Source organism: Cydia amplana, chromosome 9, assembly GCF_948474715.1.
Source record: "Cydia amplana chromosome 9, ilCydAmpl1.1, whole genome shotgun sequence".
NCBI lineage: Eukaryota > Metazoa > Arthropoda > Insecta > Lepidoptera > Tortricidae > Cydia > Cydia amplana.
Window position 1 is genome coordinate 4,396,762 of NC_086077.1, and position 144,179 is coordinate 4,540,940.

At 39.0% G+C, this 144,179-nt stretch overlaps 4 protein-coding genes across 4 annotated transcripts; 2 read left to right on the forward strand and 2 right to left on the reverse strand.

The window, feature by feature from the left end:
* Nucleotides 1-2,070: 2,070 nt before the first annotated feature.
* LOC134650662 (uncharacterized) lies at nucleotides 2,071-8,841 on the reverse strand. Its single transcript, XM_063505594.1, has 8 exons — nucleotides 8,553-8,841; nucleotides 7,712-7,786; nucleotides 6,916-7,082; nucleotides 5,589-5,685; nucleotides 5,154-5,277; nucleotides 4,454-4,590; nucleotides 4,201-4,349; nucleotides 2,071-2,255 (listed from the first exon to the last, which is right to left on the reverse strand). Exons 1-8 carry the CDS (start codon nucleotides 8,755-8,757, stop codon nucleotides 2,073-2,075), a joined length of 1,137 nt encoding a protein of 378 aa, XP_063361664.1. The 5' UTR covers nucleotides 8,758-8,841; the 3' UTR covers nucleotides 2,071-2,072.
* A 1,674-nt stretch (nucleotides 8,842-10,515) lies between these two features.
* LOC134650983 (myosin heavy chain, non-muscle) lies at nucleotides 10,516-105,535 on the forward strand. The gene is made up of 28 exons (XM_063505950.1): nucleotides 10,516-11,286; nucleotides 60,789-60,945; nucleotides 65,623-65,744; nucleotides 68,128-68,151; nucleotides 69,391-69,483; nucleotides 71,276-71,498; nucleotides 71,962-72,168; nucleotides 72,410-73,749; nucleotides 74,713-74,883; nucleotides 75,798-75,965; nucleotides 77,204-77,350; nucleotides 78,285-78,534; nucleotides 79,539-79,772; nucleotides 80,706-80,876; nucleotides 83,188-83,350; nucleotides 84,112-84,250; nucleotides 84,845-84,976; nucleotides 85,657-85,822; nucleotides 86,906-87,009; nucleotides 87,321-87,449; nucleotides 87,763-88,011; nucleotides 95,003-95,173; nucleotides 96,232-96,486; nucleotides 97,203-97,322; nucleotides 98,093-98,242; nucleotides 99,407-99,589; nucleotides 100,072-100,235; nucleotides 105,340-105,535. Exons 1-28 carry the CDS (start codon nucleotides 10,942-10,944, stop codon nucleotides 105,476-105,478), a joined length of 5,916 nt encoding a protein of 1,971 aa, XP_063362020.1. The 5' UTR covers nucleotides 10,516-10,941; the 3' UTR covers nucleotides 105,479-105,535.
* Nucleotides 105,536-108,727: 3,192 nt separating this feature from the next.
* Nucleotides 108,728-109,708, forward strand: LOC134650947 (inositol monophosphatase 1). Its single transcript, XM_063505903.1, has one exon. The coding sequence runs from the start codon at nucleotides 108,877-108,879 to the stop codon at nucleotides 109,705-109,707; it is 831 nt and encodes a 276-aa protein (XP_063361973.1). The 5' UTR covers nucleotides 108,728-108,876; the 3' UTR covers nucleotide 109,708.
* A 7,988-nt stretch (nucleotides 109,709-117,696) lies between these two features.
* LOC134650968 (peroxidasin-like) lies at nucleotides 117,697-126,673 on the reverse strand. The gene is made up of 11 exons (XM_063505928.1): nucleotides 126,573-126,673; nucleotides 123,923-124,048; nucleotides 122,531-122,870; nucleotides 122,180-122,399; nucleotides 121,756-121,933; nucleotides 121,396-121,523; nucleotides 120,778-120,960; nucleotides 120,336-120,663; nucleotides 120,083-120,214; nucleotides 118,128-119,891; nucleotides 117,697-117,908 (listed from the first exon to the last, which is right to left on the reverse strand). Exons 3-11 carry the CDS (start codon nucleotides 122,810-122,812, stop codon nucleotides 117,752-117,754), a joined length of 3,372 nt encoding a protein of 1,123 aa, XP_063361998.1. The 5' UTR covers nucleotides 122,813-122,870; nucleotides 123,923-124,048; nucleotides 126,573-126,673; the 3' UTR covers nucleotides 117,697-117,751.
* Nucleotides 126,674-144,179: the final 17,506 nt, after the last annotated feature.

The following is a 144,179-nucleotide window of genomic DNA, read 5'->3' on the forward strand; positions in this document are numbered from 1 at the left end:
ATTACCTTCATTTATTGTCTAATTTTGCCACAACGTTATTACTTAGTAAAATTTTTGGGCGTAATTAATAATAATAATTAACTACATGGGAATATTATCTAACCAATTCTTATTGTTTTACATAAAAGGAAATATGGAGCATTATCTATGAAAAGGGACCTTATTGTCGATGGGCGCTTACGCCCCACAGCGTCGCGCGGCATTGTATTTATATCGGAACATCGTTAATAATGGCGTAAGCGCCATCGACAATAAGGTCCCTTTTCATAGATAACGTCACATATATCGCCTAACATAATCCGAAATAAATGCTTTAGCATTTTTGCAAAGCACATTGTAAACGCAGTCTTGGTCGAGTTTTAACCCTTTACCAGGCTGACATTTCAAAAATGTCAATCGAATGTCAGTCTTACTGATCGAAAATAGAACACATGTTTGAAGTGCCGTATGTGGGAAATATATATCCCTTAGCCTGGGTAAAGGGTTAAGGTTTACAAATACTAGTCAATGTGTTGGTTTGTATAATAAACCAATATTGCAAGAGATTCCCATTATGCTAGGGGCGGCATTAACAGCAAAAACCTAGAGTCTAGGTTTTTGCTGTACACGTAGTAACGTCTAGGTCCTAGACGTTACTGTTCTACAAAGGTCGGTTGCATCAAATTCTTTACCATTTTCTTGTACATAATCAAACTTTTTAATCTTTTTATGTTCTCGATGAGATGACAGCTAACGGCGCCATATTGGATATTGATTCGTCGGTTATGTGTAGTGCAACCCTCCCTTATGCGACGGTTATGACAAGAATGCTTCCATCTAAAACTAGACACATGGCGATCAACGTTTACGGCCCGGCCACGACGTTGCACGACCGACGACGGCGGCGGTGGCAACCATAGGTTGGAGCGAGACAGCGATCGCGCAATGTCGTGGCCGGTTAGATTGGATGCGCGGAGCGATTTTATTTTGATTGTGACCCTAGGTAGTCATGGACTGTGTCAATGGGGTTACCTGTCAAAGCTTTGTATAGATGGCGCCAGCATAGGTTTTACCTGTCTCTAGTTTTGTTCTATGAGATTTGGAAAGAGAAAAAAACTAAGACTATCCGTAGGATTGACAGGTAAAACCCATGCTGGCGCCATCTGTAAAATACTTCGACCGCCCAACCCCATAGCAAAGAGAATTTGAAATAGAGACGGACTGTCAAAGTAAATTATGTAGCCACAGTAAATTTACTGCCATCTTTCGACAGAAGATTGAAACTGTTAGAACGCCATTTGACTTTGACCCTTATTCTTTCACTGATATGTGTTAATTTGTTAAATATTGAAATTAACGCCATCTATCCAACAGTAGGCCAAAGGTATGGTGCAGTCTTTTCGCTACTACTTTGGCGAGTATATGGCGTTAATTTCAATATTTAACTAATGGGGTTTGCAACTGTAAAAGGTTTGCATAGATGGCGCCATCATAGCTTGCCCCTTTTTTTATGAGATTTGGCGTAAAGGGCTGGCATCCAGGGCATTAAAAAAAATTACACAATTCTAGGGACTCACAGGGCAAGCTATGATGGCGCCATCTGCTAAACATTTCGACCGGCCAACCCCATTTTAACACATATCACCCATATCAGTAAAAGAATAAGGGTCAATGTCAAATGGAGTTCTAACAGTTTTAATCTTCTGTCGAAAGATGGCAGTAAATTTACTGTGGCACATAATTTACCATGACAGTAACTCTCTATACACTCTATTCTCTTTGCCCATATCATAGAGAAATATAGTAAGACAAGAGTGCTTACTCCATACATCATTTAGACTATTAATTTCAGTGTCTACATCTAGCATCGAGTAGCGGAACTATCAGTACTGCTACTTGACAATAGATGTAGCACCGACCGGAAAGTCTTATCTCAACAGCATAAGACTTTCCGGTCGGTGCTACATCTATTGTCAAGTAGCAGTACTGATAGTTTCGCTACTCGATGCTAGATGCTAATAGTCTTTTTGGTACTAAAACTGATGTATGGAGTGAGCAATCTATGTATTTTTTTCTCTATGCCCATAAGCGTTCTAAATTTGCGTAGCCTTCCCCGCCTCCGCCTCAATTTCCTTGAACACGTAGGTGATCTTCATGATGGCCAGCCACAGGTCCTCGTCCGTAATGCCGTTGTGGAGTGTAAAGCGTATGGTTTGGTCGTCGAATATTATGCTTTTCAATATCACGCCTTCGTCGTTTGCCGTTTTGCAGTCGCCCTGTAACAAATGTTATAATTAGATTAAATAAGATAAGGTACAATATTTTCATTTAAACTTATGGTACAGTTTTACAGTGACCATAATAATAATTAATTAACATTGACATCACCATCCCCCATGATGAGAATCTCATGAAAGCCGAGGACAAGTCCAGTAAGTACCAAGACTTGGCTCACGAGATAACCGCCATGTGGGATGTTGATTCGACGATCATTGTCCCGATAGTTATTTCAGCGAACGGTCTAATAGCGAAGAGTCTCGACCAACATATTGAGAGACTCGCTAGGTGGTTGGATCAAGGGTCAGATGCAGAAAGCGGTGATCTTGGACACGGCGCGTTCCTTCGCCAGTTCCTCTCTCTGCGGCCCTGACCACCGGTAGCTTGGGCCCTGTCCTGCTGCTGGCGGCACCCTAGGTTAGGTTTTTTATAATGTGTTTAAGTGTATTTTTTATTGTTTTGTAAGTTTTTCATATTTTACTTTTATATTCATATTATAAATTATCTAACCTAAGAAGAGAAATAAATAAAGATAAAAATTAATTAATGCAAATGCAGTCTATATTAAAACATAAATCTGGCTCTGAAATCGGGATTCGATGAATCTTCTGCGATTGCATTTTATGTCGGGCAGAGTTTTCCACAATGATTTTTAACTTTGTTTCCATGTGATATGGTTCAATTTAACGTAATTCTACCCGACACTCCTATGCCCGCCAAAGTGTTTTGATTGGTTTCTATTTAAAAGGTATAAGGTGTAGGTATGGTGGAGAAATGGGATGATTAAAGGGATCTGAAGTCAGTAAAAACCTGAGTCTCCTGCAGCGACACTTGCGCTAACCTCTGTACGACCCTTCCCGCTCCGACGGGACATTTCGGTGTGAGTCTCACGAGAACTATGTTCGTGTGCTGGTTTTGGACGTCCAGTCTTATAGGTACAATCATCATCTTTGCTGTTGACTTCATACACCTTATTAAATTGACATAAGGTCCACAGTTAAGTGTCAGTACAAACCTGAGTCTCCTGCAGTGACATGGTGTGTCTCACTAGAACTGTGTTGGTGTGCTGGTTCTAGACGTCCAGTCTTATAGGTACAATCATCATTTTTGCTGTTGACTTCATAAACCTTGTTACAATGACATAAGGTCCACAGTTAAGTGTCAGTACAAACCTGAGTCTCCTGCAGCGACACCTGCGCTAACCTCTGTACGACCCTTCCCGCTCCGACGGGACATTTCGGTGTGAGTCTCACGAGAACTATGTTCGTGTGCTGGTTTTGGACGTCCAGTCTTATAGGTACAATCATCATCTTTGCTGTTGACTTCATACACCTTATTAAATTGACATAAGGTCCACAGTTAAGTGTCAGTACAAACCTGAGTCTCCTGCAGTGACATGGTGTGTCTCACTAGAACTGTGTTGGTGTGCTGGTTCTAGACGTCCAGTCTTATAGGTACAATCATCATTTTTGCTGTTGACTTCATAAACCTTGTTACAATGACATAAGGTCCACAGTTAAGTGTCAGTACAAACCTGAGTCTCCTGCAGCGACACCTGCGCTAACCTCTGTACAACCCTTCCCGCTCCGACGGGACATTTCGGAGTGAGTCTCACCAGAACTATGTTGGTGTGCTGGTTCTAGACGTCCAGTCTTATAGGTACAATCATCATCTTTGCTGTTGACTTCATAAACCTTGTTACAATGGCATAAGGTCCACAGTTAAGTGTCAGTACAAACCTGAGTCTCCTGCAGCGACACCTGCGCTAACCTCTGTACGACCCTTCCCGCTCCGACGGGACATTTCGGTGTGAGTCTCACTAGAACTATGTTGGTGTGCTGGTTCTAGACGACCAGTCTTATAGGTACAATCATCATCTTTGCTGTTGACTTCATACACCTTATTAAATTGACATAAGGTCCACAGTTAAGTGTCAGTACAAACCTGAGTCTCCTGCAGTGACACTTGCGCTAACCTCTGTACCACCCTTCCCGCTCCGACGGGACATTTCGGAGTGAGTCTCACCAGAACTATGTTGGTGTGCTGGTTCTGGATGTCCACGGTGAAGCATTTGAGGAACATGCCTTCGATTACTGGAATTGAGAAAAAAATTGTCAGTATCAGTAAAAAATACATGTCAAGATCGATCGCTTACCTTCTTTCTAAAAACAACGAACGTTAATGTGTAACGCTCTACCTTTAGCCATCCTATTTGCGCGTTTGTGGTCCACCTCCAGCTGCGGAACAATTTCATCGAGCGCCACAAGCGCACACGCCGCCAACACTCCGGCTTGCCGCATGCCGCCCCCTAACATTTTACGGACACGTCGCGCTCTGAAAAAAAAACCAAATGAGATGATGTTAAATGTGATAACATTTTGATGGCTGGAATATTGAAAGAGAATTTTCTAGTCCTTGTATCCTGCTGTGACGTCAAAAACTTGGGTGAAAGTGAGACCTATAAACAGGTTTCCCATTCTATTCTATTTTGAATACATATTTATTTTGACAAACGAAACTTGCATTTATCTTGGCAAGTTTTGATGTATGGACGGTTAGAGGTTACCATAGGTAAAAACCTCTAAATCTCGGGGCTTTTCAATTTTCATACATCACTAATAGTATAAAACAAAGTCGCTTCCCTATCTGTCTCCCTGTATGTATGCTTAGATCTTTAAAACTACGCAACGGATTTTGATGCGGTTTTTTTTTAATGGATAGAGTGATTCAAGAGGAAGGTTGATGTATAATTTGTGTGTTTGGCGGGTCGCTAGTTTTGTATAAAATAGCGTGTCCAATATCGCGTCCATGGGTCCGAGGTAACATTTCTGCCAACTCGAGACAGCATAAGCGGGACTCATGGGTTTAATTACCACATTACCATATGGCATACTGACTGTTCAATGAAATGTACGGAGCCCACTAGCGCCGAGCCGACCGGACAACTCAGGCCTTTGCTGAAACACACGGATACGCTGTCGCAGTGCTTGACTACTTCTTTTACGGGAACGTTCAGGTATGCTAGAAGGGAAAATCGTGGTTAAACAAGTTAGAAACGAACCAAACTGTTAAAAATGATTTTTAACCGATTTCAAAAGGTATTTATACATAGGTACCTACAGGCATTCGAGCAACACCGGTTGAAGGGAGGAGTCCAAGCGATATCTTACTGTACAAATCGTTCATTTTTGGGGGGAAACATTGACTTTTATTGACAAATCACGACTTTTTCTAGGATTACATTAATGTACACTTGGTAACTACAAGATTAGGAAAGAGATGGCGCTATTATCAATTTAAATAAATCAAATTATTAAACTTGCGTATATTACCTGCCGCGTTGAATATGCGCGCTCCATCCACATGTATAGGTAATGAATGTTTCTTGCAGATGGCAGACAGCTCATCAAGCCATTTCATGGGCAATACCTGGAAACCACATTTACCTCAGTTAGTTTAGTGTAGGTGTCTACACAGTTATCTCTTTATTTCAGGGATTTTCGACCGATAGCACACCGATAGGGCGTTGCCAACGAGTTATTAATCATGAGCGTTTATGCTAGTGAACCTATTTTGATGATTGGTATGTATATGTATAGTCAGCTGCAGAGAGATGTGACGCCCCCCCCCCCCCTGCAAACAAATTTTTATGCACCTCTATCTGCCGCTGACTGTACGTGTCGTGGCACTCGTGGCCACAGATATTTACAATTGATAATTTCATGATTTGGCAAAAGTCAAACCATAGACTACATAATATTATCGGTCTTTTCTATTTACTAGCCTGTATTCTGGTACCTAAATATCTCTAATGAACATGATCACCAGATCACCAGTTCAGAACACCGCCAATTAATTTGATAGATAAGTTCGAAATAGTGCTCAAATATAATTAATTAACATAGGCAATTATTGTCCGGCCAAAGCAGTCTTTATCTATTTTATTGGTAACCTCTGCACCTATGTATGTGCCTATGCGATCATAATTAGAGAGCAAAGTACAGTCAATGAATTTGATTTCTGTGCCACTTCGTAGGTAACGGTAATGGTAAGCCATATGATTGTAATTAGGGGGCGTGAAACCACAAAACAAGCCTGGCGAGGCAATTGCCTTGCGAAGCAGCTTAGTACATTGCGTCGTCCGAGCCAATCACGGCGCTTGTCTGCATTGAAAGTAAACACGCATCATGTGTGGTAGTGGTAGGTAAGCCATAAATTTGTTATAAACCCTTTGAACCCATGGCCGCGATATCGGGTCGGCAGAAACGTATCCTCAAGGTCCGATGGACCGTATTTCATTCAAAATGTATTTAAACTTTAAATTTTTTTAAACCCCTGTGAATGGGCAGTCGAGAGGTACGCTACGCGGGTCCACACAGAACAACTCGGCCGAGGCATGTCTACACAGACCGAGCTGCTTCGCGCGGCAATTTTCTCGCTCTTTCTGTACACCCAAGAGCGAAAAAACGGGTAAATTTGTTTGCAACATATCTAACGTTGCATCTTTTATGGTAGCATGTAACATTCCTTCGATAAGCAGAAAGTCACGATAAGTATTAATTATTTATGGTCGTTTGCGCTGTTAGTTTCGTTTTAAACATTATTTTTTCCGTGACAAATAAATACTATAATAGCAGTAGGTAAAACACAGTTTTTTACCTTCCCGCCACAAACGTTATGCGTGTTCTCAATGCAGACGAGCGACGTGATTGGCTCGTGTAAGTCGGTGCCTCGGATGCGTGTCTCCATCTTCCCCAGGTCGAAGGTGCCGTCGGAATTGTTCTCCATCGTGGACAACAGGCAGCCGCCGACGTGTGCTGCACCGCCTGGAAATAACATATTGGGAATATATTTCCCACATGATTATGAACTTTGTTTCAAAGTGATAGGGTTCAATTTTGCATAATTTCTGACAACCAGATAGTGTCTCATAGAGGGTTAGCAGTGTAGGACTCACCTACACCTACAGTACCACCAAGATGACATAGATGTAGCCTTTGTAAGGTGGAGGGAATATATTCCCCACATGATTTTGAACTTTGTTTCGAAGTGATAGGGTTCAATTTTGCATAACTGACAACCTGATGGTGTTTTATAGAGGTTAACAGTATTGTGTGTAGGTGTAGAAAAAAACTCAACTAAAAATCTTATTTTTGATAGATTTTAATACTAATTTAAACAGTTATTGAATAAGAACTCTTCAAGGCAATTTAACCAAGGTGTCAAAGGTCATAAAGTGTATGAAATATTGTGCCCAAAGTATTATGGCTAAAGTAGATGGCACTCTGTATCATGTTATAAGTTTTGAGGTATAACTGGATCGTCAACAGTCAACTTTTGACAGCCAGAATGACCGCATAATATACAGCACAGATCTATACAACGCCATCTACATCTGCTAATTCTGCAATTAGAAATCTTTGATGTAAATGTAAGAAAGATGAGCAGAACTTGCCTTGTTCATATTTGTATATGTGTGCCTTGTCTCCAACAATGACTTCCGAGCCTCGCTTATTGCAGTGCACCATGACTGAAATAAGGAAACATATGTATATGTATGTATGTATATACTTTATTGCACATAGAAATAAAAACATGAGAAACACAGTTACAGAGTAAATTAAATACAACAAAGGCGAATTTATCCATCTATGGGGTAAAATATTGTTTATATAATTAGAAATCTGCCCAGTGCCCCCAGGCTTCCTAAAGGCCACCCCACACTGGCTTCTTTTAAACGTCGGTGCTATGAATATTGGCGTTGCTGCACGGTTGCGCCAAAGTTGCGTCAAGCAGCACCCATAGCATTGACTAGACGCCGATGCTCAGGAGATGCTAGTGTCTGGGGTGGCTCTTACTGAAATGTGGCAAGTGCAGTGATGTGGAAAGCCACAATTATCAAACATTTATTATAACACCATAGGACTCCACTTAATCCTTAGTACTTTAGAAATTGCATGAATATAAATTTTTTGGAAAACTTTAAATTGTATAAGTTAACCCGGCACGGCGGCTTGGCTGGTCGGAGATGAAGGAGGCTGCGCTGGACTGTGATAAATGGAAATCCCTTCTGAGAGCCCTATGTCCCTGATGAGCGATAACAGGATACCATCATCATCATCATCATCAACCCGGCACGCAGTTGACAAGTTAATTTCTCCAAGCAAAGCACATACTAATATATTTACTTGAGAGATGTTACTGAAAGTAACAATTGGCAACATTCAAGTGGGCTTAACAACTTGGAAACTGCTTGCACAACTTATAAACACAGGTAATTTATAAATGAAACTTACTCGCAATCAAATTGGACATGGTACCAGAAGGCACAAACAACGCTGCAGGCTTCCCCATCAAAGCCGCAATCTTACTTTCCAAGGCATTCACCGTTGGGTCCTCTCCAAACACATCATCACCCAACGCAGAATTCACCATAGCATGTTTCATCGCCTTAGTAGGCTTTGTTACGGTATCCGAACGCATATCTACTATGTACGCCATTGTAAAACAAAATAAAAATGAAATGTGCAAATTATGGAACGTGAAATAACCTAACTAGATGCCGGTCGACTGAACTCTGTATCGACCGACTGACTTCAGTTGAGATCAAAAACTAAAATGTTGATTAGATAAAGGAAACATTCGGGTGTATCAATACTATAACAAATTGGATAATAATTCAAGGTTATTCGCTTATTATTCAATCAACCGGTTAGTGAACTACTACTCAAATTAACAAAGTCGGAAAATGCTATGAAATTACACTCGTTTTTCGGTATTCTCAATTAAGTAGTATTACACTTTAAAGTGACAGCTGTCATCGTCAGCTGATCTATGGCTGATCTGGCGTTTGACAAGCAGTATAAAGGACCCTGCATACGTGGTTAGAACGGTTTGAAACAGAATGTTGCAAGGATAAAGCAACGCTTTCTGCGTTTTATCACAGAATAAGTAATAGTATAGCCTGACCAGTAATATATGATAATTGTCAAGAGGGCGCTGTTATTCTCATGTATAGGGTGACAATTCAGTGTAGTATGAAAAAATTAGTTCCAGTGAAATTCCGCAACATGGCGCACCCTCAATAGATCCTGGTTCACCTATACTAAGTAGTAGTAGTAGTAGTAAGTAGTAGTAGTTTTATGAATAGTAGAGGGCCCTCCACACTCGAAGCCGCGAACGCGAGTGTAGCGTCGATTTCGCAGATTGTTCACGCCTTCGCGCCTTGTTCCCCGTTTTTTGACGGTTTTTCGTGCTGCGTCAAAGGATGCGCGAAGCGCGAACTAGCAAGACTCCACATTACACACTATTTTGGCTCATCAGTTGCAAAATAAATATTTATTATATTATATAAAGCGGCTATATTTTACGGTTTTACAAGTTTTACAACAGAACAAAATGGAAAAATAGCTACAGCAAGTATGATGCCGTAGATAAATGACAGTTAAACTCGATCAGCTGAAGCTTTTCAGCCATCTTGGCGCGAACCAAACTGCGAAATCACCGTGAACTCCGTGAAGTTTGCGAGTGTGGACTCCACACTGTGGAGTCATGCGTCAACGTCGTGATATGTTCGCCCCGCGAAGTCGTGCCGCGATTTACGAGCATAGTCTGGAGGGGGCATTAGCAAAGTATGTCAGTAGCAATTTACAGCAAAGTGAAGTAGGGCCACACTCAAAGAGCAGTATTGCTCTAAGAAAAGCAGTATTGCGCTAAGAAAAGCAGCAATGTACATCGAATCAAAACATGTAATTATGATTACCTCAAAATTTTCAAATATTTACTATCAACGAGCTTAATTGTACATTGTATGCACCAAGACAGTCCTTTGAAAATCTATATAATCCTCACCGGGGAGAACTTTGGAGGTTAACAATAAATAAATAAAGAAGAAATATTTTATTTTCCCCAATTTTTACTTTACTGGTAACCCTATTGTAGTGTGATTTGTCGCATTGTGTACAGGGTCCTTTATGCTAATTAATTGAAACATAAATTAGAATTTATTTATTTATTTGGATAACTAATTTAAATTATTTAAGCGTTGAATTACTGATTCAAAATTTGTTCAAAATCCAACTAAAAATTATCTTCCTACTTGCCATAAGCATGTTTGCAATGTCTTTTTAACGTACCATAGACTACTTAAACCATTTTCATTGGTAACTATCAGTTTAGAAAAACAATTCTACAACAATAGCCAATACCAAAATAGGCAGTAACGACTGCCGCATTGATTTGATTTGCGTAACATAAAACAAAATTCAACGACAAAAAACCGAATCGGCAAGATTTTGTGCTGCGTTTCTTCCTGCTATTTATCTATCAGTGGAAAAACTATTTTTCTCCGTTTCCCTTCACAAACTATGTCTATAACAAAAACTATGTTAAGATAAGTGAACGAAACAGCGTTATATTTAAGTCTGACAACAACAATCTTATACGAATTAAGAACAAACTCAACGTGAAGTCGGGCGTCGACCGGTCCATCCCTCCTACCGTAACCGTCGGCGACTCCGCCGCCTGTCAGTCGCAATCTTCATTTTGTATCGGCGCCTCGCGCGGTCTCGGAACGCGGGTGCATTTTTAAAAGTGTTGTGAGGTGCAGTGTCGGTCGGCGCGACCGTTTAATGTGTTCAGTGCCGGCGTTAGTAAAGCAAGTCGAGGCGCGCGGCGTGGTTCGCGATGGTTGACATGGATAGGAACGACCCGGAGCTCCGGTATCTGTCGGTGGATCGGAACAGCTTCAACGATCCGGCCACTCAGGCAGAATGGACGCAGAAGCGCTTAGTATGGGTGCCCCACGAGACGCAAGGGTTCGTGGCGGCTGGGATAAAGGGGGAGAGAGGAGACGAGGTGGAAGTGGAGATCGCCGAGTCGGGGAAGCGGATGCTGGTCCAGATAGATGACATCCAGAAGATGAATCCTCCCAAGTTTGACAAGGTGGAGGACATGGCGGAGCTGACATGCCTGAATGAAGCCTCGGTGCTGCATAACATCAAGGACAGATACTACTCCGGCCTCATTTATGTAAGTACATAAACTTTTTAAGAACAATTTCATTTGCCTGCAATGTGATTGCAAGACTAAGGATCTGATCATACCATATTAATTTTAAAACAAACAAATTATTTAAGTTAGGCATTTGTAGTACAAAGCTAAGATTCAGAAAGAGATGTTGGGGTATCAGATACACCCAGTTAGTTACATATCGCCCTTTTTATAAAGCTCATACTCAAAAGACACCAGAATCTAAATTTTGTTATCTGCCTCTCTATAAGCCTTTCATATTCATGCGGTAGAGAAGTAGATATTGGGATTTAGATTTTCCCTTTTCACAGTACACCCTCAGAGATCCCGCTTGAAAGATATTTAACAGAATCATTGATCATACTTCAGTTGTTCCATGGCCTTATATGGTTAACACGTCCACTGCGGTCGCGGTGCTGTTGAAAGACCCCATGCAAAGTATGGTTAAATACAAGTTACACTAATGGCCGCAGCGTATGTGTTAACATTAATGTTATTAAAAACTGTCTGTGACTTTATCCCTGCGCAGAGGTCAAATATTAGTAATAGAGGGAAAATGCAAAAATATCAACTTATCCTTATAGTCCTTGAATAATACCATGATCCTCTTTTATTTCAATATCTCCATAAAACCTTCCTCCACCATTTTATAATTTTACATTATTAATTAATAATTATATTCATTATCTAGGACTTGTATGACATCACATATTCTACAAGAAATACTGTGAGCATGGACAAGAATTTTGTTAACTTTAAGTTAAGATGATTCATACTTTAAACAATGAGGTCATACTTTAAGTTTTTTGTAACCTATTGATGATTTAAGATTTTGCTGATAGGTTTTTACTAAATATTGTGAACTAAAATAAGTAACATGGCACTGCAGTCTGAATCAACATTTGATATCACATCATACCTAGTCTTTTTTAAATTTCCAAATCTTAAGTACTGATGTAGATGTTAAAATTATGTATACACAAATAATTCATAGTCATCAAATGGATTTGATGTATAGGCACAACTACATGAAGTGTGTAGAGCAGCATAACTTCAGTTTACAGTGTAGATTCCCTGCATGCACACTCCAGACATATTGAATGAATTTATTTGTCAGATATTTGTTGGAGTTCTTGACTGAACATACCCAGAGTCAAACCCATACAGCCAGTGGCGGATTTACAGTCTTTGCCGCCCTAGGCCCCAGGCACTGTAGTAAGCACTATAGCCACCCTTTCTCAGCACCCATCATATAGACTGCCGCCCCAAATATCTGGCTGCCCTAGGCCCAGGCCTACTCCGCCTTAGGGCAAATCCGCCCTTACATACAGTAACAGAGTCTTTACAGCATCTGGTGTGCATTGGCCTTATATTCCATATCTTAAGGCTTCGGCACACAGGCGCGTTTCCCGGGCGGGGCGTGAGCGGGACGTGAGCGTTTTGTATGTAAAAGCGGCGCGCCCTGCTCACGCCGCGCCCGGATACGCGCCTGTGTGACGAAGCCTCTGCGCAGGTTTTCTAATAAATATATGTAATATTTTATTGCTTGCTCTTGCTATTATGTATCGTCTGTGCTTACGAATAAATTATATTCTATTCTACATATTCTATTCTATAGGCACTGTTAACCTACAATGTTTACTACCTGTTTCAGTTTATGCCCGTATAAACATTAATTTACTTGCAATCTAAGTAATACAATGTAGATTTTACTCCTATAAGTGCTACTTGTAATAAATGTACTTGTTGGAATTCTGAATATAAGTTATCTTGCTGTGTGTTTCGCACTTCCAAACAAACTAGATAAATTATTAATACACCTAATCTTCAGGTTAGGGGTACCTTAAACTTATTGCTTGTTGTCAAATATCTATGAAGGAGTTTATTGTCCTGACTTCCAAATTCAAAAGCCATGGTTAACTATTCATAAAACCTTTCCAGGACTGGGTATTTCCAGTGTATTCCAAACAAATTCAGTACCACAAGTGTAGGAACCAAAAGACCGGCAATTTTCCTTAAATATTTACAAAATATTATGAAATATCCTTTACCTACATCACATCATGCTATGCTTGTGGATTCTTATCACATAATTAAATATCAGTATGAACTGCAATTATGTATAAGGTCAAATTTAAAAAGTAAAACATCTTAAATTCTCTTGACCAATTTGATTTATGGACTTGTTCATTCATAATTGGAGTGGGATTTAATTGCATCAATTTATTTTCTCTTTTAAAGAAAATTTCATCTCATTTTTGCTTAATGAAAAGCAAGAAATTAAGATAATATTTAATTTATTGCAGGCTGGATTTCATACTGGTCATTACTTTGTACGTTTTATAAATAATTCCTTACTCATATTATTATCCAAACTTATTCATTACATTTAAATGTTTTAAGTATCTTTCAAAAATTCTCTTTCATTAACTAACATTTTTTTTGTAAAGAACAAAAACAATGTGAGGCAGATTTTGTAATTTATATCTTAGATTTAGGTATCTGCTTATCACTTAGCACTCCTCTTATCAGCTTCAAGAGTTGAACAATCTCTTCATTTATAAAGTGGCCTCCAAAACCGCTCCTGTATAGGTCTATCATGTTTATATTTAAAGTTTAGTGACTCATTATCCTACAGATACCTACTTTAATATTAACTACCATATCGGCAAAACGTGCAAAAATTTAACTTTAAATATGTTTTGTTGCACGTAATTTTTATACGGTATATTAGCTCTAACACTAATGCGTACATACCGAAATGAGTTCACAGAGTCCAAAGTCTGACAGTAAGCAGAAAGAGATATCGTTGCATTTTTGTGCTTTGTCAAATACGACGTAAGGGGTCATGCATTAATTACGTCACTCGTTTAGGGGGAGGGAGGGGGTCAAGAAAATGTGACATGTTGTGACATGGGGGAGGGGGGAGTCACAAACATTGTGATGTCACTTTAACTTCATCAGTAACCGAAAATTAATTTATATTTTTTTATTCGCTGTACAGTTAAATAATAAGATTTTGGATGTAACTTTCGTTGTGTTATACTAATATTTATATATCAAAAAAATTTTTTTTTAAATAATGCCGAGTTAATATTGTCGATTTCGTTGAAAACAAAATTGCCTAAAATGTGACGTCACACCAGGGGGGGAGGGGTTTGCAAAATGTGACCAAGTGTGACAAGGAGGGGGAGGGGTAAAAAAAACCTAGAAATTCGTGTGACGTAATTAATGGATGATCCCTAACTTGCAGGTCCAATTTCGCTTGCTATGCCTACACATATTAAAATTTAGAAATCATTTAACTTAGATATTATTCTTCTTCTTCTTTGGTATTCCACTGACCGAAAAAGCAGAGCTTCATTTACTTGTCAAGATTTTCCATCATCTTTTACAGCAATTTTATTTATTATTTACTAATTAGTCGCTATAAAACGTAACTATATAAATACATAAACCTCACTACCTAAATTAGCCTTAACTATTAAACCATAAGCCAGACAGTTTAATTTTAGCACCAGGATTGCATAACTCCGAGCGGTTAATAAACGAGTTTATCAGAACAATCGGACCAACGTCACCGTACGTACCTTAATGGTTCTCTACTGGACCGAAAAAGCGTATCTCACTTCAAAATCAGCATGGACTTGCTGTTGTGGAGTACTGAGGCAGTATGGTACGCGTACCTTTGTTATTTAAATATAAGGATTTCACGCACCATTACGTTTGCGAACATTGATTGATGGTCAACCAGGGAAACCTAAATGTTTGGTGTGCTGAAACATTTCCACCCTTACAGGCTTGCGAGATTTTAAACTTCTTAAAGAACTCTTTTTATAATTGTGCTCTATTCTAACCAACAAAAGTTTGTTCTTCAAGAAACCAATTGGTTGGAAAGGAAATTCTGACGCTGGTTCGTGTAAACATAGACAGCAACTGCAACACAGATAAACTCCACAGCCAAACAAAGGTATACGAAAACGAAAAGCAAGACTACAATGCAAATAAATCCCACAAGGTCTTATCTTTATGAATTCTTTTCGGACATATCAATCACTACCACAGCCAACTCTGTCTATCATCTCATCAAGTCTGCAAAGTGTCCACTTAGTAATTTTGTCTTCGGTCATGCGTCATGCCCCTCCAACTGTCAACGCTAATAGGCACCTATAACTATTCTAAGAAGTGATTACAGTTGGTCATTTGTGTATCATGTAGGTTAAGTAAACGCACATTAGTAAATGTCGTAATGTAACCTAAGGACAATGGGTTAGTAAATTATCTTGAAGCACTTGAATACTCGCGTGGTTATGTAAGCTCCATGCGTCCGAAATGTCAACCATGCCATGAGATCATCTGGGTCGCTTGATGACTAAAAAGACGCTTTCATGATAATTATTCATATGGCAACAGCTAGAGGGAATGGAAATTAATACATAAATGAAGACGTATCTAATTATTATTAAGTTTTCAGTTTATGTAAATAATTTGAACAAATATTAGATTCACTCAAGTAATATTTCCTCGGGAATTTAATCATGATACCTATTGTTTTCATAAAAAAAAAATGTAGGTATGTACTGATTGATTAAGTTTTTTTTATTTTTATTTAGCTAACTGTGATTTCCTAATGTATCGAAACAAACGAATTTAATTGAACTCTAATGAGGCATGTTTTGCAAGAATAGTTAACCTAACCAAGTATCCAATTATTATTAAATAATACAGTCGAATCCACTAAAGCCGAATTCATTGATCTGTTTAAACTCAAAGCCTGAGCAAAAACAACCGGTTTTAATTTCAATTTCTTCATCAAAACGAACTTCTTGTACCAGGCAAGCATAAACAGCAAGCAGACGTGTTTCGTCTACACGGACCTTCGATGTGTGAACTTTGGTCAACCGGCCGAATCGCGTAGGCGACCGATTAGAGCTTAGGGTGGTGGTAGAACGTTCATTTGACATTAGTCGAGTTTTCAAACGTTTGGGCAAAGCGTCGTGCTCGAGATGAATGTCAAGGTGAGGCGCGCCGCGCCCGGCCGAAACGGCCCCGGCAGTCATTGACCTGGCGGGGAGAGAGCGGGGATGCGGCCCACGCGAATATACGCTACGTGCGTTTAACCTCCACAGATGTTATAGCGCCTTGGTACTTGTGGCACTCTTCGCCTGATAGTCCTTTCCACGTGAGGGATCTAATCTCAACTCGAGACCGTATCCAGATCCTAATTCGCCACAATACATTGATGTACCTACTGAAAAACAATGTTGTTCATCAGACACAAAAAACTTAATAAAACAGCCTTTGCTTACAATTCGCTGCCAAGATTTAAACGTTCAAATTCACACGTTCTGTTGTATCCATCGCAAGTCACGTTTAGTGCCGATAACTGGGTATGAGTCACGTATTAGGCCGAACATTTCATAAACACGGTGCTTACGGGCATCTGGTTGGCTTTCATGCTTAGGCATGTTCCTCTTTAGGCATGTTATTGAATTACTTACTTACCTTGGTTCGACGCGAACCGACGAGAGCGACGAGTACCAAAACCTGATCCCATAGTTTTTAAAACCAAAAACTACGAATTACTTATTATTCAGAAAGATGTCCGGAAGTAGCATTTTACACGTACCAAAGAGAATGTACTCGTAAGTACTGTCGTAATTTCGCAATAGACCAATTGTACCGCAATTACCGCAAAATAGCATTTTCATAGAAATATTGACTTTGCAACGGTTTTCACACATTTCAGGAGTTAAGAATTAGATCAGTCAAATCTTACAATAATAAAACATTGCGTGATGTAGTTCTATATTTTTGTGTATGTTGTTCGGAGTCCTTGGAGGAATGTGAAACTATGTTTTGCAAGCAAAAAAAAGTTGTGCTCCCTTCGTAATTTGCAAAAAACTGCAATAAATTCGGACTCTTTTCAGTTTTTTCACTTTTATTATAAAACTATGGGTTTTTGGTCAAAGCTTGCTATGTAATATTGAAAGAACATTGAATTTGGAACGATTTAAGCCCATTTACAGCGCCGTATGTCAAATAGTTCATGAGATATGGAACTTTAAAAAAAGGGTATTTATTTCCTTAGAATGAAATTTTTTAGTTTTTCCTATATTTCAGGACAAATATTGGCACAACCGCTCATGCTATGAGATATATTGCGTAAATAAAGTTGTAGCAAATTTAATTACCTTTCATTTAGGTGCAAGAAAAGGTCAGTAAGTTCTACAGATCTCTAGTTATCGTAAAAAAACGAAATTGCTATAATGAGGAAGGCAACTAATGTATTGTTTAAGGCATTGTCAGAATCCCTACAAAAGGCAGTACCATCGACGAGAGTGCCATCTACGCTTTTACCGGCCTTCCCCGATAGCAGCAGAGCTATGTTAGAGATCAACCATCTTTAAAATGCACTCCCCTCTTACGAGTAAGCACTTCATTCATTCAGTAATGAAATCAAGATATAAACTGTAGTTTGGCTTGTTTTTCGGCTCCACTTTTTGGTCGTAGCCATTGATTGTAGTCCACGATACCGATTCTTATTTAAGAATTAGTTTTGGTTTTGATCTTGTTTTGATACGACCACTTTTATTATAAAACCCATAGATTTATAATAAAAGTGCAAAAACTGAAAAAAGTCCGAAATTTTTTTGTAAATTACGAGGGGAGCACAACTTTTTTTTGCTTGCAAAACATAGTTTCACATTCCTCCAAGGACTCCAAACAACATACACAAAAATATAGAACTACATCACGCAATGTTTTTTTAGGAGATTTGACTGATCGAAATAAGTATGCTCAGAACTCAATAAACATGTTAACGTTAACTGTAAAGCTGTTCCGGAACTTATACATAAAATTAAAACAATAAACTTACTGCCTGCTGTTCTTTCCTAAGCTCACATCGTTGTGACGTAATTTTGAATCGTGTACTATGTCTTACAATCCAAGGTTGCTTCTACAACAACACGATTGATAGAAAAGAGTTTGTGAAAGTAAGTTGTATATTCTGCGCGTGGGGCATCTAAAATAGACACGTAGATCGACAGCTCATTCTCTTGCAAGTTGGTCAATTATGTCTTTGCATGGTCTTTATAGTCCATTTTTAGTTGTTTGATGTGATCTGATCTGTACAAACACGAGATTTTCAAAACCACCGGATCCATAGAAGGACTAAATCGCAAAAAAATCACTTTTTACATTCTATGGCAGTGGTGGGCAAAGTACGGCACGCGGGCCAGCTCCGGCCCGCGAATGGTTTTATCCGGCCCGCCGCCGATCCTATGAAATAATTAATATATGGCATTGGCCCACGATTCAAAAATAAATCGCAAAACAAAATAAATTTTGGCTACAATTCTGGCCCTCCACTTAAATTTCCTAAACTTTCTGGCGCCCTATTAAGAAAGTTTGCCCACCACTGTTCTATGGGATTAACCATTATGGGAATGACGTGATATGATTGATAGAATGGTCTGGTTGGAAAATCAGGTGCTCCGAACGACCTTTCAGAAAATCTACATCCTGCAAATATGTCACTACTCACTAAAGGCCTGGCCAGACACAGAGCGCGACTTGGCGCGACGCAGCGCCGCGTGATGCCGACGCGATGACTGTTCAAACAGGGCGCGCGCGGACCGCGCTCTCAACACGCCCTCATCGCGCACGCGAACGCGGCGCGGCCGCGCGGGAACGCGGCGCGCCACCGCTCGCTGCCTAACGTCCGATCCGACTGATGTGACCCAGCGCAACGCGGCGGCCCGCCGCGTCCCGCCGCGTCCGCGCGGCGCAGCGCTGCGCGGACGCAAGGGGCCGCGCGGCGCGGGGCGCGACAGAAGCGGGGCGTGATACCGGCGGGACGCAGTCTGTTTGACGTCGGTAACCTGTTAGCATGTGCCGCGGTCGCGCGGCGCGGACGCGTCGCTGCGTCGCGCTCTGTGTCTGGCCAAGCCTTTAAGCTCCTTTAGACGTTAGGTTCAACAGAAAACCGCCGCCGAGATTATTTCACATCAATACTCTCGTCTGTTTTCAAAAGCTTTTCAATAAATAACCTTTTTAACTAGGGGCTTCGTCATTTTGAAAAAAAAAATGGATTTATAGAAAATTATATTTCACTATTAAAACTGCTCACAACATTTCACGAGAACCGGCAGAGTAATGCGCGCTGCAGAGGAGAACATTTGGACATGCGAAAGCATTTTTGCAAAACGGAGACCATCGCTTCTCTCGGTCAATTAATTTTACAGCACAATGACTCATTATGAAGTTTAGTTTTACTGACTTACCTTAGGTACCTAACCTTTACGAGTAAACCTAGATTTGTCATTAATTAAACACTGGAATGACATCAAAGTTTATTATTGAAATTTTAGAGATAACAATGTTCCTAGTCCACGCTGATACCATTAACATTATAAACAGATACATTAGGGTGTTTAATTTTTCCGAATTTTCGATTTTCATCTGACTTTGCTCGAATTCTGGTTCTTCCTGATTAAAAAATATTATATACCAAAAAAAATCGGTGAATATTTAGAGGTTGCACAACATCAATAAAGTTTTCTCAAATAACCAACGCCTCTACATCGGAGGGTAGAAAATGGTTTAAGCGGCTACCATCAAAGCGGTGAGTAGTGTGATACTGAAACTGAACCTTCTACATATAAATCAATTTTAAAATTAGTAGTTAACATGGATTTTGGTTACTTGATAAATGTTCTAATTAAGATTTTTTAGTTTTTCCACCTGTTTCCAAAGGAAAAGTGGTTTAATCGTGTTTTAGACGCAAAATTCGGTTTATTCATTAGATTTTAGTATCAGATCATTATATTTTGTTTTTTAAATAATAGTTAATTTTCACGCAATGTATGGGGTTCTACATTTTCAATTTGTGCAACCTTTAAACGTTAATCGATTATTATGAAAATTTAAATAGATAGTTTTTAGAGCGGGGAGACTCGATTGGTGAGCAAAGTCAGGAAAAATATCACTACTTTTTTTCTCCATACAAAAGTGAAACACCCTAAGATACATTCACCACGATATCCGGTATTATTTTGATATTTAAATTTTTATTTGTACGAGTATGGCTATCTAAATACAATAATCTACATTATTTTATAGGATCTGATACTGATACAATTGATAAGAGTTCATTTCTTGCATACGCGTTAGTCATTCATGACTGTTAGGAAAAATGTACAAAAAATATCCATGGCTTTATTTATCGGATAACAATGGCTAATCAATCTATTCTTTTTCTAATAATTAAATTTGTGTGAAAAGAGATACTGATTTCTACCATTGTTACTATTAGCATTTTGCATATTAGCAGACTACTAAATCAAAAAATGTTCTCTGGCAAAACAGGAGGTTTGCCGCGAAGTCTGATTTTGGAAACAATTACCGTAACATAGGTCAATCAACCGCAGTCAACTAGTAATGCCCTCTCAATATGCATTGCTATAAAATGAACTCCCCAATCTAGACTAGCCCGGGGGACGAACGGGAGAGCAAACAGGGTGAAAAAATGCCAGTATAATAACTGCTTAGTGGTGTAAAAATTGTGTCAAATTATTTCATGCAGACAGGTTATCTACTCGTATACGTCCACCAAATCCTATTTCCCTCAACTTGGACTGCCTTCTCAAATATGCATTGCTATACAATACAACCCGACGAGGGTGACGAATTTTGCTAACACGAGCATCTCCCCAGTGTAGTGTCCCAGGACACGTACAGGAGAGAAACACGGTGAAACATGGCAATATAATAACTACCTGAGAAAAAAACATGATGAGTGGGAGAAATTACGCTATGGAGCTTTTCTTTTCACCCAATACTCATCTGGTCAATGTTAATCGTGGCTGAACTTCTCCTCAATACTAAAAAAATTCGATGGTTATTTATTCTAAGAGAGCGCTGCTACACAATAGATGTAGATAAAACTTTAATTTACTCACCTAACTGTAATCTGTATTGAAGTCAAAGTACTGGTATATTTGTACCGTACCGAGGGCGCAGACAGGGTTTAAACTTTCAGACGTTGCAAACAAATTATTTGTGGTTCAAACGTAGACTCTGAGGGCTCGGAAATTGTAGTTTATGCTTCATCTGTTGTACAGTCAGCAGCAATAGTTGCTAAGCGGACCAGGTGTTCAATAGGATCTTGACGCGACTTTAATGTTGAGAGAATAAGAGCGTGTCAAGGTAATTTTGAACACCTGGCCCGCTTAGCAACTTTTGCTGCTTACTGTACAGTTACCAGCAAAAATATATGACTATGGGCAGCCGTGCAAAAATATCTGATGCTCCATTGGAGGCATAAGTATATGACGACACTACTTCGGTAAAAATATGTGATGCTTTGTGGCCGGCAAAAATATCGTTAGTCTGTATCCGCATAAATATCGGATCGGGTCGCTTAAAAATATTTGATTACTCATAAAAATCAAAATTATCTGATTACTCTCATCTGGCATAAATATCTCTCCATGTGAAAGCAAATAGGTACATCGGATGGACGATGGACCGCCTATTATATATCTGACACGTTGGAAAGTCACAAATATGTTATCGACCTTCAAAAACGAACCATACATGTTTGGTATAGAGCCGTAAATTGTATGAAGTGATTTGACAATTCACGAAAAGAGTGCAGACTTGTCATTGTATATGTCTGTCTCACATTATATTCTGTCATCGATTTGACGGAATAAAAAGGAAATAATTATTTTGTAAATTTGAACGTATTGCAATCATATCATGAATCTAGTATATAACTGGATCTGGCATGAGGGGTGGGGTAAATGACCGAACGGGATAGTCTTATGTATCTTTCAGTAGGAGTAGCAGCGAAAGCGCTATTATTGTTTGTCCTTGTCACAGTCTCACAAGTTGACTTCTTCATCATTCTTTTTTATGTAAGAAGGAGGTTTATTACACATCTTCTATTAAAAGTCTACCTGATTTTTTATTATGTCACAATTTAAAATTGCAAATGAAATACGTGAGACAGACATATGCAATGACAAGTCTGCACTCTTTTCGTGAATTGTCAAATCACTTCTTACAATTTAAGGCTCTATGCTATCCAGGTATGGTTCGTTTTTGCCGATTGATGACATATTTATTTTCATAATTTCGTGTCAGATATATAGGCGGTCCGTCGTCCATCCCATGTATTTGCATTTACAGTGGAGAGATATTTATGCCAGATGAGAGTAATCACATAATTTTAATTTTAATGAGTCGTAAAATATTTTTAAGCGACCCGATCCGATATTTATGCGGATACAGACTAACGATGTTTTTGCCGGCCACAAAGCATCACATATTTTTACCGAGGTAGTGTCGTCATATACTTATGCCTCCAATGGAGCATCAGATATTTTTGCACGGCTGCCCATAGTCATATATTTTTGCTGGTGACTGTACCAATATGGCTAGAGAAATATGGTACGATTTAAGAAAGACAAATGATAACCCAGCGTAATGACAAACAATGCGTAATGATACGGAACCCTTCGTGCGCGAGTCCGACTCGCACTTGGCCGGTTTATCTACAGCCAGCTAAATACAGTATTGGTGACAAATATGTATAAGGAATTTATTGGTTTCACTTACAGATGTTAAAAGTCTCGCAGCTATGTAAACATTGACGCATGCCATGAGAATTTTACGAGGTCCATTATTTTAGACACGGAACTTTCATCAAAACAAAATGAGATATGAAAACGACACAAATCCTTATGTGGTAGGTATGTAGTGGCTTTTACATGCTGAAAAAATAAACCTAGTCTGGCTTCGATCACGTAGATGTGTGATGGACGTAATATTTGTTTTGGCACGGATAACGCTGTATAATGCGTCAGCAATGTGCTGAAATACGCGTGTACTGTTAGGCACCTGCATGTCCCTAATGCTGAAGACGACCTTATGTCCAAAAATGTGTGACAAAACTTCACTTTGCTTATAGAAACATCGCCGAAAAGGAAATCAATAAAAAAATGCCTAAGATTTGTATATCTTAACCAAAGACTGAAAGTTGTGTGATTTCTGCTGTTCTCATGTGGAGCACTGGCGCATTTAGTCAAACTCCAGTGGTAGGTACCTACTTTACTGTAACAGAAAGTTTTCTTTTACATAATAATAAAAAATAAAAATTCAAATCTTGCTATATATCTTTTCTTTGCCGAATTTCAATGTATTGTGCTAAAATAGAATTAAACATAATGTTTGAACAATTCCATAACAATCTCTTGTAGTAAGATCACTTACATCACTGCAAATAAATCTCGTGAACGGTCTGTTGACAGTCGTGAGATCGTAAATTTTTATCCTTTATTGATTTCTGCAATTACACTACAGTTTGTCCAGTGCCTCGCTATTCTATCTGCAATGCAGAGGAAACTCCGGCCACCCACCCCTATAATATAGCATAGCCAGCTGCTATATATGTTTCGCCAGACTCGTTTATTAATTGAAACACATTTTTCGCACATTAATTCATTGTTCTTTGATTTTATCTGACGAGGAAAACGAATGAGATGAATTATTATGTGAATTACAGTCAGAAATCATAAAAAAGCTACTCCAGTCTCGAAGTTACAGTGAATTAACTTATTATTCCGATTTAACTACATAATTACTACGGTAGGCAAAAATAGATGAAAATAATCATCAGGTATAATAAGTCATAATTTCCTCAACAATTTTCGCGGTTACCTTTACACCCAATGTTATGGAAAAAATTCCCTATATACTTTACCTTATTTTGTGCTCAAGCGTAACCATCGTTAATTTCCGTCGCTTACGCCATTTCCGTCAATTCATATGTCTAAGATATAAGTTCACAATTTACATATTATTACAGCGTTTGTATTTTGTTTTAAACATAACGAATGAACTGATAGGTTGTAAAGATAGAACAACAGTGTTTTTCTAAACGGGCGGTGATATAATGGACGTTTCCCATGAATACGTCAATGGAACTTATATCTATGACTTCATTCACGTTTGTTTTCATTAAAGTGCCAAGTTGTCTAGAAAGTCCTGGATATTTCTATTCATTGCATAATTTGTAAACTAATGAATCCAAGCGATGACTCGCCTGATAACAAAGGATTATGTAACCTATAGATTTTTGCAACGAAAAGGGATTTAGGTACTAGAATACTAGCGCTATGCTGACATACATTTACACATTGAAGATTGAAATAAAGTTTTGTGGTTTACCTCGAGTGTTGGCGCCCGACTTTAACTTGTAGTATGCAGAATAAATATTCAACCAGAATGCTATACGTAACCTCCTTCACAGCTCCATTCCGCAGCGCAGTTTTCAAGCAATTTTTGAGCCTAGCTCAATAATTATACCTTACTTTACTCCACCTCCTTGAAAAACGTGATCCACGATCTCGCCATCGCACACTTAGGTATAAATCTAAATATGAATGAAACCGTTGTACGGAGAATATTTCGAGATACGATATCTGCGAGTACACCAGGCAACATACTAACGCTTTTACAGTGTTTATGTCCATTCAATAGGGGGCATTTCAGCTGGTAATTGTTTCACACGTTGCTCGTTGTATTGTACGGTTGTATCGTCAAAGATATGTGTACTTTTTCCGCCTTATTACGAATGCAGTAAGGTCCAATATTATAAAAATATCTTTAACGTCGACGGTACTGTAAGAACCTACGTATGCAAAGGCTATTTCTAGAGCAGTCACGCCGTTGATATGTTCCATGCATTAAATAAATGTTAAACGTACTCTTTACTATCTGATGAATTTATGTGGTAAAGATGCTGGGTCAATTTAGTGGTTTCATTTCAATACTTCGAACGATATAAAGGTTTTTATGAAATATTCAGTATTCGTTTTTATATGTCATACACAATTTTATACCAAACATTGTAAACTTTCATTCAATCATAAACTGAGTCATTGCTAGTACAAATATTAGATAACTGATTGTGCTATCTATGATATGACATAGGACCTCAAGAATTCCTTGAATTTACGTCAACCTTTCCTCAATTTTATAGAACTATGTACTTTGATTGTACTATACATATGCTGAATTCTACAAATTTTCTCGTTTACTTATAACAATATGGCGAAGACACGTCCCTTTTCTTCTTGTAATTTAGGTATAAGTTAAATGCATATGCTATTTTAACTGTCGAGGCTTCAGTATAAATTCGGTAGATTCAAAACAATTCTGAAATAGACAACATTATCTATATCTATATATTATAAACGTAATCGTATACTTCGTTTAAAATATCTGGGAGACTGAGCTTTGCTCGGAAAACATATAAAATCAGCGTTTTCCCAGAGATAAGACCTAGCTAGATCGATTTTTCGCCCCCGAAAACCCCCATAAGTATACCAAATTTCATCGAAATCGTTAGAGCCGTTTCCGAGATCCCTGAAATATATATATATACTTATATATATATATACTTATATATATATATATATATATATATATATATATATATATATATATATATATATATATATATATATATATATATATATATATATATATATATATATATACAATATAAATATATAAATATGCAAGAATTGCTCGTTTAAAGGTATTAGATAGATATGCTTCATGACAGCTGCCGGATTGCCTCAGACTAATCAATCGTTTCTTTAAACAGTTCCTTGACACAATGTATCCGATGTATGTATGTGTGTGTGTGTATGTGTCATATAGGTACATAATCATAATGGTTGTCTAAATAAACAGGACAAAACTATTTAATAACCAATAATTCCCAACAGATGTTGCGAAGTGTCGCTTTACACGTACTTGCTTTGACTATATTCGCCGTCCCATTTATAATCCTCTAAAGAATTTAATACGCAGCGTCTTATACCGTTGCTCAATCAGGGCGGCATTAACAAATTGCAAACGACATGCGATTTAGACGTCGCCATATACGTGGACGTGATTGTGCCGTAAGTTATATGACGTCGGATCAAACCAATATGCCATTACTTATAATTGGCGGGCACATAAGGCGTTAGGTTTTGTACATTGGCTTATGTGACAACCTTGTGCGGTTATGGAAGCGGATCAATATATCTTCTGCGTGGAAAAGCGCAAAGCGATTGACATTAGTTATTGTACATTTTCTGCTTCTGGTTCCTGTATGGGGGTACATATTTATCCTCGAAAAATCCGGGAAAAACAGGACGCATGGCAATACCCAAGGAAAACGACAGCATATACGTAAATTCTTAAAATTTGGGTGAATTATATGAATTAAGATTGTAGGATGCTATCGATAAAGTTTTAATTGAAGAGATTCCTCATAAAACTTACAATTTTCACAAGAATAATTTCAAGGATTTCAAAAATATTTTCACAAATTATTAAATTATTATTATGTTAATTATTATTATTTTATTTATCGTATGGCATATGTATTACATACATACATACATACATACTCTGACAAAACTAATCTTAGACTAAAATGTCATTCAATAGAACTTGCTAACTATGTAAACAAACCGCCATACTAAAATTGACACTAAATGTCAATTTACTAGTAACTTTTGTTTACATAGTTAGCAAGTTCTATTGAATGACACTTTACCTCGGCTGAACAGTCTTAGTAGAAAGGAATGGCAATAACCTAACAATTTTATTACGGTCATAACATTCAACCCGCTTATTACCATTAGCATTTCGTTATTGCAAATGTTTAGTCCGCAATGCGAATGATGCACTACGCGGGAGGCTCGACAAAGCATCATGCTCACCACTATCCTTGCAATCCATTATCATAACCGCACGTCCCATTCTCAAACCTAAAACCTCAAAAATACGTTCCATAATAGCTTAGCATGTTGCTGAATATTGAACAGAACTTTAGCATAATCAGTTCTTGTCTTTGTCCCGTGGTGTTCTTGAGAGACTTTAATTAATCGTTTTATTGGCTAGCGCGAAACGGAATGCTCTTCATTAGCAGCAGCTTTTGACATCTCAAATGGAATCTGGCAAACTTTGTTAAGGCGAGTTACGGGAGATTCTTTGTCTAGGTTCATCTCTTTCGTTTAGCAACTGATTATTACGTTTCGTATAATAGAGAAGGGTACATCGGCTGGGGAAGGCTTAGCGCCTAGACGAATTTCTTTACTTAGTTTTACATGTTGCTACTTAAGAAAGCTTGCCCTGCCCGCCGTGCTAAAGAAAAGCATATAATACGCCACTCGAAAAACATTACCGTTCCTTCTTCCTGAGTCGAGTAAATAACTTAAGCCTTCGCTGGAGTCCTATAACACCGCTGCACCGTTTATCCCTTTAAACCTGTAACTACATATTCAATGCAATCTTCATAATAGCTTGTGCCATCATTGAAAGTAAAAGATTACTTGACTGATGATAGTGATGATCCATCATTCTGTAGCAACGGACAATGAATGGGGAATAATAAAGAAACCGTACTTGTCAAAGCCATGTGAGTAATTCTTCAAAATTTGGTCACGGACGTTCTCTTTAGACTCTTGTCACACCAACCCTGTAATGACATGACTGGGTCAGATATTTAGCGGATTTTGTTTTAAAGACCATCATATAACTATTGAAATATGTAGTTCTCTGTACTTTGTAAATGCCTCTTTTCTTCTTTTTGTTAAAAGAATATTTAACAATACGAATTGGACTTTCCAAACTAATTGGATCAGAGGCAAAATACTGTTTCTAGTGAGTCTACAAAATCGCATAAACCTAGGGACATCCTTTAAATTTAACATTAATATTTTTTAGCGCATTAAAGCTCATGGCGCTAAAACATTAATAAGTTTCTAGTTTTCACACGTGCAGATCTGATGAATAGATGATTCATTGACGATAGTATAAAAACGGTGAACATATGCACTTCATCCTCGATATTAATAGCCTATATACTGAGTCATATCCACTCTTCAGTACAAGCCTCACAGCAGCTCGGCAAATAAACAACCTCATTGGCCTTTAGCAGGCGTCTAATAGCAGGCGTCTAAACTTTCCAACTAACAAAAGGACATGTCAGCACGACTCACGTTCCGTCCATATGTCCAGGCCTTTTAAGGCCGTGTTTTAGCCATTTAGCCAACCATATGCCACAACACGTTGAGTAACCTCCACAAGATGGTGTAGAATTGATTGACTGTAAACGGCTTTGGTACGCAATCAACGCTCATTGAGGTCTTTAGGCTCGTTTTTTTCGGAGTTTCTTGGCTTGACATGGACTTTTGTGGCGCCAGTGCTTTGAATAGTGCATTCCGCTTAGTAATTGCCGGTCTGGTGTCGGTTACAAGGTGTAAATGGAAGTGTTGGTCGCATTGATTAACGCTAGGAAAACCATAATACACGATATTAGAACGCGCTCTGAGTTTTAGAAACATTATCGTCTTTTGCCTTATCTGCGTCATAAGGTGCACAAAGCGTGCAAAACTTGTGCATTGTTTTCCATGTTTTCCCACGAACGCTTCAGGTGTAAATAATTATAATGATGAAGCTTGACGAAGTATTTTCCTGGAGCTTACAGTATGCATTTCCTCCAGAAAGGACTACAGGATTTTCAATGATCCAGCCCTGGAGTTGTGACTGTTTACAATTCTGTTTATAATTAAAAACTTGAGAATAAAATTGTTTTAGTAAAAGGAGGTTTTTACGTAAGACCCGGAATTTCTGATTACTCAATTGAAACCATTTTTTAGTCCTTTAACTCCATATACAGCAAGTCTCTATCTGAACACCATATCAAACATGTCCAAAACGATTTGCGAGATTATCGTGTTTACGATGAAAAGGTATCACAATTACGCACGGCGGTTCGCACAGAGTCACCCGGCTTGCGTAACCCTGCCGTACCTTAAATGGCATAAGTCGAGGGACCTTCGAGAAGTGGGTCGACGGTATTGCCATCTGGTTGGACTGGACAGGACACGAGGCTGTGACGTGTAATCGCCGTAACGGTACCACTCGACCGACCATCGGTTAATGATCGAAAATTCTTCAGGAATGTCGTCAGAAGGGTCAGTATGGCGATTCGACGCCATTTGTGTAGACTTATTAAGATTTCTACATTTCTTAAGAAGCATGGTTCGAATATGGTTATATGATTTGATCGGACGCTGGATCTCATGTGTAGTAGGTACTACATAGTTGTACTAATGTACGCTATTATTTAACTCCAAATAAACGTTGCGGATGATGTATTAAAATGCAGGCATGCCACCGAGAATATCGAGTGTGCACAGGCCCTTAAAGCATGACATCGTACTTCTAACAAACACAAGAAATGCACTCTTTGTGTAGACCGTAGTAGCTAGCCGTAGTTCTAGCAGTTTAAAAGGTGGTACATCAGCTACATGCGAGCTACCAACTTACCAACCCTTATACTTTATATGGGGTATGCTGAAAAAGGTCAAGTGTACGCTTACTTGCTTACAACTATGTAACAAGAGAAACAGCTGAACAAGATTTTGACATTAGGAGAAATATTTGCAACTGTTGGATTTTCCAATTAAAATACTTTATCATAGACACAAAATACTATATCAACATTAGATCAAGTCATAAATCTCCTCCACCGAACCCTAATTAGACTGAACCGTGGCTTAACGAAGCGCAGTACAGCCTTACGTAAACAAAATTATCTGATGGCTGTTCAGTTAGTTAAACAAATAGCGTAGCTCAGGGCGGATTGCTAACACACAACTGACCGACTTCAGACCTTACCCCTTTGAAATAAGACTCACGAAAGGTCAATTAACCGTGTCAAAAAAGGCACATTCGAAACGTAACGGACGCTAATTTGCAAAGAATTGATCGTTTGAATCGATTTCAATGATTCATGACATGGCCAGAAGCGGTAGGTGTGTTTTCGGCGTAATGGTTAACCATTTATTTGGTCCTACAGCGTCGTTGCTTAATATGCTGAAAGTGTCTGCAACAAAAGAACATTATGTCACGTCATAAAAATATTGAAGTCATGTCTGAATTATGCTTCTGATAAAGATTTCCAGTCTGTGATTTTTGATGTTGGAAAGTTTTATGTCCAAGATATGTTAATGTCTTGTACTCTTGTCCGTAATATAATCTGGAGCTACGTTGTCAGATTGGACAGACTATGAAGTCAAGCTTCTGGATATAGCCATATAGAAGTTTATTAAAATACTTGTTCTATTCTCAAGAATTATTTTTGCGGAATGCCCCGTTGGTGCTTGTGGACTGAAACGCATCACACTTAAATGTGCCTTGTCTGCGTCTCGACTAAAATGAATCGCACTAAGATGCATTTTATCCGGCATTACTGAGAAATTCGTAGAACTTCCGAGCGAGTTCTCACATCAAAATGGTGCTGTATTTTTTTAAATTTAAAAGTGTAAATACTATTAAAAGGCAAATAAGTAACATTCAGGTCTTCCTCCATTACCTCCATAATGCGGTTCCATCTCACGCGATGACATCACGCCGATATTGCGTTTATTCATCCATTGTCACGCGACGTGGTACACCTATTGTTTATACGCTATCACTCTTCCTATACGGCTTGTTATCAAACACGACCTTTGTTTTATATGTGCGGGTATTACGCGCTTTCTCAGAATATGGCATATTATAATATGACACACACTTGTCATAATAACTGTAATATCGGAATGAGAGTCACATGAACCTAGCCGCCGCCATACAATCGAAAGTCACGCTCTCTTAAAACAAAGAAATTAGAGCAAGTATACATTTTCCATACAAAACTGCTACTTGCTCTATCTTCTTCGTATAACAATTTTTTGCAACGAAAACTAGCATAACTTGGATTGTATGGAAGCGGCTTCTTGGCGGCAGGTTCGAATGACTTAACTAAGTATACGCTACACTAGCAGTACGCTAGCCTCCCACAAGGTCTTTTGGCCGAAGAATGTCTGATATGCTTAATAGCATTAATCCGCCTCTTGTAGGTTCGTTAAAATATCAAAGCCTGAGTAATGACTGTGACCTCCTCACACTCTGAGATTTTCTTTATGCACCACAAATGAAAACAGATTCAAAAATAGTACAATGTAGGTAAATAAAGCTTGCAACAGGCGGTCATATCGCTGTTGCATTGCGGTATTCGATTTGTTATCTTTTTGATTAGAATCTAAAGGATACTTATTTGTAGTGAGTGCTTATACACCGTGTTTTTTAAGAACTCCGCGCGTTAATTTCAAGGGTGCATTCCTGAGCTTAAATTATTCCATTTTGACGATACTTAATCAATAATTTAATTTCATCTAATAAAGCCCTTATGAGCGTGTACACTTGCCTTAGAGCCTTACGTATTGATTAGTGTTTAGTACGAGTACATACATTTGTTACTAAACGCAAGGTAGCTTGCGTTTAGTAACAAATCGGACTATCGATGTTCGAAATGATATAACATGATAGATATGTCATTGTTTTCATAGTTACAACAACCTAATATGCAGCATTTAATTATTAATATGAAAAGATAAACAAATTTTACGAACACTTAGCCACTTTAGCCATACGCCGAATTTAAAGGAATTCATCAAAAACAACGTGTATGTAAATTAAAATTACGATAACGATATCATTGACTATCCATTTATCCTTGCACATTTGTATTTCTAATCTTATTTTTTATTTTTCAGGTAAGTTCCTGATAACTTCTGCTTAAATAAGAAACGATGAGTACAATCGGTGAGATCTTACTACGTATTTTAGAAGGACTATAATAATACCTACGTAAGAAGTGTTGTAATCACATCACGTGTAAGCAAATAATGAGAAACTTTGAACATGAGCGTGTTTAGCGGCGGTTTCATACAACCTTTTTAGCTACGTTCGATTTAGAATTATAGATTAAAATATAAGAAGCGAAAGTTTTTTGAAGTGAAAACTTCTTTAGCGGCGCTGGGCACTTTTTGAGGTGGGGAAAAAATGATAAACTCGAGACAGCGTAAGGCGATCACGTGACCGTAAGGCGAACACGTGACCGTAAGGTTTAGATGGCCACTGATTTAGATGGCATTTAATAAAGAAAAACTCAATGACATTACATGAAGAAGGTTCTAATCTTGTACGATTTGAAATACGAGGATCTCACAGTTACATTCTAACTTTATATCACTCAAATATAATTCAATAAAGCTACATCTTGATGAAATTGCTAATAAAAGTTAACTAGTACTGGTGAATAAAACTCAAAATATCATGACTAATAGTAGTTTATGCAACAGTGATATAATAAGGGTTCTTAAAATTCAAGGGTCGAAGTTACAAAACGAGACGTAGTCGAGTTTTGTAAAAAAAGACCCGAGAATTTTAAGAACCAATTATGAGCTGTTGCATACATTACAATTATGAGCTGTTGCATACTACTATGACAGCTGCAGCAAAAAAAAAAAAAAAGTTATTATTTAAAAAAAATTGAGTTATTATTTAAAAAAAAAAGAGTTATTATTGTAAATGAAAACATACCTCTTTCAATCAAGATGATCGGAACTTGTATCTTTAAAAAAAATAAAGCAGTTGTATTATACTCATAAGATGACTGCTAGCAGTCATCTTATGAGCCTATAGACAAATCATTCAAATGACATTGCTTTAGATATCACTGTCAGTCATTTAATTGACACATTTAAGTGCTGGAGTAGAAAAATATATTTTTCTCAAACATGCAATGAAATGTCGTCGCTCCGGGCGTTATATCAGGCTTCGAAGTATCACGTTTAGGGCGGAGCAACTCCAGAGAACTGTAAAGGAATTTCATACAAAATTGAAGGCCTAGGCCGGGAAGTAATTTTTTTTAAAATTCTAATGTAAACATGGGGTCTGTGTCCATGAACAGGCTAAACAGCCGAATTTTTTATTTTATTTTTATTTTTAGTGAATGAATGGTTATCGGACCAAAATATCCGTGTTAACGCCTGTTATACACAAACGTACTGATATTAAGAATACGAATCTGTATGATTCAATGTGTTGATGAATAAATTTAAAATTTTGTCTATACGTAAGTCACCAGAGACCATAGACAATATTTAAAATCCTCTGCATTTATTTTATTTATAGAAATTGAGATTCTTATTATCAGATTGTGTATAATGGCCCTAATAAGGTCTATTCGAACACTACACACGCGAAATACGGACGACTTCCGTAAAAAAAACAATTATGGCGGGATTGGAAGGAAAATTAAAAAACTTTTGTTGTGAAGTTGGATTTTTATTATAAAGATTATAAATTTGTTTTTTTTAGTGGTGTATTTTTTTATTTCATTGCATGTTTGAGAAAAGCACTATACATGCCTAGCCGTGAAAAGGTCTTGCCGGCTTCGTATCACTATCCGGCCTCCCTACGGTCGGCCGGCTATACCTACTCACCCGGCAAGCCCTTCTTTCCCGGCGTCTGCAGTAATGTACTATAGATGCGAGGTCTGCAAGGTAACTTTACAATTTCTATTCTAATTTTAAACAATTAACGCTACAAATTTAAGCTCACTGGCCAGCAATTTCGTAACTAAAGTTTTTCAATACAAAGGAGGATGGGTCAATTAATTATACATACATAGTGCTGCAGACATTTTGGACTAGTCATTGAGTTTTCACTTTTGTTGGCACTCCCGGAGTGCAACCCGTTGTTTTTTTATCTGCTCCGGCGTCCTTCTGTTCCTAAATGAGAAGGATATCAAAATGAACGGCCACATAAACTCGTAAATTATAACTTATAACTTCAGTCAATTCTAATTCTAAGCACTAAAGCTACAGCTACACTTCAAATTTCCGCCTCCTCTACATGATTTTAATTATTTTATTGGCTCCTAATATCGAGGTTTCACGTTATCTGAGATAAGTAACACGAGAGAGGCCGAACCGGTTATGGTACCGTTCGGTTTCGGGTAATGGGTCACAGGAACTGTTGGGTTTTAATGGAACTACCTTTCTTGTAGATACCACTTGATTTAAGGAGTTGAATGAGGATATCGGAAGATGAAGGCCGCTGTTGGAATGAATACAAAGGGGACAATCTTGTAGGGCCAAAAGTAAGCAGAGCTTGTAGGCGAAGATATACATACTGAAATAGATAAATACCACAGAACAAGTTAGAATAGCGATGCGAGCAGGGTACGTGTCGCCGCCGGTTATGAGCAAACGCTCGCATGCTAATACTCGCCCGCGCTGACCGAAAAACGTAAACATGCCTTTTGCGCCACAATAACGTTGAGATTAAGAAGCCAGAGCACCTACCGCGAACCACGTTCGACGTGTTGCCTCTCTGTCGCACTTGTAAATTCGTACGTAATTGTGACAGGGAGGTAACACATAGAACGTGGTTCGCGGTAGGCCCTCTGACATCAAATCTGTCTAAAGGAGGCGTATCCATTCACCAGGCACACAAGTTTTTACTACCGTTGCGCGAGTGTTAGTAAATATGGAGAGGAACGAGCGGCGACACCGGTTCCGATACTAACTGCGCGCGATAGCCGTTCTAAACTCTTTAATATGTTCTGTGATAAATACATACTCGAATTAACATCGATAACTCGGGATATGTTCCCGATTCCCGATATTATTACTTTACCTCACGCTTCCCAGGCAGCATCATTACCGACTAGGCTAGGAGGCCATGTTTAGAATACTATACTCAGTTTTTTTTGTCAAGAGAGATGGATTTATTTCACTAATACCTTTGGTGCTGTGCTAATTTTCGAGTAACTGAACGAAAACCTTATGCTCATATTTGATTTTTCATTAGTTCCAAGTTCCAATACAATACTCAACTAGTTTTGATTGTCAGAGTACTTAGCTACCTATCTATTAGTGGCTTTCACTATCACGACGTTTAATCAAGTTATTATGACACATGCACACATGGTAATGTTATGATCACCTGTAGTTAAGATCGGAACGACTATAATTATCTCTCTGAAATCAACTAACTCGCATCTGATTATCGATTGAAATTCCACTTATCTTTAGTAATTCCACTTATCTTTAGTAAGCACTTAGTTCTAGGGCCATAGTTTACTAGTTCCATAAATTATTACTAGGTCATTCTTGGAAAGCATTTACTTAGAATATAGGAATACAGATAATGAAATGTTTGCAATTTGTTGGAAGTAGACGTAAGTTGCTTTGCTGGAAAAGTAGAATTTTCTTGAAGGTTGTATTCCCTGACATGACCTTCGCCTTTTAAAGAGGAAAATGGATTAGCTAAGCTATAGATAGTCAAGCAGATCTTGTCAGAAGCAAAAGGCGGCAATTTGAAAAATGAATGCGCGAAGGTATATCGTCCCCTATAAAATTTGAATTTCGCGCCTTTTTCTACTGACAAGATTTGCTTGACCATCTATATGAGCTGATGTTATACCTTTTGGTTCGGTCAGACCAGACCTTATCAGTTGGAAAAATTATTGAAACAGGTCAATAGCTGCACGTTTGTAAAAATACAAGGTAAATCTGCGACAAATTCATGAATCCTCCGTTACATTAGTTGGTTCCTTCTCGCAATTCATTGTCTCGGTTACTGTGGTGCCGGCTCTTTTGTAATTGCTCTTTATATAACGGTCCGTTATTCACGTTATTGCAATGGCGCGCATTGGTCATTGTCGTCTGGTTCTGTAACAGGGTCGGAGGTTGACCGGCTTTGTTCTTAATGCAACCTCATTACGTTTTTTCTTAACAAACTTACCAGCGATTTACTCTAGTCTTACCTAATGGTATGTGCCGATTAACGCCTTAAAGATGGAATTATTCCCCACTCCTTGGTGATAATGGTTGTTGATGGATGGCGAATACGGAATCACGAGTAACTCCTTTTCGATTTATTTGTGGTTACACCTATCGAATTGTGATTTGTGATGGACAAGTTCATTTCGTCATGTTCTCATGGATTTGCCCATTCTTGATGTTTTATTTCTTAGCTTTGCTATTTTCTTAGGTCATCCCCAATTCCGCTTGTATTGCTGCTAAAGTTTTGCTTTACATTTTTCTGACTGATATGATTTTAAAGCTTCCTTGCTCTATTTTGTTTAATGTTTACACGATGCGTACTTAATAAATTAATTTTAAGGGCCGTAGCTATCAAATTTGACATGTTCTGAAACTTTTGAATACTGCTACTAATCATACGACGGATAATCCCACCTGTTTGGAATTTAAATCAACGCGCCCAACCAATTTAAATTACAAACCACTAATAAACTCCTTAACATTCCTTGTTCTATTTTAGTCCTAATCACTTGGCAATAAGAACTCCTGACTCAGAGAATGTTAAATATCCAACCGCAAACGTAGCAAGGTGCGCCAAGGACATTACTTAACGTTTAGCTGGTTGTTTCAACGTTTTTTCGACCAGTTCGTGCGGTGATCCTGGTCCCCCCTACCCGGCACCCCCCAATGTCCTCACGAGACCAAGGTCGGTGCTCGGACGCGGTCCAAATTTAAATTTTTGTATTTCGAATGACAATGTGGCTGTTTGATACCGGATATTTGGAAGTGCCAGTAAATTTGCGAGCTTACATTCCTTTGGATTACTGTTGTTTTTCTCTCTTAATAAGCCGTTTTTTATTGAGGTTCAGTTCGTTCTTGGAATGCGATGTGATCATATGTTTCATTCAGCACTTATTTTTTTAGCAAAACTAAAATACCAACCAAATAAAACCAACCAACCCTCATAAAAGTAAAACTAACGTTGAGGGCTGACCAGCAAATTGACAAATTATAAAATGCTGTATTTGGAATTTTGCCAATGTGCAAGATAACAAATAAAATGCCATTTATGTTTGAATATGACTTGTAAAATGGCCAATAGTGGAAAATCACGTAATCGGAATATGGCGTCTACAGGGTTTTCCTATTATACATTATTATACATCAGCGTGCACAAGGTAGCTCGTTAATAATACAGTCGACTCTCGTTAATTCTAAACTCGAAGGACTTTTAAAATAGGTACCTATTACGAATTATCGAGAGTTTGAAATATCAAATGGTTCGAAATTTTTGAGAGAAAAAATATGAAAGTTCGAATTATTGAGTAGGTTGGTAATAATCAAATATTGAATTAACTACTATTTTTTTACAATATGAAAGGTTAGTCTCGGAAGAAGTCTGAAACATGAGTTTGCAGTGCACATTGCTGAGACTGATGAAAATTCTTTTGCAACATCACTTGTCTTCCCACCTCTACCTCAATTTTTTCGATTAACTCCTTCTTTTCAACACTAACTTTTAATCTGTAGGTACCCAGAACCAACGAAAGAGTGCAACGAAAAACTTGAACTTTTCTCAAAATGTGCGGTCTATTATTGCCTCTGTGAGGGCTGCAATCTGATAACTTTGAACTGTAGAGTGTTTGACGCCTATGAGTTCGAATTAACGCGTCGTTTTGTTACTTAGCGATGATTATTTTTGTTCGAATTACCAAGTGCTTAAAAATGTATTGATTTATTTCGAAATATAAAGAGATATTCTAGGGAACTCGTGATGACTTCGAATTATAGAGAGATTCGAATTATCGGAGGTTTGATTTAACAAGAGTCGACCGTAACAATTATTAACCAAGGAAAATCTACTTTGGCTCCATTGCCGGTAACTACGGATTGTATTCGTCTGTTCGAGCGTTCATTCTCTCAAAACACGGCGGCTATTAAATTCCTGTGGTTACAGATTAATCATACATTTTTCCGCATTAGCATGTATGTGATCTGGCCATAACTACGCTCATTTAAATTTTAAATTACTTAAATGTTTATTGCGTTGAAATTGGAAATGTGATTATTTTTGTAGTTTTTACTACTTAATTTGATATCATCGTAACTATCAAAATTCAATGAAATATTTATTAACCACAATTAATTGCTTGTCATTGGAGACGAAATCCATGATCTTCAACTCTGAATTGAAGAAAATTAATTTTACTACTGGGTTATAAAGCGCAAATCTTTTTCCATCAGCCTAACGTATAAAAAATATTATCTAAAGTTCGTTAGTAGCTTTAAGACATATCCAAAAAATATGTCTTAAAGCTACTAACGATTTTCACTACGCGCATAATAGAATTAGTAACGTTATAATATAATTTAATAATCTTGTGGGGTGAACGACCGTACCAAAATGTGCGAGTGTCATTGTGTGGGACAACAGGATAATTGAACGATTATACAAGCCGGTGCCGTTGATTTAGTTAACGATTTATTGAAAGTTACTTCCATAGATCCGTGGACCGGTTGATTCTAACCAGTGGCAATGGCATAGCAATTAATACAGTCTGCCGAGCAGCGAGAATTTAGTCTTGTGATTATAGTTAGCTTTGCATTTGGCTACAGTTGATATGCAGAACATTTTTTACTTTGGTCATTATTCCGAATTAGTTTTGTGGATATAATTTTGTAAAGACTCATTTTGAAGGCTCTTTCTTTATCTGGTGAAATACAGTTAAATATAGTTCGTCCGCCAAAAACGGTAATGTCTTTAGAATTCTAATGGAAATTAGTATTAAAATTATAAAGAAGCATAATTCTCTAAAATATGGTGGTAATTGAAATCATTCATCTGTAGCTCTATATTTTATAGGAACCGTTATTTGGAAATGGAAATGTTATTTGGACAGATCTCTTGAACAATTTGTAAGTATATTTTTATACAGATAAGGACAAACAATTATCAAGGGCTTGTTAGAATTGGGCTTGCGTTTATGCATAACGCCATTAGTCTCTAATTTAAATACACTAGCAACAACAAAAGCGACGACATACGAGTAAGACACGGGCCTGCTTGGTTACAACACGTATTTTTTATTCATGTCAATAGACTCGCCTTAACCACGTGTAAGATTAGAATCTTCTCGCATTGTGCTGACAGATACACAATTAAATGTCCAATGGACCGATGGTAAACTTTTTACAAGCTTTTATTTAAATTGCAATGTTCCTAAGTATAGGCCTACCACTTATCTATCTCAGGCGATTGGTCAAGAAGGTGCGCTGTGTTTTTCTAGTAGGTAGGTAGCAGAGTTTTTGGACTTGAACTAGTTAAAACGGCCTCAGTAAAACGGTATCTATGAGATGTGTTCAAAATTACCAAACCAATTTCGACCGCTTGTTGGTGAAATAGTTCCAATAGAGGTGAAATGTAATGTATGTACTCGTACTTATGAAAGACCGATGACAATGTATTATTAAAATGACACCGATCTGATCTGGTGATAAAGACCGAATGTGGATGGCCACCTTCTAATGGTAGAACTCTGATAAAACAACGCAACCTCATTTTATGTACGGTCGGTGGCCCAACTTAAGTACCCACATCGCCATACTATGTAGTTGTATAGAAAAGTGGATACTTATGATAGGGACCCGACTGTACACATAAAGGATGGGATGGCAGTAGCTTTAACGTGGAGTCTCACAAAATAATTACACACCCAAGTATGCTTTGAATCCCTCAAGCACTATAACCCTCTGTCATCAGCGTAACATCAATATCGCTTACAAAGAGATGCTTCAAACTTACAACTACTTAGTCTAGACGCATCACCTTTATAGGACTAGGATGCAGTATTTTAACAACGTCAATATTTTTCCATCTCAAAACCAAAGTCAATCTTGTCCTTTTCGTATAAGGTTTATAATTGACTGAATCGTTTTCCTGGAAAATATTGCCTGTGTTTGTTTAATTATGGACTTTATTCCTTGGGAATTGGGTGTTTTGTTAATGATAATATGTTCCTGTAGGAATTCTTCCTGCATTTGATAGCTGCGGTTGGCATCTAGCCAGTGTTAGGCGCTATTCCAACAGCTAGCCGACGACGGCCGAGACAATGTTTAAGGAGAACCAGTATAAGCACGCTTTACTTTTAATTTGTAGTGTTGGTAAAGTCGGATCTCTATCTGAATCCCTAAAGTCTTTTCTCCTATCTTTGCATTCCCTAATATTGATTGTCATAATGATCAGTTTTCCTAACACTAAAAATCCTAATTTTGGTTTCCCTAATTATTGATTACTTATCCTAATGTTATTAAGCATATTTTATTTTTACGAGGGTCGCAGTTCTAACCCTAACCTAACCCACTTTTGTGGCAGCAAGTTCTAAAACCTAACCATTTTTCAGAACCTTACATTATGGAAAATAATCGCTATGACAATTGATCGTTAGGGCATGTACCCATTAGGACAAACAAGTTAGGGCAAAACTTTCCGAAACGGAAAGGGACTCTACTCACGCCAGTCCTGAGTCAAACAACTCAGAACTAGCATATAAAACCAACTGGTAAACCAAATTCAACTGGTAAACCACACTCAACTGGTTCTCTGAGACTTGAGAGTTTCCTAAAACGTGATTAGGATTCTCTGAGACTATAAAACTCCTGTTCAACCAGCTCCTGTGCTCTTAGTATTGTGTGGTGTTGTTACGGGTCTCATGTTCACGTTGCACTAGTCCGACAACACTCGCCCGTGCTCGCGAATCCTACGGGAACACACGGCCTTGCCTTTAAGGTGTATATTGACTGTTTAGCGCTCGTAAAACGTGTGATGTTAGCTTCAGTAGGGATGAGCACTAATTCGTGTTCGGGAGCTTTTAGACCGTATTCATAGTTTAAGATTAAGACACATAAATGCTGTTAGTTGTCAACATAAGTTTCTGGGAAGAAACACTTTTAGTATAACTTTTTCGACAAGTAGTAGGTATTGGATTGTTATCGAACTGACATAAGATTACGAGTATTGCGAATTGCACCGCAACTGGAAATCCAACTTAACTGGAGTGGTTAAAATGGTTGCAAATTTTAAAGGTAACAATACCTAGATAAGAATATTTCGTACGTACAACTTATTGTAGGCTCTGCTAAGCTTATGCGGTAGGCCAGTCCACAGTGCAACTTCCATTTACCTGATTAATAATGTCGAAAAGCCTGTTTTAAAACCAGAAATCATTAGAAAACTCATTCATAGCAACTAATACAAAAATTCCCAAAATGTTCTAACGAATGATTCTATTTACATCCACAATCATCAACCTCTAACAGATGACTCATTTTAACGGTCGACTTAACCTTGTACAACTAAATGTCATATGTCTAAACACATATGAATGTAGATAAGTTCATTTTGTTTCAAGCAGCTTCTATTTTTTTTACATGTTTCTAATAAAGTCGACATGCGCACGATCTTAGTGTGAATTATTGTCATCGTAATGACTCTGTATTTTAATCGGTTAACTAACCATTACGAATACGATAAAACATTAGTGTCGCTGCTTATATCTAAATTGTTCCAGGTCCTAAACTTTTTAATGCTTATTCCACCTTATATAGGTCCGATTAGAAAAAACTCGAAAGTTAATTAACATTTAATTACTTACCTAAAATGAATTTAGCGAGTTTTGAGTGGTTTTGACTGTTACGTTGATATGCGTCTAATTTTAACAATATATTTTATATGACGCTTAGAGTGTATTTAGGGTTTTAGAAAGCAGAAATACTAGTTCAGGGATCGTGTAGTAGATTAGGATTTCACAAATAATTCAGAATAATCTAAACACGAATGGTGAGACAGACGGAGTAACACACGATTGACGATACACACGATTGACATAGGTAAGTGTCATAAGTAAATCGTTTTCTTTGGCAATTTGCACGCGAATTTTACATTTTATTTCTAATTAGAATTTTGATTAATTATTTAGAGTGTCACTTATGAAATATTACAAATTCAGGAGAAAATGACGAACCGTAAATTTCGTGTGCGTGTGTGTGCAATATAATTATTGCAGTCTGGGAAAAGAAAGAGGGAATGCTGACTATGATATAAATGTCCTTTCGCCATAGCGCTATAGGCAACCGAAACGCTATGTTTCATAATCTATTAAATATCATGAACACGAGCAATTGAGCATGTACTAATACTAAAATAAACATTACTTTTATTTAATTACACTTTACAATTATACCTTAACTGTGCACATCAGATAACGACAAGTCGACAACCCACTCCATGTAGGATACGTAAGAGACCGCGGTCTTGATACGGTGACGTCGTCAAATTAGTGCCGAGATGAGGCCCTTAGGGTATCATGATTTGATTGGACATGCTGACGGGCCTGTAGTGTGCCTGGTCAATTTGTGAGCATGACAGATAAGGCAGAGACGAGTTAGGTAAGGTATGCGCGTAGGTTGAAGGAAGAAGAGCGGTTAGTTAAAAAATCGACTTTATATCTGTTACACAGTGTGAAAAATTGATTTGTTTAATAAATAATTGTGAATAACAGTGGGAAACGTGTCATATTTCATACTTTACTAAAAACTCGCCGGTTAGAGTCATATTTGTAAACATAAGTGCTGCTGTGGTGCAACGACCCGAAGTGGATCTTGGCCTCCGACACCAAAGACCGCCATGCTACTCTGTCCAAAGCCGTTTCTGTCCAGTCGACGGCGCGTTCGCTAAGGTCTTTCTGCACTTCGTCTCTCCAGCGGTACCTAGGGCGTCCAGACGGCTTTCGGCCACTTGGTACTCCAGAGTACGCCTTCCAGACTGCGCGATCTTCCCCCATCCGGACTACGTGCCCAAGCTATCGGAGTCTGGCGGCTTTAGTTCTCGAATTATGTTCGGCTCGGACACCAAATCTTCAATCTTTGTAAACATAGATTTCATATTAAAAAAAAACACATCTTAGATAGATCAATGACCTTCGGTGCGGTAAAAAAAACTGCATTCAAACTTGGAATGCAGTGATTACTGTAAATTTCCCAATAAAGCATCGGTGGGTCGCATCTAATTAGAAGGCTGGCTTTATGCTGATGTGAATTGAATTATTGTTTTCCTCCGAACACGAGTCAATGCACTGCATTCAACAATAGGGTTGTTGCTTTTCTTTGTTTAAAATGTAATACGAAGAAATAATCTCTTGGTAATTATCTAATATTTCATTAAATTAATATTTGTACTTATTACGTGCTATTACCTACTTGTATTTTAAAAATTTGGTGATCTATTTTTATTGCTTGCAACTTGGCGTGTAAAAGTGCCCTTGTGGCCAATTTGCTAAATAAATATGTTTGAGTTTCAGTATATGGCGACGTTAAGTAAGTCTTATTACTTCATCAGAGACTTAGACTATAGGTATTTCATTTTATTTCGAGAGTACATATATTGCCAATGTAGCGAAAATATAAATTAAAGAGTACCTAGGTATATTAGCACAGAAAAGCAGATAGTTATATAAAATAAATCTTATTTTAATAACCCGGGAACTATGAAATGATCACAACAAAAGATGAAAGGTATGAATTTAAAAAATATTCGTTACTTTTGAGTTGGAGAGAGAGAACTCGAAACTTTATATTTTTCAAACGCGTCTTTCCTTGCTAAGAATACTGAAAAACAGTCAATATTGCGTGTGTATTCAACAAGTCCGTGTATATTTATACTGCATCAATTTACCGCACGAATGTAAACAACTGGGTCATTCGTTTCTTACACTTTAAAGTTAACAAAGGCGTTCGTCGTCCGATAACTTTTATGTATGTATGTATGTATGTATATATGCGTATCTCTTAAGAACTCTGCCAAGTACTATTATGATGTGAATAAACACAGTCCCGTATAATTTTATAACTTTAATCAATGAGATTGACCCAAATAATTTTGTAACGCTCTGTGAAATAGACATGATTCTTTTGCCTAAAAAAATATAGATAAATTTTCTACGATAAGTAAACAAAAACTCATTTTGTAAGCGCAGTTTACGGAACCCCGAAACACTTAGCGCAATATCGTTCTTTAAAGAGTTTTTATTGTCTCTTAAACAACCTGACTTATAGTTTTTGGCAACCCTAAATGAGCGGTCGTTAGCCAAAATAAAAACATGTTAAACCTGGTCAATGTACTGAGGGTATCTGCTTCGACATTCGGGACTTTTCTGCTGTCTTTCTCACTTGGTCTTTGACCACCGAGAGAGAGGGAGAGATGTTCCGAATTCTGGTTTCCAAGGATGTTCGAAAATGTGTCGACCTCAAATAACCCTTTGAGCAATCTGATAATGAGGTAAATAAAGCTGGCGCAAATAACTTAGTGACTAACACCTCTCGGTGTTTATGTCTTCCTGGTAATGGTTCGATATTCTCTTCTTTTTTGATAAGGTTTCTTGAGGACCTAAATAGTAAGGATGGACTCTATCTAGAATTCTAGATCATGGTACTAACATTTAAGGCTTTGACCGCCAAAGACGTCAACTGACGCACACGGTTACAATGTAATATAGATCTTCGTGCATTATAATAAGGTTGACAACATCGCGTTATACTTAATAGGCGTGGCGTTGGTAAAGAAAGACTCAAAAGTCCCTAATAGTAGTTTATGCAACAGTGATATAATAAGGGTACTTAAAATTCAAGGGTCGAAGTTACAAAACGAGACGTAGTCGAGTTTTGTAAAAAAAGACCCGAGAATTTTAAGAACCAATTATGAGCTGTTGCATACATTACTTTTTCTATGACAGCTGCAGCAAAAAAAAAAAAAAGAGTTATTATTAAAAAAAAAGAGTTATTATTAAAAAAAAAGAGTTATTATTTAAAAAAAATTGAGTTATTATTTAAAAAAAAAAGAGTTATTATTGTAAATGAAAACATACCTCTTTCAATCAAGATGACCGGAACTTGTATCTTTAAAAAAAATAAAGCAGTTGTATTATACTCATAAGATGACTGCTAGCAGTCATCTTATGAGCCTATAGACAAAGCATTCAAATGACATTGCTTTAGATATCACTGTCAGTCATTTAATTGACACATTTAAGTGCTGGAGTAGAAAAACTATATTTGTAGTCACTATATATTAAGACTCCTGAGTTTTAAACGTTATAGTCTTATGTACCATTCGACTGTACCTAGATACAAGTCCCTAAAAGATTCTAAGTTTTTATAACAATTTTTATTTCAAAGACAGTCGGTATTGTATGCAAAGACAACCTCATAAAGCTTGACATTATAATATTTCAAATGGGTATAATATTTATATTATGACTCGACTCCTCATAGTTACCGATGACCCCAATAAAATAACAAGAAACAAGCATTTTAAGTAACTAAGTCACCAACCAAAACTGATCACGTACACAAAACCTCATTTGTAAAGGTTTTGCGTAATGACTAAGGTTTTTGCGTTTCTCGAGAAATATGTATTGAGGTGAATAACAATTTAATTAGATTCAACACAAACCTTGCGGTTTAGGTACTGATTCATTATGTTTTAATTAGAAACAAATGTTACTAATTTTGTAGGAATTCTTAACTAGGACGTTTACCTTATAAAGACTAATATGAAACAAAATCATTCTAAAGATACAGTGCTTTTCCTTTCCATGAATGTATTTTTACAAAAGGCGTATCTTGTAAGAATAGTTTTCTAACTAACAATTTGATACTTACTCCTTCCGTCATCAGAGTTGTATGTCGCTCACAGGACGATAATAATGGGATCGAACACTACCACATCTATTCAAGCAAGTTTTCATATATATTTTGTATTAGTAAGAGACAGGAAAGAGGCATCATAACCTTCTTCGCCCACTATGTCCTTTTTCATTTAATGAATTGCACAAACGAGAGATTTTAGATAATTCAAAGAAGGAAGGCTTCACATACTTGCTTGAAGTGAGTCACGGTCGGTGGCCCAAGGAGCGATAGGCTGGAAATTTGATATGTGAATCATGCGTTTACATTGTTCTGCGGTGATATGGGGTGCGTGGAATGTTCATCGCTGGGGAAAAGTGGCCGGTGTGTCATTACTCATTACTGCTCAAAAAATTACATATATCAAGTATCATGTAGTGAAGAAAGAAATATCATAATATTCTGCGCCCAAGACTGGGATCGACCTAGGGTCTTCAGCATTGGTAGCCAAATAATGTATGCCATACCCTTCCAAGACTACGGGTTCCATAAATATTCCCAGATGAGATCGATAAATGATAGTCCTTATCTTTTGCTTGACCTGATACCTAATCTTGTTTTTGCGGAAGAACTCATAAATTCTTCTCTTTGTAGGTTTGCCTAAAACTAAGATTCCTATTACGTACTGTTGTTTTCTCATTTATCATATACCCTATCCTGTCTTTGTCCTTCTTAGAAATCTTCTTTTTTTTCTAATTCAAATACTGACATTCAGCCATCTAACATAGCATTCCAGATGAAATCAGTTGATTTGTTAGTCTTCATCAGCCGTATCAAATCTTAGTATGCGATCAGTAGGTCGGATGGCAATTGAAGTTGATTTCTAATTTCTCCGCGTGTGGTCCAGTGATTTGCTCGGAACTGTCATCGTTCATCAACCGGCCCTTATCGGTTTGACTACTGGTCTTATTATTGGTTTGATCATTAACGTTATTACTAAATCTATTGTTGAGGCATGCTGTATTATAAACATACTTTACGAGCATATCTTTAGTCTAGTCTAGACTACGTAATAACTTAAGTCCATCCAGGAAACACCAATGCTGTTAAAGAGACTTACGCTATATAAACCATAATACGTGTGGAAACCTATTTCCTAATGGGCTAGTCTGCAAGGCTCGCCGAAGACGTTAAGCCTTCCATAAAATGTGTTGTTTGGTACCCTACACTAACACATGTCTGGTCTGGGGCATTGAAGATTATGTTTCTAAAAGCAGACTTAGCGGGTGCTTCATTCTTACTTGTTAAAGTGTGAAAAGGATAAATTATGATCATAGAGCTTGTCAAATCATTTCCCTTCCGAGTTTAAAGCTTGTACTTATCAAAAACCTTTCTTTATATAGTTTTGAAAGCGTTTAACGTGTATTCACATGTAAAAAAATGAAAATGTTCGGGGAAAAAAATGTAATTATTCATTATTCTTAGTATCGAAATTTGTCGATCTTACAATGTAATAAAAGTAGCAAGTAACAATTTTAATTGTCATCGTCACCTCGGATATCCGGAATGACGCATTCATATTATCAGTTAGCGTAGCCAAATCTGTTGCAATCGATTAAATAGTACAACACATCCGTTGCAGACTTTTCCAATGACTCACCATCCAACACTATCACACCACTCGAGGGTTTCAGTGACGCATCTCATGCTTTCACCGTTGCAGTTTATTGGTCGATTTCGGAGAATAGCCGGTTAACTTGCCATCTGGTTTTGAGGCGCCAATTTGATTGATAGTTAACTTCAGTTCTAATTAAAGTATGTCTGCTTTAAACGATTGCTTTTATCATCAATAATACGACATTACGAATGTCCTTAGTACGCTCGGGGACCCTACTTAGCGGCAATGAATTACAGCCGTTATATTCGACAAGAATTTGGCAAGTTTCCTAAAAAAACTAAAAAATTTTGTCGGTACCAGAAGCTCATAAAGTAATAAATAAGTAAGGGGTAAGGGAATCCGCGGCAGACCGGAAAATTGATGAGACTAAACGCCGGCGACGTCTGACTGCGGTGACTTAAATGAAATTATCCAGTACAAACATCTTAACAGTAAAGCAATATCAGACAAGTGAAAGTTATGACTGGGTTACACGCTCGTTTAATATTAATAATGAAACTTGCACTTGAACTTTAAAGTAAGAACCTAGTCAAAGAGTTATCAGAAAAGAAAAGAAATTTATTCATCAATAAAAAACTTATTGGTCTTGGTTCATAGATGATTAATATGTATATCGAAAACTATTACTGAGTATGTACGAGGGCTGTTTGATAAGTACCCGTTTATGAAAAAAATAATCAGTTGTTTTTGTTTATATGCATTTATTTTTCTTCATAGTCTCCTTTTAAGAGTTAACACAGTACACTTGTTCCACCTATATTCAAGATTCAGTAAACCATACAAAAAGTATGATTTCGGAAAGTCATTAAAATAGGCCTCTGTGGCGGCAATGACTTCGTCATTTGATCCAAATCGCTTACCACCGAGCCATTTTTTCAGGTTGGGAAACAAAAATAAATCGCATGGGGTCAAATCTGGAGAATACGGGGGGTGAGGCAATAGGGCGTAGCGTAATTGTGTTAATTTAGCCATCACAACTCTAGACGAATGAGCTGGTGCGTTGTCGTGATGAAACAGTACTTTTTTATTTTTTAAATGGGGTTGTTTGTCCTTCAACACAGCGTCAAATTCATCCAATAAATTGGCATAGTACTGCCCTGTTATCGTTTTCCCCTTTTCTAAGAACTCAATATGTATAATACCCTGCGAATCCCAAAAAACGGTCGCCATGACCTTTCCAGCCGATGGGACGATTTTTGCTATCTTTCGCGCAGGTTCACCCGGTAAAATCCACTGCTTCGACTGCCCTTCCATTTCCGGGGTGTAGTGATGACCCACGTTTCATCTACGGTCACGAAACGACGCAGAAACTCCTTCGGGTTACGTTTGAACACGGCCAAACACTGATCCGAAGTAGTCAGTCGGTTCCGTTTTTGCTCCTCCGTGAGTAAACGCGGCACCCACCTCGCCGATACTGTCTTCATACCCAATTTTTCTTCTAATATGTTTTGTACTCGCTCGATTGGAACATTTACAGCATCAACGATTTCTCGAAGTTCAATTCGGCGGTCGGCTAAAACGATATTTTCGATTTTCTTAACCATATCGTCTGTAGTCACCTCAATTGGGCGGCCTGGGCGATCCTCATCAAAGACGGTTGTTCTCCCCCGCTTAAACTCGTTAAACCAGTATCTGACGGTTGTCATAGAAGGAGCACATTCATGGTAAACCGCCTGCATTCTTACTTTTGTTTCATTACATGATTTTCCTTCCAAAAATAAGAATCTAATTACAGACCGATACTGCTCTTTCTCCATTTTCACAATTTTAAGTTCACGCTTTCACTGAATCGCTGTCAAATGAGAAAAAAAACAAAAGAAAGCTGTTTTTTTTTTAATTTTCCCACCTCTGAAAAATGGTTTAAAATGATAGTATACATATTTTCGGCCCGTGATATTAATACATTTGGAAAACGGGTACTTATCAAACAGCCCTCGTATTTTACTTTTCAGTAGTAATGCCATGCCATGCCATGCCATGTTGTCTAGTTCGCTGGAGTAAAAACAGTTACACAAATAATTGACAAAATTGGCGTTAAGTTTTCCGACAGCACCAGTTATTTTGCGGAATAGCAAATATTTTTGAAGTGAAAACTTCTTTAGCGGCGCTGGACAGACCGTAAGGCGATCACGTGACCGTAAGGTTTAGATGACCACTCATTTAGATGGCATTTAAATCAATAAAGAAAAACTCAATGACATAATTCAACAAAGCTATTACATCTTGATGAAATCGCTAATAAAAGTGAACTCTAGTACTGGTGAATAAAACTCAAAATATCATCACCAAATATATTTAGATGCGAGGTCTGCAAGGTAACTTTACAATTTCTATTCGAATTTTAAACAATTAACGCTACTAATTTGAATTTCGAATTTTAAACAAGCTCACTGACCAGCAATTTCGGAACTAAAGCTTTTCAATAGAAAGGAGGATTGGTCAATTATACATTGTGCTGCAGACATTTTGGACTAGTCATTCACTTCTGTCGGCACTCCCGGAGTGCAACCCGTTGTTTTTTTTTTCTAATATCTCATACAATATTCCGCAAAGTAAAGTCAATAATGGAACAGTATTTCTACGATTCCTCACCTGTGGACACTTACGTTAAATGTTTAACGCCCACTCAGAACTCGTTCTAGTCACGATCGTACACCAATAAAATGTGTCCCGAATTATCAAACAAAACCCTGTGAGGTCGACAGGTGACTTCCCCTCCGCAGGTGCAATGGCCCCCAAACCCGTCTGCTACATTCAATTCGTTCGGTATATTCGTTTTTGAGGTGAGGTCAGACGGGGAACTTTAATACGGTCCTAATCTGGCTTTAGCTCTGCTGCAAATGAGTTAGGTACTCACGTACATAAATGTTTCGATATAATTTTTGCAAGATGTCATACTTTTCTCAGCTTGTTTTCGAAATATCATATCATATCTTATAGAACCTCTTATAGTTCCTGCCGTGTAAATGTAAATCCAGTAGGTGAAGCCTTTACAATAATCCTGATAATGATAAGAGTAGGGATGGTGCCACAAAAATGACACTCGGAGAAAGTAAAAATTTAGACCCCAGAAACCAATTTATGGAATTATGAAAATTCAAATATCCTATTAGGTCTGTATTATAAGCTAAAGCAAAATTTTGCTATAGGTTTATGGTTTATTTATGTAAAAAAATGTTGAGATGCGGATAACACTTATGGCCGTGTTGTAAATATATTCGTCTTGAAGCTTTCTTTTAAATCGCATTCAAAAGCAGCCCATGTATATTTGTGCAAAAACAACAACCAAGTGTATTGCGGACATACCGTGTTTGTTTTTGTTCGTACGTAAATACGAAATACGTATTCGAGATGTGCTTTAATAAAAACGACTTTAAATTCTGGTGACGTCATGTTCCGAAGTTTCTATGTTATCATGGTTATATCACCGTTTAATCTTTATGGCATACATGACGACATGTGTTTAGGTTTAGGGCGGATGATCGCTGTAAATCCTTGAAGGCCGCAGGTTTGGCGTAGTTGAAGTTATTTTTTTAGCGTCAGCTTATTTTGAATATTCGTAAATAGGATTTATTTAATGAATTACCGTATTTAATGATTTTTACTAGCAAAATAATTTAAGCACCTTACAGTACAATTACGAATAATGGAAAGGTAAAGTTGAAGAATGATAAGAGCAAAACAATGTTGACTTATTATTGCCTGTGTTACTTTCCCTCAGTGAGAAGAATCTAAGACATTCAAATCCTTCAAGCTGTTTGAGCTGAAGATCGCGCCGAAAAAATACAACCTGCAGCACATACAACACACTTCAATGAACTTCCTTATCAGTCGTATATTTTCCATCTCCTTTCTAAGAAAAATTATTCCACCCACTTTCGAAACCGTACAACCGTAACTCAACTGCCCGAAAACAATGGAATCAATTTACCAAAACCCAGGCACTAATGAACTCTTTAAAACCAAAGTCACATTCAACAAACCGATGCACCCTTTGGGGTCATTCCTACATCTATCCAGTACAAGTGAGGCGAACGTCTATGAGATCCTGTATACAAAAAAGCTCTCCGACTACGCTGGTGCTTACCAGTCCTGAGATCATGTTACTCATCTAGGTAATACCTATCTTCGGCACTGTTAACAGCTCTGTGTGTTAAGTGTTTCTGGTAGTACGCTCAAAAAGTCGACTCGCCCGCCCCTGCAAAGAGAATACACAAGTATGAGCCATGGAAGCCGATTAGATCAGCTTGTCTGGGTGTGCTTTAAGCTGATTAAGTATTTCGTTGAGAATCTTGAGAGGAACTTTACATGTTAAGTCTATAATCCCAGTATAGTAATCAAGGTATTAAGACTTGATGAAGTCAAAAGTTTCTTCTAGCTATTTGAACTCCTTACTTGTATACTTTCTTCTTATCTCGACATCATTACTCGTCATTAGAAGTCAATTTAGAGTTAAAAGAGACCTGCCATATGATATCATTTTGTTTAAGAACTTACAGTTTTATCTTTTGCTTGTTAATCAAAACTTTGGACTTTCCGCTCAACGAAGGGCAATGCAAAACAAACTATCCGCGAGCGGAAGCTAGTCTTGAAATAAATTCTCGAATGCAACTTAAAGCAACAAGTAAAAACCGTTCGATCTGCTCTGGTATCGCAGCGGATGCACAGCGATACGCGAAACGAGCCTATATCCTGCGTGAGTTCAACGCTCGCGACGCTTTGATAATGAACGAATTATCGCAATGCAAATTGTTTTACAACAGTAGCGAGCGCACCTGAGACTCGTGCTTTTAAGAAACGTGTTAGGACTCAAGACATTCGCTTTAGGTACTCTTATCCATCCCAACAAATCTTCCTGGTATTTTACGCTTCTACATTTCCATAATTTCCATTACAGCTCCTTACTGGTAAATCTCAAACGTCTTGTTGACGGATTACATTTTCCTTTTTGGGGTGCGTGGGTGACTCTTTATTGTCATGCACTACTATGGGTCTTTTAAGTCCACTGTTACCAAAATAGGATCTTGTAAGGTCAATAGCCAAGACATTTTCTATTTACTATTAACCCTTCGTAATCGTATCCTTCAATCAATGGATCCATTTCTATTCTTGCGTATCATTATCCAATCTGATTCTGAGTCACCGTTTACTGGTTTCTAAATTTGTTGCTATACGCAGGTGTATTAAGTTACAGTAATTTCATCAATGAGGGTTCGGTTCGGCTACACTGGCGCTTAAAATATTAACGCACAGGTTACGAAACAAAGTGTACTTATAACAAAAGCGCAAGGTATAAACACATCAAGTTTCGCTGTCATCATTAGTGTTTGAAGCGTCACTAAAATGTACTTCATTCTAGGTTAAGCGAACTAGTGCGACATATTTGCAAATCCGTGCAAATGTGTACCTTCATTATGTGTACTTGCCAAAGTACCAAACATGTCAGCTCACGCTAACGATTCTTAGATAGGCATGTGAGTCATAACTTGGTATTTAAACCTGAAATAGAACCTTACTGAATTGAAATAAACACTATAAGCAGTAAGATAGACAGCCTTATCTTACGGCTTATAGTGCTTATTTCAATTCAGTAAGGTTCAATTTCAGGTCATGCTAAGTTAAGGTTATGTGGGTGTATATCTCTTGCGGCGCTAACGTACCTTCCTTTGCTCGAAATATAGTACATTACTGCAGACGCCGGGAAAGAAGGGCTTGCCGGGTGAGTAGGTATAGACGGCCGACCGTAGGGAGGCCGGATAGTGATACGAAGCCGGCAAGACCTTTTCACGGCTAGGCATGTATAGTGCTTTTCTCAAACATATGCAATGAAATAAAAAAAATCACCACTCAAAAATACAAATTATTGAAATTATAAATATCAACCACCAATAGCTACACGACAAAAGTTTTTTTAATTTTCCTTCCAATCCTGCCATAATGACTTTTTTTTACGGAAGTCGTCCGTATTTCGCGTGTGTAGTGTTCGAATAGACCCTATTAGGGCCATTATACACAACCTGATAATAAGAATCTCAATTTCAATAAATAAAATAAATGCAGAGGATTTTAAATATTGTCTATATAGTCTCTGGTGACTTACGTATAGACAAGATTTTAAATTTATTCATCAACACATTGAATCATACAGATTCGTATTCTTAATATCAGTACGTTCGTGTATAACAGGCGTTAACACAGATATTTTGGTCCGATAACCATTCATTCACTAAGAATATAAAAAATATATATAATTCGGCTGTTTAGCCTGTTCACAGACCCCATGTTTACATTAGAATTTAAAAAAAAATTACTTCCCGGCCTAGGCCTTCAATTTCGTATGAAATTCCTTTACAGTTCTCTGGAGTTGCTCCGCCCTAAACGTGATACTTCGAAGCCTGATATAACGCCCGGAGCGACGACATTTCATTGCATGTTTGAGAAAAATACATTATACAAACGAGGTGGTGTGCTTTGAATGTAAATGTAGCTCCGATGACCCTTTTCGGAATAGATCTACTATAGTCCAATTTCACTTTGTCATTTATAAACTCATCAGCAAATGCAATTGTAATTCACATCTACATATATAAGTAGAACATTCCCATAGTTGATATTCCTATACTTAATAGCTCTTTCATCAGTGCAACAGTTTTTATGAATGTAAACCTTGTCTTTGACATTCTGATATAAATTAACGTTTACTCTTTCCTTCACATGTTTTATGTTCTCCTTCGCCCCCCTCTTTTCTATTTTCCTTGTTTTCCTCCTTAGTTGGTCTTGACTTGAAATATTAGCAAACTTATTCGAATTTATATTATTTCCGTTGCGTCAATATAAAGTAAATCACTGTCGCCAAAATTGTAACATAATTTTATTTCGTTCTTTATACATCGCTTTTTTTACCAGCTGTAAATTGTAATTGTAATGTCTAATTGAGAGTATTTAATTAAATAATTAAAAATGTTACTATAAATACATTCAATGGGGCAGTTTCTGTACTGTAACTTTATCGTATACTGCGTCTCCCACGTAAAATTTCAATCGCTTATTAACCCATAGTTAATAGACATGGTGCAGTAATTAAAGTCGGCCTCGTACGGCCTTGCCTCCAGTTTGAACAGATGCGCGTTACTATGCCGGTGTGACTCAGCGTCGAGAATATGTATGGCCGTTACGTATTTGGAATTATCTTTGATCCTACAAGTTTGTATTCAGGCGAGATCACTATTCTAGTTTAAATGCATAGAACTGTTATTAGAATTGTAGATAGGCCTAAGACTTATTTGATGTTGTTTTGATGTGACAACTAGTGCAATCGGTCTTAATCTATCCAATAAATCAAATATTACAATAAATCAGAACAACAGAATTTGAAATATACTTAATTACAACTACAGTGCTCAAAATGGAATCCAACAATACGTTATGTCAGTTACGCAAATTAATGGAACTTAATGATGTAGAACTGGAAAAACTGCACCTTGTAGTATGATGATACTACAAGGTGCAGTTTTTCCAGTTCTACATCATTAAGTTCCATTAATTTAGTATCCTTAGTATCCTTGTAGTATATGTCCTTATCATTTCCCATAGTAAAAAGTCTTTGTGTGAAATTTGTAGTTAAAATAACTAGTTCTTCAGGTTTTACGTGTTTCAGTTCGGGATCGGGTAGGGGAGGATCGGGATTTACTGAGAACGAGTGTCATTACAGTTTATAAAAACAGCATTGAAATGATATTTGTTGTATAATACATCCATTTATCAGCACATTAATCTTGTCATTTTACTTTTTGCAGTCCTTATCGCGCTGTTATCCCCTATATCCTCAATTACCTTGTATTACGTCTTATTTATTAGTTCACCAACCTTGTTATTCCGAGAGACAAAACCCGAGTACACTTGTAATGCTTTTTGTTTCAAGCCATACCTTATATTCTTCAAGGCTGCGTCTCTTAATGCTTACTCACATTAGGCAAACTAATGATTTCATAGTTTTGCTTGAATTCCTCTGTATTTTGTGTGGTTTGTTATTTTATCGCATTCAGTTGTCTTATTGCAAATTACTAAACGAAACGACTGCAACAGATTGTTTAAGCACATCTTTATAATAACAAAACTTCCGTGAGACAAAGACATAGTAAATATATTAAAAACGGGTCACTCACGCACATCTTCTTCATTCTTGTTCAATTTCATTAATTGTTTTTCTACTTTTAATGTATCTAACTAATTATCAATTATATAAATACCTAATTGCTGTCGAAACTTCCTTTTCTATTCAAACTTTCCCATTTTGGTAACATGTTTTTGCAAGAATTATATTTCATGGAATATAATTTTCTAGAAAAGCTGAGTAAGTGATATTTACTATCATTTTATAAACCAAAACCAGATTTGGTCGCAGAATTGGCACCATAAAATCTTCGCAACTATGTCCATAATTTCACGATTCCCGTTGACCATAAAAAACGCTCGTAAAGTGTAGCGGCCATTTTGCCAAACGCTTGGATGGTGAACTCGTGAGTCATCCTACATTACCTTTTCTTTGTGCGCGCGCGTCACCACATGAAGTCCGTGTGTACTGATGATGACTGGGTCATTTGGTTTTTTTACTTTCGAGTTTGACCGGAGTCATATATGTAGAATAGGTACAGAGGTCCACTATCAAACAAAACCGATGTTTGAAGGTTAAAAGGTCGAGACTACGCTGTTCCTCACTGGCGAACAACATTCAGCGAGCTCGCAAATGTGATCTTCTTAATCAAAACTCAACAAGACGATGACAAATAAAACATATATAAGGATGTCATCATCATCATATCAGCCTTTTATCGCCCACTGCTGAGCATAGGCCTCTCTTCGAGTACGCCACCTATCCCGGTCCTGAGCCAATCTCATCCAGAAGTGACCCGCAATCTTCCGAATATCGTCCACCCAATGAATGTAAGGATGTAGGAATAATGAATGGTGATCGTAAACCCATCGTCAAGATACTAAAGCAGCAAGCCAAATCACAGCTAAACGCTGCTATTTACAGCATAGCTGTATAGCATTCAATCAGTTTATTAGGAGAGCCCTAGTAAGGAGATGCCGAATAAGGAGCCCGCCTCGTGGAAACCGTGCCGCTGCAGTTTTTGTGCTTCGCTATTGCGACACTGATACATTGCTGCGACATATGGCTGGTCGGGGAGTTTAGTGTTCATGGGCTTGCCCAATCGTATTGAAAGCCAACCTGAGATCTATTTTATAAAGTCTAAACCGGCAACCGGCAACCCAGGTCAAGTTCCCGTCTAAATAATGTTGCCGGTTGAGATTTACAAAATGTCTAATTGCAGGTAAATTACTTTTGGTTTTTTTGTCTTAATTTTTAAATCGTATCATTTAAAATTTAACAGTTAAGTCACAACTCACAATATCATCAAAATACAACTCAAGCTTAAACAGCATCATTATCAGGCCACTATTTAAATGTATCTACCTCCTTAATTAGGTTCACCATTAACTTAATTGTCTACCTAATTTATTCGAATATTCATCTAGCTCAGCCTTTTGTGTAAATTTGTTACGCTCTATTGCCTACACTTATCTGTAGGCGTAGCCTTCGGCAATTTAAACGTTTTACATAGAAATGTGGCTTGTTTCTTTGTTATCCTCAGTTTGATTGTCCATATTTACATAATCGAGCTTTCCGGTTTTGAAGATATCTTGGGTATTTGGGTTAAACATTTATGTTTGAATTACTTCCTTTTAAGGTCAGTTTTCTGCATGTACCTGTTCTTCTCAGTCAATGCGATTTAGTAAATGGATTAAAATCCTTGTGCGAATAGCTAAACAATAAGCGTGTTTACTCGTACACGTCCTCTAGACGCCGGGTCAGATCGCAAATTGATTCGGAGCAATTGCCCCCGATAATGTTATCAAACAGGCGCGCTTTGTAGTCGCCGATCGAGATAACGGATATCTTATGTTACTTTAATAATTATACAGAACGCATATTATGGTTACGTGATGGAAACAGGATAAAAGATCCGGTTCTTTCTTTCTATCTAGTAGTTTCACAAAGAGATAAAACACAAAGTTTTTCATGAAAGTGCGAGAAAGCCTTTATGGTGGACTTGTCAAACGATGTGTTTGTTGAAAATAAATTTACCTAAGCCTAGGGTTATTTATATGGACTCAAACTTAAAACAATTTTTTTAGTCATTTAAATACAAAATTCTTAGTCTCTGAGTACAATGGCTCTGACCATTGACCAACGGCTGGAAAGAGGAACAGAACAGACAGTGCAGGTTTTAACGTTTTGGAACATGTGAGACGCTGGAGGTATATTTCTGATTTGGGGCTATTCATAAACTACGTAATTTCAAATTAGGGGGGGGGGGGGGTCTGGACATCGGATGATGGTAGCAAGACGTAGGAGGAAACGGGGTCATTCGAAGCATGCTTTTTGGATGATTTTGGGGGGAGGGTCAAAAATCGTCAAAAATAGATGACGTAATGTATGGACAGCCCCTTTCGGAAAATACAGTTGAAGTATTCATTTAAGTATGTCGTTTTTACGTTTTTAAGTCACACTGATCTGAGGACTTGTTGGATACTGTATTATTATTAGCAACAGTATTACCTTTTACAACTCTTAGTCTTAGAGAGCCTAAACTAACCCGTCCATTATAAACTACTACAACAAATTGATTTGTCCCGATAATAGTTTTACGATCACCGCAATTAGTTCAAAGCAATAATTCTCTATCTAATTGGTTGTTTGCACATACTTTATTGTCGGCGACGCTCCTTGCCTGACCTGTATACGCATTACTTTATTTATACTGCGTTCTTGGCCCAATCCTGTCTTTACAAATCTTATAATAATGAGCTCCTTGATAACTTGACCCCAGTCTTGACCCCAGTGAACACCATTATTTTCCCGTGCCATAATACGCTCGTGTCAAGAGTTTAGTATTAAACCGTTATACACAACAACGAGACAATCGCTAAGGAAAAACCCAACGACGAAACCGCTAAAGGCATATTAATTCTCAGAAATAAGTGATCCAAATCGGTACCCGAATTCGTGGTCAGGTGAGAGTTATTACGGAAGATTCGCAACCTTTTTCTTTATTTACAAGTTGTGATGTTTCCTTTAAGCCGCCATAACGAGGAAGGTGTGTCGAATTGTTAGTGGAAGTTTGCAACCGCCCTATCCTAACAACTTCCGATCGCATCGGAAGCACTCATTCCCATGACTCATATTCTCTAACGACATATTGATGTCTCATCAATTAGCTCTAGAAAGCATTCCAGTATTACCTAACACTACGGAATCTCGCGGATCTGTGTGAATCACTTCTTGCAAGCGGATGGGGAAGTCACTTTCGTCTTCGTCGGTACGTGGTATCGATGCAATGCTGTTTTTACCTCAAGTGTTGGGTATACAAGTAACTCCTCTTCACCGTGTTACTTATACTCACATTAATAATTATTTAGCGAAGTATTTGTTTCGATATTAAGTATCACTGACTGAGTTTTAGTATTTTAAATTCTGATCCTTTATCTTCTAACAGGATTTTAATCTCAGACGTCTTACAACTGGGTTTAGATTAGTATATCTCTAACTATTGAGTATTCTTAAAGGAAAGGAGAGATTATCAAAAACCCGCAGAGGATCCTTCTAATATTTTCGGTGTATTTTTAATTCCCTAAAACATTATTACATTACAATGTAATTTTTTTCGATTAATAATGTTACCTGTTTCTCACTATTACACACGAGATGGTCTTATATGAAGTTGTAATAAACTGTCCTCATGTCATCATTTTCCCGCTCAATCTATTGTCATATGATTGTAGTGATGAAATACCAATAAACTCAATACGTTCTAAATGCAACTGGAACCCTACGCAATACATTTTATTAAACTGATTTTGAACTCGCGGGAGTCGCGGGCGCGGTCAAATATTAAACCTTGGGAGTTCTAAATGGTGAACATGTAAAATCGACTCTCTCTCTATGTAATATAAGGTACATTTTTAACAAAACTTCAGTAGGCGCCTGAAAGTATAAAATAAAATTATTATTAATTATATTTTAACTGACTGGAATGCTGGAGACAATTTAGATTCGATAGTACTAAGGGTCAGAAGGCGTTTTTGCTTTATGTTGTGTAGTGTTAACTAGCAAGTTTAGTAATGTTCAACTCTAAAACCTTGATAATTGCAATATGTTAATCGGCCAAACCTAATTAAATTAGCCAACATTGGCAACAAGCTCGACCAGGGATTAAGATATGAAACGATAATTTTTACCTAAAGTCTTGTTCAGGTAAAGTCCAAGTCTAATCAAAATATTTAATTGGCAAATGAGGAAAGCCCTTCATTTTAAAACTGAATAATTTCAGCCGCCTAAAGGTTCGTTCTTTTGAAACGTTCTGCAGATCTCGTGTTCTGTGTACAATGTTCCTATTTTATTCCGGTGAGCAATAGAGAACATTCGCATTGCATTGTAAAATATCCAAAATCATCCTTATATCATCAAGTAAATAATAATGCTGCAACTGCAGTGGAATATGTTAAATAAATCAATCTGCTTTACCTCTTGTCAGATCCGGATCTAGAACCCAGTAATGAATCTGAGATCATTCGATCATTTGGCTCGCTGATATAATATATTGTTGCTCATTGGGTTGGACCAAGGCTGTGTGTGTGTTACTGACACTTCACTGATTACGATAAACAATTTGTACTTAAACCCCAGGAATGTTTTCTTAAAACTTTTCCAAGCACCCTGAATACTAGCAAGGGAGGGAAGGTGTTGATATTTGGTTTTCACATTAAAATCTAACAAGAAATTGATAATCGTCCCTCCTGGTGGGAAGTGATGATTGTTCCAAAAAGGAATTTCATTGCTTTATTTGTATTGTGGCCTAATATATTATGCTATATCGTTCTCGTAGTTTTAGCTAGAGGGCGATGAAACGAATTGCAATATAGGTACATCATTAGTTATTAATTAACGACTCCATACTATCTGACCGAGGTACAAATTGACGACAGAGGTCGTATCGCTAATATCTCATCATTACTTGTTAAGATAATATACCTATTACCTACTCGTATCTATGTAGTACGATATTTAATTGCTCAGGGTCTTGCGGACTTCTCGTTACCAGATGTCACTAGACATTCGGAATAGTAGAAAAAACATGGGCCCTTCAATCTTAGATTACACAGAAAGAGTTGGATGACCTGCCCACGAAGCTAGTGTTTTTTGGTCCAATAAGGTTCACTTTATGTTATGCTCACGAATATTTGTTACTACGTCTTACACGTTGATAAGCTTAAAATTGTTCTCATATATGTTTTGATGGATAAAAATATTAAAGATTCTAACCTAAGCATGTCTTCCGCAGACATACTCCGGCCTCTTCTGCGTGGTGGTCAACCCGTACAAGAAGCTGCCCATCTACACGGAGAAGATCATGGAGAGGTACAAAGGCATAAAGAGGCACGAGGTACCGCCACACGTGTTCGCCATCACCGACACAGCATACCGCTCCATGTTACAAGGTCAGTATTTCTTAAGTTAATCGCTTATGAGACACCCACCGTGGACGATGGGGATATAGATAGTCTGTGCGGAAAGAGAAGAGTCGTAGAATATATTCGTTCCCATACATTCCACACGACTCTATTGCCATCAATGAAACAGCCCGATGCTTTAAGGTGACATTCGGAGGTTAGCTGCAGCTGCATTACTATATCTGTCAATTTCTTTGATAAATTGAGTGACGGATTGAACGTCATAATCGCGGCGGTGGCAGTGCCTAATGTATCCATTTCATCCAGGAAATTGACAGATATAGCGGCGGTATCAAAGCCGCAGCAGTAATGTCGCAACAGTTATGCAGGTCCAGTTGACATCCCAATGTTACCACCTTAAGTCGCCTCTACATCGCCTCAATGCTCGATTACCTAAATAGAAAATGGAGGCCAGTGACAAAGAACCTATCTAAATGGCTGCTGTTTTAATTTTGTTGGAATTTGACAAGTAGAGAGCTCAAATAATGGACGCAAGCTATTTAATGATTTTATAAAATATTGATACGAGTTCGATACAAGGCTGTCAGTGACTATATTAACCTCCACCGTATAAATACAGACCTAGGCTACATATTTACAGTCGTGGCTCCTTGGAAATCACAACGAATGGGTTTTTGCCGACCAGAAGCCGATTCAGTTTTACGAGACATGCTCCTGTATTGTTCAACACTACGCCCTGACTTGTATGTACGTTCAAATACCGCTCAGACATTTAGCGCATTCCTCTTGAATCACGAACTAACCACAAAGCGAGATAGGCACGCCGTATCGCGCCCATTAGTGAACAATTAGACAAATGGTTCCGTCCGCCTTATCTCCGGCTTCGTAGTGCTGAGCCTGTTTTGGGTTTTTTAAAGATTTATGACAGGTCTTGTGACATGTTATAAGAGTGCTCTTTAGACCTTGACCGAAATTGACCAAGGCATCACCATAGGTTTTTACAAATGTTACATCACCTAGAGAACTTGTAACTATTGAGATGGTAAAAAAAGCACGAACTCAAAATTTTAATTATTCATGTTCAGAATAAACGAGACGACAATATACGTAGGTATAAAGCAAATCAAAATTGAATATTAGAAGGTTGGAAAACATGCGTTATTAATCCTTACTAAATTAGCATACCCAGTAGATTGTCCCGAGGAATATTTATTTTTCCAACAACGTCACTTATACAGAAACTATCGATAATCATAACTATCTCTCGCCTCACCTCTGATAGCCCTTTCACATTCTTCTAGCGAATTTAACCCTTTGAACCTACGACATTCGATCGCGTCACTCGCTAAGTACTAGTTCGATTCCCATTACTTATAAATATACAGTGGAGCATTTGCCTCTAACTAACCAGCACACATATGACCTCGAGATCCAAGACAGCTTTATGGATGTTGAGGTCGCTGTTAACACTGGTTCTCCTGAATGAAAAAGAACCTAGGTCCGACAGGAAACGCCCACGGTGTTTGCGTTTCGTAATGATAGTAAACAAAGGTGAGGATGCGCCGGTTCCGTGCCAACCCATTGTTTAGGATCGATTCATAAGGCTGTTCAGTTGACAAAGACGGCAACGAGTGAAGTTGAAGACAATAAATTGAATGATTACAGGAATATTAAGTACAATCCGTCATTTTCGCCGCGCAATTGAGACGAAGGTCTCGTGCCGGTACATATGGCTGTATTTGGCCAAATACTAGTGTTGCATCTCATTCGTTGTTTTGCACAGCCGAGAGTTTAGGTCCGTGAAACCGTTGAGATTGCATGGTGTGCCAAAGTTCTCCATATTTTCTATAGCCTGAAATGGTCTATTAATCACTCAGATTTTATGGCAAACGTACTTCTTTGGCATTACCGTTGACTCAAGATTAGGCAAAAGACTAATGATAACGGGAAGGAGTTGAAATCATCCTTTTTACCTTGCGTTTTTGAGCGCAAGGTTAGATTCCCTGACTCTAATCCTCGATGGATCAGTTTTCAGTCACTCACAAGTCATACTACTAACGCCCACGATGTTTCATACTGATAGTAAACAAAGGCGAAGATACGCTGCGGTTCCGTATGCAAATGAATTGTTTAGGTTGTTATGAGTTCGATGCGTTGACTCACGACTTGCCTGCTGGACAAAGATAATACATATCATGACGTACAAAGCCTTGAATCCGGACTCTATGGAAAGTTTGAATGGTCCTACAAAAAACTAAACATATTTAAGTCTAGAATCCAAATTCTTATTTGGACGGAAAGTTTTAAGTACGAGTAACAGTCGCCTACGAAAAATTAAAGCTACAGTTAGAGCAGGAGGCCTGAGGGATTTCTAGTTGAGGATAGCGGGAGAATTCCCTTACCATCGGACATCCTAATCCAGCGGACTACAAATTACCCGCGGCATTGTTCCGCTAAAACTGCCTAATTCCATAAATTCTAGCTCGCGGAAAAGAAGATGGTTCTCGGGTCAAATAGTTTGTATACCCTAGACCTAGACAAGGACCTAGGCAATAACAAAATACTATAAGAATGAAAATGAAGTTTTCATTAAAGTGGTATCAGATTACGGGATCGTAATCGCACTGCAATAAACCATTGGTTTACTACAATCTCATAATTAAACAACACTGTGACGTTAATTAGGTGTCGTTAAAAGATGACCCGGTGACATTTAGATAGGCATCTTTTACGGAGTTCAAGTAAACTTTGTTGAAGATCGTTCTCACGTCAATCATCTTACTTGATTTGATATGATCAGTAGGAGAAAACATGGCAGGCACTGACAAGCTTGCTGTGCGCAAAAGATATAGGAAGCCAATTTGCTGAAGTTTCCTTAAAGTTTTTGAAGTTTTTTGAAATTGTAGTCTGTACATTTAGGCCCACTTGCACTATCCCACTAACCCGGGGTTAAGCGGTTAAACCGATAACCTAGTGTTAAATGGTACTGGTAACCATTGTAACTCGAGGTTTAACCGGTTAACCCCGGGCTAGTGGATTAGTGCAAGTGGGCCTTAGGTATTTTAAATACTTAATAGAAACAAACCCCGTGCTGACTAAGCCATTCGGCCCATAATTTATTATTGATAAACACAATAGCCAGTTGCAACAACCACCATTGACGGACTGATTAACGTCACTCAGCTAAGAACTATTGAATATTCCATAGAATAAAATTTAGCGAACGTTTTAGTGGTGAAAGACAGTTTGGTGCAATCGACAGATCGATTTGTGGTCTTTCGTTTCGATTTTCCATTAAACGAACTATATGTATTCGTGTAAAACTTTTGCGTCGCTAGTTTAAAAATACAACTGGGTATTTGGGCATTTTTTTTGTTGTCCCCTACACTTTTTTTTCAAATTTGGGATTTTTTATGTTATTTCTACTCAGAATCACGAGCTCTTTCTATCCTAATAAGAGAAAAAAAGTGTCCCAAAATTTCCATACATTTTTCGATCTTTCCATTCCGCGACCGCCATACAAAGTCTACGAAAAATGGTGACGTAATGGAAATAAAAACCTTAGGACACTTTTTTTCTCCTATTAAGATAGAAAGAGCTCGTGATTCTGAGTAGAAATAACATAAAAAATCCCAAATTTGACGCCCCGCCCGGAAAACGCGCCTGTGTGACGAAGCCTTTAATGTTTTACTTATTAGTACATTATTGTTGAGGTTCGGAAGTAGCTACTTGCTGGCGTAGGATTCGTTTTAAACGAACGACCTTGGGAGTCCGTTTAATTCAATCCGAAGCCAGCAAGTAGCCTTCCAGCCAAGTCATATATAGTGCTTTTCTAAAAAATGGTGCAAGAAATAGAAATGTTTTACAGAAGCAACGTTCTAATTTTCATAGAAAAAAGTGTCCCAAAATTTCCATACATTTTTCGATCTTTCCATTCCGCGACCGCCATACAAAGTCTACGAAAAATGGTGACGTAATGGAAATAAAAACCTTAGGACACTTTTTTTCTCCTATTAGGATAGAAAGAGCTCGTGAGTCTGAGTAGAAATAACATAAAAAATCCCAAATTTGACGCCCCGCCCGGAAAACGCGCCTGTGTGACGAAGCCTTTAATGTTTTACTTATTAGTACATTATTGTCGAGGTTCGGAAGTAGCTACTTGCTGGCGTAGGATTCGTTTTAAACGGACGACCTTGGGAGTCCGTTTAATTCAATCCGAAGCCAGCAAGTAGCCTTCCAGCCAAGTCATATATAGTGCTTTTCTAAAAAATGGTGCAAGAAATAGAAATGTTTTACAGAAGCAACGTTCTAATTTTCATAGAAAAAAGTAAAACCATTAAAAAGATTTGCTTTGCCACCTTTAAAAAAAAATAGAAGTCTATTTTTCTGCTGAAAATACGCCAACCTATTTGAGACACCTAAATAGTCGCGGTACCAACATTATAATAATAAGTATTGATCATCGGTTTGGCTGTTTAATGGACCTATGCCTTCATTTGTTATGGCCATTTCAACTTTTTAAAAGGAACTCGTTAAATAATGGAATTTGTATGCAACATTGCAGTCCCGAAATCGAGACTACAATGTTTTTAACTATTTACTTTTTTGAATGACCATAAACTACGCACTTCGCGACCTATTTTTTAACCGTCAACGTCGACTTTGCTGTCCATTTTTGAGAAAATAATTGTTCCTGTATTTCAGATCGCGAAGACCAGTCCATACTCTGTACAGGAGAATCGGGCGCCGGAAAGACAGAAAATACGAAAAAAGTCATACAGTACCTCGCTTATGTCGCTGCCTCAAAACCTAAAGGATCTGGAGCGGTAAGAGTGTTTCTATAATTTCTTAACTGATCCTTAATCAAAAATAAACTCTGTGTTTTTGTTTTACTTATAGTCGTGAAAAAACCCCGGGTGAAAACGAAGACCAAATATTTATAACCATAAGTACGATTACTAAATTACAGGGCAGGCTTATGAGAGTTTCCATGAAAGGCATAGCTTACCATTATTTGGCTTCGCTGAACTACAATTTTGAAATTACTGCCGTTTATATAAGGTACATTTTAGACCTTGATCGTACTAACTAGTGCGACTGTCTCTTGACAGTTTTACATTTGCTTCGAAATTTTATTGCATCTCGATTGGTTTACATTAAATTGTACTAATTGGACTATTCGTACTCGATTTCACACCTCAAGAGATAAATCCCATATAAGGTTTAATAAGACAAGGATCGATTGAGTGTACAGACTCGTAAATATATCCGAGTAATATATACGATACTCAAAAAGGCTTATCACATTACGCTTTATACAGCATTTTCGACCTTGTCTCTCAGTACAAAAGGTATAATTTAAAAGCTGATGTAAAAGGGAGTTAAATCTTGTACGTATCTTTAAGATGTCCGATAGCCCCATATCGTTCGCAAGCTTACATAAGGCTGGTCTTGCCATGTTTGTTAAATGCCTTTTCGGTACAGTCAGGTGCGATTTATACTAATCTGACATTGCTTCACGTTTCAAGTTATTTAAATTTTTAAGGTATCGTTTCAGTAGATAATAATATTAAATAATATAATCAAAATATGTTCGAACAACGTGTATTATGACTGTAAATTTGCCAATACAGGGAACTTTTACTACCAATGAATACTTATTTGTAATTTTACCCAGATCGCGGGCTGAAACCTTTGCAACATTGTATCGAGAGATATACAATTTTGGCTATCAGCATAAACAGATTGTCAAGTATATTTTACGATGAACACCTTACTGCATGTAATAAAAAATATTTGTTGAAATTTGAACTTTAATAGCTGTCAATAGAGTTGAATATCATATCCGCCATATATGGCTTCGTAATTAAGGGTTAAGTGTACCAACGAAATGTAGTATAATTTGTAAGAAATGCACCAATTATGGTATGCACGATTATTTAGCAATGTCGCCTCTGGGTCACCTACAGAGTGACATATTTGTCGAGCCTGGCCGCTAATTGGTATTATGAATATGAGTAAGGTCTCGTGTTATTATTATAATTAAAATGGTGGTGGTTGTAACACGGAAAATATGGAGAATATATTTATGTTCGTACACACTAACACTAACACTGTGTACCGTGAAATTAGAATACAAGTAATTATTGAATAATTTTACGGTTTAGATTCACTTGTTTTAAGTCACTCGCGCGACATGTTTCGGAGAGCCTAGGTCTCCTTAGTTAGGTGTTAGGAGCCTAGGGCGCGAGTGACTTAAAACAAGTCAGTCTAATATGTCTCACAACAGTTTAAACAAGTAATTATGTTTTACGAAGGGTCACCGATCCGAGAGGATCTTCTCTATCACAGGACAGGAGAACGCTCCTACAGTACCTACTCTCATTATCAAACGAATTTTATTGTTGATTTACTTTGAAAAACTTTATTTTATTTACTCAAGCGCTCACAAATTTACTGGTTTGACTACCGTGTGAGGGTAAGTTTTAGTGGTCGCTAGCATCAAACGTAAGGCTATTTCATACCCTATGACTATATACATAAGGTCGAATATGTGGTAAGCTCTACAGATACATTGCGTATATGACGCTGTAACAGTAAATTTTCGCTATTTCCTTTCTTTAAAAGACCCGACACATCCTGGTATGAAAGAGTGTACATTTTAGCACACCTGCATGTCGGAGGTGGCTTGTAAACTCACTGTATAGCACCTTTATAAATATATAATTACAGAAAATTCTTGCATATGAACATAGAACTAAGGACCTTGTCTGGTTTATCGGTATAAGTAGAATCGGTCTGGCATCCGCGACAACCAGATAGTAATAATGATGTCATACCGATACCTTACAACCAATTCAGTATAGAGCTTTACATAAGATGTAATTATATGACGCAATAACTGGTCAGGTCACAAACCGCAAGAATTTTCTTATTGTCTATCTACTTATTCACGGTTATTACTAAGTACGAAATGTACAGATCATATCAAAAAGTGAAAATTATTTATGTCAAAAAGTGAAAATCTATTTTTGGATCAAGGATAGAAAAGGTTACTTACTTATTTTACCTTGCGAATTAAAAACTGTTTAGTGCTTGCTTTTGTACCTAGCAACAACCGTTATAGTTTAAGTCTATTTGTAATGTACTTCTGAACATGCACTGATGTATATTTTTCTCTCCCCTCCCCGATGCCTGGAACTACTGCAGGGACCCTCACCACAGTTGATAATAGTAAGTCCAATGAGGAAATTCCAACTTATACCATCGCCATATACGCTTGGGATTATGTGGATATGTATCGCAATTTTTTTCACTTTTTTTATATGTGAAAAGCTACGTTAAATCTGTATGTCAAATACTACATCAAGTATGGCGCGACCTAGGGTTGCCAGATGGTCGGGATTTGGCGGGTTTCTCCCGATTTTTAGCATGTGTTCCCGATTCCCGACAAAGTAAAAATTGCCCCGAAAAACAGCTGCACGTTATAAAACAATAATTTCAAGTTCCGAACTGTCGTCGAGCGAGCGAGCGACCCGTGTCGAGCGCGTCAGCGTTATAAAAACGTCTATGGGCAGAGTAGCTGACGTAGTGCCAATAATGTAAAATATCGTTGTTTTTAATACAATTACTTTAATTTGAATGTTTTTTTTCCCGATTTAAGTCTCAAAATCTCGAAAAATTTAGATTTTTTTCCCGATAATAGCGCCTTTCGATCTGGCAACTCTAGCGCGACCATACATTGGCGGTGCAAAATTAGCGTAGACGTGACACTAGCTTGACTTTTTTCTGTTTTATATTGCGTTGCGTATCCTAGGTGAAACGTTTATGTACAAAATAATTATACGTAAAATATGTATGTATTTTTTGGACCTTATCGTCTGGTATCATTCCGATTATTATATCATTCCGTGTTTAGAGTAACTTAGTCCATGTATAAATAGATATGTGTGTACCCGCTTTACTATTCTTAATGGTATCAAAACGATTACTATGGGCGCTAATTAATTATGGTCTTGCTAAAGGTTCTTTCAAAATATACATGATAATTTTTAATAGGTGTTGCTTTTTGACAATAAACTTTTTATATTTATTACACGTGAAATAATATATCCAAAACCCATCTAATTACTTTTTACTATACCTAATAGATTCTAGCTAAGTCATAATACTCAAAACTCATAATATTTGGACTACCGTTTTTACTTTTTTCTAAATTTAGTCTCTAACATCGCCGTCATTACATTTCATGCCAACCCCTAGACCAATGGACCCAATTTTGAGGTAAATTTTACTAAAACATAATTGGTAGTTATTCAGTGTACACCCTAACATACACCCTAACCCTCCCGCGCTTCAGTCATGTGTTTGTACTAACATTCATCAGTATCAGTCGAATAATGTCAGTATTTTTCTCTAAAATACTGACAGTATTGTTGACCATACTTAATCAAACCCATGTTTTCCTTTCAGGGCGAATTAGAACAACAATTATTGCAAGCCAACCCCATACTTGAAGCGTTTGGTAACGCCAAAACAGTCAAAAACGACAACTCATCAAGATTCGTAAGTAAACCAATTATAATCTGTTTTATTTTATAATTCTATTACTATATCTCTTCCTTGTCGTAACCTCATGGCTGAGGGACGTGACGATTGTCGCTCTGTCGTGGGCCCAGTGCATGCTAGCCTGCAGTGTGGCGTTTGTCACCAACGTTATTCTGTCCGCCCAACGTGTGGACATACGAGGGGCGTTCAAAATATTCTCGGTATTGATATCTTACAACCTCTTCTAAAATTTCTTTCGTTACTGGCCGCTAAGGTTTATTCATTGACATTAAAAAAAAGTATAATTGGAACCGAGATGTTCTTTTGTTTTTCTGCAATTGCTGAACAAACATGAACATCATGTGGGAATTGACAATGTTAACTAAATTAGAACATCGATGCGTGATAAAATTCTTGACAAAACAGGGTAAAAATCAAAAAACCATAAAAGAGGAAATGGATTGTGTTTACCGTGAGTCTGCTCCTTCTTTATCTACCATTCAAAAGTGGTCAAGCGAGTTTAAACGTGGAAGGGAGAGTGTTGAAGACGACCCTAGACCTGGCCGGCCTGTAGTAGCTACTTCACAAGAAAGTATTGATAAAGTGGAAAAACTTATATTGGAAGATGGTCGAGTGAAGGTAAAATCTATAGCACAAGTAACCAATCTCTCTATTGGTACCGTACATGATATTATCCATGACCATCTTAATATGTCAAAAGTAAGTGCAAGATGGGTTCCGCGAATGCTGACTCGGCTTCAAAAAGACATGCGTGTAGCTTGTTGTTCCGATTTTATTGACCTGTGCGGTGAAAATCCTGATGAGGTGCTGCAAAGAATAGTTACTGGAGATGAATCCTGGGTTCATCATTATGACCCAGAGAGTAAACAAGAGTCCATGCAGTGGCACATTAAGGGTTCAGCTCATCCCAAGAAGTTCAAGGTCATCCCTTCAGCTGGCAAGGTCATGGCCACGATATTTTGGGATTGTGAAGGAGTATTACTGATCGATTATAAAGAAAAAGGTGTAAATATCACAGGACAGTACTACGCTAACATTCTACGTCAATTAAAGGATGCAATCAAAGAAAAGAGGCGAGGAAAGTTAACCAAAGGTGTTATGCTTCTGCATGACAACGCCCCCGTCCATACTGCTCATATTGCCAAGGCAGCTATTGTTGAATGTGGGTTTGAAACTGTTACTCACCCACCGTATAGTCCGGACTTAGCCCCCAGCGACTTCTTTTTGTTCCCCAATCTTAAAAAGGATCTGCGTGGAAATAAATTTTCCGATGATGAAGCATTGAAGGCGGCAGTGGAGGAGCATTTTTACACCAAAGATAAAAAATATTTTTATGCAGGATTAAAAAAAATAATTGATCGATCTTTTAAGTGTATGAACATAGGGGGGGAGTATATTGAAAAATAAAAATATCAAACTTTTCGTACTTGTTTGTTTTCATTCTCATACCGAGAATATTTTGAACACCCCTCGTACGTTCATCCCTACGCTTCCTAGTGCCATCCATGAAAGCTCAATCCAAACCTTGTCTTTTGATTTTACTTTAAGCGATGTGTAGTGAGCTCGTTTTCGAAAACTAATATGGCTGTCATATTTGTCCCGACATCGCCAGAGAGAGCCAGGCACAAAAAATTTGCAAGCCTGATCCACATATGCCTGTTTTCCTCTCATATCTAACGACAACATTAATTCTAGCATAGAACTTACAGTACCGAATTTCTTGGCGATAAGCGTCAGCGGATACGTGTCAGCTTTTTCAAATATTTTACCCCCCATTTTTCTACTCCAGGGCAAATTCATAAGAATAAACTTCGACGCGTCCGGCTACATAGCCGGCGCGAACATTGAGACGTACCTTCTGGAAAAGTCGCGCGCCATTCGGCAGGCGAAAGACGAGCGGACCTTCCACATCTTCTACCAGCTCCTGACCGGGGCCACGCCGGAGCAGCGCGCGGAGTACATACTCGAAGACCCGAAGAGTTACCACTTCCTGTCCAATGCTGCGTTACCAGGTACAGTTGGATTTGAAAGTTTTATTTGGTTGGAACTGTTTTTGTGGCATTGAAATTTGCAAAAATGGTATTGGAAAATTTTAACTTTAAACAAATTCAACAACTGGGCATGTGCTGTCTCTTATAATAGCATCATTAAGAGGTTGATTTGCGTTTACTTTTAGTAACCTCTCTCAACCTTTGACAGATCAAAGGTCTATTTGACTTATGCTATTTCCACTAAACACCTATAAAATTAAGCGTTATAAGATTTGCAAGACACATTTGCCATTTCAATGCGACGTTAAAGTTAATATTTTCACTTATATATTTTGAAACAAACGCATGAAATAATCCTTGTATTATTTTGCATGTTGATGAGAAAACAACACCCGTTTGGCATACAATTTTTGAAACATATCAATGAACATTCTTCCAAATTTGAACGACATCCACTTTACACTTAGCGTAGAATCCTTTACAGTGCCCGGGATCGACGACGGCCTGGAGTTCCAAGCCACCATCAAGTCCATGAACATCATGGGCATGAACAACGAGGACTTCAACTCCATATTCAGAATAGTGTCCGCGACGCTGCTGTTTGGGTCCATGCAGTTCAAGCAGGAGAGGAACTCCGACCAGGCTACGCTGCCTGATAACACTGTTGCTCAAAAAATTGCTCATTTACTCGGTAAGTCGGTATTTATCTTAAGTACTTTGTAGACATCTTCTAAAAGTATGTGTCATTTACGGCAATCAGCTTAAGTGCTGTAGTTATATTAGCATCCTTAAATAAAACGGAGAAATTGACGAAACATTTAAACATTCTTCTCATGGTTATTTTAACTTAATTTATAAATCTTTAGTATTATACTTATACTTACCTAATTTACTCTATGACAGCTGAAAAACATTTTGTTTGTTTTTTCCAGGTCTCTCTGTAACGGAGATGACAAAGGCCTTCCTCAAGCCGAGGATCAAGGTCGGTCGCGACTTCGTAACGAAAGCGCAGACGAAAGAACAAGTGGAATTCTCAGTGGAAGCCATCGGCAAGGCGTGCTACGAGCGGCTCTTCAGGTGGCTCGTCAACAGGATCAACAGGTCTCTAGACAGGACCAAGAGGCAAGGAGCCTCCTTCATCGGCATCCTCGATATGGCCGGTTTTGAAATCTTCGACCTCAACTCCTTTGAACAGCTCTGCATCAACTACACAAATGAAAAGCTCCAACAGCTCTTCAACCACACCATGTTCATCCTAGAGCAGGAGGAGTACCAGCGGGAAGGCATCGAATGGAAGTTTATCGACTTCGGCCTCGATCTACAACCGACCATCGACCTTATCGACAAACCCATGGGCATCATGGCCTTGTTAGACGAGGAATGTTGGTTCCCCAAAGCCACGGACAAAACTTTCGTTGAGAAGTTAGTCTCCGCTCACTCCGTCCACCCCAAATTCATGAAGACCGACTTCCGTGGCATCGCTGACTTCGCGATCATCCATTACGCTGGCAAAGTAGACTACTCTGCTGAGAAATGGTTGATGAAGAACATGGACCCGCTGAACGAAAACGTGGTGTCCCTACTTCAGTCATCCCAGGACCCTTTCGTATGTCATATATGGAAGGACGCTGAGATCGTCGGCATGGCGCAGCAAGCCATGACTGACACGCAATTCGGTGCCAGAACGAGAAAGGGCATGTTCAGAACCGTCTCCCAGCTGTACAAGGAGCAGCTGACAAAACTTATGGCCACACTCAGAAACACAAACCCGAACTTCGTCAGGTGTATCATTCCTAACCACGAGAAGAGGGCGGGCAAAATCGAAGCCCCTCTGGTCTTAGACCAGCTCAGGTGCAACGGTGTGTTGGAGGGCATCAGGATATGCAGGCAAGGTTTCCCTAACCGAATTCCATTCCAGGAGTTCAGACAGCGATATGAACTGCTCACCCCCAACATCATCCCTAAAGGTTTCATGGACGGAAAGAAGGCATGCGAGCAAATGATCGAGGCCTTAGAGCTCGACCATAACCTGTACCGCGTGGGTCAGTCAAAGATCTTCTTCAGAGCTGGAGTACTGGCCCACTTGGAAGAGGAAAGGGATTATAAGATCACAGACTTGATTGTGAACTTCCAGGCGTTCTGCCGAGGGTTCCTAGCCAGACGGAACTACCAAAAGAGATTGCAGCAGCTGAACGCAATCAGAATCATCCAGAGGAACTGCGCAGCTTACCTCAAGCTTAGGAATTGGCAATGGTGGAGATTATATATAAAGGTAAGATTTAATTTAATAGCTTCGTATGTGATAAAAATTATCTACCCTCTAATTCTACTATTAGGCCTTTACTTTACCAACTTGTCAATTTTCAAAGTGTGACGTCCAAAAGGTTAAGTACTTAATGATCTATCTTGTGCGAATTGTTAATATTTGATCCCAACTTATACGTGCAATTGTCATATGAGGATGGTCCGCATTAATCATAATACTCGGCAGTCGTGCTTATAAATAAAAAAACAATCATTGTCAACGTTACAATAACGTGGGACTCACTAACCCAGTTCTAAGTACAACAGGTGTTATTATTATGCCAAGTCCAACGGCGTTCAACTAAAACAATTAGTTATTATAACCGACCTAGAGTTTTGGCAACAGCCTCGGTGTAATGCGAAAGTTATGTAAATAGACCCACTTGTTCATCAGCCTGTAGTGTGTAAAATGGTGCGAAGCTATCAAGTTTATCTTTCCACTGCTCGTAAGTTTATTTATACTGTTTAGTTTTGATTACTGAATCTGTAGATTGATTATTTCTTGGGAGGGTTCGAAGTTCAATCTATCTACTTGTTATTATCTAATTCTAAACAATATTATCGTTTTGATTTTCGTTCCATTTTGTATTCCATTCTTTATGATATGATTCTAATAGAATCGTCTGTATTTAATGATGAACACGTGTAATTATTTTTTCCTTTATTGTATGTATGTCTATCAATAATCAATATAGAATTGTCTATGATGTCTATGGTTCATTTTCTTTTCATAAAATTGATATTTTACACAGAAGCTGTTGCAAATATTTTTCTATCGGATGTAGAAATAAAGGTTTCTTGGACCATAATATATTTAACATGATATTTACAACAATGCATAAAAAAACTCTTCTATAAAAAAAGGAAGAGATCTATCTAAGCACCAGATTAAACAATCAACAATTCACTAAGCTTTATCCCAACATTCCAGGTGAAACCTCTTCTAGAAGTGACGAAGCAGGAGGAGAAGCTTACGCAGAAGGAAGACGAGCTGCGCCAGATCCGCGACAAGCTGGACACGCAGATGAAGCGCTGCCAGGAGTACGAGCAGAAGTTCCAGCAGGCCAGCGCCGAGAAGACGCAGCTGGCTGAGCAGCTGCAGGTAAGATCTAAGTGTACTCTGGAGGTGATGAAACAGAAGCTGACGAGCAGACAAATCCAGGACAAGCTGGAATCCCATGTATAGCGTTAGAAGGAGTAAAATTGACAGACAAAAAGCAGATACTCAAATAGCTCGAAAGTATCTACTCTTTACCAGTGGCGGCGCATATATTTAACATACTCATTGGGCAAGCCGGAGAATGACCTGCTTTGTATTTACGACTTGGATGAGGTTTTCAATCATCTCAAATTAGTCAAGCCGGAAGGATACGAGTTCTATCGACGCCACTGCTCTGTACAGGTGTAGATCTTACCGGGAAGGTTTTTGACACCTTTTAACATACACTTGCAATGTAAATGTAGAAACTTATCATTAGTCATATCTATAATTCGTTTTTTTAGCATTAGAAAAAGACTACGCGATCTTGACGTCACTTTTAAATGAAAAACGCTTTTTAAAAATCAGTAACTTATTACTTATGAAAACAAAAGAATGTAAATAATCGTATATGATTCATAATTGTTGCATATTAGCCGTGACTTATTTTTCAAAAGTGTTTTTCATTAAAAAGACACGTCAAGAATGTTTACCTTTTTTCTAATAAATAAAAAAAACGAATTACAAAGCTCGGAAATCCTGTAATCAACATTGATAACATGCTTATAATATTTAGTAAATATTTACTTCTTCTTATTTAAGAGCTGTGCTCTTGTCTGTGGAGCAATCTCCAACCCATCCGGTCCTCTGCCAACTCCTTAACCTTCTGGTATGACATGACCTGAATCTTTTCTTTTATTTGGTTGAAATATTTTTTCCTCAGTCTTCCTCTCCTTCTTTCCCTCTATTTTTCCTTCTATGATGTTCTTAAGGAACAGGTTTACATGTCTCCATAATTCCTAATTGTCACTACGCAGGCGGAGTTGGAGCTGTGCGCCGAGGCGGAGGAGTCCCGCGCACGCGCAGCGGCCAGGAAGCAGGAGCTGGAGGAACTGCTGCATGACCTGGAGGGCAGGATCGAGGAGGAGGAGGAGAGGTGCAGCGCGCTGCAGCAGGAGAAGAAACGGCTGCAGCTCAACATCCAGGTCTGTGTTAATTGTCACTACGCAGGCGGAGTTGGAGCTGTGCGCCGAAGCGGAGGAGTCCCGCGCACGCGCCGCGGCCAGGAAACAGGAGCTGGAGGAACTGCTGCATGACCTGGAGGGCAGGATCGAGGAGGAGGAGGAGAGGTGCAGCGCGCTGCAGCAGGAGAAGAAACGGCTGCAGCTCAACATCCAGGTCTGTGTTAATTGTCACTACGCAGGCGGAGTTGGAGCTGTGCGCCGAAGCGGAGGAGTCCCGCGCACGCGCCGCGGCCAGGAAGCAGGAGCTGGAGGAACTGCTGCATGACCTGGAGGGCAGGATCGAGGAGGAGGAGGAGAGGTGCAGCGCGCTGCAGCAGGAGAAGAAACGGCTGCAGCTCAACATCCAGGTCTGTATAGTGTAGTCTAGTATAGTCTGTCAAGTTGGATATAAAAAAAATATTTATTTCAGAACATTAAATATGATAAAATATGTCATGATATGCCATGAGATGATATGTCATGTATGATGATATGTCAGTAGCAATGTAAAGCAAACTAAATTATAGTATCCCTCGGAAACGAACAAAAGGCAGCAATGCACATCGAATAACTCTGAAATGTAAACAGTTTCACAGATAAGATGTAAATGACACGCGATTTTCGATTCAAACGTAGTGTTGCTAACCCGTGATTGTTTCAAATTTGCCGCCTTTTTCTACTGACAAGATTTGCTTGACCAACTATATGTTTTCTACTGTCTGGGTCTTTCATTTTGACATCCGGGTCTGAACATCTTACTCCGACACGGTCATTCTGAGATACATCTCGACCTCTTGTCTATTCATGTACTGTAAATGATACTGTTTCACTCGTTTGGGCAATCGTTTTAAAATATGAATGAGAACTCATTGAACTAGAATACTTTAATACTTTAACCTATCCATAAGAGACAATTATCACCACATATACTATATTGGAACTATAGGTCTTTAAACATATTTGTATGTGGCTGTTTGTTTCCTAAATAAAAATATAAAGAAATATACCTAATCACCACAAAACACTAATGGAGTTATTCAAAAACGTTTGTCAAACCTAACAAACCAGCAACCGTTAATCGTTTGTCCCTATCCGACATTAATGTTTGTTAGAATTGTCAACATTTTACAGAGGTTTGTAAGATGTTGCTAAGTTTTATGATTAAAGGGGTAAGCCTATAAAAGAAATACTTTCAAACTAACCAATATATATTTATGCAGGACCTGGAAGAGCAATTGGAAGAGGAAGAGGCGGCGCGGCAGAAGTTGCAGCTGGAGCGAGTGCAGTGCGACGCCAAGCTCAAGAAGTTGGAGGAAGACCTGGCTCTCAGCGACGACACCAACCAGAAACTTGTCAAAGAGAAGAAGGTACGTCTGACTTTAACCCTTTATAACTTGGAGGATACAACTAAACGGAGTAGCCATTAACAGGCTTTCCCCTCTGTCGAAAATAGGCGGCCAACGGTCATACACAATGTATGGACTGACGTTTATCTGACATGGCTATTTTTACGTTACGCATACATTTGACGTTCCCCTCCCCCGCAAAAATCGGCAGACTGTTTTGTACAGAAAATTACAGACATGGCGTCTCCGTCTGATTATATCCTCCAAGCTTTATAAGGCATAAGGGTGTCAGAAATTATGCAAAATTGAACCCTAACACTTTGAAATAAAGTTCAAAATCATGTGGGAAATATATTCCCTCTGCCTTATAAAGGCTTAATACTGTCAATGGGGTTGGCAACTGTCAAAGGTTTGCATAGATGGCGCCATCATAGCTTGCCCCTTTTTCTATGAGATTTGGCTTAAAGAGCTGGCATCCAGGGCATTAAAAACACAAAAATTTTACGCAATTCTAGGGAATGACATGGCAAGCTATGATGGCGCCATCTGCTAAATACTTCGACTGGCCAAGCCCATTTGTAATGTAGAATACAGCTACCAGACATTGTGGTGGTGTGGTGGTTTATTTTGTGAGACCAAAATCTGAGACTGATTGAAATTAAATTTGTCAATATCTTGTCAATGAAAAATCATTTCTAGAGTCTGTGCGGAAAGAGAAGAGTCGTGAAATGTATGGGATCCAAATGATGCAATACATTCTACGACTCTTTTCTTTCCGTAAAGACTATAAATGTAGTGTTTGTCATCATAGACAAAGTATGTTTTTTTCTTTAATATTAAACATATCGATTTGAATATCCATGTAAATCCATTGCCTTCTTGTCCCGTATACTTACGAATGTAATTTTTAACACTCTTTTATGAAAAGAAAAGTAATCCAACAATTCCACCACAGATTCTAGAAGAACGTGCGAACGACCTTTCACAAGCGTTAGCCGAAGAAGAAGAAAAGGCTAAACATCTCAGCAAGCTAAAGGCAAAGCAGGAGTCTGCCATCGCTGAACTGGAAGAGAAACTCCTCAAAGACCATCAACTCAGGCAGGAGGCGGATCGCGCTAAACGCAAGCTGGAAACTGAGCTGCAGGATGTGAAGGAACAGCTGGTTGAGAGGAAAGCGCAGCTGGATGAGCTGCAGATTGTGCTGGGTAAGTTGTTAGCAAAGGTCGGCAGGGGTGATCTATTTGCCTTATAATATGAGGTAATAAATAATATAGTAGTTTATGTGACTGCTACATAATGCCTAATTATGTACAGTTACATACACTACTTTATCTAAATATATACTTAAAACTAACTAAAAGATAAACTATACGTCAAATGGCGGTGAATGAAAACCTTTTTCACGCATGTCACACATCCGTAGTTGAAGAGAATGAAGTCCTTATTCTCATGTCACTCGAGATCAAATATCGTGCGGTTTATATTTAAAAAACATAGTAAATTGACGTTTCGTATCGATAACTCTTTTAATATCTATGGATACTAGAATAGAGACCCACTTGAGTGTTGACTGCTGTTCCAAATTTAAACTCATAACCTTACAAAAATCTATAACGTTATGTACATTAAAGTACAAATTTTCCTACTACCACAGATGAGAAAGTTTTCATAGTAAAATTGGTTGTAATAAAGCTTGTCATTTCCTAGGGTTTCTGAACGCATTATAGAGCACTAATGACATGTGTGTAGATAAAATAAATAATAGCTCATCCTTGCCGACCTTTGGTTGTTAGTTCAATCCAGGCGGGTTAAGGTTTTAGTCTTCGGTAGACGCTTGAGCAAAAATGTCGTCACGTTCTATTGAAATGTGGTTATTTTCAAACACTGTGATAATGCACACAGTGAACTTAAACGTGAAAGACCAGTACCTCGGCTCGGTCACGACGTTACGCGACTGACGACGGCGGCAGCGACAATCATATGTGGGAACGAAAGGTCCGATCGCGCCGTCTCGGTCCAATCTATGGTTAACGCTGCCGCCGTCGCAAGTCGCTCAATGTCGCGGCCGAACCGTTACAGTAGCCTATACTAAGTCAATTCTAAGTTAAATACTGAGCCAAAGTGTGATTTTTTGTCAGTCTGGTTTGATGAAATTTGTTTAAATATGGTTTTTATAACGGACAAAAGTTTGATCCCTTTTTTCGTACAGCCAAACGTGAGGAGGAGCTGGCCGTGGCCATCGCCCGCGCCGACGAGGAGGGCGCGCTGCGGGCCGGCGCGCAGAAGGCGGCGCGCGAGGCCGAGTCGGCGCTCGCCGACGCGCACGAGGACCTCGAGGCCGAGCGCGCCGCGCGCACCAAGGCCGAGAAGCTGCGCCGCGACCTCAACGAGGAGCTCGAGGCGCTCAAGAGCGAGCTGCTCGACTCGCTCGACACCACCGCCGGTGAGTACTGTACGAGTCGGCGCTCGCCGACGCGCACGAGGACCTCGAGGCCGAGCGCGCCGCGCGCACCAAGGCCGAGAAGCTGCGCCGCGACCTCAACGAGGAGCTCGAGGCGCTCAAGAGCGAGCTGCTCGACTCGCTCGACACCACCGCCGGTGAGTACTGTACGAGTCGGCGCTCGCCGACGCGCACGAGGACCTCGAGGCCGAGCGCGCCGCGCGCACCAAGGCCGAGAAGCTGCGCCGCGACCTCAACGAGGAGCTCGAGGCGCTCAAGAGCGAGCTGCTCGACTCGCTCGACACCACTGCTGGTGAGTACTGTACAAGGAACTCGTCTTAACATTTGCATTCGAATATGTTAACGAAAGCAGTGTTTAGTCGGCTTTAAGTGCTCATATAGTCGATGCGAGAACTCGTATGCGAGTTTAGTTACGTTGACATCTATTAAAATACCACAAATTCAGCCGATCGGTGAAATAGGTACAGTAATGTAAGCAAACTCGCGAGCGAGTTCTTGAACAGTGTAAAGAAGCCTTAAAACACAGCCGCAAAATTTGATCAAAAGACGAACGAAAATCAATTTAAAAACAAATTAGACGAGCACACCCATACGTCTACTTGTCAATGATAACTATCAATGATTACTGGATACAGGCAATATCAGTTGTCACAACTGCCTGCCTTAACACATTCATTGCCACCCAGCCAAACAAGACATCCGCACCAAGCCACAACAATTTCGTCATATAAAGCTGTAGTACCACGCTCCCGACTATCGGGTCGTCCGGCCTCGGAACTAAATAATAAAATAGTCGAATATTCGGTACTGAATGTGTTAAAGGATAATAAATAAGAAATCTCGAAGTTGTCCCAAAACATTAATATATTATTGATCTCCATAATTTAATCTAAATTAATATTTGTCCACCACCAGCTCAACAGGAACTCCGCTCGAAGCGCGAGCAAGAAGTGGCGGTTCTAAAGCGAAGCCTGGAAGAGGAGGCGGCTACCCACGAGAGCTCATTGGCTGAACAGCGGCACAAGCACTCCCAGGAGCTGCAGCAACTCATGGAACAGCACGAGCAGATCAAGAAGGCTAAAGCTGGTGAGTGACAAACGGTTACACTCTGACCATCGGTAGTCTTTGCAATAATACGCACGATTTGTCAGATAACTTTACAGACGATGATATACTTTTTATGACTCTTTTAAATTAGGTTAAACATGGGTAATGTACAAATTTACTTGGGATACGAACCCGTTACTGTTTTGAATTTAATACGCATCATCAAAGCAATCTAGAATATTGAACAGTAAGGAGAGCTTACGCTCCCAACAATACGAAGTGTATAGACATGTATAGTGCGTCAAGCAAATCTTGTCAGTAGCAATGTACTGCAAATTAAAGTAGGGTAACACCATGTAACACTCAAAGAGCAGAATTGCGTTAAGAAAAGCAGCAATGTACATCGAACCAAAACGTGTTTATTTTTCCGCCCTTCATACGTCAGTTCGAGTAAATTATCATAACCTCAAATTTTAGTAATGTTTACCGTCAACGAGCATGATTGTATATTGTAGGCACCTTAGCTTTGCTTGAGGTCATGCATAAACTTGGTATTTAATGGTGACAGTAGAAATTTATCTTGAAATAGAAACGATTCAGAATGTAAACAATAAGATGATGGCTGTCATTCACGATCCACATTCCACAGATAACACACAGATGACACGCGATTTTGGAATTATTCAAACACAGTGTTGCTAACCCGCCATTTTTTAAATTTGCCGCCTTTTACTACTGACAATATTTGGTTGATCCAGTATAATTTACAGTATCAACTCTTACCTGTTTTTGTCTCCGTTCATATTCATTGCATTTCAGTCTTCTCAAAATACCTATAAAATCCGGTCCAAAAATATTAAGAAGGAACCTAAAAATCTTTTAACCTTATGACGTCAATGACGGATATATCAGCACCGCACATGCACCGCAGGTCCAACGCCAAAGACGGATTAATTGCTCACATACCACAGAGAAACATAGACCTACGTGCACATGCATAAAGTTAAATTTCAGTTTTGACACTTCGGCGACGTGGCGTCCGAGTGACAGCTTTTGTGTTTGACACGGCGTCGAAAATGTTAAAGATATTTTAATTCTAGAATAAAACCTTCCTTTCAGTTATTTAAACTTTATAGCCTCTCCAATCACAACCTTTTTTAAGTTTACTCTATGACAACAACATCTCACACTGACACTCAAATCAAACGCGTTCCATTTATAACATCATCAATGTCAAACTTTTCGAAGCTCTACATTAATTTCTGATAAATTATTTATTAATTTAAACAATGTCCGGCGATAAACGAATAAAAAACGGGAAGTTGGAAGTGCACAAGGAAGATACGATGCCCAGTGTGACTGAGTTCCCGTTGGAGGAGGGGCGGTCGTTCCATTTCGCTAGGGATTATTGGCAGAGTATCTGTACGCCTCCTGGGAGGCCTACGCAAGCTGATGCGAACCGTGTTCAGTGTGAATAACTTTCTTTGCTATGTGTTCTAGTCTATTTGAAAATAAGGAATGTCTTGGGTTTAAACATGCTTAAACTCGTCAGTGGTTTAAGGAAATAAACGTAGAAACGAATTGATCTGAAGAAAAATCCAATATTTGAATACCTAATTGTAGTTAACTAACTACGGGCTACGCTGGGACGGTAGGACAGTGCAAAATTATGTACCTACTTTTGATGTACATACTTATAAAATAAAAATAAAAAGAGCGAGCTCATCGCCAACAAACTGCCCCGCAGTTTGGCGAATCTTTGTATTGTGGTACACATGTTTTATATTTCCATGTTATTTTCAATAAAAAAAAAATATATTGGATACCACACGCACTTGTAAAGTTTCAAAGTGTGAATCAGGGTAAAAGCTTAACTATGCCATCAATGGTCTACCATACTGCATATAAACCATAATTTATAATACTTACCATTCTACTTCGTTAATTTAGCATTAAAAAGAACGTCACAAACGCGAGCTTGAGAGTTTTTACCGCTTAAAATCTTTAATTTAGCTTAAGAATAGAATATTTTATTTGTGTAAAAAAGGGTATAAATTGATGTTACATAATATTGTTTCCAATCATTAATTTACTATAATATATGGCGTACAACTATCCCTTCATAGTTTTTTTTAAATTATAAATGGGCTTACTCATGGCCACAGACTAGCCGAGGCGAAGACGTGGCCTACGATGGAGCGAGCCTGCCCAGAAGGTGCCTGTTCACCCTTGATTTGAAGGTTGCCAGGTTATATTATTTCTAATCATAAAAGCATCTACAGCTACATGATTTATTTGTAAGTTTCGTTTTGTCCAAACCATGATATGTAACCTCCGTGGTTTATTTCAGGCCTCGAGAAAGCCAAGCAAGTTTTAGAAGCGGAGAATGCCGACCTGGCCACGGAGCTGAAGTCGGCCAGCGCGGCACGGGCAGAGGGCGAGCGCCGCCGCAAGCAGGCCGAAGCTCAGCTGGCAGAACTAGCCGCCAAGTTGCAGGAGAACGAGAGGTCACGGTAAGAGATTCAACACAAAATGATTCCTCTTAAATGTAATTCGGCGGGGATTAAAATTCTGATTTAAGCTTTCACGATTTTTACACATTAGTAATGTGACATTACTAAATTGTACATGTACAACGGGACTTAATCGCGTATTTTAAGTTAGTTTTAATTTAGATTTACCTCCGTTTCGAGGACGGCGTTGTCCCCGAGGTTTCGGAGAAGACTGGCTAAAGCCAACACGCGAATAATACGCGATAAAGTCCCGTTGTACAATTTTGGGATTAAAATACACTAAACAAACCCATTTGACAGGAATATTTTGAAACAGGACTAGTTTTATCCGTCCACTTGCGTGGTCGATGAGATGCTTTAGTGTAAGGCCTGAGTGGACGCTCGAAGCGGAGCGTTCGGCGGGGCGTGCAGCGTGGCATCGGGGTCAGGAGTAATTTGAGCAGCGTGCACTAAGGCCGCTCCTATACGCTTGCATTTGTTTAACATGCACGCCGCACGCCCCGCCCCGCTACACGCCCAACTCGAGTGTCAACTTAACGTGCTCGACAAAAATACAGCACAAAATTACAGGACGTCGAAAATGGCCTGAATCGCTTCGAGAAAAGGATGGTACGGCCGTGCCTCTTTGTTTTGCTCGACTTGGCGGGGGCACTGTCGTGCCCCCAGATAGATCTCGGGAGTGCTGTGGCTTTATATGAGAATGTGTGTTTTTGTTTTGATTTTCTTGTGTTTGTGTATAACACAGTCGTTTTATATTGCAGAGCGGAGGTCCAGGAGAAATGCGTCCGTCTGCAGAGCGAGGCGGAACAAGCCTTAGCGCAGCTGGAGCAGGCCGAGCTCAAGGCCTCGGCCGCCGTCAAACAGGCCGCCACCATCGGCGCGCAACACGCCGAGGCTCAGGTACACACATTTTGTAATTGAGATGATGACACATGTTGAATTTTATAACAAAATCTAGTAAAATAGATGGCAAATGAGCAATTTATCACAATATTGTGGATATTAAAAAATATATGGAAATAATACAAAAATATTGCACCTAAAATTTTCAAAATTTAAGGTTTTTTTTTTACTTTCAAAAACGAAATCCTTACATTTTATCCATAAAAAGATTGTATATCAACTATATACATAAACGCAATATTTCACCGACAAAAATGCAATTTTCTTGTTTTGTTCATACTTCAAGATGGACTCTGTGACCTTGACGTCACGGTCACATATCGTTTTGTTCGGGGCGTTTCGCGAGTGAATTACGACTGTCGGACTTTGACTATCATTTCTGACTTTTGTATTGCTTTAATCTTTAATGCAATCGATCCCATATAGACATTTGATCCTAAAACAAACCTCATTGATTGATACATAAATGAAAATTAGTCATCTAGCCTATTGCAGGCCACATTATTTTTGGTTTTCTATGAAATTATTACTCCAGTCAAAAGCTGTTCCTTGAAAATCCTCATCCATCGTCTAAATTTGTTCTATTTCCAGGCCCTATTGGAGGAAGAAACGAAACAGAAGCTAGCCCTGCAGACGCGCCTGCGCAATGTGGAGCAACAGCTGGAACAAGCCCGCGACCAGCTGGACGAAGAGGAGGAGGCGAAGAAGAACTTCGAGAAACAGGTTACACCGATCATTTCACTCTGTATGCATTCTATCGACGAGTCAAACCCGGGATCCGTTAAGATCGGTTTTCCTAGGATAGCGGTGCCGTCATATAGCGGCCGTCTCCATACTAAATAATACGGCAAATATGGATGTCGTAGTATTTGTATGGAGACGGCCGCTATATGACGGCACCGCTTTCGGAGGAAACCAAAGCTTTATACCTCGTCGGCGATGGCGGGATAACTTGGACTCCTTTTTGAGAGACTGGCCAGATGTAGCTCAAAACAGGGATGAATGGAAGAGGGGGGAGGCCTTTGCCCAGCAGTCGGACACAATAGGCTCACAATAATGTGTATTATATGTCATAACACCTAAAGATGCGTTCAGACTTAGCGAATGCGGTGCTATTGCACCATTCATGAATCGCTAGTACTTACAACATGTACACCGTCTGCGTAACACGGAAATTGTTAGCGAGCGTTTCGCAAACAGGGTCATGAGTGGCCCTTTGGCCTGATCGGGACCCTCATTTATACCATTTATTCATTTATGATGAAGATGAGAAACCTTAATAAAATAATAAATTTGACGTCATTGTGGAATGCTCTTTCAGCCCGAACGGAGGCGGATTACCTACTTGAGAAAGCGAAAGAGAAACCCGTAAAACGGATTTCTAATTTCATCTTGTTTATCAGGTCGCCGCCCTCACTATCCAAGTGGCTGAAGCCAAGAAGAAGGCGGAGGAGGAAGCGGAAGCGGCGGCCATCTTGGAAGAAGCGCGCAAGAAACTCAGCAAGGACATCGAGGCCCTGCACCGGCAGATCGACGAGCTGCAGCAGGCGAACGACAAACTTGACAAGAGTAAGTGTCATTTACTATTGTTTGGTATAAATTTAGTTTTCTCAAACATGCAATGAAATGTCGTCGCTCCGGGCGTTATATCAGGCTTCGAAGTATCACGTTTAGGGCGGAGCAACTCCAGAGAACTGTAAAGGAATTTCATACGAAATTGAAGGCCTAGGCCGGGAGTTATTTTTTTTAAATTTTAATGTAAACATGGGGTCTGTGTCCATGAACAGACTAAACAGCCGAATTATATTTTTTTTTTATATTTTTAGTGAATGAATGGTTATCGGACCAAAATATCCGTGTTAACGCCTGTTATACACGAACGTACTGATATTAAGAATACGAATCTGTATGATTCAATGTGTTGATGAATAAATTTAAAATCTTGTCTATACATAAGTCACCAGAGACCATAGACAATATTTAAAATCCTCTGCATTTATTTTATTTATTGAAATTGAGATTCTTGTTATCAGGTTGTGTATAATGGCCCTAATAGGGCATAATAACACTACACACGCGAAATACGGACGACTTCCGTAAAAAAAAAGTCATTATGGCAGGATTGGAAGGAAAATTAAAAAACTTTTGTCGTGTAGCTATATGTGGTTGATATTTATAATTTGTTTTTTTGAGTGGTGAATTTTTTTATTTCATTGCATATGTTTGAGAAAAGCACTATACATGCCTAGCCGTGAAAAGGTCTTGCCGACTTCGTATCACTATCCGGCCTCCCTACGGTCGGCCGTCTATACCTACTCACCCGGCAAGCCCTTCTTTCCCGGCGTCTGCAGTAATGTACTATTTTCGTTTCCTGTTGGGACTTTGTTATGTCAGTCATTTACTTGTGGATGCATTCATTATCTTTCAAGCGATGTTTCGGCTATTAGTCACGGCTCTCTTAAAGAGATTGACATTCCTATTCAAAGGGGAAACTGGGTCTTATTGGTATTAGTTCGGTCATTGAAAATGAAAAATTACTACTAAATGATTCGTTTAAATAAATTAAGTTAACGCATGTGAACTTAGACATTTTGCCAAGTGTAGTGCTATTTGAACTGGGTTTAATTCTAATGTGATCATTGTGTTGTTTAGGTAAAAAGAAGATCCAAGCCGAACTGGAAGACACAAACATCGAATTGGAAGCGCAGCGCGCCAAAGTCATGGAACTGGAGAAGAAACAGAAGAGCTTTGACAAGGTATGTCATTTAGCTTATATATGTTGCAGTTTGTAGTTAAACCTGTTAAACAATACCTACCGCCCCTTGCGCTTTAAGGAGCCTAAAGACCATAAACCGATTTAAGCATAGAAAAAAAGTTGAATTATACACGTTTATTATACGTATTTATAGCGCGTTATCTCTCGTAATGTAAAGGAACTCTGAATCTGCTCGGCGACCTAATTAGATGGCACGAATTTTTCACCAACTTCTTTAAAACACCTCAAGTTTTAGTTAAAGTAGTTAGGTTTCTTGTGTGTTCACGTATTTGTAATATTTATTCCTTTCAGGTGGTGGCGGAAGAGCGTGCGGTGGCGGAGCGCTACGCGGCCGAGCGCGACCAGGCGGAGCGCGAGGCGCGCGACAAGGAGACCCGGGTGCTGTCGCTCACCAGGGAGCTGGACGACGCTGCCGAAAAGGTACCTTCTCATTACCTACTTACTAAAAACCATAAAGTAATCAATAAATCAGAGGCTCTAGTAAATAAATTTGGCTTATGTGCATTTACTTAAACAAATCTAAATTTGTTAAAACCTTGCACTATACATTCGCTCCGCACGAGCCAGCCCTGCCGCTTGCACGGTTCGGCATATTGGAGCGCAGATCGACTCGAGTGCCCCTATGGTGCCCCGCATATGCGGTGTCAACTTTCCTAGCACTCAAACATGGTTCATAATAGGGCTTAGGTATATTTAACCTTTACCCAGATATATAATTTACATTACCTTACAGATCGAAGAACTAGAACGCACGAAGCGCCTCCTACAGTCCGAGCTCGACGAGCTCGCGAACACGCAAGGCACCGCCGACAAGAACGTCCACGAGTTAGAAAAGGCCAAGCGAGCGCTCGAGTCCCAGCTGGCCGAGCTCCGGGCCCAGAATGAGGAGATTGAAGACGATCTGCAGTTGACTGAGGACGCTAAACTGCGCCTGGAAGTCAATATGCAGGCCATGCGGGCGCAGTTTGAGAGGGATCTCCAGGTGAGCATGTAGTTTGTATACTGGCGCGGTCGGTAGGATGAAGTAACGACCACGAGTTAGACAAGGCAGAATGAGGGGATCAAAGATGATCTGCAGCTGACTGAGGACGCTAAACTGCGCCTGGAAGTCAATATGTAGGCCATGCGGGCGCAGTTTGAGAGGGATCTCCAGGTGAGCATGTAGTTTGTATACTGGCGCGGTCGGTAGGATGAAGTAACGACCACGAGTTAGACAAGGCAGAATGAGGGGATCAAAGATGATCTGCAGCTGACTGAGGACGCTAAACTGCGCCTGGAAGTCAATATGTAGGCCATGCGGGCGCAGTTTGAGAGGGATCTCCAGGTGAGCATGTAGTTTGTATACTGGCGCGGTCGGTGGGATGAAGTAACGTCCACGAGTTAGACAAGGCAGAATGAGGGGATCAAAGATAATCTGCAGCTGACTGAGGACGCTAAACTGCGCCTGGGAGTCAACATGCAGGCCATGCGGGCGCAGTTTGAGAGGGATCTCCAGGTGAGCATGTAGTTTGTATACTGGCGCGGTCGGTGGGATGAAGTAACGTCCACGAGTTAGACAAGGCAGAATGAGGGAATCAAAGATAATCTGCAGCTGACTGAGGACGCTAAACTGCGCCTGGAAGTCAACATGCAGGCCATGCGGGCGCAGTTTGAGAGGGATCTCCAGGTGAGCATGTAGTTTGTATACTGGCGCGGTCGGTAGGATGAAGTAACGACCACGAGTTAGACAAGGCAGAATGAGGGGATCAAAGATGATCTGCAGCTGACTGAGGACGCTAAACTGCGCCTGGAAGTCAATATGTAGGCCATGCGGGCGCAGTTTGAGAGGGATCTCCAGGTGAGCATGTAGTTTGTATACTGGCGCGGTCGGTAGGATGAAGTAACGACCACGAGTTAGACAAGGCAGAATGAGGGGATCAAAGATGATCTGCAGCTGACTGAGGACGCTAAACTGCGCCTGGAAGTCAATATGTAGGCCATGCGGGCGCAGTTTGAGAGGGATCTCCAGGTGAGCATGTAGTTTGTATACTGGCGCGGTCGGTGGGATGAAGTAACGTCCACGAGTTAGACAAGGCAGAATGAGGGGATCAAAGATAATCTGCAGCTGACTGAGGACGCTAAACTGCGCCTGGGAGTCAACATGCAGGCCATGCGGGCGCAGTTTGAGAGGGATCTCCAGGTGAGCATGTAGTTTGTATACTGGCGCGGTCGGTGGGATGAAGTAACGTCCACGAGTTAGACAAGGCAGAATGAGGGAATCAAAGATAATCTGCAGCTGACTGAGGACGCTAAACTGCGCCTGGAAGTCAACATGCAGGCCATGCGGGCGCAGTTTGAGAGGGATCTCCAGGTGAGCATGTAGTTTGTATACTGGCGCGGTCGGTGGGATGAAGTAACGTCCACGAGTTAGACAAGGCAGAATGAGGGGATCAAAGATAATCTGCAGCTGACTGAGGACGCTAAACTGCGCCTGGGAGTCAACATGCAGGCCATGCGGGCGCAGTTTGAGAGGGATCTCCAGGTGAGCATGTAGTTTGTATACTGGCGCGGTCGGTGGGATGAAGTAACGTCCACGAGTTAGACAAGGCAGAATGAGGGAATCAAAGATAATCTGCAGCTGACTGAGGACGCTAAACTGCGCCTGGAAGTCAACATGCAGGCCATGCGGGCGCAGTTTGAGAGGGATCTCCAGGTGAGCATGTAGTTTGTATACTGGCGCGGTCGGTGGGATGAAGTAACGTCCACGAGTTAGACAAGGCAGAATGAGGGAATCAAAGATAATCTGCAGCTGACTGAGGACGCTAAACTGCGCCTGGAAGTCAACATGCAGGCCATGCGGGCGCAGTTTGAGAGGGATCTCCAGGTGAGCATGTAGTTTGTATACTGGCGCGGTCGGTGGGATGAAGTAACGTCCACGAGTTAGACAAGGCAGAATGAGGGGATCAAAGATAATCTGCAGCTGACTGAGGACGCTAAACTGCGCCTGGGAGTCAACATGCAGGCCATGCGGGCGCAGTTTGAGAGGGATCTCCAGGTGAGCATGTAGTTTGTATACTGGCGCGGTCGGTAGGATTTAGTCGAGCTACTGTTGAACGTCCGACCCACAAGTGTCGATGACATACGGTGAACGGTGATCTACTGTAGCTGAAAATGCTTAGTTGCTACTGGAAGCTCATTAGAATAACACTCGGTTGAGTATGACTACTCTATTACAACAAAATAAAATGTAAGTTGTGGCCGTATAAGATCTGTAAACTGAGTTTAAAATGAAAATGATAATGATTATAGGTGCAGCCAGTTTAACTAGTACGCTATTGAATCGTATGCTTTTATTTAGTGTATCATGTTGTAGTGTTTAAATTAAAGGGTAGTTTTAAAACTAGTTAAGCAAGTCAGTCTGTAACCGACCAGTACACGCTATACTGCTATTCCTGTGTTTTATTCTGAAGTCTATCCTGAAACCTCTCAGTGGCGACGAAAAAAGAACATACGCGTATTAAAAGTGAAGTTTTTGTGATAAAAGTCAGTTATACACAAGTGAGAAGATGTTAGCAACGAATCTGGTGTTAGGTAACAGTCCGACGTTCGACCACCGCACGCAGGAGTGGGCCATTTTTAAAAGTCGTTTTGCTCAGTTTTGTTTGGCGAACAAATTTACGGAGGAGACAGATAAATCTGGTGCTACACGTCGAGCGGTGCTACTTACTGCCCTGGTGGAGGACACTTTCCGCATCGCAAAGGACCTAGTGTCTCCAGCTGACCTAGATTCGGTCAGTTATAATGACCTCATTGCAAAATTAGACGGACATTTTGAAGCTAAGCGATGTGTTTTCGCCGAGCGATACTTGTTCTACAAAGCGGAGCAGCGTCCCGGAGAGGAATTAAACGAGTGGGCGGCGCGTGTGCGCAGTCTGGCGCAATATTGTTCGTTCGCTACGGAACTCGACTCCGCGTTAAGAGACCGTTTTGTGCTCGGATTAGAAAACAGGAAGGAGAAAGAAAAACTTTTTGCCGAAGACCCAACTTCGTTGACCTTCAATAAAGCCCTGCAGCTGGCGCAAAGCGTGCGCTGTGCGCGGCTGGCGGTGCATGGCAACAACAGTACGGTCAGCGCCAGCGCCGGCGCATCTGCAGATGTGTTCGCGCTACGCCCCGCCGCGGAAGGCGATAAGAAAAGATCTAAGTGTAGTGCATGTGGTTATCACGGACATTCCAAAGAACAGTGTAAATTTACTCAGTATTCGTGTAAAAAGTGCGGAAAGAAAGGCCATCTGAGCCGAGTGTGTAAATCTAAAATTAAGACCACAAATTTCTTAGCCGAGGATACTGACGATATTTGCGAAGGTATTTATGATTTTTTTCCTATCCGTTCGGTTAACGGGAAACCTATGATGCAATCTGTTTTGATTGATAACAAGTCGATTTTGTGCGAAGTTGACACCGGCAGCGCAGTGTCCGTCTTACCCGCCGATGTTTACGCAAAAACATTTAAAGTAAATTATGCCCTATGCAAGTGTAACGTAAGGCTCAATTGTTACGATGGCAATAAAATCACACCTGTGGGTTATATCTTATTACCGGTTAAGTTTGATGATCGTATAATGGAGATTAAGTTTTTTATTATTGCCACGATCGATTCGCAAATGGTGCAATTGCCGTTGCTAGGACGTGATTTTATTAGCAAATTTGACCTACATTTGTGTAACCTTAATTGTCATAACATAAAAGAGGATCCGATGTTAAAAAAAATACACGAAAAGTACTCGGAGGTATTTTCAGGGGAACTTGGCACATTTACTCCATATAAAATTCATTTAAAAATTAAAAAAGATGCAGTGTTTAAATTTTGTAAGCCTCGGACGGTACCTTTAGCGTTAAAGCCTAAAGTTGAAACTGAATTACAGAGGTTACTAGATTTAGGCATTTTGGAGAAAGTCGAACATTCCGATATAGCTACGCCAATTGTCCCCGTGTTGCGTTCGGATGGTAATATTCGTATCTGCGGAGATTACTCAGTAACCTTAAACAATATTTTATTTATTGACAATTATCCGTTACCGCGAATAGAAGATTTGTTTTCTAAATTGCATGGCGGGGTGGAGTTTTCCAAATTAGACCTATCCAGAGCTTACAATCAGCTGGTTCTAGACGAACCGTCGCGGAATTTGACCTGTATAAATACCCATAAGGGGTTATTCCGGTATACCCGTTTAGTTTTTGGCCTATCCAACGCTCCATGCATTTTTCAGCAGTGCATGGATAAACTGTTAGCTGGCATTGAGGGCACGTGTATATTTTTAGACGATTTATTAATTACCGCGCCAAATAGGGAATCTCATGTGGCTAGGTTGGAACAAGTTTTGAATAGACTAAAGGATGCCGGGTTACGTGTAAAACAGGAAAAATGTGAATTTTTTAAGGATTCCGTAGAGTATTTAGGATTTGTTATTGACAAAAATGGGTTGCACAAGTCTAAAAAGAAGGTAAATGCTGTTCTAGAATGTCAACGACCTAGGAACGTGACGGAATTAAAATCTTTTCTAGGTATGCTAAATTATTATAGGACGTTTATTCCTGATGCGGCCAGTATGTTAAATCCATTAAATTTGTTATTAAAAAAAGACTGCAAATGGCAGTGGGGCGAGGCCCAAAACGACGCTTTCGAAGCTATCAAAAAGGAGCTTGCGTCTGATAAGGTATTGGCTCACTATGACCCCGATTTGCCAACGATTGTCACTGTGGACGCGGGCCCCAAGGGTCTGGCAGCCTTATTGGCTCAAACGCAAGCGGATGGCATCGAGCGCGTCGTGGCCTACGCATCTCGGTCATTATCTAAGAGTGAGCAAAATTATGCTCAAATTCAAAAAGAAGCGGTTGCTATAATTTTTGGAATTAAAAAATTCCACCATTACTTGTACGGTAGACCGGAGCCTTTCATTTTAAGGACTGACCATAAGCCTTTAATTTCGATTTTTGGCAGCAAGAAAGGCGTCCCGGAGTTCGCGGCTAATCGATTACAACGATATGCTCTGTTTTTATCGGCGTACAATTTTAAGATCGAGTACATTAAGAGCGCAGATAACGTGGCAGATTTCTTATCGCGCGCAATAAAAGATTCGCAACTGGTTGCTAATGAGGATAATTTAGTGCAGGATGAAGCGTTATTTATTAATTTCATGTATCACGACATTCATCCTATTTCGGTGGAAAATGTACAAAAAGAAACTCTTAATGATCCCGTGTTGAGCATAATATCAAAATATATTTTGCAAGGTTGGCCTAGGAAAGTAGTGGATAGCGACCTTAAGCCGTATTTTAATTGCCGTTTGCAGTTATCTTTAGAAAAAGGTTGTATAATGAGAGGTCATAAAATCATAATACCCGTTATCTATAGGGAACGTTTATTGAATGAACTGCATAATTCACATTTTGGTGTGGTTAAGACAAAAAGCAACGCGCGTAAATATATGTGGTGGCCAAATATTGATAAACAGATTGAGGAAAAGATAGGTTCTTGCACTATTTGTTCATCGATCCGCGCTGCGCCACCGCGCGCACCGCTCACGGTGTGGCCGCGGCCGCGCGCGCGCTGGCAGCGCCTGCACCTCGACATGGCGGAGCTGGCAGGCCACCGGGTGCTCGTAGCGGTGGATGCGCACTCCAAATGGGTGGAGGTTTATTTTATGTCGAGTACTGACTCGGCGAGCGTTATAGCGAAACTATGCGATATGTTCGCTAGATTCGGTTTAGTTAGAACGTTAGTAACAGATAATGCTACCAATTTTACTTCGGCGGCATTTGAGGACTTTTGCAAAAGTAATAACATAAAGCACGTAACAATTGCGCCTTACCATCCCGCGTCTAATGGTCTCGCGGAAAATAGCGTAAGGTTCATAAAAAAAGGTTTAAAAACAATCTTGGCACAAAATCTATCGAAGGTCGATTTTTATAATAAAATTAATTATTTTCTTTTTGAGTACCGAAACTCTGTCCACGGTACGACCGGACACTCTCCCGCCGAACTGATGCTAGGTCGGTCGCTGCGCTGTCGTTTCGATACGCTCGTGCCGACGCCCGACGACGCACCCGACGTCAGTCCGTCAGAATCCTCGGCTGATAAAAATGTGCTCCAAAAACAGATCTCACAGCGTAAATATTACGATGGAAAGAGGCAAATTAAATTTAATATCGGAGACTGTGTACTCGTAAAATCATATTTTAAAAATGGCACAAAACATACGTGGTTAGAAGGAACAATTTTAAGTACCATCGGCTCGTCAATGTTCAATGTTTATATAAAAAGCCTTCAAGTAACAGCTAAAAAGCATGTTGATCAGTTGCTTATGTACAAGGGCAACAAGGCTTTGGAAGACGACGGCTACGATGGCGATGTGCCCGTTCTGCAAACCAGTGAGCCGAGAGAGGAGGCGCCCTCTGAAACCGCAGCGCCGCCGCCGCCGCCGCCGGCGCCGTCGCCTGCGGCTGCCGGGGAAGAGGACGACGATGCCGACATGTCCGATTGCTCATTTTCGAGTGTCGTCTCACAAACATCATCGCCGCGACTTCAGGGTACCACGGCTGTCCCGGAAGTACCACCTTCTTCTATTACACCCCCCGGAGTATATGACGACGAGCCGATTGAACCAGATGTTTTTGTACGACGATTTCCATTAAGGAGCACAAGGAATCCAAACCCCGATTATTAATACAAAAAGACGCCTCAGTGTTTTACTTATTATTTGTTATTATTTATTAGTTGTATGGATAGTTTTACAACTATTGGTGGAGGGATGTAGTGTTTAAATTAAAGGGTAGTTTTAAAACTAGTTAAGCAAGTCAGTCTGTAACCGACCAGTACACGCTATACTGCTATTCCTGTGTTTTATTCTGAAGTCTATCCTGAAACCTCTCACATGTGTAAGTCAACTGAATACTTCAAAGTGAAAATCCTAACTCTGTACCACCAATTTCAGGCCAAAGAAGAGCAAGGCGAGGAGAAGCGACGCGGCATCGTGAAGCAGCTCCGCGACTTGGAGGCCGAGCTGGAGGAGGAGCGCAAACAACGAGCCGCCGCCCTCGCCATGAGGAAGAAACTCGAAGGCGAGCTCAAGGACGCAGAGCAAGCGCTACACTTGGCCAACAAGGTAACGTAGCCTTCTAAAGCCTATCCATACAAACGAAACATCCAAAACTTGCCACTGAAATTTGAACCTAAACTGTAGGAAATAGAGTTGATTTTGCGTTGTTTGAAAATTGAACGAAACAAAGCAAAAGCGACTCTGTTCCAATTGAACATGGTTTAAATTACATCGAACGGAATAGGTACTATTTAGGTGGATAGACTAAGTAATTTGTAGTGTTGTTTGAAACGTAAAGAGAAGCGACGCGGCATCGTGAAGCAACTCCGCGACTTGGAGGCCGAGCTGGAGGAGGAGTGCAAGCAACAACTTGCTGCCCTCGCTATGAGGAACTCGAAAGCGAGCTTAAAGATGCAGAACAGGCGCTGCACTTGGCCAACAACATATACAAGGTGTTACATCAGCCACTGAAAGTGGGTAGGGTACACGTTGTACAGGTCATACTGAGTAACTTTTACTATGGGACCAACCTCGTCATCACGAAAAAAAAATGGACACTCATACAAGATATCAACATCAGCCAGCCAAAATTCAAAATCAGTGGCTGGTGTAACACCTTGTATATACGGAGACACGTATTTTTTGTAGCTTTGGCAGGTGAACTAGATTATGTTGCACACCATTTTGTAATCTATGGAAATGTTTGACAATCTAGTTACCGTATGGCGTACATGTCTCGCCATCTACGCCGGCTGATGACTCGGAATGGATTTGAACAGTAAGATATTTGTTCTTCTGAACGAGTATGATATATAATATTATAGGACATTTTTACACAAATTGACTAAGCCCCACAGTAAGCTCAAGAAGGCTTGTGTTGTGGGTACTCAGACAACGATAGATATAAGAGTAACAAAAGGAACAAGGCTATATAAGGTTTCGCAAGATGCCGCAGTTTGTTTAATATTGTAAAAATGGTATCGCATCGACAGTGTAGATGTCGGATTTCGTTGGCTGGTAATTTAGGAGCTAAAGTCAGACCTACCGATATAATCTGTCGTAGAACGCTACCTAAAATGATCCACAATTTATTTCCAGAAGTGATTTATTCAATTGCTATACAGGTGAAAGAAGACGCCACGAAGCAACTGAAGAAGCTCCAGCAGCAACTGAAGGAGGCCGTCCGCGAGGCCGAGGAGGCCCGCGCTGGCAAGGAGGAGGCGTGCGCGGGGGCGCGCGAGGCCGAGCGCCGCGTCAAGGCGCTCGAGGCCGAGGCGCTGCAGCACGCCGAGGAGCTCGCCGGCGCCGAGCGGGCGAGGCGGCAGGCCGAGGCCGAGCGGGACGACCTGCAGGACGAGCTCAACAACACCGCCAGCAAGGTATGTTTCAGTCTAGGCGCTCGAGGCCGAGGGTTTACAACATACTGAAGAGTTGGCAGGGGCCGTTTAGCGGAAACTGAACGTAACCTCGCTCACGTCTCTGGCCAAAAGTTATGACACCTATCCTTACGAATTACGAAATCATTGTTCCAATGTTTGTGCTTGCGTACCCGAATTAGACGTTTTTATTTATTTATTATGGCCCTTCATTATGGCAACATGAAGTTTTGTTTCCGAACTTTTGGCCCAAAGTGTAGATACATCTAGCGTTTCAATCTTGCTTGGGCAGTAAAAGATGGCATGTCTGCTTTGTATTACCTCGATTAATGTGAAGAGATTTTTATTTAATGCAATCGGTCTAATGAATCAATATTTGAAAACACCAGTCACTTTCGTATTTATGGAACAAACTAACTCTTGAAACTACTTACACGTTTTCTCTACATTAACTCGATAAAAACTTAACACCTACTTGTACCTTAATGAAATGAAATGAAATATTTATTGTGTGTTGAGTTTAGGTTACATAACAGTTTCCAGTTCTTGTAGCTTATATAATCTAATCCTTCAAACCCTACCATGTTGGTATACACACATTGGGTACACATTTACACATGACGCATACATCTAAATTTACAATTATTGGTATACATACACATATTAGGCAGAAAAAACAAAGAAGGTCATATAATTTAATATTTGTAAAAATTTTTCAGAGTACACTTCTAGTAGACGAGAAGAAACGTCTGGAAGCGCGGATAGCGGCCCTTGAAGAGGATCTGGACGAGGAACAGTCCAACAACGAAATACTCAACGACCGTCTTAGGAAGGCACAGGTGAGACTGTCTTAACCACTCTTAACTGACCATCGGTGGACCTTATGTCTTTGCAATAAGGTTGACGAGCGGCAGGTTTATCAGGCAAGTTACCACTGTCAAACTTTCACAAGGTGATCGAAAATATTCCGATTCCTTAGACGACGACTCATTTAGACGCGCGAACTCACATGAGATTTTAGTTACATTGCGGACCATTGAGGTTACAATAATTCAGCCGACCGATCAAATAAGGCAGTGTAATGAAACTCGCATGCGTGTTTTCGCACAGTCTAAATGAGCGCTCAGGAATCGATGCGATCAGTACTGCAACCGGATTGGTGCTGATGCGGGGTTCCGTTCTGCCCCCGCGTCGCTACGCCAATCAGCAGAAGTAATCTGCGTCGATTCCACGCCGATAAGTCATGAATGTCATGATGCGTCTGAGTAGTGTTAAATAGTTTTGAATGATTCACGGTTAGTTTCACTAGACTTATATCGACCGGGATATGAACCGTGATTACCTTTTGTATTGTTTTCGAGCTCCCGATATTCATTCCCGTTATATTTATCAAAAACAATACGAAAGGTAATCACGGTTTATGAACCGGGATATGTCCCGGTCGATATAAGTCTAGTGTTAAATACTTCTGCTGTAAAGTCCTCCCGCGTTTATAAAAAGATCTTCGGGTTATAAGAGGTTTTGGTTTTCTTTTCACAAACTTCGACAGATCAAAGCAATTTCAATACTCAAATAACAATCGCACTCATCAATGTTTCCGTTGTTTTAGAACCAAATCGATCAAATCACCATGGAGCTGGGCACAGAGAAGTCCGCCACGCAGAAGCTGGAGAGCGGCAAGCTGGTGCTGGAGCGGCAGAACAAGGAGCTCAAGGCCAAGCTGGCCGAGCTGGAGACTGCACAGAGGACCAAGACCAAGGTATTTGTAAATAACATATTTGTTTTGTATAAATAAACTTTTTAGTTTTAACCTTTTAAGCGCCAGCAATTTTTGATCGAGCGTGCTCGTGTCGCCACCGACAGTAATTGTACCACGCAGAGTAAGGTTGGCATAGTTACGGGAGTTATAAATGTGCTGTAAAAACCAAATCAGATCTTTGTCTTATTTATCAGACTGTGGCGAAATGAGCTGGATATGTAATGTCTTATATATCAGACTCTGGCGGTTAAAGGGTTAAACTAGTTTTTAAGACAGTGCTACGCCCTTGCAGGGCGACCATGTACCAAATGTTTATGTAACACTTTGTGTAAGGCCTGAGTGGACGCTCGAAGCGGAGCGTTCGGCGGGGCGTGCAGCGTGGCGTCGGGCTCACAAGTGATTTAAGCAGCGTGCACTAAGGCCGCTCCTATACGCTTGCATTTGTTTAACATGCACGCCGCACGCCCGCCCCGCTGCACGCCCAACTCGAGCGTCCACTCAGGCCTTACACTTATTATAACCATGGTTTTTAGGGTTCCGTAGCCAAATGGCAAAAAACGGAACCCTTATAGATTCGTCATGTCTGTCTGTCTGTCTGTCTGTCTGTCTGTCCGTCTGTCCGTCTGTCCGTCTGTCCGTCTGTCTGTCCGTCCGTATGTCACAGCCACTTTTCTCCGAAACTATAAGAACTATACTGTTGAAACTTGGTAAGTAGATGTATTCTGTGAACCGCATTAAGATTTTCACACAAAAATAGAAAAAAACAATAAATTTTTGGGGTTCCCCATACTTCGAACTGAAACTCAAAAAATTTTTTTTCGTCAAACCCATACGTGTGGGATATCTATGGATAGGTCTTCAAAAATGATATTGAGGTTTCTAATATCATTTTTTTCTAAACTGAATAGTTTGCGCGAGAGACACTTCCAAAGTGGTAAAATGTGTGTCCCCCCCCCTGTAACTTCTAAAATAAGAGAATGATAAAACTAAAAAAAATATATGATGTACATTACCATGTAAACTTCCACCGAAAATTGGTTTGAACGAGATCTAGTAAGTAGTTTTTTTTAATACGTCATAAATCGCCTAAATACGGAACCCTTCATGGGCGAGTCCGACTCGCACTTGGCCGCTTTTTATTGTTATAATCATATGTGTTTCCAGGGCGTGATCACCTCGCTGGAGCTGAAGGTGGCCAACTTGGAGGAGCAGTTGGAGGCCGAGTCGCGCGAGCGCCTCGCGCAACAGAAGGCGTCGCGCAAGCTCGACAAGAAGATGAAGGAGCTGGCGCTGCAGCTGGACGAGGAGCGCCGCCACGCCGACCAGTACAAGGAGCAGATCGAGAAGGTTACTGTCACACCTGACAGTCTTTGGTTATTGGGCCGGTCCACAAAGAACGAACCGCGTTGCCAGGAAATTGCTGCGCGAAGCAGCTCGGCCGGTAGAGACGTGCCTCGCCCAAGGCAATGCGGCCAAGGCACGTCTACACAGACCGATTCTGTCTCGTGCGGCAATTTCCTCGAGAGGCGGCTCGTTCTGTGTGGACCCGTCTATTGAGGTATAACCACAAGTGTACACAGTTAGTTAGTAGTTAGTAGAGAGACGAGTCAAAGCCGGTCAAGAAGATATCCTTAATCGAGATGTAAGGCGATTCTGTGTAATTTTTCGACCACATTTTTGGTCGAATAGCTCTATCCGCCATGTATACATCCATGGATACAACTCGAAATAGAATTGAAACTAATATGGCAGATTTTTGTGTTCAACAAAAATCCAACGTAGGAAATCGCGTCGTGTTCCTTAAACAATGTACTTATGTGTTTTTACAGATGAACAATCGCGTAAAAGCGCTCAAACGCCAGCTAGACGAGGCGGAAGAGGAGGTCCAACGCGAGAAGGTCGGCAAGCGCAAGGCGCAGCGCGAGCTCGAGGACATACTCGAGACGCACGAGACGCTCACGCGCGAGTGCAACAACCTGCGCAACAAGCTGCGGTGAGTGCATCCCTCTCTGTCTGTAGCCACACGAGACGGAACACGTCCAGCGAGAAGGACGGCAAGCGCAAGGCGCAGCGCGAGCTCGAGAACATACTCGAGACGCACGAGACGCTCACGCGCGAGTGCAACAACCTGCGCAACAAGCTGCGGTGAGTGCATCCCTCTCTGTCTGTAGCCACACGAGACGGAACACGTCCAGCGAGGAGGACGGCAAGCGCAAGGCGCAGCGCGAGCTCGAGGACATACTCGAGACGCACGAGACGCTCACGCGCGAGTGCAACAACCTGCGCAACAAGCTGCGGTGAGTGCATCCCTCTCTGTCTCGCCTGGCCTGGCACACGGTCTGATGATCTGTCTATTTCTTGCGTCAAAATCTTGGACAGCAGCTGAATGACCGAAGTTTTTCTGCCTTTGCGATCCTACTTGCCCAGCGGAGCGGCGTGGCAGGAAGCGGGAAAGAACTCTATGCAACCAGCACTCCGTCCTAAGACTCGGGCTGCTCGATAAGTTTGTTTAACACATTCATTGCCACCCAGCTAAACAAGACATCCGCGCCAGGCCACAAAAATTTCGTCATATAAAGCTGTAGTACCACGATCCCGACTGTCGGGTCGTCGGGCCTGGGAACGAGATCATAATATACCCGATAGTCGGGTTTTCGGTACTGAATGTGTTAACAAGAACGCCTTTTAGCGTTTGGGCCCCGCTCGCGCTCCGTACGTAACAGTTGACCCTCCGTAAAGTTGGCCACCACGAGCGCTCATTCTTTCCTCCTATCCGGTGGCGAATGCACTAGTCCCAAAACGCACTATTAGTCAATACACTCTAATTTCGAAAGCCCCTCTTCTCATAAGAAACTAGGCCCAAAATACCATATTTCCAAAAAGGCTCATTCTCGATTTACACGAGAACCATTGAGAACTAGTCCCAAAATACACCTTTCCCAAAATACCCCAAATTGTGTTCACCTGTGCGTGGCGTAATACTTTATTCTCATAATGCGTAGGTCTCAAAACACTCTAGTTCCAAAATACCCTATTTTTTTGGAATGTCTCTTTGTGACTGCTTTCAGCCGTAATCATTACCCGTTTGATGCCTAAAATATTTTTTTCAAAAATAGGATTTACGTATTTAATTATTATTTTGAGCTATACAGGGTGTAATCGTTAAGTGTTGCTCGGCGATAGTTCCGTAAATATAGCAGATATCAGAAAATTTCAAATTGATATCGAAAGTGCATATAGTGAAAGTGAAGGGCAATATACACACGAGTGTTTTAATGCCTGTGTTGATAAAGCAGTGTATGGAACTATCATAATTAGGTGGGCGAGAAACTACCCTCATTTATGGCATTATTTAATTATTTAATGCCATAAATGAGGGTAGTTTCTCGCCCACCTAATTATGATAGTTCCATACACTGCTTTATCAACACAGGCATTAAAACACTCGTGTGTATATTGCCCTTCACTTTCACTATATGCACTTTCGATATCAATTTGAAATTTTCTGATATCTGCTATATTTACGGAACTATCGCCGAGCAACACTTAACGATTACACCCTGTATAGCTCAAAATAATAATTAAATAAATCCTATTTTTGAAAAAAAAATTTTAGGCATCAAACGGGTAATGATTACGGCTGAAAGCAGTCACAAAGAGACATTCCAAAAAAATAGGGTATTTTGGAACTAGAGTGTTTTGAGACCTACGCATTATGAGAATAAAGTATTACGCCACGCACAGGTGAACACAATTTGGGGTATTTTGGGAAAGGTGTATTTTGGGACTAGTTCTCAATGGTTCTCGTGTAAATCGAGAATGAGCCTTTTTGGAAATATGGTATTTTGGGCCTAGTTTCTTATGAGAAGAGGGGCTTTCGAAATTAGAGTGTATTGACTAATAGTGCGTTTTGGGACTAGTGCATTCGCCACCGGATAGCTTTCCTCTTGGACAGTGGCTGCAGCCGTATGAGGCTATCTAACGCACGCTGTGCCTAGGCACAAGTGTAAATAGGGACGCGGTGACCGAGGATCGCAATAATTTCTTTAGTTTACCTCATGCACTTTGGTGTTGTCCCTTTTCCCTTCTTGGTTGATTTATGCAATATCTTTAATTTCTCAGCTTATTTTTAATTTTCTTTTTGTCTACTACTGTGGGTTGTGAAGTCAATGGCACTAATATTTTGTTTTATTAATTCCATTTTTTTTTCTCAAGTAATATGTGGCACAATAACTCGTAACTTTAATTGTTTAGTGAAAAGACACAAAAGAACATTGCAATGATAGGTAATTCAAATAACTCAAAACTACCGTTTGCCACCTGGGTTATAAATAATAGTATATTGTTTAGTAATATATTTGTATGTGTTTTTTATCGTCTTAACATTATGTTGCAGGAATATCTATTACTATTAACTTAGAAATTGCAAAAAATGTTAATCAAATGCATTTCTTGTATAGAGAATTTTAAACGATATTTATAAGGTGCGTCCAGATCTAGCGACCGTGGCTAGCCGTTCGCGGAACGCGAGCAAATAATTTCACAATTGGTTTGCGAATGCCGCATTCGGCAAATCTGGACGCACCTATCCTTTTTACAAGCTTTTATTTAACTTGCAATGTACCTATGTAAATATGACTGGTGTTATGTTTGTACGGGTCAAATTTTGCAAGCTAAATTTGACCCACTTTCCGACTTCCAATGAAGCTGTTAATTTGCATATACAGGGTGCCCAGTAATTAATGGATAACCTTCTAACCGCCGACAGGGCACCTTAGGCTGGTCCAGAAAATGCACTTATAGGTCTAGTAAAAGTTTCATGGTTTTCGAGATAATTGAACTTTTCTGTCTTTTTTAATAGCTATTTTTTTATTCGGTAGACTGAAATGACAGTTAATAGTATGAAATGACATTTCATGTTCATACAATTAACTGTCATTTCAGTCTACGGAATAAAAAAATACACTTTAGCACCATACTTCAAATTTAGAAAAATGCGATTATCTCGAAAACCACGAAACTTTTACTAGACCTATAAGTGCATTTTCTGGACCAGCCTAAGGTGCCCTGTTGGTGGTTAGATGGTTATCCATTAATTACTGGGCATCCTGTATGTGTAAGTCGGGTGACAATGAAATTATGGTACCATCGAGCTGATCTTATGATGGAGACAGAAGGTGGCCATAGGAACTCTGAGATGAAACAACGCAACCTAATTGTGTTTGGGGTTTTTAGAATTGTCTCGATGAGTATTAGTTGTTTGTCGTAAGAAAAGTACAGTCGGCGAAAAAGCTTGTACCAAAAATGAAATATTTGCCAAAAACTTATTTGCATTAGAGGTCCTTAGTTTACACATGTGTATAATGTCGTGTGTTGTGTATAGACCATCGCGCGACGAGTCGCACTCGGACTAGGATGCGGTAACTTTACAGTAAGACTTGGCAATACTATGGTGATTACAGCTTGCCACGCGGTTAACCACGGCTTGTGCTGGTCGCAATAATTGGCAAAACAGTGAGAAATATGATGACGAATTGTTATAAGTTTCACGTCCGCCGCCTTCTCCTTAGTTCAAATTAAATTTAAATCTTTTGATGTCTTTGCACAATGCGAATAGAAGTTTGCCCTTTAGGGAAGTAGGACCATATTTGTCACCAATTTTTTTTCAATTTCTAGTCAAAATGATACTAAATTTTAAGCTGACCATACAGCCTATGAAGTCGTAATTTAATCGCCATTGTAAGTCTTTTGTTTTGCCATACAATATTGTCGACGCAGCATAATGTTCTATGTCTAAGCTTACGCATATGTTTCAATAACAACCTACGGTAATTGAAAACAACGATCATTTTCACATACACGAGTACTAGTGTTACGTTTACGTATATGTTTCTTTCAAACTCATCGGTTAGAAAGAGATGGGCGCCTGTACTCGCAATAAACAGCATCTATAAAATCAGTGGTAATAAAATCCTTTCAAATATGGTGAGGATTTGTAACGGTATATTCAGATCTTTCAAATGCGCCGATATTGTGACATTCGCGATTCGCTCGCGCGAAGCGAGCCTTTCGCGAACAGGCACATTGCGGCGCATTTGTCCGATCTGGCGGTCTAGCATGAGTTACGTTTTCGCGCGCGAGTTCATTCTTGAAGTCGCGACAAATGTATGGAGTCATTGGAGTCGCACGCGAGAACGCAACTCATGCTTGACCGCCTGGACGCATCTTAATTAAACAGTGTTCTAGATACTGTTTATATTTGAATTCAATGCAGTAGAATACAAGTGCCTCTTTATTCTTGTCATTAATCATTATATTTGCAAGGTTCTTTGTTACTCCGATAATAAAAATACATCAACTTTGTCATCATTTAGCATCTAAAAAGAATGTTTGTTGTGTCGTCCTTCCATGATCTCTTCGTGGGCAAAACTCATGTCATTGTGTTGTTTGGGTTTGATCTCTTTGTCATACAGTCAAATCTACATGATGGCGATTTGACACTTCATTTTAATATTGGAGTTAAGGTATTTAAAGTAACTTCCCATAAGTATTTTATCTAGTAGCTTTTACACTATTTAATAAAATTGCAAGTAAAAAATAAATAAAATAATAATCTTGATATATGTTATTAATAATAACCCAGTTAATTTTAGAAGTACAGAAAGAAGGCCAACATTTATATCTCTGTAACTAACTATAGCGCCAAATCTCGCAAATGTCTTACATATCTGTCGCTTTCCTTTCCTACGCCAAAAACAACGCCATTTTCCAACGCATAATTTATCTACAAATGCGTCCAGATGTAGCGAATTCGTCATTCGCGAAAGTATTGCTAACTGCTCGCATGCCTTTTGAAAAATGAAAACCGGTTCGCGAAAGAGCTGCGAATGACACATTCGCCAGATCTGGGGGTCTACCGTGAAAACCGCATTTCGCAAATCGCGCGGATCTTTCTCTTATACTCTCATTAAGACGTAATTAGAGTGACAGAGGAAAATGCCCGCAATTGACGAACATCGATTTTCGCCGTTATAGTCAAGTTTGCTATTTATTATGGAGCCAAGTTCAGAATAGTAGTTATAATCTGTATGTTGCAGGCGGCAAGGCGGCGGTCCCATCGGGCTCTCGAGCGGGTCCTCGTCGTCGCGCATCAAGCGGTCCTCGCTGGCGCCCGGCGGCGGGTCCGGAGACGAGTCCTTCGACGACGTGAACGACACCACCAACAGCGTCGAGTAGACCGCGTCCTAGCAACACGGCTCAACACATGTAGGACATTCTCAAATAACCTCACAGCTGGCAACTAATCTATTTGTAGTCGGTCTAACAACTTTGTCAGTAGAAAAAGGCGCGAAATACAAATTTTTATAGAACGATAAACCTTCGAGTTTTTAAATTTGCCACTTTTTTCTATTGAAATGGCTTGACAGACTATAGGATTCAGGCAAAAGCCTGCGTGTTTGATCAGCTTGTTGGGGCTAGCCTCGTGACAAGATTATTTTCTTATGTACAGTTGATTTACATGAGAAACTATTTCTATTTTTGACTGTAACGTTGATTATGTAGCAATACCGACCTTCACTATTTCTTAACAATCAAATCTCATTCACATCTAATATTATCTAGTTTTAGTACCTATGTAAATTTGACAATATCGCCTCTTAATCGCTAAGGAATGCTTGCTATTTATCATTGCGTCTGGCTACATGATATATTTAAGCAAGAAGTTATTGCAAAGATGGTAGAGGCCTAGAAGTTATGTACGGTAAAACGGGGTGACTAGAAAATTTTGGGGATACTTTGATAGTTTAACTGCCACTAAATTAGCATTATTCATTATTTTCACGAACTGTTCGTGTAACAAGTTAAATACATAGATACTTGTTTACTAAAAATTCCGAATAAATATATGTTACGGCTGAAAAACTGAAATATCGAAGTCGCACCTGCATTTCAAAGTCACCCCGGGTTACCAGTACTTATTGAACAGGGTGATACAAATGTTTCAACACTATTTTGTATTACTGTTTCTAAAAATGCGTTTTTATTTTCATTGTTATATTTTATTAAAATGATCATGTCTGTATCACGCCTGAAATTCTTAATTTTCTTGTTCATTTCGAATTCGAAGAGCTAATTTGTGATTTTTACAGCAGCAGTGAAGTTCGTATAGTGGTTAATCTTACAGCAAATTAGTATTTTGATATTTATACATTACGTTTAAAATTGTGTTAAAATTGTCTTACATTATGTTTGTTTCCAATAGTAAGTACGTATAATGTTATATTGTTTTGAGGCCGTGTTGCTAAGTTAGTACCGAGTTAGGTCCGCGTCGTCAGCTTGTAATAATTATGTATATTACTGTACACCCCAAACCATAATCGTATCGCCTGAAAATGAATTGTCCTAATGAAATAGAAACATTTTGCATGTCTGTTGTTAAATAAAATTGCGACTTAGATGCGCCCGTATCCGATTTGTTTTTATACGACTATTATACATCTTTTTTTGTTTACTACACTGCAAAAGAGACAGAAGACGTGTTTCGCGATACGATAAAAGTCGATGTGTTAGTTATTTTGTTATTTAAGCAACTCCGATATGGATGCACCTTTAAATGTTGTTTTATGCATTTAACGCCATCATATATAATAGCATTTTTATAAATTGGAGCATTCACTGTCCAGTATTAATAACGGAACATTCCTGACAATGGAGAGTTTGCTATTTTACCTTTGACCTAGTCTAGCGGGTAAAATGTTGAAATTACTCATTGGGTGATATTGTGATGAAATTAAAAAAAAAGAAAAAAAAGTATTATTAATAGTGGCAAAAGTACTTCATAGTGATTGGTTTATTTGATTAAAGCGACTGAGTAATGAAGACTGTTGCGACAATATCGAGTCCCCCAAAAGCCGCTATCTGGTTCACTTTTGCTTCCAAACTGGGCGCGTGTCATTTTTGACGTGTTCGACAATGTTCGACGTTCGACAATGTTCGACGTTCGACAATGTTCGACGTTCGACAATGTTCGACGTTCGACAATGTTCGATGTTCGACAACGCTCAACCGCGCTCAGACGGTTGCTTGTACATGTAAATAATATCAGTGGTTGTCACTGACCGCTTAGTTGCCATACAAATTTAATGATACCTAGTAGTTAAGTATGAACATGTAAGCTTTCGGTGTGTGGCGTGGTGGCGGGGAACTAGCAGTCAGTCCAAAAATAGCCAATAATCACTATTCTGTGATTTATCAAGTTATTGTTGAACTGTCTGATGACTTATTGTAATAAATAACTGCCCCAATACAACGATAATTGCTACAGTTTTTATACATTTATACAGTTTTATATACAGTACAAATTCTACCGCTGCCGCCACGCCTCGTGGGTGTTTTAACAGATTTTAACTATACCTTGTACTCCTTGGATTTGTAAATACACCGCTCTTGGCATGCGGGCAAAGTTGCCAGGCGTCGACACGGCTTGCGTTACTCTAGACTTAGATAAGACACATAGTAATAAATTGTGGCCTTAGGTTTTTATATGGTTAACATTCTCCTACGCGAGACATTTTGATATACCCGATGTAACTTTGCGAGCATTTTATATGACTATTTACCGAAGTCGTAATTATATAGTTTCTTTTTCTGAATAATAATATAAAATTTAAATGTAAGTAAACCATTGAAGCATAAACATATTTTACATAAATATTATATTTAATTATTAACAATTATAGATAATTGTAAAATTGGCCATAGGTTGTAACAAGTTATCAGTTGGTATGCCAATTAAACAATTTTTCATGATTTTTAATCACTGGTTTTATTTTTTGTCCGACGCATTTCCCTCAACCTGTTGCCCCTGCATACAATTTATTTGTTGTCACATTGTCACAGGACTGTCTCATTTCAAACTTGGACAGAGAGAATCATACTATCTTTGTCTTACAATAGTACTAGCACCCAAAAGAAAAGGATAAGTGTATTTTTTTTGTTCTTATTTACTGAAAATTTGGTTTGACCAACTAGTTAGTATTTGTTTTCGCATGCGTATATTGAAAAAAATAATGCACTCTGTGTCAAAGTTAGTTTAGCACTCTCAACGCTCAAGATTCCATTTCACGAACAATTCGCTACGCTCGTGGTTTATTTTTGGAATCTTTCGCATGCGCGCATGGTCGGGTATATATACTTGGTCAACCAGATCTTGACAGTAGAAAAATGCGGCAAATTTGAAAAATGTAGTCGCGAAGGGATATCGTCCCATAGAAAATTTGAATTTCGCGCCTTTTTTTACAGACAAGATTTGGTTGACCAGCTTTCATTAGCCAGACTTTAGCTTAGACGGACTCTATCTTATCCACTAGTAACTGGTGCGTGTTTTGGAACGCAACTTAAAAATAATAATTTGAAGGTCACAGCTGTCAACTTGAGCTGTCACTGCTGTCAGTCACGTCAATGTCAACTGCACGGTCAACTGGCGATAGTGGAAATATTATTCAGACTGGTGTTTTACAAAAGTAATCAAAATTTATTTGTCTAATAGTATCATTAAATTAACTTGTTCTAAACAAGTACTGGGTGTTGCTGTACGGTTCGTTTTCAAACCGTTCCGCGGGCACATTCGCACGATGGCAGATCAGTCTGTGTCAGTCGACGAATACTTCGAGTCGGCGCTGTCTTTGGTGAAAACTTGCGGAAACCTTATAAAAGATCATATTACTGGATGCAAGGACTTCGTATTCAAGTCGTGTGATATCGATTTAGTAACAGAAATAGATAGAAAGGTAGAAGAAACTTTGGTGGGAGGGATTTCAAAATTATATCCCGATCATAAGTTTATCGGCGAGGAAGCGGTGTCTGATGGCGCTAAATGCGAGCTAACTGATGCGCCCACATGGGTGATAGATCCCGTCGACGGAACTATGAATTTTGTCCACGGTTTTCCACACAGCTGCATCTCTTTGGGACTTCTTATCAACAAGGAGGCAGTAGCTGGTATTGTATACAATCCTATCCTGGAGCAGTTGTTCACAGCAAAGAAAGGTAAAGGTGCGTTTTATAACGGCCGACAGATACATGTGTCTCAAATTAAGGAGTTGAGTAAAGCCTTGATCATGACAGAGGCTGGTACAAGCCGGGACCCTGAAAGACAGAAAGTTCTTTTTGAGAACTTTAAAATGATAATTACTAAGGCCCATGGCATTAGAACCTTGGGTTCTGCTGCCTTGAATATGTGCATGGTGGCACTGGGAGGGGCTGATCTTAACTTTGAGTTTGGTATTCATGCCTGGGATATAGCTGCGGGTGACATTATAGTCCGTGAAGCAGGTGGCGTCTGTATTGATCCCGCGGGAGGGCCTTTTGATGTTCTATCTCGTAGGGTCTTGTGTGCAAGCACTGAAGAGCTGGCACAAGAAATGGCCAAAAATTTGTGCCAATTTTATCCTGAGAGAGATTAAATATATATGGATGTGATGTGAGCCTTATTATTGATGCTTAGTTGTGTGCGTCAGTTGTTCAGTTAATTTAAAGTACCTACTTAAAGTTCATTGTTCTGTATGAAGGACCATGAAATTTCCTCTGGAACAACAACTCCAATGTTTTTGCTGTAATATAGCAATTATGTAGCTTTTTCATACAATATGTATTCAGCCACTTTACATTAAGTAAATAATGCAGTTTATTATACATGCATTTTTGTGTAGAAATTATTTAGAGGCACCATATTTATGAGCAATGTACCCACTATGAATTATTATTCTATGGTTGATGGTTGATGTGACTAGTCTGTTCTAGAATTCACTGTACTTAATATTAGAATTTAGAATATTATTTATTTAGATCACTATTTAATAGTGAATCTGATAATAGGTACATGTAATGAACACAAATCATACCAAATGAATAAGACCATTTTATAATACACATAATGATTTAAGACCAAGAATCTTGATATTTTAAGGCATTTACTCATTTTATTTTTTGTAAGAAATGACTTGTATTATTAAAGGGTAGGTTGTCTACCTTAAATTATCTGATTGTTATGAATTTTAATTTATTTAAAATTATAACTATTATTAGCATACAAAAATGTATTTTCTGTTGTGAAGTAGGTAATAAAATGATGTCATGTCATATAATGTTTTATTCACTACAAAACTAGAATAAATTATTTCAACTTGATATACAAAAAAAAAACACCTTATAGAATTTTCAATTAATTTACAAACTTTATTGATGTTCAAAACACACATTTATAATGAGAAATAATCAACATTGTTCTATTCTTTATTAGTTTACGTAAAACAATATTCATATCTGTGATAAATTGATAACAAACTGTTTACAAGTTATGTAGATGCCCTTATATAACCATCGGTGGTTAGTCTCATTATCAAAATCAAAACATTACATTTTATCATCTTATTAAGTACATTAATTACGTAACTATAGTGAGATTCTTCATCATTGTGATTAAATGTTAATAAATTCGTTGCTCTTTTTAAATATTGGTACAGTCAGCATTAGATACCTACATCAATCGATAAACTTGCTAAAATTAAAAAATAAAAATGTTAAGAGTTAATAAATGCTGACCACACTGATGAATGCTTACATTCTATATTTGAATCAATCCTATATTTTGTCAGTTAAATAGAAAAGTTTAGAACAACTATGAATGGATTTTCCTTAAAATGGATCTTGTCAACCCTCATATTTATACTTAACCAACATTGTCTTATGAACTAATTTAAAATAATTGTCATACATAGATCGCTCTCATTCTGTTAAGGGTGGTTAAGGGCCGTTATTCCGTGTCCATATAAAGTTAAACTGTTATTCATAGGAATAATTCCTTAAATATCTGGATATAGAATAATGGACCCTAAGTTCACTTGCATAAATATAGATCATCAGTCAGTCAGTCACGTAATATAAATAAATATAAGTCAGTGCGAGCTGTGTATTTTGAAGTTTAAAACGTCATCATATTGTCTGTATTTTACAATGTCAGTATTTTCTACTATCTCCTATATTTAAATATCGCTATTAATAATCTCAATTCACGTTCAATCAAATTATTCAGTCAGTAGATAGGTACTGGTAGGTACCTGTCATTAACAGGCGGTCACAGTTAAAGATAGTCAGTCAGTCAAGCTTTGGATTCCTCCGAAAATTCGGATTCGTCATATAGTCGTCATATAGCGGCCGCAAAAGACGGCCGTCTTTACGGTGGCGACATGTGGAAAGTACCACGACGTCATAACACACCGTCATCCACCAAGGTCAAAGCGGCAAATTTGAAAAATGTAGGCGCGATGGGATAACGTCCCATAGAAAATTTGAATTTCGCGCCTTTTCCTACTGACAAGATTTGCTTGATCATCTATAATTTATTTGGAGGATGAAATATCATCAGAAGAGGAAAATAATCGTAGTACGGAATCATTTATTCAAATCTCGTGTCATTTATTCAAAATGGCGTCACCGCTATCTAATAAAACGTTCACGAAACTATCGACAAGGTCATGACGGCCGTCATCTTACGTTAAGCTTTGGATTCCTCCGAAAACGGTGCCGTCATATTACGGCCGCTATATAGCGTTGACTGACGTCACTAGAACGTTGTCTATGTAAACAAGATGGCGCGGTTTCCTAGACGGCGTTACGTTACGTTGATTGCCAACGTAACGTAAGATGACGGCCGTCATGACGGTGTCGATAGTTTCGTGAACGTTTTATTAGATAGCGGTGACGCCATTTTGGAATAAATGACACGAGATTTGAATAAGTGATTCCGTACTACAATTATTTTCCTCTTCTGATGATATTTCATCCTCCAAGTAAATTATAGATGATCAAGCAAATCTTGTCAGTAGGAAAAGGCGCGAAATTCAAATTTTCTATGGGACGTTATCCCATCGCGCCTACATTTTTCAAATTTGCCGCTTTGATCTTGGTGGATGACGGTGTGTTATGACGCCGTGGTACTTTCCACATGTCGCCACCGTAAAGACGGCCGTCTTTTGCTGCCGCTATATGACGGCCGTCATATGACGGCACCGTTTTCGGAGGAATCCAAAGCTTTACGTTGACAATCAACGTAACGTAACGCCGTCTAGGAAACCGCGCCATCTTGTTTACATAGACAACGTTCTAGTGACGTCAGTCAACGCTATATAGCGGCCGTAATAAGACGGCACCGTTTTCGGAGGAATCCAAAGCTTCAGTCACGCAGAATCAGTGTTGCCAGTATCAATTCTTGACAATGTCAAAATTAGTTATAGTGAGTGTCGTTATCAGTTATTTCATGTAAATTGTCTGTATCATTTCTAGTCAGTCAGTAACTGCCACACTAAGTGCCACGGTCAGTGAATGATTGTATAATATATTGTCAGTAGGTATCTGTTACAGTCAGTCAACTTAGTTATTGTTGGTATGTATATCTCTTGACCAGTGAATTTAATTAATTTCAAGTTTATTACTTAAGTAGTTATAGTCAGTGTCAGGTCAGAAGTTGTAATCAAATGTCAGTCAAAGTCAGTTACAGTCAATGACAGTTAGTCAGTGGTAGAGTCTGGCTAATGAAAGTTGAGCCTGAGATAACGCGGGAATTTCAATAAAACCGCACCTGGCAATAAAATTACTATGAAATTAAATGACAGCTTGAAACTGACAGCTTATTTGATAGGAAAAAAAGTTGCCATATAAAAAGTTTTAAATAAATCTCAGGGTCAACTTTCATTAGCCAGACTCTATTTACTGTCAATATCAGTTAGTCGGTGCTCTTTGCTTTGCTGTTAAGTTTGTCGCTTATAGTAAGTAATACGGTCTACTATTCACCTGTAGTTAATCAGTGTTAGTTAGCCGGTATCTGATGCAGTCGAAATGGTTTCACTCGGTTATAGCCAGTATAAGTTGCAGTCAGTGGCAATTTGTCGGTTACCATTAGTCAGTTTCAGTTAGGGATCATCCATTAATTACGTCAAAAAAATTACGTAAAAAAATATAAATTAATTTTCGGTTAGGTACCTACTGATGAAGTTAAAGTGACATCACAATGTTTGTGACTCCCCCCCCTCCCCCATGTCACAACATGTCACATTTTATTGACCCCCTCCCTCCCCCTAAACGTGTGACGTAATTAATGGATGACCCCTTACAGTCAATGTCAGTTAGAATCGGTCAGAATCGGTTTCAGTCAGTATCAGTTGACTAAAATCTGTGTCAGTTGATTAATAATAGGTATCTGTGTCAGTTAGTCAAAATTAGTGACGGTCAGTTGAGTTGTCAGGTTGGTCCGATTAACAAGCAGTCAGTCATAAGTAACTTTTAATGTCAGTTTGTCGGTATCCGCAGCAGAAGTTTGTCAAAATTAATAGTTACCGTCAATTATAGTTAGTCAGGTGACCTAACAGTCAGTCGTCAGTCAATGTCAGTTAGTCGTTATCCACAGCAGATAAGTCAGTTACATTCGGTTATAGCCGCAGTTTGTCACAATCAGTGATGCTCAGTTATAGTTAAGTAGTTTCAATAGCAGTCAGTCAGTCCATGTCAGTTAATTATGTTAATATACCAATAACTTTCAATATCAGTTAGTCAAAATCAGTGACGCTCAGTTGTAGTAAGTAAAATTAGCTAGCAGTCATGCAGGCCGTGTCAGTCGTGTCGTCAGTAACGTTCAATGTCAGTTAGTCAATATTCGCCATTGATATTATAAGTCGGTAGTATCCGGTTATAGCGCCAGTTTGTCAAAGTCAGTCACGATGACGGTCAGTTGTAGTTAGTCAAAGTCGCTAGCAGTCAGTTGACAGTCTGTATCAATCAATATCAGTTGCTGTCAATGGCAGTTAGTCTATGTCAGATATAACCATTACTAGTTATAGCGGTAGTCAACTTAGTTACACTTAATCGGTCAGTTAGTGTCAGTCAATGTCAATTTCAGCTAGTCTGCATACAATGCAGTAAAAAATCAGTTTTATTTAGTTATAGTCAGTAAAAGTGTCAATCAGTGTCAGTTGCAGCCAGTGGCAATTTGGCGATTACCGTCAGTTAATGTCAGTATTAGTTACAGTCAATGTCAGTTAGTCAAAATCAGTTATGTCTAGTATCAGGGACAGTTAGTGTTCTCTCTACTCGAAAAAGAAGAAGAATTATCAGTTTTTGGTTGTGAGCCGCGTCAGTCAGCTTATGTCTAATTGTCAAATAATACTTGTCGTTACAGTCGACGAGTTGTCTTGTTTCCGTCAGGTCTTCAATAGGCAATAGGTACTTCTTATGTTCAATCAATCAGTGATGTTGTCCGTCGCATTATTTAGTCACAATTTGTTAAAATTTTTAGTCATTCTACCAGCTACCTAAGTCTAGTCCTAGGACTAACTAGTCTTAGTCATTCGTCATTATAATAAGTTTACCGTACGAAGGGTCAGTTTCCATTGTAAGTTGAGTCATGTACCTGCTTATTGTCATAATCGGTCACCTTCGATATTAATTTGTCGGTCAGTCATTTTATTTAATCACTATAAGTTTGCCATTATGCTACTTTCAGTCATTTTGATGAAGTTAAAGTTAGTTGTCTATCAGTCAGTCATGTTTCAGTCCCATTCCCAATATGGTTTAGTTATTAGTCATTCTAACCCAATTTAGTCATTGTCATGACGTCCATTCAAAAATAATTTAAATTTCCTTTCATAGTCTGAAGTTGTTTCAGTTTGTTTTCATTCATTATCCTCTAGTCCTTTTAATAACTTTAAAATTCAAATTACCTATATGAACTATACACTTTATACAGTGATTTAGAAATAAATAGTTCGTTGCGTCAGTAAGTTCATGTCTATTTAACCCTTAATTTGGCAGAGACTTTGATAACAGAAATTTATATATTTTGCTAATAAAATTGAATAATTGTACCTTCAGAAGCTTCCAAAAAATAAAAATAAAAATCTAGATTTTCCAGATCCCGAGAAAAACTATGTCCGCTACACCGGACTCTGCCAAATTCCTGGAATATAATAGACAAATGGAGATGTCCGCCGAGACGGACATTGCCAAAGAAATAAAAAAATAATTAGAAATTAAAAATAAACTTCAAAATTCAAATATATACATTATTTTGTGTGAAAATGTAGTTGACAATTTCAGGGGTTTTTTCCTGTAACGAAGCATAATCTGACATTGCACTTTATACAGTATACAACTGTTTTTTTGTTGCAATACATACAGCGACCCTCAGATTTGGTGCTCATGAAATGCCCAATATTATCATAACGCACTGAGTCAGCTGGACGAGCTGCAACTGGCCTTTTGACAGTACATTCCACATTTTTTTCACGATGATCTGACCTGTTAGACTTAGTCAAAGCTGTATATAAGTCTAGTCTGAAGGCTTTTAGTGGTTTTGATTTTAGATTTTTCGAGCAACAGTTTTTTTTATACAAAAGCCACCCATTGTTTATACATAGGTATGTCAAGAAGATATTCAAGTACCACCTTCGACTTTTAAATGGAATTCTGTATATTATAGAGATACTATTTGGGAGACCGAGCTTTGCTCGGAAAACATATAAAAACTCGAAAATGCGCGTTTTCCCAGAAATAAAACCTAGCTAGATCGATTTTTCGCCCCCAAATACCCCCATATAGCAAATTTCATCGAAATCGTTAGAACCGCTCCCGAAATCTCCGAAATATATATACATATAAATAAATAAATATGCAAGAATTGCTCGTTTAAAGGTATTAGATAGATAAGCATGACTTATGAACTTATGAAGGTGACACATTTGTTATCATTCCAACGTAGTATCGCCAATTTATTGGTATTGCAGACAACTTCGGAAAAACTACCTCGGGCTTTCTTTTTCAGCACCTTCTCGATAGTACTAAGTTTTTCATCAGCCCCTCGCAATCGATTACGACGAATAGTTCCCACAGAAAATATGCCGTATCATTCGCGCAAAATGTAGACCAACTCCGGCGATGCCTTCAAGTAATAATTTTCTTGATCAATTACTTCCCGCATAATAGGTGTTAATGGGACATTTACATCCTGCAATGTATGTACCTCATAACTATTTACAACATTGTTGTACATAAGTTCATGGTCATTTTCAGAACTATTTGAAATATTCAGTCGTTCTAGCGAGGATGACAACGATGCTGATGAGGAAAAATATGAGTCAGCGTCAAAATTATCAAGCACTTCATTTTCGCGAGTAGAAACTTCACTTGCTTCAGATTCGGCATGTTCTTTAGGTATGAGCGCCAAAATCTTAGCTGAGCGGCCTAACACCTTGTGCTGTTGGAAGGTAAACAAAAAGTCTTAGCAAAGAAGTGAGTTTGTTCACGAAAAAAACTATACATTCATAAAAGTTAAATTTATTATACTAGTAAAGTTAAACTCCGTGTCATTGGCAGAGTCCGCCACTGCGGACAAATATTACTAAACATCGTTTACAGCATATTTGGTGAAGTCCGGTGCAACGGACAACTGATTCGCGGCAGTTTAGAGAATGACAAAGTAATAAAATGAAATTTTATAATATTAGTTCCTTTCAATTATATAACAAAGATTATTATTTTGATTCATATTGACTCGTTTTTTTGGAAAATAACAGAGATAAACGCATATATACCTTGGTAAAAACAACTGACGTGCGAGGCGGTGCCATTTTACAGATTAACTAATATAATGACATTGAGGGTACTTCAACTATATTTTTCTACCCATCCGCAGAAATTCAAAAATCGATTGCCATGTGAAAATATAGTAAATAATTTCACGAAAAGCTGTCATATTTTTTCAAATGAGTTGACCGCCACACCGGACACAGTCAAATTAAGGGTTAAGTAATAACATTTAAAACAGTTTAGTCATACGTCTGTCTGTCCGTCACGTCCGTCATTGTAAAATTCAAGTCACGATTGTCTTAAGAGCATCATTGATGCTTTCATTCACTCTCTGTATTTGTTGTCCTTGCCGATGTGATAGTTGATTGCTTAAGTTTTGTCACGGTAGTCATGTCATGTTTTAAAAAATCGTATTTAATGTCACTGTGACAATCCCCGAAGTGCCACAGAAATCAAATTCCTTGACTGTAATCTTATTGAAGTCAAGTCCTATGAAAAATTTACTAAGTTCTTATGGAGTATATATCCCCGTTATTACATAAACATACGTATTTTTAATGTCTTCAATGTTTTTTACAACTGTTTACTTATTTTCTTAAGTCTTATCATCTGTCTGTCATTTTAAACTAATCACACTGTCAACAAAGTTAAGTACGCTTTTCTTATTTACAATGCATCCAATTTACAGCTTGCCTGATTGATGATGATTGATCAAGCGTTATATTCTATTATAATGGCGTTCATATAAACGCGCTCCAAGCCTCAATTAGCTATTAATTGTTTGTCTAAATCTGACATTTTGAAGTGAACATAAATAATCTAATAGAGGCTTGTAAAGTTTAAGAATAAAGGGGTAATAAGGTAAAGTTTGGCTTAGTGTTTCTTTCCTGGACGTCGCCTTCTTAAGTTCCCGAAGTTGAAAGGTCTGGGGATTTCTTTTAATGCGGACGGGTCGATTTTCATCGGTGGCATGCGGTGCGGCAGACCTTCGGGCAAGTCTTTCTCTTCATATGTCGCCCATTGAGACGGACTGAAACAAAAGCACGTGATTTTATATTTCCTTAATTTTTTTAATCAGAATTAATTGAATTAGAAGATAGATATTATAGATAGAAGTTAAAAAACAGAGAGAGAGTGACAGAGCGTAAAATCGATCAACACTGTACAGTAGAAGAAAAAAAAAACAAGGAATTATTGCGAGCTTCATTCACATGTTTTGGGTTGTACTTTTAGATAGTGTGCCACTTACTTGTTTTCACTGGGTATCACTTGGAAAGCCACCGACGGTGTCTTAGCCGGACTTGACGGCTTGGCGATCTTCACCCTTAGGCTCTCCAGATCTGGGATCGCCGACTTTTCCTCTGCCTCTTCTAGCAGAGCCAGTTTGTCAGCCGCCGATCTTTCCTCTATCATCACAGGCACTGGTTGCCCTGGGCTGTTATAGTTTTCTTTTAATATTTCCTTCTTTTTAGTCTCGTCAGCAGCTTCGTCTGTCAAAGTAGAGTCTGGATATTTTCGTAAAACGTTCCTAACGAAGTAATATTTGCTGTTCGTCTTTGAGTAGTCAGGTATTTGATCCTCGTCGTAACGTCTTGTCGGTCTCAAATTGTTGTAAGGTTTAGTTGCTGTCTCGTAATGGAAAAATGTCGACAGTTTCATGTTTTTCTTTTCGTCCGTATCTAGTCTGTCGTCTTCATATGTCGAGAAGTCTTTACTTATTACTTCGTGTCTAATTGTCTCAGTAGAGTCAGTTTTTGTCTCTTTGTCATTTGTCATGTCACCTTTGTATGTACCTACGTAACCAAATGTTACTAACTTGTATGGATTTACAGTCGTCAGTTTAAAATTATCAGTAACGGAGATTTTGTCAAGAGTTGCGTCAGTTTTTGTGGTAGATGTCTGTAATTTGTCATTTGATCTAGCAGAAGAGAAATTATTGTCGTTCGTATTAGGTCTGTTTTGTCTGTAGTTATAAGTCTCCTTTTTACCTTCAAGGCTAATATTGTAATCGTCCTTTTTATCGTCTTGTCTATCGTAATTGTCATTATTGTTGTCTTGTTTGTCATAGTTGTTATTTCTGTCGTCTTGTCTATTGTAATTGTCATGTCTGTCATCGTATCTGTTGTAGTAATATGGTTTGTTGGGTCGACCGTAAGTGTCGTCATAAGTCTGATAAGTCACTTTCACTACATCCCTGTCGTGCGGCCGTCTTGTTGTTGGTCGTCTTGTCGTCGTTCTTCTGGTCGTGTCTCGCCAAGACTGTGTGGGTCTAGGCACATAATTTATTAAGTAAGTATACTTATCAACGTTTTCAGTCACAGCTATTACTGGCCTGTTGTAGGGTCGCTTATGTTGTAAGTTATTTATAACTACAGATTGTACACTATGTACTTCCTCGTCATCGTCATAGTCATGCCCGTATTGTTTTGTAGGTTTATTGCGTCGCGCGTCAGCTTGTTCATATCGTCGACTTTTGTTTTTAAAGTCAAGTTTGTCGTCTATCTTTTGTACAGCCTGTTCAGTTGTCGTTATCACATCTTTGTCAGTCAATGTTGAGTTTGTGTCATTAATGCTGTCAGTTTTATTTTGTCTATGTGTAGGTTTCGGTCTAGCCGCATTATGAGTATTATTTGCAACAGGTACTGGTTTCTTTTGAGGAGTTTTACTAGTAGCAGTCAATTTTTGAGGCTTTTTTGTGGTAGACTGTTTTGTTGTAGATCGTTTGGTAGTTGTAGTAGTCTTTCTCTTTGGTCGCTCAGTGCTTACATCGTCTGATTTACTAATATCATTGCTTGAGTTAACGTCAGTCCATGGCGATAAATCAAAGTTGTTCAGTAAGCTGTTAAGGCAGGATATCCGATCGTTGTCAGTATTGTCTGCAGAAAGGAATACGAAAGGTTGAATGCTGTCTATAGTGTCAAGGGTACGACACAGGATTTGGGCAAACGATATCCTACGTATCTGCTGTAATTGTGCCGGTGTTAAAGACGATTCGAACCCTCCGTTCTCATACCTAAAACAACAAACACTTTAGACATATACATAGAAGACATAGAAAAACTTTATTTAACATCACATTAATGGTACATACATAATGGAACATAGATCTTTCTTTTACCGGTGATTATCTCATGAATAATGAAGCTATATTCTTTCCACTAACTTACAATCAAAACACAGTACTGATCCAGCTATTGAACTTACCAGAAGCGATCTCCTTTCCGAAGATTCGAGAACTGTTGAGCGATAACGCAGGAAAATGTAGGGCCCACCAACCCACCCACCACTGGCCTCTCAGACATGCCTGCTGTAAACAGGTCAATGTCATCCACGTGCCTGAAACAACAACAACGTAATTAGATGGAGAAAGGAACTACTAAGAATGTTATTTTTAATCTTCTTATAACGAGTTGAAGATACTTCTTACAGATATATGAAGAAATTAAGAGATTTGTACCTGTATAAACTCTGCAATCTCCTCACAGCACGCGGCGACATCACTCTAAACAAGTCCTCAAACTCATTTATCGGCGACAGTCCGCACGGCTCCCGCCAAGCTGTATAAGGTGCGATTCCGTGGTCTCTCCCCCTCTGAATATTGATAGCGGCCAGATCCATTCCGAAGTCGAAGGAGGGCGTTTGGAAAAGGTGGTTGGTCAGTTCTTCTGTGATGAACTCGTCGCGTTTCTGGATTGGCTGGTTCACCATGCCGAGGAGGAGGCGGTCAACGGCGCCCATGCTCCAGATGTTGGAGGGGTTGGTGAGTTCGTCGTGGAGAGAGACGTCTGTAAAAAGGCATTTGACACTTCATACTGGAAGGTTATGTTCATGTAGATGGGTCAATAGCCTGACAGCAACGGGTTAATGGAAGATAAAAACAGCTCCTAACCAAAACTTACTGTTTTGCATAGGCCTGTGAAACCGGTCGTATCGTACCATGGATGGCTGCACTAGGCTATGACCGAACCGAAAGGCAGCCGAGCCGAATGAGCTTGCAGGACTTGGGTTGATTTTTGGGCTGTATCCCTTGTAGTAGCCCTTCTTTAAGGGCTCCAGGTCGAACAGACGCATCACTTCTTGACCTGAAAATAAGAAAATTTAATTAGAACAAGAAAACTTTTAGTTACCAGCAGTGTATCCTTTTGGCACTAGTAAAGGTACGACATGCGGAGAAGATGGTAGGGGCAGTCAGGCAGGGCCGGATCTAGGGTAGAGCGAGTGGAGCGGCCGCTCTAGGCGCCGGATGGCAAAGGGGGCGCCAAAAATGGCAAATGAGAAAAAAAAAAGTTATAAAAGACGCGAGTGTGGCGAGGGGGTGGAAAATACGCTTGAAAACTTCAACGAAGGGCGCCAAAACCCGATTTCGCTCTACCCTGATCAAGGGCTCGGGCCGGCACTGCAGTCAGGCGTCATCTTCAAAGTAGCAAAGAAAGAATAAGGTGCTGTAGAAACACATCCATCTATAAATAGTATCCATGTTGGTTATACCTATGGACTGTGGAAATTTTATGACTGACCTAATACGATTGGCAGGAATTCTCTGTAGGTGATATGCTGGATCATCGCGCCGACAATCTTCCGCGTCTCCTGGTACACTTTCTCATCGCTCCAGTGAGGGTTTAGATGCGCCAGTTCTTGCGCCATCCTATATAAAAAGTGATTTGGTAACAATCTGAAGTAGGTAAGTGACATACTTAATCTGAACAGCAACAGAACTTGTCACCTGATAGATCTGTTATCCTAATATAACCATTTTCTCCTATATCTATCAGTAACATCAGCGTGGAAGAAACTACAATTGCCTGATGCCATTTCAATCGGATTACTTGAAAGTTATGATTGTTATGAAGCCTGGCAGAATATAATGGTGATGTTACCTATTATGCTGCCTAAGCCACACAATGTGGGCGGCGACCAGTCCTGGATGCTCGTTGACCCTGGCGTCTCCTGACTTGAAGCAGTCTGAAGAGACGGCTCCGCCGCGGCAGAGCTCGTCTCGTCTCTCGGGGGGAAGCAATGGACGCCGGTTCTGAACGCGTCCGTACTGCAACATTCCTGGAGATAAGATGAAAGATGATCAAGCTGCAGAGAGTTTTGTCAATCTCCATACAAGATTTGGCATTAGGTATCTGACACCGTTATCAGGCAGAGTCGAGTTCGAAGATGTTTCCTAGTGAACCTTAAGGTCTTGGACATATTACCATTGGTTTATAGTTGTCGAATTGACTACCTATCTGTCTTACAGGGTTTGATAAACTTTGGAAAAATCGTGGATCAAGTTGGATCATGATGTTCCCGTACCGTTTCTAAACAGCCTCAGCTTGTCTGACTGTCGCGCCGAGCTGGCGTAGAGCGGCGACCCGTCGATATAAGCCGACACCTGGTTCATCTGCTCACGCCAGCCCAGGGCACAGTCGTCGCGGGGCGCGGGGGAGGACCGGACAAAGTCCAGGCATCTCACTCCCTTTGGGCCATAGAATGGATCGGAGGGGGGAACTTCGATGGGCATGCATTCGGGGTGCTGTAAAAAAATAAAAAGCTTTAATGTATCGTACGTTTTGGCAAGTAAACTTTGAGAACAACTTTTCATTTGAATAGAATGTCTCAAAGATTCAGGATGCCTCTAAAAATACTAAATTAGCAAAAACTCACCAAGAACTCTCGAGGAACGAAGTCCCGCCCACCATCTTTACAGCACCGCGGTACCGAGCCGTTGAACCCTCGCGACTGCGACGACGACGTCACATCATGGTCCAAGAACTGCCCCCACTGCATCAGCAGATGCGTTATACCCGGGGTTTCCACATGCTGGTCTTCATGGACAGTGGAGCTGATCTCCCTGGCTGAGGGTAGAGCTGAGCCGAAAACCGAACGGCGAGGCGCTTGGATGCCATCGGAGTAAGACGGGGGAAGGAAGCGCTGGACGGGAGTCATAGTGGAACCCCATCTTGGGCGGTTCACATTGTTGCAGGTGCCATCATGTGTTCGGTACCTAGAACACAATGTTGGATTGTGACAATGAACGTATCTGATTGAATAACTGAATGGCTTTACAAATGTTTGTTGTCAAGTGTCGTTAGAGCGAGGTGACACCATTGTTGTAAATATAATATTGTGTTGAGACCGTACAAAACGACAAAGTAGATTGTACCGTTGGAATAGAAGTTCTATAGTCTATCGTGGTCACAGACAATCTAACCTCTAGACATAGCATAGTCGCGCTACCCCCTCTGCCACACATACGGTAGCGTTACTCCATCTTCGAGTCAATCCCGTGCCGTGATTGGTCCGTGTCTTTGAACGGACCAATCACGGCACGGGATTCGCTCACCTCGTCCCCCCGCACCCCCGTATTTTTGGCAGCATCGGTTTCATGAAAGAATTGGCCTAAGCTCAGTCTAGAGGTTGGATTGTCAGTGATCGTGGTAGAGTTGTAGTTGCGAATTTCAGGCTTTTGTTTGATGCCGTAGAGCAGCGGTTCTCAATCTTTTTTTTGACGGAACCCTTTTGGAAAGCGAAATACTTGATGGAACCCTACAATAAAACAATAGTTTTTAGAAGTGTATTTTTTTATTAAATAAGCATATAATTCTAAATTCTTGCGGAATCCCTGCACGGGTGTCGCGGAACCCTAGGGTTCCGCGGAACACACTTTGAGTATGGCTGCCATAGAGTATTGACCGCTGAATGTTTAAGATATTGTTCTCATGAACGTTGACCTTGGTGCTCACAGCGAACCCCGGCCAGTACATGGTCATGACACCCTACATATTTGGGGTGCGAATGTAAATATATGGCATAATGCTAAGAAAGTATATAACACAACACGCGTGGAAGTCAGTTTGAAAATGACATCGTCGCTTTACTGAAAAATGTTAAACCTTAGAATTTTTAAGGCATAAATAAGAACTAGTCAGGAGAGCTGACATCTTGGATAACAGAGGAAAGTTCGTGGAAATTTACTATGAGGTGTATGAGTTATCCTTAAAAAATAAGGCTCACATCATCACTACAGACTAGGTCCACTTTAAAAATGTCAACAACCTCTTAGAAGCAGGTGGGCACTTGGGCGCGCCCCGCAGGGGGCAATGCTGCAGCAGCGGCGACTGCCGCAGCGCGCTGGCAGCTGGGAACTGAGGGTCCTCCGTGCGGCTCTCCAGGCTATCACCGCTGCGGACAAGACACACTAATTAGGAAAAACTGGCTTGTATGCGCCACGTTATTTTGCAATCTGAATGCAAAAATCTCAATGCAAGCTAATTCAGATTTAGAAAATTCACATCATGCAGGTGGTATAATTAAATTCCTAGCTTACGCCCAGGCAAGGAGAGAAAGCGCTTTGAGTGTTGACTTGTTGATGTTGCTAACAAGATAAAGTTGTTGTCCTGGCTTCTAGGTTATAGATACGGCTTGTAATGTTTTATTGTTACAATGCTACGCTTCTCGCTTCTCATCCGACTGAATCAATATGTGTTTTCTTAACTTTAATTTATATTTATTAATGTCACAGTCAAATCCGCCTTCGCTTTTCTTAACTTTAATTTATATTTATGAATGTCACAGTCAAATCCGCCTTCGCTCACTGCTATAAATTAAATACTTTATTACATCAGATAACCTATTCGAATCGACCTTTGCGAGACTAAATATGTGGGCCAAAACTATTCAAATTACCATAAATAACGAGAGTGAAAAGTTGAAAACATACCTATCAGTTGTTAAAATATGTTTACGATCATCTGACGCGGAAGTCGCCGGAAGTGTGTTAGGAAAGCGAATTATACTTATAAAATTATAATAATTTGGAGATTTTGCAGTTTCACGAGAATGCCAAATTATTTTATAATGAGAGAATCCACGCTACAGTGATTACGGTCAAAAATAATGACAGAAGTTTCAGTTTTGCCACTTTTGCCGCTGATTAGTGTCGGTCGGTATCGGTAATCTATTTTAAAATAGTGTCTAAATGTTAGAAAAGGTAATTAGAGAAATAATTGTGAATTTTTCAGACACGCACTACCTACTTAGTCGCCTAATAGAGTAAAAAGACTGAAAATTCGTGTATACGGTGCTAGGTATAATTATGAACTAGGTGTAGGTGTAATTATGCACTGGTGCGCAAAATTGTATACGCAGTTGTTAGCATCATATCGCGCAAAGAATTAGTAAAGGTGCCCTACCATTCATTTGACTATAGTACTACAAGAGCATTCCTTAAATAACCAACGAGAAAACCAACAAAATTTTGAAAGCTGACCAGTTTAAATTAAACCAGTTCCCTTACGTAACCACATGAAAATTAATATGATAAACGCACGCATGATAATTCGCCGCACTCGGAGAAAGTGAAACCACTTTCGACTCCGGCACAGGTTCGATAATATGACGCGCTTTATTGTGCGTGTTGTAATATACATTTGCCCTGGGGTGCTTTTGGACGTTATGAATATTGGTCAAACCAATTTGTCAGTCAGTAAGCACCAGGAAAACTTTTGAAAACTCATCCTTTTCTTTTGGGTGCTAGTACTAGTGTAAGAAGTATGATTCTCTCTATCTATGTTTGAAATGAGACAGTCCTTTGACAAACTATAGCAATATAATTAGGGCCGTTTTTATGCGCTACAGTCGTTTGATATGTGAACTTCAGAGCGTTTCCACATTGTCCGATCCTATTTGGGATTTACCCTTGGAAAAAGACTGCTACCAAAGGCAAAGAGAATAGATAGTATACAGGGGTCCTGTCATAGTAAATTTTGTAGCCACATTAGATTAACTGCCATCTATCGACACACGATTAAAACTCAAAATGAAAATGTATAACTCTATCAAAAAAATGTATTATTTTTATTTCAGTTCGACCCATGTTCTTTCACTGATAGACTGATACCTATGTGTTAAAATTGTTAAATATGAAACGGTGTACTACGCCATCTAGCCGAGCATAGGCCAAAGATGTGTGCGCCATCTATCCGAGAAAGACTTTCTTGATTTCCGAGGCACGTTTTTTCCTTAGACTTTATTCATCTTATACGGAGTTACATATGTATTTGCTGCTACTACTGCTAGAGAGTAGGTGTATGCCATACATATTTACACTTCCCTGTGCTTACCTACCTACAAGATTTGTTTGCCCTGAAAGTATTTACATACAATTTAAAAGTAGTTTCTTGAAATCTGTACATTCAATTTTAAATAGATAATTTGTAACGAAACTGTCTTTAGATGAGAATTAATTAACTTCTCGTAGGTAGATGCAATTTTCAAATAAATACTCTCAATTAAATAACAGGTTACTTACACATTAAAAAAGTTTTAAAGGACTTAGGTTGTTAAATAAAACCTTATGATTTATCTCAAGATGATCTAATTGAATATTAAATTGATTGAGTTTGTTTTCCTTCCAGATCGGCCGGTCATAAACGAAATGTTAAATTAAATAGCGTGAATGTTAACAGTACTAAGTAGTACCTACCAACATTTTATGCAGGTACTAGTGACCCGCCCCGGCTTCGCACGGGTTAACAAATTATACATAAACCTTCCTCTTGAATCACTCTATCTACTTATTAAAAAAAACCGCATCAAAATCCGGGGCGTAGTTTTAAAGATCTAAGCATACATACAGACAGACAGACAGCGGGTAGCGACTTTGTTTTATTAGTGATTCCATCATAAAAATTAAAAATCTACTAACCTGATTCCCCCTCAGCTTACAAAAATCCAGTCAGTCAAATGTCAAGTAATGTCACTGTCACTGGTCATCGTCATTCTGTCACAAGTCACCACCCTGTCACCAGTCACATATCACAAATTCGTCAGTAAGTCACTTGAGGTCACAAAGTCGTCATTAAGGTTCAGTCATATTTTAATTATTAAGTCACGAGCGATCAGTATGTCACAATGAACACATCGTTTGTCAGTCATTGTGGTCTTAAAGTAGTCAGTCTCAGTCTTAAAGCATGTTTGTAGACAGTCTTAACCGAAGTCTGGTAGAACTTGTCTTTAGTTTGGTTGACTAGAGCCGCGCGCGGCGCCTGCGCGGCGCGGCGTGGTACTGTGCGCGCGCGCTGGTATTCTGCGCTCAAATACTACCACTTCCAAGCTCCCATCGCGGTTGCAGCGTTGACAAAGTGTGCAGCTAATTGAGTGTTTCCGAGTATCCGATTGCAATTAGCATGAGTTTATTGGTTTAGGAAATGCGATTGCTATTCATAGACTTTTACTAAGGTTCAGGTTAGGTTAGTTAGCCTCCCAGAGATTAAAAGCCGGAGATCGCGTTTTCAAAGTAGTACATACATACATACGAGTTCTTAAGACTTAATTTATGAATTAAGAACCAGTGCCGTAGAGGAAAACCGGTCAAGTGTGAGTCTGGCTCTCGTTCCAAGGGTACATTACCCAATTTTTTATGTTTTTTTTTATGTGGAACGCGAATAAAATGTCTTTAAAAATCCCGTAGGGGTCGGATTAAAAACTAAGTAATTCAGTCGGAGTCGCGCTTGACTGCACATTTCTAATAGGTTTTCCTGTCATCTATAGGTAACTAAGTACGTATTTTGTGTATTTAAAAAAAAAATCAGACCCAGTAGTTTCGGAGATAAAGGGTGGGGGGATGGTCGGACAGACAGACAGATTGCAACCTTATTGCAAAGAATAATGGCGTTCTGTGCTCAATTAGCTATAAGGGTTCAACACATTTTAGAAAAAGGTCCCTTCTGTGGACAAAACAACAGAAGTTAACGACCGTATATGTCACGTATATGTAAATATATGTATAATATACCTATCATGTTTTTCTTACTTGATCTCAAGTTATGAATAAATGTATCCCGCCTGTAAGGCTGTAGCGTAAAAATGTTGTGCCTACTTTTTGAAATAATCAGGTTACAAAAGATGGGTTCTTTGCACAGTTCACAAAGACCACAAAGACGATGATTTCTCCTCAAGCATTAATTTTCGTTAAACTTACATTGGGAGTCAAATCGGTAGCTCTTTAATAGGGACTTTAGGTTCTCTGTCATTGGGCGTCATTTGAACCCTGCTGAAAGCGACAATGTGTAATAATTGTCTATTACAGGCAATGGAATCGTTGCTCTAGAATGAGGATTGGAAATATTTCTCTTCCGCAAATAACCACAAACATTTGAACACTTCATAGCTGGATAGCATGACAATTGGCCATTCCAAATCGCACCAGTTTCGGTTTCGATTATCGGTTTGGTAATAATTTGTAATAATCCATCTGTACCAGCAAACGCAACACCAAATACCACCTCCGTTGCGTGAAATGGGTAAACAGTCGCTTTTGTTTTAAATCTAACTCTTACGCAGTTCGGATGTTCAATCGAAGACAATCGAAAATAACAAAAAACGAAACCACAATCGGTAGGGCTACCATCAGTTTGGCACTGACATAAACGCCGTCGAGAACGTAATTTACTTTTTCTACTCGTCGACTGCAATGCTTGAATTAAGACTTCGTATACCAAAGTAAAATCGCATACTTTTTTCACTATGGGACCCCAACTCAGCTATAATATTCATTTCGATACAGTTTAGTCAACTATAATATTCATTTAGATTTTTATACATCTCGCTCGTACTCGCTTATTAGTGCAAACGAGATGTATAGAAAGTAAATTACGTTTTGACGTATAGATGTACAGAGATGTATAGAAAGTGAATTACGTGTTAAATGTCAGTATTGACACTGTCAGTGACTCATGGTACGGGCTCGGGTCATTGATCGATTTATTTGCATCGATCTGTAATTCATTTAGATCCTTATTTCCAGATATTGATCAAACCTATGGGATACAAATATGCATTGAAATAAAAAGTGAAAAAAACCGGAGTCTGACTCGCCCACCGAGGGATCCGTACTTTTTAGTATTTGTTGTTATAGCGGCAACAGAAATATAATATCATCTGTGAAAATTTCAGCTATCACAGTTCATGAGATACAGCCTGGTGACAGACAGACAGACGGACAGTGGAGTCTTAGTACTAGGGTCCTTTTTACCCTTTGGATACGGAACCCTAAAAAAAACCTGTGGCCACGTAGTCCGGCTGCTTTGACGACGTGGATTTATTTTTCCTGTTGGTTCGTCTATCGGACTGCATGGAATCGCAATTCCATGTCGCCCGAGTGATCGGTCTACCTGACCTTTTTAATTCCTGTTAGATCGACTAATCGGCCTGCATGGATTCGCAATTCGGCTTAGTTCGAGTGATCGGTCTACCTGGCCTTTTTTTCCCTGTTAGATCGATTAATCGGACTAGAAACTCTCACCATAAAGTCATTATAATAAAAACAATTAAGTTTATATTTTTTTATTGTTATATATATCTAACTGAATAATTTAACATAACAAAACTACTTTTCTGTTTTAAAATAAAACTTTCCTTAACCACACTAAAATGAATACTATCAACATTTTAAAGAGCGAGCCATTCCAAGCCAATCGCTCTAAAAAGAAACCGACATCTATATCAAAATCTGTAAGCTTTGCATTTGTATCTAAAATAAAGTTGTCTTGTCGTAAAACTTCCCTTTTTCTTTTTTCCAAGAGTCCATCTTGTTTTGTTATGTTAAATTATTCAGTTAGATATATTGATATGGTGAGAGTTTCTAGTCCGATTAATCGATCTAACAAGAAAATAATCTTTAATAGAAAAAAACCGACTTCTCTAACTACTAGCCTAACCCACTTAACGGTGCTTATACTTTATTTGGTAATATGTATACATTTTATGGTAATCATAGTGGTTGATTTAGTTTAGGTATCATAGTGTTTTCCGGGTCAAGGTCCGGGTCTGGGTCCGAGTCCGAGTACGGGTCCGAGTCCGGAGTCCGGGGCCCAATCCAAGTCAAAATCGAAATTGAAAATCACAAAACGTGTACTATGCGTCGTTGAGGAGTTCTGTTCTGATCATCATCAGCAGTTCCACTTCATCAAATGCCACAGTTTTTAATGTAAATGCTTGATTTTCTGATGAAAATATATAAAATTCTATACGGATGCCTTTAAGATTTGAGAAGTTCCCTCGATTCCTCATGGATACCATGTTCAGGACTTGAGATTGACATAAATGTGCCTAAAAACCTAACTTGCTTAACAAACATAACGAAAAGGACAAATCGCCAAATGCGAGCTATGCGTCGTTGAAGAGTTCCGTTATGATCATCATCAGCAGTTCCACTTCATCAAATGCGACAGTTTTTAATGAAAATGCTCGATTTTCTGATGAAAATACAAAAATCTCTATACGCATGCCTTTAAGATTGGAGGAGTTCCCTCGATTCCTCGTGGATCCCATCATCAGAACTCGAGCTTGACAAAATTGTGGCTTAAAAACTTAACTTGCTTAACAAACATAACGAAGAGGACAAATCGCCAAACGTGAACTATGCGTCGTTGAAGAGTTCTGTTCTGATCATCATCAGCAGTTCCACTTCATCAAATGTCACTTTTTTTTATGTATATGCTTGATTTGTTGATGAAAATACAAAAATCTCTATACGCATGCCTTTAAGATTTGAGGAGTTCCCTCGATTCCTCATGGATCCCATCATCAGCACTCGAGCTTGACAAAAATGTAGCTTAAAAACTTAACTTGCTTAACAAACATAACGAAGAGGACAAATCGTCAGACGTGTGCTATGCATCGTTGAAGAGTTCCGTTCTGATCATCATCAGCAGTTCCACTTCATCAAATGTCACTTTTTTGAATGTATATGCTTGATTTGTTGATAAAAATACAAAAATCACTATATGTGTGCCTTTAAGATTTGAGGAGTTCCCTCGATTCCTCATGGATCCCATCATCAGAACTGGGGTTTGACAAAAACGGGACCAATCTGTATGCATATACATACAATCAAAAAAAAAATTTTCAAAATCGGTCCAGTAATGACGGAGATATGGAGTAACAAACATATCGTCCGACTAGTAGGACAAAGCAGTCGGACTACGTGGCCACAGGGTAAAAAAAGGGGCAAGATAGCAGCGTTGATTTCGAGCTTGTTTTGGTATATAAGAATTAGGTAGGTATAAACTTTATCTTTTAGACTTGCCAAGGTTTGACTCACCATTTATCGGGCTTTACATAAAGCCAAATTGAAGTTATTTTTTTTATTAAATTATAGATTAGGTATGGAATAGGTAAGTAACCTACATACAATACATACTTATCAGTCAAAATTTTCCGAATTTGACTGACTGGCCTTGAAACTAGATCGCCTACTAAGGGTGGCTTTTGCTGCTGATTGAAACGATTTTGTCGTAAATAAAGTATTTTAGCAAAATGTTGTGATTTTAACAGGATTTCAATTAAAAAAGCGGCCAAGTGCGAGTCGGACTCGCCCATGAAGTGTTCCGTATTTAGGGGATTTATGACGTATTAAAAAAAAACTACTTACTAGATCTCGTTCAAACCAATTTTCGGTGGAAGTTTGCATGGTAATGTACATCATCAGGGGTCGGACAAAAAGTGCGGATGACGTAAAAATGACGTAATCTTGCACACAGGATGATGTTTGAGTTTGTATTTAAACTTCCGTGTGACATGTAGTAACAAAGTAGTATTAATGAAGTAACAAAATAATCGTAAATAAATCCATGGAATTAATAATACAGGTGGTAGGGTGATGTAGTGAATAAAATAATTTCACGAAACTTGCCACAATATTCGAGTAAAGATGATATTTTAGACCGTTTTCTTATACATTAGTAAATATAAATTTTAGCTAAATATAATCGTGAAGATACAATAGCTAAACAATAACGAAGTCAATTTATTGTTCATCTGATTGACAATGTGTCAGTCAAAAACGTACTTACTCATTTCAAGTGGCGATATCGTTTAATAAAGAGGTTGATAAATGATAAGTGATAACTGTTTATGAAAATCAAAAATACTATTTGAAATCATCCTATAAGTGGTTTGACGTCATCCGCACTTTTTGTCCGACCCCTGTACATCATATATTTTTTTTAGTTTTATATTTCTTTTATTTTAGAAGTTACAGGGGGGGGGGGGGGGGGAAGACACACATTTTACCACTTCGGATGTGTCTCTCGCGCAAACTATTCAGTTTAGAAAAAAATAATATTAGAAACCTCAATATTTTTTTTGAGACCTATCCATTAGATACCCCACACGTATGGGTTTGATGAAAAAAAAATTTTTGAGTTTCAGTTCTAAGTATGGGGAAATTTATGTTTTTTTTCTATTTTTGTGTGAAAATCTTAATGCGGTTCACAGAATACATCTACTTACCAAGTTTCAACAGTATAGTTCTTATAGTTTCGGAAAAAAGTGGCTGTGACATACGGACGGACAGACAGACGGACAGACGGACAGACGGACAGACAGACAGACAGACAGACAGACATACATGACGAATCCATAAGGGTTCCGTTTTTTGCCATTTGGCTACGAAACCCTAAAAAGCAGTTAAAATCAATCATGACTTTGTAGAATTTCATAGAGTTACATTTACCTATAGATATTCAGTTTTGGGAACTAAAAGTTACTTTTTATGTCGAAATACTCAAGCTATTCAGCTCGAGGGCCGCTGTTTACCAACAATTACAAACAATCAATTACTAATCAAAGAACTAAGCCACAAATAAATAAAAAGATTTATTTGGAATTGTGAAAATTTGATGAAACGAGCAAGTTCGTGCCGCTCCGGCGCGCTTTGCGGCAACGACAACATGGCAAAACGGCTAAAATAAGTCGATAGATTCACAGTTCATTACGCTAATTCGTCGCGCAGCGAGATGAGCAAATACTGATACCTATTGAAATAGTGCAGGGCACAGTAAAGTCTCAAAAGTTTAATAAAAGCGCTTGGATGATACCTACATGTAATAAAATATATGTTATGCCGTGGTAGGCACTAACTGTTGCATTCTACACCATTTTATAAGTACCTATACTATAACTGGATATGTTCATAATTTGAAATATTTTTTGTACTTAGTTATAATTTAAATTAGCACTTAATTAGTAAAGGAGCAAAGATGTGTTATGTACATTACATAAGTAACTGTAATGTAATGAGTATGACGGATGACCGCGAGTCGTCTCTAAAGTGAACAGTTTCTGTAAAATTATTTATTAATTACAGAGCGTAGGTTTTTTGCTGGCTTGGATATATTTTAGAGAAAACACAAAACTACTTGTACTTCAGGGCGCGTAGCCAACATGTCACTGATCTAAACGCAACTGTCACTGTGAGAAGAGTGATAGAGAGACAAAAAGCGTTTCGTTGTCGCAGCGATAGCGATTGTCACTTTGGCTAGGCCGGTATATAGTTATATACCGATAAAGATTTAATAGGTAATAATTTCTGAACTAGCTTATATGTAATTGTAGGTTGTCGATTTGATTGGGCGCTAACGAATACCACCGGAGTTACTTTCACACGGACACCGCGCGTGCGCGTAATGTCGATCTTAATAGTTTTTTCTATCCTTTCATCAGTCATTAGTTTCATCATACTTATGTAAAATTATATTACAATTTTATGCGTCTGCGGTTACTTCTGGGGGTACTTAATTCTTAGTTTCGTGAAAATTGCGATGATCCATTCATGAATTATATTAACCTGTACTTTTTCCGTTCTATTTTCGTACCTACTTACTTCAATCAATCAATTTATTATGCTATAATAAGGGTTGGTTTACAGGGTTCGTTTTTTTAGCTAAGTAATTAAAATTACAGTCATACAATTATTAACTCACATTTATAGACGGGTCTAACGCGAAATTTATTCAATTACCTTTATATACCGACGTTTCGACACAGGTCACAGGTTTCAGGGAAAGGTAATTGAATAAATTTCGCGTTAGACCCGTCTATAAATGTGAGTTAATATGTGTTCAAATCGCGAAGGTTTTAAATATCATAAAATTATTGTTGATAAAGTTTGTTTTATCCCTTATCTTCTTGATAAATTATCAAACACAAACCGTCGTAATGATGCACTGATTAGTATACTTAGTTTGTCAAAGGACTGTCTCATTTCAAACATAGACAGAGAGTATGATACTATCTTTATCTTACACTAGTACTAGCACCCAAAAAAATAGGATGAGTACCTATACTTTTTTTGTTCTTATTTTCTGTCAAATCGGTTTGATCAACTATAGTTCATTTATAAAAAAAAGGGTAAAATCCTCTTCCACAAAATCCATGTATCATTATAACCTATCAGTTGTTTGACAGTCTATTACTATAACTAACTGAACTCTATTCAAAGTTTTCCACAATAAACCTCGCGATCGCGCTGTCGATAGTAGGTATCACGTATCGGGAACCGATAAAATCGGCGCCGCGGTAAAAGTGCGCGCACGCATAACTGATGCTCGCGCTCACTTTCTATAGTAGCCGTGAACTTGCCCATGGTGAACAATCGCCATCACATTAGCTTCGGGAATTCGATCGAGATGCCGAATAAATAATCTTTACATCACATTTTAGCTTGGAGGAATCAAGCAGAACATCACTTCCGATCAGGGGACTAGCATGACTTGTGTTGCGACACTTGCGACATGTGGGGTCACAACGCAGTCTTGCTATAGGGTGAAACTCTCTTTCTCATCTTTTCCTTCTAGATTGGAAGGTCAGAATAAAAAGATGGCAGTAGGCGCTTTTGTAAAAACTATGGCTACGCCAATTCTTGGAAGTAAATAGTTAACAAGCGAATCACTGGCATACCATGAGTTGTGGCAAAAATTAATCGTTTGACTGATAATAACTTCTAATGACTTCTAAGCACCCGCCTTTTCAACATAGTGTATCGTAAATGCATACAGTAATGTATTTAACCGTACGTTAATTACACCTAAGACTTAGACGCGACTAGCTAAGCAATAGGCATTAAAAGTGAGAGCGACCACACAACACTCATTAGTTTAACGTAAATATTAACGCGACAGACTGCGACCGAGCGTTCAACTTCCCGGGTATCGGCTTTACGAGCATTTCCTACACGACATTCAGTCATGCGATGCACAGTCAACTGTTTGTAACAGTACCAATAACCAACACATTGGTGAGACTTATCTAGTTACCCCCTTATTCATAAACGCGCTACAAACCTCAATTAGCTAATAATCATTTGTCCTTATCTGTCATTTTGACTTATGTATTTGTAAGAAAGGGATAAACATAATTTAACTAAATCAGTCCCGTAAAGTTTCATGAATGAGGGGGTTAAACTTTAAAACCCAAAATAACAAAAAACCGGCCAAGTGCGAGTCGGACTCGCGTTCGCGTACATTAAGTCGGACTCACGCTTGACTGCACATTTCTAATAGGTTTTCCTGTCATCTATTAGGTAAAGAACTATTTTGTGTATTATTTTCAAAATGTTTAATTTAGTTTCGGAGATTTAGGTATTATTGTGTATTTTGTTTCTCCATTTTGGATTTCACGGGCCTTTAAATCCCGGTCTTTTGATAGGCTTGCCTGGGGATATAGATCCAACACGTAGAGGCCCTTTGGAGAGCTTATTATTACGCAGGGTTTGGGGACTTAGGTTTAATAATATTCTTTGCCACTAGAAAAGGTTACACAGCTACTCAAGATGGTTATGTAGGCACTATACTGTGTATATTGAACTTAACTGTGACACATTAGTAGCAAAAACTGAAATAAGAAAGAAGAAAATATGAAGACGAGGGATTCAAAGCACAATAGACTGTTTCTCAGTGCCATAACCACTTAGCGTGCAGTATTACTATAATTTAGATTGGTAGCGACAATCACTTATTTATAAGTTATCAATTTACGTGCAGAATTGCTGTCAATCAATCTAATATTATACCTTTAAACGAGCAATTCTTGTATATATATATATTTCGGGGATCTCGGAAACAGCTTTAACGATTTCTATGAAATTTGCTATATCCGGGGGTTTTCGGGAGCGAAAAATCGATCTAGCCAGGCGTTTCATTCATTTCACCACGGCGTCAGGTGCGACAATTCGACAAATGTCACTGTTGCTGACGTCACAGGCATCCATGGGCTACGGTTACCGCTTACCATCGGGCGGGCCGTATTCCTGTTTGCCACCATCATTGTATTATTTAAAAAAAACTTTATTATATCGGCAAAACTCAGGTATTTCTCTTTCGAAGTTTATGATGATGATGATGACAATTGTCACACGATTTAATAGAACTTTCGGTAATTCTTGACACGAAATGAGTTCTGTGTCGGAATGTCGTGACAATTGTCGTGTTTCTTGTGACAATTGTCATTAGCTTCGCAAAATATGTACTTATTTATTGGCGATACAATGGAGTTTTTTTAAATGAATATGTTGGTGGCGAACAAGCACACCGCCCGTCCGATGGTAAGCGGTTAGCGTAGTCTATGGATGTCTGTGACGTCAGTAACAGTGATGCCGACAATTTTCGCAACTGTCACCGTGGTGAAATAGGGGCGTCTCATCTCTGGGAAAACACGCGTTTTCATACGTTTTGCGAGCATAGCTCGGTCTCCCAGATATTATAACTAAAATAACAACAATTACTTATTTATAAGTGAATAAAATGTTTACAGTTAATTTAAACAATAGGTGCTATATATAGGCTGTCCTACCACCGGCTTGATACTCCATGGAAAAGTCCCGTCTGCTCGGGGCGGTTCAAGGCTAGTGTGTAAGCTCATATACTTAGACCAAACGTAGGAAAAGTAACGCGTGTGTAAGCTCGTGAAAATCGAAGTTCGCAAATTGCGGGCATTTTTCTTTGTCACTCTAATTACGTCTTCATTGGAGTAAAAGAAAAAGATCCCCGCAATTTGCGAATTTCGGTTTTCGCGGTAGCCCATCTGAAACCAACCTCATACGGGTTGGGTTCAACCTTTCCGTCGTCTAATAATATTGTGTAAAAGTAGTCGTGTTAGAATGACACCAAAAATTCGCAATTACGTAATAAAAGTCGCACATTCACTTTCATTCGTTATCGCGTTTCGATGGATCATGCAAATAGCACGGTATGCGCATGAGTGCTGTGCGACATGACATGTGCAAAACTTCCGCGAGCTTGGCTTGCATTCTTTTGACTTTTGACGTACTTTTGACTTAAGTAATTCAAATATTTCAAATCACACCATTAAATAGCGTTATTCATAAACGGCTGCTAACTTAATCAGTTGATGATCGTCGTTTGTCCCTATCTGTCGTTATGCCGTAGAGAGGGACAAACGACGATCATCAACTGATTAAGTTTACAGACGTTTATGAATAACGCCGTTAATGTATAGAATTTGAATCAATGGATGGGACTATACTCGAAAGTATAAATACTAGTTATTCTGTAATAGCTTTACAAAAAGAGATATTATAATAATTAGATTGTTATAAATAGGTAGTATAGTTTTAAGATGAAGTTAGTTCATGTAGGTAGGTCTTAATTAACTCTTAGTAAAATAGCTTTTTCCGTGTTTATACACGGAAAATGTCTATAATATTTAACCTAATATTTAATATGTAAAATCAACAACGAAGCCATATAGGGTTCATGCTAATTTGGTCTCTAATATACTAACGGTGTGAAATGTCCAATGTAAAGTTAACCCTAAATTGTTCAATATTTAAAATCCGTGACTGTACGTGATACGCTTGATTAGTATTCCTGTCATACATAATAAATTCCTGTCATAAGATAATCATATTATTTAAGTTTTTGACTTACCTACTGTTTTTTTTGTTAATAATTTATTATAGTTGTGTATAATTCAATTTAATGCTAATATTCTTATATGTTATGTTTGGTGTATACTGTAAGTGACATTATAATAGATAAATAAAATAAAATAAAATAATTATGTACCAGCAGCTATATTTCGTTTTTTTTTAGCATTAGAAAGAAGATAAGCGTGTTGACATGTCTTTTTATTAAAAATCACCATTGAAAAATAAGTCATAGCAAATATGTTAGAATAATAAATCATATTCATATTCCTTTATTCAGTACTAGCTGTGCCCGCGGCTCCGCCCGCGTGGAATTCGGTCTGTGTCAGTAAGCTAATTCATCCCTAATTTGTCTTTCTCTCCCCTGGAGGCGGAAATTGAAGTAAAGTTGACAGATGGATACGATTAGCGGACTGAAGTCCAGATGAAATATTTTACAATTAGGTAGGTACGTAGGTAAACTAAACACTAAACATAACTACACTCCAAAACCAATAGCTTTTTTCGCCCTTATTCCAATATTAGACGTGATTTAAACGACACAGAGTTAGTAGGCGTATAACGGACAATACAGTACTACTTTTGTATTTTTACGTACTTGACTGTACCTATCCAAATCATGTCCATGGCAAATATCATCCAATTCTGTCCTCCAGTCAAATCAGTCTAAGCATGAAAAGTTATAAAATATACACATAGAAATCCATACTTCCTAACAAACTTTCGAATTTAGGTCGAATATTACTGCATTTGTCACCCTCTTTTCACTTTCTCCTCTCATCTACTCAAAGGTTAACTGGAAGAGATCCCTCAAAGGGATAAGTTCGCCTTTGTACTTCTTACTAATTGTATGGTTTTTTTAATATGTCTTTTTGTACAATAAAGAGTTTACTACTACTACTACTACTAATATAATTTAATAAATAACACATTTAACAAATTTAAAACTTATAATTAAAAAATTTGGCCTAAGTCGTAGTCGCTTGTGGTATGGTGCCCAGAATGCCATATTTATCAAAGTTGACTCAACCCTTAAAATCGTATTAAAAACGCGAGCGTAGCGAGCGCGAAATTTTTTTGATAGAAAAATTAGTCAGATCAGCCGCAATGGTTTATGTGAAATTTTGGTGTGGATATCTAATGCGAAAGCCGAAGGCCGAGCTCCATGTAGGGCCGAAGGCCCGAAGCGTCCAGGCTGTCCGTGCTTAAACACAGAACAATAGTATAAGTGTTTAAATGCGAAGGCCAAAGGCCGAGCTCCGCGTAGGGCCGAAGGCCCGAAGCGTCCAGGATGTCAGTTCTTAAGTCGTAGTAGTAGTCGCTCGGTAGGGTGCCCAGAATGCCACCTTTATCAAAGTAGGCTTAACTTTAAAAGTGAAAAACGCGAGCGTAGCGACCGCGAATTTTTTTGATAGAAAATAATTGAGAGAGGCTATGTCAGGCCGAGCTCCATGTAGGGCCGAAGGGCCGAAGCATCCAGGCTGTCAGTGCTTAAACACAGAACAATAGTATAAGTGTCTAAATGCGAAGGCCGAAGGCAGAGCTTCGCGTAAGGTCGAAGGCCCGAAGCGTCCAGGATGTCAGTGCTTAATCACAGAACAATGGTATGAGTGTCTAAATGCGAAGGCCGAAGGCCGAGCTCCGCGTAGGGCCGAAGGCCCGAAGCGTCCAGGATGTCAGTGCTTAAGTCGTAGTAGTAGTCGCTCGGTAGAATGCCCAGAATGCCACCTTTATCAAATTAGGCTTAACCTTTAAAATCGTATTAAAAACGCGAGCGTAGCGAGCGCGAATTTTTTTTGATAGAAAAAAATGTAGAGAGGCTATGTCAAGGCTATGTGAGGGATACAGTCGCAATGGTTCACGTGAAATTTTGGTGTGGATATCTAATGCGAAAGCCGAAGGCCGAGCTTCATGTAGCGCCGAAGGCCCGAAGCATCCAGGCTGTCAGTGCTTAAACACAGAACAATAGTATAAATTGCAAGTCCCAAATTGTTTGACATTTACAAAAACATATAATATTTAAAAACTTTCGTGTTTTGAACACATATTAACTCACATTTATAGACGGGCCTATCTCGAAACTTATTTTATTACCTTTATTTACCGACGTTTCGACACAGGTTTCACTGGTCGTGGTCAATCAATCTTTGGGTGTTATGGCTCCATCGATATTGTCGATGATTCCGCCAACGTCAAGGTTTAGGAAGGCACGTGCTTTATGAAGACAATTGGCCGGTGAATATCCACGACGCACTGGTCGTGGTCGCGGCTAACTGATGTCCCAACAAAATGTCAAAACAGAGATTTGTGCAACTACCCGACGAAAAGTGTATGAAAAAGTTTGGGGTAGACATCATAATTTTAAACCACCCACTTCACATAATGTTAATTATTGTCAATAGACCCGCGATAGACCCGTCTATAATTGTGATTTAATATATGTATTTGCAGAGACGTTTGACATTGATTAAGAAAAATGTTGTTTTTTTTACAAAGTACCTACACAAAAAAAAAGTTTGCATCACTTTCTTAAGTTAGCACCATAAGATTCAGGTGCAAATATAACTTAATTGAGTGTAGTGGCCACCCCCCCTTTTAGGGGTTGAATTTTTCTAGCCTAAAATATGGCCAGGGATTTTCTTGACAGATTAGTAAAGTTTTCATCAAAATCCGTTCAGCCGTTTTCACGTGATGCGCGGTCAAATAAACAGATAAACAGACAAACAGATAAACAGACAAACAGATAAACAGACAAACAGATAAACAGACAAAAATTCTAAAAACTGTTGGAACGTGTTCTGTTATCGATTCTAAGTATCCCCAACCAACTTTTTTTCGAATATCTTCCATGTACAGACTTTCAACCCTCTTCAGCTTTATTATATGTATAGATGTATAGATTGATTAATACATTGTCAAACAGATAACTAACAGTAATATGTACAGATAGTGAAATAAATTATTTTTTATCAATATAGGTATTTAAACATTAAAAATTCTAATATTATAATTTAAACTAAAATAAAAAATGTGCATTATGGGACACAACACACAATTATACAATTATATACGATCTTTTACATTCTTTTGCTTTCATAATTAATATAAAGTAATTATTTAAAGCGTTTTTCAATATTTAGCAATGCAAAAAAAAGGAAATATAGAAATAAGGAGAGTTGTATAACACCTCTCGAGTCGGCTAACGTGTCCTTGCCTTGTTTCTCAGCCGGTTAAGGAAACGAACGTCGGAAACTACTTTCTTTTCACCGAGATGGCATGTAGACTGTTCCTGGAAGAAATTCTGCACTTTTATGGTGATACGTTACAGATTAAAGCTTCCAGTTTGATTTTACAAATTTAGCCTTAATGGTTCCACTCTCTAGAAGATATATGTGAGCACTAGTGAGCAGTTGAAGCAGTGTTCTTAGAATTCTAGTAACTCGGGTAGGTACCTACCTATATGTTAGGTTTAGATACCAATTGTTTCTGAGTATTTTTAACAAGTTTTAACAATCAACCAGTATTTGATATGAATCAATAACTAACTGTCTGATGCTTTTGGTGTCTGGTTGAAAATCCTTGAGAATCAGGGACCTTTTAGAAAGTAATTATTACTTACCACTGAAATGACAACTGCTGCCTGTAACTAGTTATTATTAATGGATGGAGGCAAAACAGCAAAGTTATTATTTTTAAACTAACCGGAACGACACATAATTGAAAATATTCACTGTCTCGCTCTAATAAACGAACTTTCTTCAACCTTAAAACAAAATTCGATCGAAACAATCGAAGTAACGGCCGCAAAGTTAACAACCTTGCATTTATCACTGCCGTATTACACGCCCGGTGAAAGCGATTACATATAGTGTGTGAAAAAATATCGCGAAAGTTGTGTCATGCTGACGTCAGGAGGAGTGAATGAGATAAATTGGTAGCTATTTTTATACTTAGAGAGAGGCATCGGCGTCAGAAGGTAGTAGTAGTAATCAATCACTTTAATGTACACAACACTGGTTTACATGCATAAAATTTACAGAAATAGAGATACAAAGACGAACTTATTTCTATAAGGGATCTCTTCCAGCTAGCCTGAATGTGGCGTGCCTTTAAGGTGTAGTTTAAAGTATTATTTTGTTGACTCGTAGAAAAAGTAGGTATTGTATTAGGTAGGTACTCAGCAAGCAAGCAGGCTACGAAATCCTTAACACGGTATTCGACTGAAAAGCTCTCCATTATCACGAATGTACAAAATACCATTTCAATTATCACGCCACTTACATTTTGGATTGTGCTAAGGGCTTCTGATCCACGATAGAAAAGGGTTAATTTAGCACAACATTTGGCACAAAAACCTTACTATATTTTAACAAAATGTGTAATTCAAGTCAAAAAAAGTTAGGGAAGGACTTTTCTGATAAACATTTAAAACTGAAACTAGTCCAGGATTTGACAGCAGGCGACCATCGGACCCTAATACTTGACCGACTATTCGTTCAAATCGTTCAAATCGTAAAGATTTCGGTTCAAACTCACTAATAATCCCTCTCCAATACAGGTTGCCATCATTACTGAATGTAGCCGCCATTAATATAGCACTGCAGTTTCCCTGCCCGTAGAAAGTGTGGGTGCATCCAGCAATCAAGTGAGAGTCGGGCTCGAGACTCGAACCTGAGCGCCTACCGCGAACCGCGTTCGACGTGTTGCCTCTCTGTCGCACTTGTAAATTCGTACGTAAGTGTGACAGGGAGGTAACACGTCGAACGTGGTTCGCGGTAGGCCCTCTGGGCTTTCTAACGTTCCAGCGGGGCAACTGACATTTTGCTTTTCTATTGTGGAATATTTATCGCATAAAGGTTGCAATTCAAACGCACATGATACATGTGATCATAAAGTAAATCATCAAAGCATTTATGAATTTAACGAAGGCGTAACATAATTATATCTTAATTGTTAACTCACGCGAAAAAAAGTTTTAAGGTGAAAATATAAACACGCGATCACGTAAAAACTTTTATGAAATTTTGCACAATTTTTTTTAGGTAATAGAAAGGAAACATAAATTAAACGTTCAAGTCTAGGATGACTCACGGACCTATAGTTCGTTTTTTTTAGCATTAGAAAGAACTTGAAAGAAGGTAAGCAATTTTGACATGTCTTTTAATTGAAAAACACTTTTTTAAAATCAATAACTAGTTACTTACGAAAGCAGAAGTCTATAAAAGATCGTATTAGATTCATAATTGTTACATATTTACCGTAACTTATTTTTAAAATGTGTTTTTCAATTAAAAGACACATCAAGATTGTTTACCTTATTTCTAATGCTAAAAAAACGAACTATAGCCGTGGTTGGGCCGGAGCTTCAGGCGCTTCGTTTTCTATGGAAATTAAGCACCACGTTACCCCACCATCACCGATCAACCGTCATAGAAATGACATGTCGGACGCCTGAGCCCGGGCACGGCCCGGTCTAGCGTAAGTTATCCTTTAAAAAAAGAAGATTTTGACACTATTCGTAAACGGATTGACAGGCAATACCTATGCTGGTGCCATCTGTAAAATACTTCGACCGGCGGCTTTTGTAGTTCGCTGGCGACATTGTAATTTTTAGGTAGGTAAACAAGTGACCGTATGCCCCGTATGGCCACCATTCCGGGTTCACGGGTGTCATTAAACATGTCAAATTTATCTTCTTATTTTTAACAGGTTTATTAAACTCTTACGTCACGTCTCAGCAAAGTCATCAGTCATGTTCCCTAATTATCTCAAAGTAGCTGACCATTTCCATACACAATGAATACACATGTTTCGTAATACTGTCCTTTTGAGTACGGGCCCATTCAAGACGATGTCATTACTTTTTTAAAGATTTTAGTTGCGTCATAACTTTTGAAGTTCTTCGCTGAAATGATTTTGTTGAATAGTGGTAGGTTTCAATTTAAAGCCAAGTCATTGCAACATTGTTTTAGATGGGCCTCTATATTATACCAGGTATAAAGTAGTATTTAGGGCATTTGAGTCCATTAGTCCTTACCTAACGTGTCTATCTATACGTAGGTACATGAGTTTAAGTTTTAATTTGAATAATTACGATTCCGCCAAATCCGCCAATTCCGTAAAAACTGGCGAGCTGATAAATTCGGCCATTAAGAATAATAAATAATCGAAAGTTGACGTGGAAATAATATATGGGCAGTTCGTGATGCCACTGGTGGTGTCACAAAAAAAGCACTTAGCTAGCAAATCTATTTTAGGTACTTCCTAATTGCTAAAATATTTCAATTGTATATTGTATGTTGGAATTGAAATTATTTACTCGTATATCTTAGCCAATCTAACTATTAGTGTAGTTAATAGAAAAAAAAAATGACTGGTTTTGTTAACATGAAACACTGCATTATAGCTTTTTTTCTTGATAAACGAAGTCGTGACGACTTCTAATTGACAGTAAAGTGTAGGTGTTAAACTCAACCTAAAGGTGTAAAATGTGTAAATGATTTGATTACATATTACGGTTGACTGAACAGTCATAACAAGTCGATATATAAGTAGTTTTACGTAACCGTACGTGACAATAGGAAG

What these genes read in the sequence shown, in the direction of transcription:
- LOC134650662 (XM_063505594.1), bottom strand. Translation starts at nt 8,757, where the DNA reads ATGGCGTACATAGTAGATATGCGTTCGGATACCGTAACAAAGCCTACT. An exon ending in ATAACGTTTGTGGCGGGAAG is followed by an intron (nt 5,686 to 6,915) that starts GTAAAAAACTGT and finishes TGTGGTTTCCAG; the next exon opens with GTATTGCCCATGAAATGGCT. An exon ending in TGTCACTGCAGGAGACTCAG is followed by an intron (nt 2,256 to 4,200) that starts GTTTGTACTGAC and finishes CATTTGTTACAG; the next exon opens with GGCGACTGCAAAACGGCAAA.
- LOC134650983 (XM_063505950.1), top strand. Translation starts at nt 10,942, where the DNA reads ATGGTTGACATGGATAGGAACGACCCGGAGCTCCGGTATCTGTCGGTG. An exon ending in ACTACTCCGGCCTCATTTAT is followed by an intron (nt 11,287 to 60,788) that starts GTAAGTACATAA and finishes TGTCTTCCGCAG; the next exon opens with ACATACTCCGGCCTCTTCTG. An exon ending in ACCGTCTTAGGAAGGCACAG is followed by an intron (nt 97,323 to 98,092) that starts GTGAGACTGTCT and finishes CCGTTGTTTTAG; the next exon opens with AACCAAATCGATCAAATCAC.
- LOC134650947 (XM_063505903.1), top strand. Translation starts at nt 108,877, where the DNA reads ATGGCAGATCAGTCTGTGTCAGTCGACGAATACTTCGAGTCGGCGCTG.
- LOC134650968 (XM_063505928.1), bottom strand. Translation starts at nt 122,812, where the DNA reads ATGACTCCCGTCCAGCGCTTCCTTCCCCCGTCTTACTCCGATGGCATC. An exon ending in GCTGAGGCTGTTTAGAAACG is followed by an intron (nt 121,934 to 122,179) that starts GTACGGGAACAT and finishes TCTTATCTCCAG; the next exon opens with GAATGTTGCAGTACGGACGC. An exon ending in CGGAAAGGAGATCGCTTCTG is followed by an intron (nt 119,892 to 120,082) that starts GTAAGTTCAATA and finishes TTGTTGTTTTAG; the next exon opens with GTATGAGAACGGAGGGTTCG.